Source organism: Rhopilema esculentum, chromosome 12, assembly GCF_057945365.1.
Source record: "Rhopilema esculentum isolate cy_ngs chromosome 12, ASM5794536v1, whole genome shotgun sequence".
In the NCBI taxonomy this organism is placed as follows: domain Eukaryota; kingdom Metazoa; phylum Cnidaria; class Scyphozoa; order Rhizostomeae; family Rhizostomatidae; genus Rhopilema; species Rhopilema esculentum.
In genome coordinates, this window is record NC_142826.1 from 8766738 (window position 1) to 8888446 (window position 121709).

Sequence of the window (121709 nt, forward strand, 5' to 3'; positions counted from 1 at the left end):
CGATATTCTAACTCAAACTCAAAACATTTTTTCAGCAAATCAATTAATTACACGCTACGTCATTTAAGTAAGTTGTTTAAAATTCAATTATTAAATCCAAAATTACAATAAGAACATTAAAGAAAAAAACAACCCTATATACAAATAAATCAGCTGACGGACACATTAGAAAAACTCAAGATAGAGCTATCAAAGCCCGGTTGACGTGATTTGACGACGAGTTCACAATTCATTTTGGTTTGAATAACAGTAAGAATGAGATAATAGAAATGCAAATGACACTAGAAAAAAAGCAAAGGAATTGATTAAAGAAAAAGAAAAAAAACTATATTAAAGATAAAAAATGGGAAAATTAGGTTTATAGTATGTGCTGCTAATTTCATAATATTCGATTAGGTTGGACTTCCTAAAAGGTAGTGTTTCATTATATTTTTGAAAGATAATTTGTTGTTGTCTTTCTTCAAATCCGTTGAAAAACCTTTGAGGGGGATTTGATCAGATAGATTTCTTGTCTCGTTCTTGCAAAGAGTCCCCGTTACCGCAAATGCTGCTTGAAAATGTAGATAATGCTTGAACATGAAAATGTTCAGTTCACATTTCGGTCGTAACGGACCACTCTTGTGAAACTGGAAGTTCAATCAGTGCAGTGTAAAAGCGAAACAAAAAGTACCGCAAATATGGAGAGCCCCCTACCCTAATCTAATTGTTATTGTTTAACGATGATGAACGCGTTTCAGCGCAGCAACCCGAGGATCAACACGGAAAACTTGCCAGTACAAGGAAGCTTCTTTTGATCACAGAGAGATAGGTCGGTGCATTCCCAACCCACGTTTTATAAGAGACAAAACGCAGGTTATAGTTTGATTCAAGGCAGAGAGAGACCCCATATCAAGCTGAAGGTGAGCACTTATACTGGTACAAAATGTTTATCTTACAGGTTTAGGCCTTAGGCCCACGTTGCGTGTAAATAAATAAAATGGAACAAGGCCGAGAAGACCTCTGTATTTTCTTGATGTGTGTTTTTTATTGCTTTTCACAGTTTGAAAAGTTTCAAAAAAGAAGAAGAATTAACCCGGCAACTGAATGAATAAATGCAAATTATTTGTGCAAGAATGTGTTTTGTTGTATATTCTGACTTTACTGACATCTATGGCGTTTTGCCCTAGCCTTTTAAACTTCAAATATGAACAATCAGGCTACTTTCTGCAACTTTGTTGCTAAAGTTAAAACCAAGAATGATTTGTTTAGGCTCAAGGCTTCGACCACTATAAATTTTCTGTAGTGTTTTGCTTCGTTTATTAGTTTACATATTTCACATGAATTGTTCACATGACACCAAACTTTGATTAAAAAAGTTCCATTTCCTTGATGACAAGTGAAAGAAACAATACAAAAGAATTTCAAGTGTATTTCAGTTAAAAGCTGCTTTTTTATGTCGGGTCAATTATTTTTAAATCAATTATGTCAAAAAGAGTAAGCAAACCTCATATTGAAAATGTATCCTCCCTTCTCATACAAAGTCAAAAACGTGTGCGTCCTTTTTTAACATCTACCACTCTGCTGCTACTGGACATATGATATTATGACAGGTACGAATCCACAAAGGATGCAATTTTTACATTGTTATAGGAAATTAAATGAATTAATCAATATTAACATTTTAGAGTTACTTTCTTCAATTGTTACATGCCCCCCTCCCCCATAGTGGTTGTATTCACGCATTCATGCACAATTTTTTGACTTTTCACGCATTAAGGCACTGCAAAATTGGCCTGCAGTAAGATTTGTTTGTCATAAATTTTTATTCTTCATTTTAGTATCATTTTTACTATTAACAAATTATTCATTATAGTACAAACAATATTTTTATTTCCTACAGGAAGTTGATTTTAGAATAGGAGCTGAAAGCTAAACAATTTATAATGAAGGATAAAAGCACAGTTGTCAAAGAAGGATGGGTTTCGAAGAGAGGTATGAAACTTAAATAAGATTCTAGCTAAGGTATTTAACTTAGTTAAAAATTAGCCTCAAGATAATTCTAAAATTTTGGAAAACCTTTGTATCAGGGCACAAAAAGTTGTTTTCCTTCCTACGACCAGATAAAAATCATGCATAAATTTCCTGCGAGAATGGGAAGCAAACGGTAATGCTGTGTCACCAGCTTTATAAAATATATAAGTTTAGATAAGTTTGTTATCACTTCAATTTCATTTTCTGTTTTGGTGACTGAAAAGTTTTATTTTTCATTAATTAGGGCCTTAATTGATCTGGAATAGGGGTCTAGCTATAAACTGGTAAGAATATTTACAATCAGGATATAAATTTGGCTATAATGCACACAGGCATAAAAGTACAAATGGAGATCAAATTGGGATAGCTGTTATCTTTGGGTGATGAGGGCAGGCATTAGAATGAAAAAAATTAAAAAAATGAGCCTAAAATGATTGATCATATGATTTCCTTGTATCCATGGAAGTTTTTAACAAACTACTTGATGAAGATATAGGTAAGAGCCCTGAGAAGAATTCATTTGCGAAAAGCATTAGAGAAAACTTGCTTTAATCAGTAAAATTCATTATGATAGGCAATATACAGTAGAGGCCTTGCGCACATCAACAAAGCAAAAATTTGCAGAATTTTCAAGAATTCTGCAAACTATAACAAAGATTTTTAAGCCAGAAAAACTGTAAGCTTTTATCAAAAAAGAATTTTTAAAAAAATTATGAAGGGTTCTTAGGTAGAAAACCCTTTCTGACCTGTACAAGACACATACATAAGATACATTTGTTTTTTCTTCATGTTTTTTTCTCTTGATGAACATGAAAGAAACAAAGGTGCTTCTTGCAAAATATTATGTTTAAAAAAATTTCCTGGGACCAACCAGTAAGGTAGGTTTTATGCCCTGCTTTGTATCTAATTCCATTTCAAGCTACTGGAATACATTTGAACTTTTTTGACTAAAATGATATCTCATCACATTTAAAATTCCAATGAACTTTTGGTTGCCTTGTCAAAATGCAGTACCAGTGTTGGCTGGCACAAAAATAAGATGGTACTAGTAAAGCAAAAAAAATTTTAGCAGAAGGAACCAGCTAGAGGAAGGGTGCTGCAGGGGCATGGTCCCTGGAAAATATCTGTTTTCATAGCTAATATGACCAAATTGTCTTCTAATAGCAGGTCAGAAGTTTTCATACAATACCTCGGTTTGGTTGACTTCATCTGATATTGCCAGCTCAAGGGTTTACTGGCTTTGCAGCAAACGGAATCTAGTACTGCAAACGTTTTTTTCATTGTTGGCTTGTAGAAAGACAAATGGTTTTATGTCATGTTGTGTCACAAATGACAATGGCACAGACTTCTGCAGTAACAGATAAATGTGATCTAGTACCATGGTGTACATAAAGGGCTTATTCACTATCAATCTTTCAATGGGAATTGAGATAAGGAGGGTCAGAATTAAGATATGGTGTATTCCGCTGCTCTTCCCTTTTTGCCATTAATTCAATTATCATAGAAAAAAGGAAAATCATCCAATACAAAAATTTGTCAAGCTTTCAAAATAAAATGGTACTAGACTGGTACCACTAGTACCGCTGCGAGCCCCAACTGGGCAGTACCACAGGCGGGCCTTGGGAGGGCAAGTCCCTTTTTTAAGAATTTTTGTTAACATTCACAGTGGCAAAGTATTTCTTTCAAAATTGACTTTGTAAGAGATGGAAGCAGCCTCTAAGAGGAATTTAAAGCATTGCATTCTTTAGAGATTAGTTCAATAGAGTAAGAGCTTTTGGTGCTGCTAGAAAAATCTTACTTAGACCTGCACAGTTTTAAGTTGAGAGTGAAAACACCAGCAGGGATATTAGGGTAGTTACCTCCCTCCCCCTCATTTTCTCTATTGAGTGGTCTATCTTAAAATTTTGTTATATGCACAGGAGACACATTTCTCTAAATAGAATAGGATCTGGTCCCATCAACCATTAGTGCTGCTTCTGAAAGCAAATTCGCTGTTACATGACACAAGCTAGGGACGACTTTTGTTGCTTCAGTTAAAACTTAAGTTTCGCTTCCAATTATACCACGCTTATTCAGTCCTTTATTGATTTTTTCCACTTTTGTCTTATTGCTTTCCGTCTTACCTATTTACAATAATGATTTAACTTCAGGGGAATATATAAAGAACTGGAGACCAAGATATTTCAAATTGATGAGTGATGGAAGTTTTCTTGGCTTTAAGGAGAAGCCAGCAAAAGAAAACACAGAGCCACTAAATAATTTCTCTGTTGAAAGTAAGTTTGCTTGGAATTTTCCCCAATATTGTAGAAGAAGAAACTGCAGAAATATGATGCGGCTTTTACATTGCATCATGTTTTTTGTAATACTATTGACCCAAAGTTTTTTGGATTATATCCTTTAGTATTTTAATACTTTAATTAAACACTATAAAAGTATTTTAATTCTATTATTTAGTTTATGGCTCTGTGTTTACATGGTATCTTGTGATATCATTTAATTCAGTGGAATATTTGATCTCAAAGTAAAATTTTGGTGCCTCTTTCTTGTACTTTAAGTACAAGAAAACAGAAACATGGCAATTATTGGTCAAGGATATTTGAAGAATATATTTTTATTCTATTATTACATTACAAGCATATTTCTATTTCTAAATGTTATTATGAACATACTGCTGTGTAAGACATTGAATAATCATGTAATTAGTTTCACATATACCTTTAGTCCCTTGTTTTGTTTAAAAATAATACCAAGCTTATCACATTAAAGCCATAGATTAAAAAGTTCAATGGTTTAGAAATGTCCATTGAAATGTCTTAGAAATGCTTTTCTTTAAGTGAGAAAAAGGCCAAGAATTGATTTTTCATATTTATGTTTTACATCTTTACAGGAGCACAGGTTATGCAAACAGAGAAACCAAAAGCTAACACATTCATAATACGGTTTGTAGTTTTGTTTTTGAAGTAAAAATTCACAAAAAGACATGCTTTTAAATTTCACTTGCAAAATTATGCTTTCATTTTGAAAAATGATACCTTAAAATCTGCAAATGTTTAATTTTTACTGAAAAGCTTTTAATGAAAATTTTTCCTGGTTTTCCAAATCAGAAAAGGCACTATGGATATTTATTTATCTTGATGAAGATAATTTTTCTGATATTGTTCACTGACTTTGATAGGTAATTAACGTAACTAACGTAACATAACTAACGTAATTAGGTGATTTAACGTAAGGTTGCTTATTTATGTAGGGAAGTACCAATTATTTGTAGATATCATTTTATGATATACTTTAAATACAGCAAATATAACAAAATGTAACTGCTCTTACAGAAATAACACGAGTCAAGATATAAAAACTTTTAAGGGAACTAGGAAAATAGTCTTTGATAACAGGAGTTGATAACATGACACAAATTTTTTAGTGTTAATGAGTGTTGACCATGATGAACAAGTTTTTCATGGTGTTTTTTGTAGTTAGCTGTTTGCTTAGCATACTTTCTACTAGCATACTTGTTTGAAAAATTCAACAAATTCTTGGGATCTTTCTGTTTTCAGTCAAATCTCCCAGTTTCTCTTAAGAAAAATCCAAGATTTCCAGGTTTTGAAAATTTTAGGTGGACATTTATTTTAAGGAACTGAAGTGGCAAAATATAAAGAGGGGCTCATTTGAAGTGTTAATCTAAAAGCCAAGTTTTGATATACAATTTGCAGACAGGTATCTGCTGCCCTTAAGTTTGACAAGCTCTGTCAAGTAAAAATGAAGGAAAATAGTTTTGTCAGGAGGGTATGCCTTTTTGCAAAATTTTCTGAATTACAATAATTGCCCAATTGATACTTTTATTTCGTCAGGAAACCATTGGTGTAGATTTTCTTTTGATTTTTGACTTAGAAATATGTTAGCTAGTGAAATAGTAAAGAATAGCCATGCAAACAGGGACTCCAACAGGCTATTTGTCATAACTACTGCCTTATGTTGTTTTGAGAGAGCACATCCAAGGTAAGGGGCCCCCACTACTGGTTGTGACTTTTCAAGCATACACACTGCAAAATTGGATTTTTACGCTCACGCAAACAATAAATGCAATATCAGCTATTGCTCATCAGAGCCCTATTTGAAGGACTACAACACTACTTTCAAACTTGGAATACTAATTTTTAAACCCCAATTTACTGCAAATTTTCTGTTGTCAGATGTGAATTGTGTACTTGGTAAAAATTTCAAATATTAATTGATCTTCTAGATGTTTCCAGCTAACAACACTTGTTGAAAGAACTTTTCATGTTGAAACAAGCGAGGAAAGGTAAATATTGATTTTGCTTCTTTTTATGTTTTTGTGAGTCTGATAACTATGAAATCTGATAACTGTCAAGATTGAGACAATATGAAGATGATGGATTGACTTAGAATTGAGGAATTGACCTTCTTTGTAAACGTTTTTAGATTCAAACCACTGTGCCAATAATCACTTCCATGTGCTTGAGAAATACTTGAGGTAGAAAATTTTCAGAATGTCAGGAAAATAGTAGGCTACAATGTAACTAACCAATTTAAGGATTTATAGGCTGATCGAGTACCACATAAAACGCATGATGATGGAGAAGAATCTAAATTTGAAAGTGCAACCCTTAACAGATTAAGCTTTACAGGCTAATCCTGAATGCAAACAAAAATGGCCTAAGGATAACTGTATCTTGTTACTCAGAATGGTGTTACATGGATAAATGTCAATTAGTAAGCTTGTATTTCAAATACCAAGAGTCCAACAATTGAATGGTTTGCTAATGTTGTGATCACGTTTTTGGTGATTTCAGATCTTTATGGGTTAATGCAATTGAAGAAATTTCAAAGCGCTTGCAGGAAGAGGAAGATTCTTCAAGCAAAACCAGCACACAAAGTTCAGACAGTGACTCTGATCGAGTTAGTCATTTAATCTCATTATTTATATTATTGTTATGAAAATTTTATTTACGAAAAAGCATGTTTCTAGATTGAATTTTATCATCTTCAGGTTTAGTGCATTGATATCAAGAGAAAGGTGGATTTTATTCTTAGGATTCACAATATTTTTATAGTTTACTTTGCTAAAATGATCCTGGAAAGGTATGAAAAATAATGAATTTGACATGGCACTTCTGAGCTACAGCTTACTTTGTACATATTGGGGAACTGAGAGATGTTTGTTTTTATCGAAATGTTTGTTTGATTTTTCAAAAAAGCTTCAGCTTTGCACAAGTATTCCAACAATTTTGGCAAGGATTGTCGTTTCTAATTCTATGCATAATTGTATTTGTATTAGTATGTGCGATTTTCTAGGCTGGTAGAAAGGGGTTTCTGACTATCTTTGATAGTATATCGAAGCACTTATTCTCTTTGAAGCCTATCCCTTACATTTTACTTCTTTTTTTAACCAAACGGCATCTCTGTCTATGTTTATACCAAGTGATCAACAGTATAATCAATCTGTGGTGGTTAGCTGTCTTTTGTATTTAACTGCCGAAGATGAATTTCGATTTATCGCTCACTGCTTTTGTCAGAGCATCTCTGTTTTGCTAAAAATCACAAGTTTGTTTCCAGATCCATCTACCAGCATATTTTTAATCATATAAGCACCAAGCTTTTTATCAACTATTGTTTTTGTTAGATGTCTAAATCTTTTCCCTTCTCAATAGGGATTGAATTTCTTTTGTCAAAATTTGTCATCTTGTTTTAGACGCTTGAGGACTTTGAAATGATGAAAGTTTTGGGAAAAGGAACATTTGGAAAGGTGATGATTTCTTTCATTGATTTTTGCTGATCCAAAACCATTTAGATGTGTGTCATTTGAAATTAAAAAAAATACGACACTGTATAGCTTAGTTCAGATACATATAAACCAAATATTCTCGTTATGTACCAATGCAAGCTTGTTAACAAATATATAAACAGATTATTAACGATTTTTTAAAGGAACAAGAACAATTACAAATCTTTTTGAAACATATTTATTTTTAATGATCACTATTATAACAAATTATTGTTTCAGTTAATTTGCTGTCTTCCTAGTATAAAGTTTAAAGTCACTGTTTTGTTTTTCTTTTGAGTTTATTTAAGGTAAGAACGTTTTTGGTTATTATAAAAGCCATTCAAACATCCAATGTTTTCCTTTGGCCAACGGATATTTTTTTTGCATTTCACAATGGTATTAGTAGAAAATGAAGTGTCACCTCAGCCGTTTACTTTGGTGACTAGACTTTGAAATTTGTTTTGATTTGAATTTGTATAATTTTGGTGTAGCTTCTTTTCTGGTTTTCTGATTCAATAATTATATACTTATAGGTTATGTTAGGCAAAGATAAAAAATCTGGGGAAATATTCGCTATCAAGATATTGAAGAAAGAGGTCATCCTTCAGAAGGTATTTTTCTTTTTATATGATTAAACATTAATATTCCCTTGCATTTATATCTTTGCACTATTTGCCAAGTATTAGTACATATTGCTAAATATTACTACATCTTTATGCAGTCCAACTAGCTTCAAGCTGTTATCTTTGCATTTGACGTGCTTGAATTCCCAGGTACAGCTATCGGTATAAACGCCTCATCACATGCGGTATTGCGTGCCTATAAAGTACAACCTTTCAAAGCCATCTCTTATTCAAGGGCGTATGTATTTTGAAAGCAGGGAAATAACCTTGAAGCTTGGGTAGAGAAGGGGAAGGAGAGGTTGCCAGATCTCAACATCTTTTGTCAAAGATTGTAGATTTTTGTTCATCTAGCTGTTGTTGCGTATTTGCCAGTATTTGATAACTCAAAACCAGCATGTCCAGTTTCTTCTATTCAACACGTAGGACGAAGTTGAGCACACTCTCACTGAAAACAGAGTCCTTCAAAGTGCCAAACACCCTTTCCTTACTGTAAGTACAATCTTTGCTTAAATGATACCATCTTGAGTCTTAATGATTTGAAAATTTCCTGTTTGCTGTAAGACTCATTTGAAAGCTGGATATCTCAGCTAGCATTTTTAAACTTTTAGTGGAATGAGATGTCATCATAGAAATTTGTGTTTTTTAAAGCACCTTTTGCAAGTCCTGTTTCTTTTTTTCGCATGTCACAGGAAGCAATCTTTCAAAGCCTGCTTCTGTGAAAGGATTATAGCGTTTGGATCAATGTATTTTTCTTTCAAGCTACTTTTGATTTTTTCACTAGTTTCGTCATTATATAGCACAACAGAAAGACTGATTATTTCTTTATCCTATGCTATCCTGAATTTTGGTTAAATGTTAAACAGTTTGAGTCCGTCAACTCGTCAAGCGAATGAAAATTTAAAAAGCTTAAATTTTTTCTGTTCTTTACTTTATGTTTAGAATTTCGTTTAAAATGTAACTGAACACTTTGGCGATGCCATAAATAGAGTCCATTGTATGCCTTTTTTGACACAAATTTCATGGCGATTTAAATCTTGCCTTTAACACTCTAACATGATGATGAATCTTTACAAAAAAGATTTTTGTAGCTCCAGTCCATCCACTCATTTTGTACATGCAAAATTCAAGTTCTTGTTGTTGAATTATTTTACAGCAATTGCGGTTCTCCTTTCAAACGAAGGACAGACTGTGTTTTGTAATGGAGTATGTCAACGGTGGAGAGGTAAGACGCTACTTAAAAATTTACCCTCAGCTGTTGCAAAAATGGCAGCTGTATGCTGCGAATTTTTGTGGCTTTTGTTTCTGTTATTGCTGAGAAAATCATGTAGTTTGTTATCTAGCGCTGCATGCGTTATTCGTTTAAAAATCATTTAGAAGAAGTAGGAGTTTTGTGAGTTGTCAAACATATCGTAACAGTTAGGCCTTTGTTTGTTACAGTATAAATGTTTTCTTCTTAAAGGCATTGAGTCATAATAAAATGGATTAAGTATACCCTAAGTGCCAAAATCCGCTGAATCATGATTTTCATCATTACAATGCTATTGGCTGGCCTGGAACTGGTCACATGAACTCACCTCGTACTGATTAACAAAACAATTTCCATCAATAGCAAGTTGTCAACAACGGATGCAAATATCACACGAAACAGCAGCGATCACGCCGAAACCAAAGGCCCCCCTATAGAGAAGGCCTATTTACCATGACTCAATGCCTTTAATCATTAGTGTTTATTTTTCAATTCTGTTCCGTGTTTTTACAACAATATTGCTGAAGTATTGTCTCTTACTTCATTTCAGTATTTCTCATTCAATTTCAGCTATTCTTTCATTTGTCGCGAGAAAGAGTGTTCTCAGAAGAGCGTTCTAGATTTTATGGAGCAGAAATAACTTGTGCTGTCAAGTATCTTCACGAGAGAAATATCGTCTATCGTGACTTGAAGGTAATTTTCTTCTGTTGTAAACTCAAGCTTGATGGATCTCAACACACTCCCAAGCTCTTGTGCTGAAACGATATCTTGACTGCCAGTCTATACATTGCTTTAATGGGAAAAGAACTGGGCACCACAATATTTCCAGGACTAGATCGTTTCAACATCATGAAAGTGCTCCTTCTGTCTGTTTTACTTGAAAGCATGTGGCATAAGCCTTTAAAATTCGATTTCAGTTCTGTGTCAGTTTTTAATTATTCATCAGTCGTGTCAAAATTCGACAAAATCATATGGCGGAATTAGACTGTGTTGCACTACAACGAGCTGATTCGAGAAGTTCTCAATATGTTGAAGTTTATCGAGATAGACACTCCCTCAAGTGCCACCCTTATTTTAATTAAGTTTTCATGGTTTTTCATATTACTCTCTCGTGCCCAAAGAAGTTCAAGCAAGCATTTTAAAAGTTTATCCGATGTAACATATTTTTGAGCACTTAGAATGACTTAATTTAACCCTTTACATGTAATACTTTAATGTCGACAGTTTTTTGTTTATCGATGACAAATAATTTTTTTCGGATTTTTCCCCTTTGCAGCTTGAAAACCTGCTTTTAGACGCCGAAGGACACATAAAGATTACAGATTTTGGATTATGTAAAGAAGATATATCATTTGGGGACACAACAAAAACATTCTGTGGAACACCTGAATACCTCGCTCCAGAGGTTTGTACGTTGATTGTGTTCTATTGCGTCCGTTAGCGTTGGGAAATAATGACTTATATACACTAGGCCCAAACAGAAATATTTATGGACTATGTTTTTCTTTGTCTTCTTTTCCTTTTTCTTGGGAATCTTTTCATATATGTTAAACATATTTTGTTAGCGAGAGGTATTTGTATCTATTCGAAGCTCTCTATACTTTTTTCCGTATTATTTAAGCGAAACTATCTTCGGAATCTTTATAATTTTTCTTGAGCCCGGCTTTATTGTTATTCTACGGATTGTCAAACGAATGGGTCCGACATTCTACTGTAGATTTACGGAAACACTGATTATCTGTAAAAAAGTTTTTCTGTTTTGAAACTTTTGAGTCAAATTTATAGATATTTTCTGCTATCTGCTGACGTATTATCTCAAAGTAGAACACACATTGCTCTTTAAAATTTTATGCTCTAGTGGGGGTGAATCAAAAGATTGTACTGAGAATTTCCTGTTTACAATAAATAACTTGCAATTTCTATGTAGCTGAAGATTTGGGATTTTCCATACATCTTTTTTATTTCATCTTTATTTTTCGATAAATGCTGTTTACCAACGAAAGAGCATTTTTCGATACATTAAAATGTTAGAGTGATAAACTTTTCAATGTACAAAGAGGAGCGCGTTTTGTCCTCAGAACGTTAATGTGAAGGGGCCTTAAATGAAGAGGTTTTGTTTAATAGCAGTATTACGGGATGCTAATGGCCTCTTAGACTAAGTGTCATTTCGTTATCACTTTGTTGGTAAGGCCAAATTAATTGCATTTACCTATAGATTCACAGTAAATAACAGGAAGATTCAAATCAGGCCCGTCTCCTTTTCGCAGGTGCTTGAAGACAATGATTACGGTCGCAGCGTTGATTGGTGGGGCTTTGGTGTTGTTTTATACGAAATGTTATGTGGAAGGCTGCCATTTTACAACAGGGATCATGAAGTTTTGTTTGAGCTTATTCTCAGTGTAAGTAGTTAAATTGCGTCAAGCACTAACTTTTGCTACTTTAAACAAGCTATTGGAAGTGTGGAGAGTCCTAGGTTTCTAGCTTAAAGTTTATGTCCGCATGACAAAGAGCCGTTGATGAATTTATGTGTTGTTGTAGAAAGAAATGCGCTGCTAACTATTTATTTCGAGGTGTAATATAGTTTTTCTAATCTTGATAATGAGCTGAAACATTATTTTTAAATGAGGTAGCCTTTGGAAGTATAATGATTAAATTTTGTTTCAAAATCATGTTGCCTTGTTTCAAGATCACTTAAGTTCTAAGCTTCCATGTCAATTTTAGTTTACGTAGATCTCATTTGACTTCTAGCCCTATTCATTTAATCATGTTTCTGAAAATCTGAAAATCTATGTCTTAAACCAATAATTACTTACCTTAAATAATTCAAAAATTGAATACTTTATAGTTTATGTTTGAACACTGTGTGCAGGGCTGCCATCTTTTTTACGAGAGTAAATACTGCAACCAAGCATAGGTAGATCTTTTCCAATAAATAATTTATTACCTTTTAAATCTGTAATTCCATTGTATAGTTATCTGTATGGGCTGCAAAAATTTTTTCGAACAGATCAATTTTCAAGCTTTTTTTACAATGTTTATTACTTTTGCTTTCAGGAGGAAGTTCGCTTTCCTTCGCGATTGTCAGAGGTTTCTAAAAATGTTCTTTCTGGCCTTTTGACAAAGGATTCCAAGAAAAGGTAAACTATTTCCAGCTCTAATACACCAAAGTCGTGTTTATGTTGAAAATCGTTGATGAACTGTCCCTTCAAATAGGAAACTTCCCACTCTGTCCGTCAATACATGTGCAAGTCTAACCTTTCGAGTATTGATTGCTATTAAGGAATTGAATTGACGTATCTACATCACCTCACGTCCAGGACAAATGATTCATCCTCAAAACATTTCTCCCTGTCAATATCTCACTGTAATCTTTGCATATATAGAAAATTAGTAGGTCACCACCAGATTTACCGCTTATGTTCATTTATGATCTCAGTTGATGTTAATGGAAAATTTAGGGATTTTATTAAACAAGTGTTCAGTACGCCTGTACAGTTGTTTATGAAATCGCCACTTGTTACAAGTGTTGATTATTTTTGTCTGCAGACTTGGCGGAGGTAGTCGTGACGCATATGAAGTGATGGAGCACCCATTTTTCCATGGCATTAGCTGGGATGATGTTTATAATAGAAAGGTGAACAAAGATTACACGTTTTTTCCTTCTTGCAAAAAACTGTAAAATCAGCATATTTTAACTATATATGTTATATTTTCACTTGTTTATGATATGTTACTTTGTTCTCTCTCTGTGCCTACATTTCCCTTTATCTCATTCTTTTATTTCTTTTTACTTCCTGCCACCTATTTAATCTGTTAAGAATTTCGTGTCATTTAGCACCTCTCTGCTTACGATTTTCTACGATTTACATTTCATATTTATGTACAAATGTTCTATGTGATTGTCAAATAGTTTATGGTACTGTTCATTTGTGGATTTAATTTGTCATTTTGCAGCTCCGTCCGCCATTCAAGCCTGAGATCAAGGGCGAATCAGATGTAGGAAACTTCGACCCTGAATTCACTACGGAAACTCCACGCTTAACGCCACCAGAGAGCTCAGGTTTGTCCTCTCGATTTCACAACAATATACGTTATTTCCATTTGTTGTCTAATAATTGCAGTTGAGAAGCGTTCAGTTCTTTAATCCACTGCTTGTAAGCCCTTCTCATTATAAATTTTTAAATTGCAATTCTGCAAGAAATGTTTCCTGGATTAGAAATTTTTTGAACGAACTTTTAATGAATTTCTTACGAGATTGAAGAATTCAAAGATAAAAATGAAGCATACTAGCAATATTTAAGCAAGAATTTTTCTGTTAAAATGTGTCCCCTTTGGGTGAATGAGATATTTAGTGGCTTGTATTAGTCTATACACAGCGTTTACATTTGAGTCATACTTTTCGTTGGCCATTTAAATTCTCATTGGTTAGACTATACAATAGACCTATTGTTACGGAACCAATCGGCCAATCATCCATGTTTCTCGATTTCAAACACGCTGCAAAGCCTATCGTTAACTCTGAACGGTTGACTGACGGGACATACAGTAGGAAGCCGCGTGTAAGAACCTACTTTTTTCAGGGTTTGGCAAAACAGGTTCTTGTATTATTGGGTATTTATTGACAGTTTAGGCTAAATAGGTTCTTAGTTAAGTTCTTAATTTCTACAGAGTATATATTGATGCTGGTTATCAAAAAATAGCATTAAATCTTGTCGGTTCTTCATTCTAAATTTTAATTAGTGTACCAACATTGTCCAACAATTGATCAATGATACAGTACAGTATATAAAATAATACCAATAAATTTTATTTTAACATACATTGTGCATTTTGAGTTTTATTTTAACATTTCAATTTCTTGTCACCTTTTTGGTTTTTTGTAAAAAAGTATATAAATTAAATGATTAAACCTCAATTATAAGAACCTGTTGGAAATTGTTTGGGGGATTAAAAAAGCAAATTTTTTGCCAGAAGGTTCCCAAATCCCTAGTTTACACGCGGCTTTTTGCTGTAGTGCCTTCAAACTTCAAAGCAAAATGCGGGAAACATGATTGTCCTCGACCGACCAAGCAGCAAAAGTTCGCAAAGCTTCCTTAAACAAGAAATTAATTGAGTTTTCAAAAAATGTTGAACTAAAGATTTTATACATTTTTTTGTAGTTCTATCCGAAGACGCGAGCAAGCCAGTTTTTGGAGAATTCGCATATCAAAAAAAGTAACTATTTGCGCGGAAAATTCTTCTTGTCTGTGTACCAATGTCTTGACGTAAAATAGTTTTATTAATCTTTGGAAAATTTACCAAACGTTTTGGGAAATAAACTATCGTTTTTGCTAGTTATTTACTAAGCATTCGTTGTCGTTAAGAGAATAAGAATGTTTTGTTTTTGGGGGGGGGGGGGGGGGTTATCGCGCAGGTGAAGATAATCATCTCATTTCAATCCTATGATAGTTTCAATCCTATGATCTCAGTTTTAATAGTAGTATCATACTGTAAAGGTCGTATATAAATTCGATGCTCTGCCTGCAGCCGAGTTGATGACTTATTTTATCAAACATTATTTTTACACTCATTTCTTTCTGTGGTTCACTTAAAGGCTACTGAAATGACAAACGACATGACGTCTTTCGAATTGGATATTGTATGTCATCCAGCCCCGTGCAACCCCTGTTTGATATTCTGCAATAGGTCTCTGTCATAAGGATTCGCTTGGTTAACATCGTTTAAATTACGTAGTAGCAGGGGGGTTTATACATGCAACGCCAAGGTAGATTGTCGTTAGGTACCACCACTGTATGGTTGTTTCAACCGTTTTGTAGTGAAATTTTTTTATTGTTTTAAATTAAAAAGGTGATTAGTTGAATGTTTGAATCATTTAACTTGTTGCATTGGAAAGTAAAATTTCGATGATGAAGACAAAAACTGTTTGTTATGATAACTTATCAATCGCCAATGAACCTATCCTAATAAATTTAATTCTTGGCTACATCCTAAAGAGCTAGTAATAATTTGATTTGTGAAAGATGGAAATTTTTCTATTGAATAACTTTGTTTCGTTGCTTATGCACCTTCTTCTAACATGTTTAATGAACTCTGATAATTTTTTTTGGAAATATCAATTAATTTTGTAGACAAGATAAGGAGGGGCTTGTGTAATCCATAAAATGGCTAGTTTTGTAGTATTTGATTTCTAACATTTTTGATAATTTTAAGATAGAAGATGAACATTTTTTGCTATTCTAGTAGTCCTTATCTTCGCAGTTTTTATTAAATACGATATATTCTGTTAATTTTCGCCTCTTTTTCGTTGTTTGTTGTTCTTTTGAAGCCAAGAAAATTGAAAGATTTATGCACATTGATATAGACCATGTCGCGATTTCGAATTGATTTATGTTTTAATATTTTCGTAATGAAGTTTTGGGTTTGGTGTGCAGAACAGGTTGATTCTAAAGGTTCTAACAGGTAAAGCGTTACCAGCCCACTATTCAACAGACATGTAAAAAGTAATCTTCATTAATACTGTGCCATCGGAACGAAATTCATATTGGGGGAGGGGGCACCCCATTGTATTGCTTCCTATTCAGGACACTGTTATAGAGGGAACATACCACAGTTTGACAATTTTTGGGGGGCTTCATACCCCCCTCGCTTCCGACGCCCCTGATAAGATGAAATTAATTTAAAAGGACTTTGTAATTAATCAGATGTTTTAGTCACTCATTTGCAATAGCTGCATCAAGAATATTTCATTGAAAAAAATACTTCAATTCAAAATTCTGCAAATTAAAATCCTGTCAGTTCGCAGGCACTCAATATTTCTTCGATTTCTACTTTTATTTCTTGGGCTTTAAAAAATGGGCTTCAAGCTCTAGCCATGAAGGAATTTTTTTTTGGTACGTTAAAATGGCATCAAAGAAACAGAGCTGCCACCAAGCACGTCGTGGCCTGGGGGAGGGGGGCCGTGGCTCCCTCTGTTTTCAAAACTTGAGGGATTTTCTAAAAAAAATTACTGTTATGTCGGAAAATTCTCACACTTGAGCTCTGGGTAAAACGGAAAAATGAAACGAACTTTTAAGCGACATAAATTACCTGAACTTAAGTATTTTCGAGGAGCAATTCACTTTTGTCAAGGGAATACTAGATTTCCACAAAAACAAAATGATTTCGCAGGATTTACCGATCTCCCCCATAGAGTGATTTGCTAATCGGATTTTGTCAGTTAAAATCCGAATCTTCAAAGGCCAAATTTGGTTACGGATATTGCTCAATATTAGTCATAAATTATATATATTTTTGATATTGAAGACCGGAAAGTGTCAATTTTGTGCCTATCGCCAGATTTGAAAATTTTGTCCCAGACTTGAAAAATTATGCAGTTATGTTGTATAAGGTAAAACACTTATAAAGGGGAACAATGAAGACGATCAATACCGTCGCTTTCCGCCAGTTGATACTCATTTTAAGAATAAGATTTTATTATTAAAATTTACTCCAAAGAATGCAATTTCTGGTGAACTTGAAGCATTAAGATTATAAAAAAATTTCCCCCTTCTGCGGCAACCATGGTGTCGCCTTGGGTAGTAACTTGATCTACCCTTCTACTGATCTATATGTAGGTCACGCCCCCCTTAACACTTACATGAAATGCTTTCATTAGATTGAAATAAATCAAAGAACTTTTGTCGGAAAATGTTTCTTTCTGGCCCCTCTAGAATTCATTGGCCACGACGCCCCTTAGTTTCACAGTAAATTATTTTGGCATTCAAAATTTACAACTCTATCAGCCTCCTGGTTGTGTCTTTTTTCTTGCCCTTTCAGTGTCTGCCATAATATTTGTATGCCACAACACGGAAATGTCTTTCCTTATGCAGTTCCTTATTAAATAACACCGAGGTTAATATATCATCAAAACTCTGAAATAAGGAGATGGAGATCGAGGGTATAATAATTATACAGTGGGATTTCTTTCAAAACAGAACAGTTCTTAAAAAAAAATGTATATGAAAAATTGTTTTTATAATGCTAATCTTATAAGGGGGTCAATTTGAAACTAGCTAAGCTATATTTCTATGAATAAATTATTAGATTGTTTCAATACCAAACAAAAAAGACTTCAAATTTTTCTGGTTTGGTACATATTTAATAATGGTCTTTTGGATTATGTAATCCCAATTGAACGTGTTATCCAAATTTGAAGAACATATCTTTTCACGTCATACTTTCTCTTTCCCTCCTCCCCAACTACAAGAACTAAGCTCCTTCGCTTGAGTTAGAGGGTTTGATGTTTTGATTAAAATGGCGGGCGGGATTGACATGAGAATGCACAAACCGCATCATCAGTGGTTAGAGAGAGTTGAGAGAAAAGTTTTCGACGTTTTTGAGTCATTGCGAGCCGTTTATCTCGATATATTGGAAGGTAAATGTGGATTTCTCGTCTATATGTGCTTCTTCAACCAACGTAATATAAGTCAGGCCTATAAACTAAAGTAAGTTAGGCCGGAGGACGATTGTAAATATAGATTTTCACCAAAGAAATTAATTACCCGTTATTTGATACGATAATTATCTAAATATTTTTTCTATAGATATCTAGTTTATCCAACAATCATGTTTCAATCGATGAATTTATAGCAATTAAATTGTTATTCCCATGATTTGTTTTCCCGCCAAAATTTTTGAGATTTTTTATGAGCAAAATATCGTGTTCCCGTATAAACAGTAAATAGTGAATAGTTTAAAAACTTCGCTGGGCCAGCTTATTTTCACGTTCTTCTTGCTCAATATCTCGGCTTTCGAAAACTTTCTGGAACCAAGACTGCTTGTCAGCTTTTGGGATATCTCTGTTTTGACGTTTTCTATCTATCATGAAGTAGTGAACAGCTGGTCGTGGATCGTATTCTGCCAATACAGGCATATTCAAATTTATGTACAAATTGTTACTGATTGTTTGGAGTTGAAGTCGGTTTCTTGAACTTGTTTTCATGAGACTGTATGCAGAAACTATCCTTTCACAATCTGTAGAATGGGGCTTGCAAACAAGAATCCTCGCCAAAACTTTTTCAGGGCATCATAATCGTGAATTGAGGTGCACAAAGCTCAAAAGACTGATTTCGAATTTCGATGCTGCTCTGTTTTACATCTTCGTATTGGTCAGCTATGACACAAAGGTCAATATCGGATGCAGCTGCATCATGGACCTCCCTCACAAATGCTATCTTTATCTGAAATAAATTTCACGAAGTTGGAAAAACTGGCCTTGGCATATTCATCCAGTACCAGTCTGTTTCTCCTGAAATTTTCCAATGCAAGCAAAATTTCGGACATTATTGCATTGAAATTTCTGTTTTCAGAAAGAAACTGATTCATCCTTCTCTGGCGAAGTTCTTTTTGCCAGAGCACTTTCTCAAATAATGTAACCCTTCTCTTCATCAAAAGCTTTTCTGAACGTTTTTTCCCAACCCCCCAAAATTGGACCTTCATATAGTATCAAAGCTTTTTTATGAACTTTGTAGTCTCTGGAACTACATCTACTTTTATTGATGTCCTCAGCTTGTAGCTTTTTCTGGAATATTTTCAGCAGAAATAACACATCACCAAGAAAGCATATGAGGGTCAAGTTGTCTTTGTTTGATAGGAGTTTTCCAAATCCCTTTGCTTTTTCCTCTTCGGATCCTTCAAAATATGAAATTAATGCTCTCCATGATGAAAGGATGGCATCTATTTGGAAAGCTGCGAACTCTGCCCTTCTAATTTTACAACTTTACAACTTTACAGATATCTTTGAATGCAAGTGCAGAAGAATGCACGGCACAGACTGACTTTAGCATTGGAAATTGCACTCTTTTTTTTCCCTTTCATTGTCTATGAGCTTCCATAAGCCTTTATGCTTTCCGACGTTCTTATTTTCTCCATCTGTTGACAAGTGGCTTGCAAATTGCAGCACTTTACAAAGCCAAGACCAACATATTGCAAGGATTCTTCGCCTTCTTTCTTAATTGTTTTGATGAGCATGAAATCATTATCTTTCTATGTTCTGTCCATTGAAGCATGGCAACAAAAAGAAACAGTGAGGCTATTGCCAATATCTTCCTGGAATTTTGGGATATCAGCTTTGACTATGGCGTCAAGAAGCTCCTGGTGACATGCTGGAGTGACATACTGTAGATCGAATGTTGATGCAACATAGGGCTGAAATTGTGCATTGATGTCAAATTGCTGGGCAATCTCAGCTGTTACGAGCCTTGACGGCCAGGAAAATGCAGAGGCAGTTAACAATTTAGCATCATTATATACATGTGTTATCAACTTTCCAACTTTATCAGCAAATTCCTTATTTTGGGCCTTAGAGATCTTAAACAATGGTACTGTCTCCACTTTCTCTTTATCCAAAAGGGTGGACAGTATTGCCTCCATTTTCTTGGTTTTCCACTCTCAGCCCCCGTGCACAGGATGAAAAAGGCACGAATAATGGTCGCTCTGCTTGATGCTATTTGTGACATTTTGAATTGTTTTGGGTCGTTCTGTGTAACTTTGGGTCGTTAGAGCTGGTTTTGGCTGGTTATGGGTCGTTTTGGCTTGTTTTTGGATGATTCCATAGTTTAGTAGAACTGTTTCTGACCAAAAATGGCCTTTTTGTTCTGTCTGTAGATTTAAACATTTTGGTACAACCTTTGCTTGTCATGGTGCATTATGTATGAAAGAAATGAGTTTCTAAGTATTCTAAAATACTTGATTTGTGTTTTGATGAATAGTTCTTATGTTTCTGCAACCATTTATTCTATAATGCTAATATCACTTTTTGACAGGATCATCATTAATCTCAAACTTAGAAGAACCAAATTATTGTCAAAATTGTAAAAGAGAGCACAAAGAAGAAATTGCAAAATCACGTTGCCTGGATGATGATTTTCAAGAAAGGTAAATTGTTCTTATACTCTGTTGGCTGATATTGTTTACATAGCTAGAATATATATTGAGTTAATAGTGAAGATATTCCAGACATGTTTTTGACGGGTCAGATTTCCTTGTAGCTTGTCGACTAGAGTCAATTTGAAGCTTTAATTGTCAACTGTGCTAGCAAAATTTTGTTGGAAGTCTGATATTATAAAATGTTTGTTGAAATATTTGATTAATGTTCAAATATAGTAATTGTTATTTCCATGCAGATCATGCAAAACCATCCATTTTGTTAGAAAAGTAGGTTATTAATAAGGTTGTGGAATTTAGCCAGGAATGGGTTAAGACCTGAGTTCAGGTATTCGCTGTTTGAGGACAATGAATATTGTTCACCTAAAGTTTTTTGCACATATCTTTGATATATTGACCTTTTCAAGTGCTTATTTGGACATTTTAAAATTGAGTTTCAACTTTTTTGTAAAGATCATTTCAGCAAGCAAGGAGAATATAAGTTTAATACTCTCAGGCTTGTATTTGGTTGATGATTGATCTTAAACTCTCTTTAGTCAGAAGGATATACAAAAAACTGTTGGCTACCACAACTGTACACACACAACTGTACTAAAGAATTTCTCTAGCCTTAAAGCCTTTATTTTATGTTGCAAACTGATTACTGGAGCTGCAAATTTCTTGAGAACCACCTAATTTTTTTATTAGTAATCTTTGTTTGAAAGTTTCCTCTTTACCAAAATTTTGTTCTTGCCAAGTATCTTTGTCACAACATTGACAATAATTGTGCTAGAGTTCCACATATAGAGTGGACATTTTTTTTGTATTTACTGCCTAGTATTTGAAAGTAATTTTTAGGACACTGAGCTTCTATGCTTATTGAGCAGTGTTCTCATCCTCCCTCTGGTTGTGAACACACCTTGTGATTCCGTTGTGACCACACCTTGTGATTCCTACATCTGAAAACACCGAGAGCTGGCAACTCTCCTCACTTTAGGTGAAAGTTTGTTTATGTCAGGAAGCTCGAACCCTTGACATATCCTAGGGTCTGTAGCTATCACCTCTAGCCACTGAGCCATGCTCACACATAAGAAAATCTACAGGGGAACAAAAACCTGTTCGCAATTGAGAAATTTTAGAGTCAAAGAAGTTAGAGACAGAGAAAAAATAGGTGGCTGTAACAAAAAATGTCTGACAGATGGGAAATTCAGTTTTAGATAGAGAGGAGTTCAAGTTGGAGGGTATTCAAGATATGGGAAGTTGACTGTATTTTAGTTTTGTCTAGCCACTGTAGTTACTAGATTTCAAGACGTTTTATTGCTGATATATTTTACTGGCTTATGGAATGACAGTTGTTTGCAAAATTATATTTCAGCCAATTTGTTTTGTTCCTACGAAAGCTTTATGTCTTTGAGCTTTGTAACTCAATCACCATCATAAAGCTCTGAGATGTTTTTTGCCCTAGAAAATTTCATTTTATTTAAGTTTCTTCCATTGCCTGTCCATTTGAATTAAAATATTCTTGTAATAGGGAAATTTCACGAAAATTCGTTCTTACCTCTTCGGAAGAAAAGGTTTCATTGAAAGTGCTGTTGTGAAAATATTGTTGCTTTTTAGCCTTTTTAATTCAATAAGCTAATCAAGCTATAAATACTTTATTCTTTTGTCATCTTCAGGTGTTTAGCAAAATATAATTCCGAACTTGAATTTTGGAAAAAGAGGTTGCTGAAACGGAAGGATGAATACAAGCTTCCTGAAAGCGCAACGAATCATCGAAAGGAGAACTCTAGTAAGGAAGCCCATATTGACCTTGATCAAAATGAAAGAATAGGAAAAGCAGATTGCACGAACCCAGGTCCAGTGATCCATGGTGATAAAAATGCCATTGAAAGTATTAAAATATATGATAATGAAGTTTATCCGAAAAAAGATAGTAATACGATGGGGTTAAGAACAGAAAAAGAAATCAAGGCATCAGACAAATATGATGCATCAAATGAATTACAAAAAGGTAACGATGAAACAGCAAGTATTGATGAAGAAATAATCGACATAACTAAAAATGAAGATAGTGAAAGGTTTTGTCTGGATGACGGAGTACCAAATAAAAAGGAAGAAGACCCTTCTTGGAAGCGCGCTTTCAGGAACTTGAAATCAAAACAAAGCTCTAAAGTCAAATACCAGGAATGTAGTAAAAATCATGCTAACACTTCAATAAATGACTTTTTTAAGCCAAAGCAAATTGCCCCGATTCGGAATATTCATTCTCGGCGGTCGAAAAGACAGGTATCAGAAGACAGTTCATTGAAGTTACCAGATAAGAAGAGAACAAAAGAGACTGAGAAGGGTACACATAGCTCGCTGTTAGAAGAAAAAAGAATTGATATGCAAGGAAAGAATATTGACAAGACGGATTCCCTAAAGAAAAGCAAGCCTGTCTATCACCGCGATATTAGCAGTGAAACTGGTGGTTTAGGCCTAGCTGAGACAAAAGTCTGCAGCACTAATGATCATTGCAGCCCTTTAAAGAGAGATCCTTGCAAAAGCCTGCGGATTGCCTTTGATACAGGAGATATTGAAACTAGTTTAGATGATACTCATTTTCTTCCTACTCAAGCTAAAAGCTTAGAACAGAAACATAGAAACATAGGAAAAGAGACAGGATCGGTTGTTTCTGATACAGATGCTACAAGATGGGGTGTGCAAGAGAATCTTGGCCTGCCATCTTTCGCCAGCACCCCTATGTTGCAAGATAGACATTTTCAAAGAGCGTATCAGTGAGTAGCACCTATAAAAATGTTCATAAATTCAAAAGATTTTTGAAAGTTGTCAAGATTAGTTCTTTCCAAAGGTGAATTGATATTACTTACAAAATCGCTTAAAACATCAAGAATCAATTTACATAGGTGAACATTTCGGTGAATATACAGGTGAAAATTTTGGTTGATAAAATTTTTTCTATTTTCCAGAAATCCCTATCAAACACCTTAATTTGATTACCACTATAAGAAAATATTTTCTATCAAAGTTATATAGATTGAGGTTAAAATAAGCTAAAAAATTTGTTCAATTCTGTAAAACATTACAGAAAATAAACACGATAAATCTTTGATGTATTCGAAAGTGTTCTTAAAGTTCAATAGTGTGACGTCATAAAAATTTAACGATTTTCTCAAAGTGATATTTTATTAAAATCTAAACATTAATTAGATTTGTTGCAGGTTGCCAGAGAAAGGGAATTAGGAGGTGCGCTTAGTAGCAAAATCCTTCTGCTGAAAATAGAATAAATTATGCTGGCCGCTAGTTGTTTTTTATATCATTAATTGCTTGATCTTTTACCAAACAGGAACGGGAACGACTTCGACGAAACAATGTGGTCAGCTCCACAAAGCCCATCGGTTGTGCCACCAGTGATTTCAACCCCTGAAAAGCCCATTGGCAATGGAATACCATCTTCTGACGTCAAGGTAAAGTATAACAATTTATCCAAAGCAAAGTGATGCTTTTTTTTAACGAAGAGCCTGTTTATGAATTTATGTCCATATCCATGAATTTGTATTTGTAAAAAAATAACTATTTGTTTACGTACAAAATTTTTATTAAATATTTGATCTTCAACTTTAGCTCCATTAAAGAAACGAAATTTTTTTAATGAAAAATTTCTTCAACGTCAACATGAAGACTGAATGACAAGATATTATGCAGTCACATTATCGTTAGCTAGATACGATCTAGTTGCATTGTGTTGTTGTTTTATTTTTCTATTTTATTATTATCAGTATTCTGTTAACAATTATAATTGTAGTAGAATTTGAATAATAAATCAAATCAAATCGAATCAAATCAAATACGTATATTGAAGGACAGAAATGCTTACACTCTAGGAGTCCAAACCGAAGGAGACAAAGGGTGATGTTAATGCTGGGAAAACTCCACTACCAATAGATACATTTCAAAGCCACGGGCATGGGACTGAAGTATCATACGATTCGCATCACAGGAGCAAGCGTTATGACTTGACATGCAAGACTTCTGATGCAGATCTCAGTTGTGATATGTTTCATGGCAGCACTCTGGATAGCGAAAGCAATCCAAAAGGTACCACCTTTAAGAACGTCTGCACTTGTATTTTACATAGAACTCTTTAAAAGCCCATTATAACTATTTAAACTCTCCTAGGTGAATTTGTATTTTAAAGCTAACATTGCCAGCATCGTCTAGTTTCTGTTGATTGGGACTGTAGGGTCGAACTATCCTTACGAAAAGTTTACTAGCAAGAATCAAGTCATGCTAATGTCTTACTTCTTAGATTTCATTGAGAATATCTCAATGATTAAAAAGCCTCGTTATAAAGTCTCCAGTTACATTAAGGTTTAGGATGTTTTGTGTCTTCTCAGGATATGAAGCATCTTACAACTAGTTATCATCCATTTATTTCTTTCACACAAATTTTTTCAGTTACTATAGTTTTAGAAATGAAAAATAAAAGATTCTTGACCGCTACATTTACTTATTTTTGTATTAGATGATGAATCTAAGGAAGAGCTTTTAACGAAGAATGAGGACTTTGTAGAAATGAAAATGACTAAGAAGCAGGTAAAGTTACGAGAAATAAATACATATGATATCATTGTCCCATTGTTTTACCAAATAACAGCCAGACCATCCAGATAGGCCCTAACAGGCTGCAGCATTTCCCAGCAGTTTTTTGTTTATTGTTGAGGCTACTGAAAGAAAACATAGAGAAACATTAAGCACTCTTTCTCATTAAACTGCGACTCTCTTATTTCTGCATACCAAGATCTCATTAAACTGCGATCATATTTTGATCAACACTCCATTACGATTTATGCATACCAAGATTGCTATTCACATTGTACACTTATTTTGATTTTGGTTGTTTTTTTCTAAACGAGAAATGGGTCAATCAAATTAAAATCTTTAAAGCTTCAAAATTCTATCTGCTTAATTGTATTTTTAGAGCTTGAGAAAAGACGTGGAAAATGAAGATTATTTTAACAGGTGGGTTAGCTTGTAATATTTGCCAAACAATTAAAAAAAACTCAAAGTTAAGCGGGACGAATCTTGAAACAAATAGACCCAAAACTTAAACATACAACAGCAAAGCCTTAAGAGTTAATTTATTAATTTAAGATCAAATGATGTTAAAATTGTTTTTGAAAGGGTGTTCAAAAATCCGCCAATTGCAGCTGTTTGCCGATGTTAATGACTTCTATATTCTTGCTAGAATGGAATGTCTTAACTAAAAAACGTAAATATAATCACTGTCATCTGTTTCTAAGAAAAGATCTAAGAAAAGCCGCGGGATATGCCCAAGAAATTGTTTTTTAGTCCTCCTGCACCATTTCCATTTTAAAGTTGTTTCGTTCTTTTTCAAATATATATTTATACTTGCAGGTTTAAAAAAATGGCGAACCCAGATATAGACTACAAATACAATGTGGTTGTTCGGAAGAGAGAAGAAAGAGACAAGTTGGATGGATTTGAGTGTCGGGAATGTGCAGCTGTATGTTTTTATGTGAACATGGCTTTCTTGGTTGCTTTGTTACTCAAAAAAGCCCTGTCGGTTTTTTCCAAAACAAGAGAATTTTGAAATCCCTGACAAATAATTCTGTACTTTATGAATTATATATTTTGTAACAGTGTGATTTAATAAAATATTCGCGAGTGAGCTGCAAATTTACTTGTGCCTAAGTAGCTTGTGATATATCTAACAGGTAATTTTGAGAAACACTCTGCAAATAGTAAATTTATCATTAGATTTTCGAAATTGATTATAGAATTTTCTCGCTTAAAATTCTTGCTAACACTTGTTTCCAGTTTCTGACATTCACTCGGGTCTTCTAATTTCACCTTTCAAAATACAGGGAGACTAAAGTCCTTTTTCTCTACTGCTGTCGGTTGAAAAACTGATGCAGCCCTGTTGAAAAGCAAACTTTTCACATGGCTTCTTTCTCAGCTGTATTTCAATGAAGTTTTACTAAATCTCGACTGCTGTTTATTGAGAAGTGAATTTTAAGAGTCATTCCTCTACTCTTTCAGTGGTATAAAGACGAACTAGATAACGAGGAAAAGAGAAAATACTTGAAATTGGTTTGTCGTCATAAAGCAGTTTCGGCACCGCCTCCGTCTACTCCGGATGGCTTTTGGTCATTAGACATTCCTGCTACACAAGAATACATTGAGAAAGGCCATATGTACGATGAAAATGATCCTTTACCTGTGCATGCAATGCCGAGAGAGAGAAGGAACATGCTGCAGGGTAAAAAGAAACTTGCGAAAAGATCAATAGCAGAAAAGTAAGAATCAGTCTAATGTTTCTCGTTGACTTTAAGTATTTAAATCATGTTTTGATGAAGATCATGGCTAGTTTAGCAACAGTCTCAGCAAGTGGTCTTTCGTGTGAAAATTAGTATGTATATGCTTGCTTGTCAAGGCAAAACAGAGACCGAAACCCTGTAATTCTTTAAAAATGGCTCTGTCCTTTATGCCTCGCTGCTTTTTTCAATCGGCGCCCTTTTAAGCCATGGCCAAACGAATAAAGCATCGGTATAAAACATCATCCAACATTGTTGCATAAAACATATTTTATTCGTTTGGCCACCATGTTTTACGATGTTTTATGATGTTTTGCAAAATCTGATTTCCATCAAACATTTTGAAAACATATCTTTTGTTCTCATGTTTGATCAACAATGTTGCCTTCATTTGGCCATCCCTTAGAACATTTGTTTTACTAACGCAAGCGCAGTAGGTTAAAATCCGGCAAATACAATGCAGTAACTGCAGGAAGCTGTGCGGCAGCGCTCGACCATACCAGATGCTTAACGTTTGTTTTATTCGTTTGACCAGGTCATGAAACATTGTCCGACAATGTTGGTATAAAAATGTTTTGTAATGTTTTACGGATGTTTTATTCGTTTGACCAGGCCTTTACGTCGATATATCTGTTGCTTCGGAAAGCAGTTATCTCCCTGAGGCACATAATCCTTTGTGACGTCATACACGACGTAATATAAATTGGGTTCTTCATATACTCAAGTCAGTTCAAGTGGAGCATTGTCGAATATGGACAAAGTCGTGTGCTTTGTCCAACAATACACTAAGAAGGGAAATCGGACAACTGCTCCTAAGCCATGCTTAGACTATATGAAGGATCGTATGTACGACTTTGAGGAATTCGGACCAGATTATGACGATGTCTGCGAGGATAACACGGAGGACCTGTTTCTGCCTGTCGATGCTTGGTCAAGTTTCTTTATTGTTTTTGTATTTGTTGGTTCTGTGGCACTGTTGTCTTTAGCAATAGTGAATCTTATTGAAACGAATAAAAAGCTGGCACAGTTCAGTAACGAAACAAGTCGGTTAAGGATCCTTGGAAACATTACCTTGGTACTCTTAAAAGGTAAATTAAACTCTCGAAAGTGGTCAAGTTTACACGTTTTATGATTTGATGGTAAAGTTTGCCTGCTTTTAAACTCCCTAATGTGCTTTTAAACGCTTTAGCCATAAAAATATAAGCACAGGTTTCCAGTTTACTGCATTTAAGCTTGTGTAGCTATATGAAATATTGTCCATTTAGACGAGTCATCTATAAACACAAGAAAGAAATTTGCAGTTGGATTTCATAAACAGAGAATAAATGTTTTGGTGTAATTTTTAGGGGAACCAACACCATTTGTGTGTTAGAAATAAATTTGTGGAATTCTGTTTTGCTTAATATATCAAATGCGTAAATGGTCTGCAGTCTTCGAATTGCAAAATGTCAATAATGCATTCTTCTAAAAGATTCTTTAATATGCTTAACTTCCCCCAAAGGTAATCAGCTTCAGCTTGGCCATTTAGAGCAAATTATAAATAACTTGCAATGAATCAACCATTGAGTAATTCGAGAACCATCCATACTTTGCAGAAGATTTGGTTGCGCGACTGAAATTACTGCCGCCATTGTTTTCACGGCCTAGGACGCACAACTGAGACGGGGTTCCCTGCTGAAGCCGCTACAATTTTCTTTTCATTTTAGATTTTTTTGCACAAAACCCTTTAAGCCTACAAGCATGATGCTCAATTTAAAAATAATAATCATAATTTTCTGAATTCAACATACAGTTATATATAGAAACCTATCTACAAAACAGCGCTCTTCCAGGGAGCTAGGAGAGTAAAGGACCAACATATTTTCAAATAAATACTTACAGAAACACTCTCATAGACCAGCATGCAACTTATAATCATTTCAATTTTAGCTATTTTTGTACAGCTCTTGAGTATTGTATTATATACTTTAGTTGAGAACTTTGTTAATTGCAATAATTATAACTATAGGTATTTTCCTATCTAATGTCAGCACGTAAAATAATTTTCAATCGCTTGTTAGCTTGGAATTTAGCTGTCTGATGAAGAAAATATTGAGAATTTTCTAGATTTATCATAAATTAAAATTTCATTATCATTACGGCAAAATACATGTTAATAACTTGATTTAGAGAGATAAAATACTGGTTGAATTGTTCAATCATACGATTTTGGTTCAATATTTTGGTTCTTTTTAACCCTTGGTGTGGCTTTTGTAACTTATTAATATTGTGTAATGATGGAATTTTTTACAGTGTGATATTGGATATTAAAATGGCATATTAAAATGGTACACTCTGCCTTTTGAAGTTACCTCCTTGTAAGAGTGTGGTGGCATGGCACATCAAACAGTTTTCTTTAGATAAAGATATGTCTATTGACATCTCCTAAACCATCAAATACTTTGAACCGATTTTGACCAGTAACATCAATATTTCTAGATTCTGATCAGAGAAGAAGAAAATCGATATCGCAAGCGAATGTGCCGTCCATGATGTGTCTTGTGAGAACAGATGATTCGGACATTGTCGCAAAGTAAAAGCAAGCAGACATTGTTCCTGGATCTTTGAAGTGAGAAAACTTCGAATCTGATTCTTTTTTAAATACCATCTTTCTTGTGATAGTCTCAAAGTTCCATAGAAAAACTACCAATCTTTTATTAATACTTGTAATTGATGTTTACTCTTATACACTGCTCTCTGTTGATGGTGAAAAAGTTGGGGTATACATTGACTTGTTGTTGGTTGTAGAGATCTAGGATAAAATTTTCTACAGCTTTCTTTGTTACTCAAAACGAATAAACGGACACAGAACCATAAAAAGTTCTAAAATCATTTTACAACTATTGCTGAAATTACCACTAACTCTAATTTTTATCATGTTGCTAAAAATTATAAACATTATTTTGTAATTGAGCTAGTCGCTTTAAAATAATGATTTAATCATTGTTAGAACCTGTTATAAACAAGCACCATTTTGATAAAATGTGTAAAACCAAATACTTCGTTTAAATGCCTGACGAAGAATACATGCAGATAATCGCGCTTAGGTAACGTAAGGTGGGTAACGTCGCTTAAAATTTAGGTGCTGAATTATTGCTATGCGTAAGCTCGGCTCTGTTAACGTCATATCGATGGCAATACCCGTCTGCCACCCAGAAAAGTAGCAATCATTCGGTGGACGACTCCAATGCAAGTTTTTAAAAGGGTATTAAAAGATCCAAGACAATCCTTGTATTTTTTTAGGAAGTTCTGAAGTTTTGGAAGGAAGGTATGGCTCGTAGGAAGGGTGAATTCCTCTAATATTTTATCATCAATTTTACTAATGCGAAGTCAACTTTTAAAAATAATGATTACCTAAACATACAGACTTGAAGAATTGTTAACTGCTTTCACATTCAAACGAAGCAATTCCGTTTATGTTACAATATATCTTGCAACTTCGATACAACGATGATATATTTTTAACTATCGGCAACATTTGGCGACTCATAATCACGAAACAGGCCGTTATGCCACAAATTTGCAATGTTGAAAGACTTTGTAAGCTTCCCGACGTAGATCTCTATTCGTGAATGTGTATAAAAATGGGTTAACGACAGCATTTAGGAACAGCAACCCGGATGTGAGGTATAGCCATCTTCCACTTCTAAAAATTCGTCCGCTGAACGCATCAATCAGTGCAACTACGGCAAACGGCAAGGTCGAAATGACGAATACGAGAACCACTGCAGACAGCATTGAGATAGTATGTCTTTCTTTTCGCAACCTCGCAATCTTTGCTTTATGATCTTCAACATTCGTAAATTCGTGTACTTTGCGCTGCTGACGTAATGCTGTTCGTAAGATGTATGAGTACACAAATGCTAAAACTGTTATCGGGGCCAATGCGAAACCAGCAAATATCCACAAAACATTCCAGCGATTCACAAGCAACGAAAAGATGCAATCCTGCTTTGCCAGTTCCCTACTGGTGTTCATCTCAATAGTGACTGAAAGAGATCCACTGCTAAGAGCCAAAGTCCAGAAAAGTGCCAACAAAGTGACAATTTTTCGGCAAGTTACGATATTTGGATGGCGTAACGGGTAATGAATATAAACGTAGCGATCATAGGCTATTAATATAAGCGTGAATGATGAAACCGTCAGAGGGATGGTAGAAAGAGCAATTGCAGCTTGGCAAACTGGAAACAGCTTAGTGGTGTACGCTGCTATCCAGAGTGGCCCACCAACAGCGCAAGTCAAGAGATCCGTTGTAGCTAGATGGCAGACCAAAATGTACGTCCATGATTCCAGTTTGAATTTCTTTAGAATGAGTAAAATAACAAGGATGTTCCCAGCGATACCGATGAAAGAAAGTAGTGACAAAACAGTTTGATTTACGGTCAACCTCACCATCGTCGCCGTAGAGCTTGCAGTTCAAACCGTGAACAAGAAGATTTCCTCACTTGTCTTTTAGATTTTTTGAATATAATCCTTTTAATACTGATTGGTTTTAAAAATAAAAATTTGTAAATCTAAGCTAACACTTAATCACAAAGTCTTCAAGCAATTAAATTTATCCTCATGTCATGCATTCTTGATAGTGATGCCCCTCAGCCTCTTCCAGTTGATGCAAATCCTGCATAATGCCTAGTTACGATAAGGCCGGTCTTGAATTCCATTCAAACCACACCGATGTTGTTTACAAACATATTCACAGCTGACTAAAGGAAACTTGCAATGAAAAGGGCGTTATACCTGTTTTTCTACGCAGGTGCTGTTCAGTACGAAAAGTTCTTCCTGGAACTATTTCACTCTGGAAAGAGCGGGAATAAGGTCAAGCATGACAAGGGCAAATTCCTTATCTTCCGAAAAAGAGGAAAGAGCAAACCTTTTCACTCCATATTTTTTCACATCCTGCATAAAAATATCTGCATTTCAAACAGTTAATGCAGTAAATATTGAAAAATCCTTAGGCCAAAGAATACTAAATATTCACTTTGCTATATTTTTGGACGTGTCAGGTAATTAAAACATAAAATCTTTGATTGTAGACTTTTACTCGTGAAACGAAGATGGATGATTCCCGTATAATTACGGAAATATTTCTAAAAAATCAATTTGATGACTATGTTGAAACACGAAGTGTGATAAGACGATTCCTTACAGTCCTTAAATCTGTCAACAGTTCTTGGAACCAGAAACAAGTAACTGCAAGAATTCTTAAAATGATTACCTTTGTCTTCTTTGGTCACAGCTTGATGCAAGATGACAATATCAAACTTTGCCTGTTTCAAAACTTTCCAACGCTTCTTTTGGGTGACACTTTCAAATTGGTTCCAAAAAACTTTCAACTTTTGCTTCCATATTCTTTTTTATGGGTGACCTCTGAAATATTCTTAATTGCTATTTTAAGCTATTTATACCTTTGGTTAACTTTATCCACTTATTAAGAATTCTCTAAAGCACAACTGAGATTCTCTTACTTTCTTTTCTTCGATAAAATGCAAGTTCTCTAGATTCATTTCATTCGAATCGCCAACCAAATCATAGAATAACCAATGGGCATTTGTAACCATATTTTTAAACACAGCTGCGTAATTTTTTGTTTTGCAGTTTTCCATCCCTTTTCTCCCAGCCTTTTTAGTTTTATCTGAATTTTTCTATTTTGTCTTCCATTTTCTTCCTTTTTATCTAATGCCTTCCTACCACTTTTTCCCTCGCGTTCTTTCTCTCTTATTTCCTTCCTGCCATCCTGCCATCCTTCCTTCCTGCCATCCTTACTTCCTTCCTTCCTTCTACCTTACCCTCTTTCCTTCCTTACTTCCTTCCTCCTTACCCTCTTTCCTTCCTTACTTACTTACTTCCTTCCTACCTTCAATTCTTCTATCCTTAACTCCTTCTTTCATTTACTCTTTTAATTTTAATTTTTACTTTCTTTTCTCTGACTAATGATCCAGGACGATTTAGAAATTCCCCAGGCACAGTCCCAGTTTGTAACAAATACTTAAGCAAGCATTTGTATAGTTAACTGAGACCTCGATGCATAGGCCTTTAGCATAGAGGCTATGAGATCATTTAAAATGATTTAAAAACAACAGTAACCCTGAAGTGCTGTTTTTATTAAGGAGGTCAATGGTATTTGCAAGTACAAGTTATCAACTTACAAGTGCAAATATTTTTTAAAATGGTGTCGCACAGGAAGTTACAAAACGATATTAGTGGATGTGTTAAGCCATATAAAATATGCTGGCCAAACCTTGTACTCCAGCAGAAATTATTTGCAGTCACTGAAAGTTTCTTTTCAGTGAATGAACTGAGTTGAAATGTCGATGATAAAAATGACTAACAGGTCACCTCAATTCAGGCATGCGCAAAGGAACTGTAGTAATTAGTGATCACAAGGAAACTTGAATATTTTGTTGTCCAAAACACCTGGAAATATAAAAACATTTCTTATCTAAAAACAGCCTTTTAATAAGATATATTGTTCCATTAGATTTTATTTTCATAACACACTTTCAGACTTTAGGTAGCAGCATATCGAAAAAAATAAATGTTTTTCAAATTCTTATAAGGAAAATTCTAAATTTTGGTTGTTCAAAGATAACGGTGTTAGATTTCTGTTCAATGAAAATCTGCTCCAAAGCTTTCTTTTCATTTTATCTTGCCATAGTACTTTCATTACATCACTTTTATCACTTTTATCGCCGTGATGCTTGTCAGTCTCATTATTTTCTGCACTTTCAAAGATAAGAATATATTGTTCAGAAATATTGAGACAAGGCAAACATCTGCGGCTCAAAAAATACGCTCAAACGTATTTTGTTGTATGACGCTCAAGGAATTGGCAAAGATTTTTCCAGTTAACTTTTGAGTCCATATTTCGTCTAATTGTGAATTGGACATAACGGTTTCATGCTACTAAGAACACTATTTTGTAATATAAATGTCTTTTCAGCTATTAAAAGGTACCTGGAAACTCGAAATTTTTCCAAGGTATCTTTCTTATATTTCTTATTTATCTTTACGCAGTATAATTTTTATTAAAAATTATTTCTAATAATGAACTAGAAAAATTGGTTTTATGCTACAAAGACACGATACACAAATGCCTATTTAAAAGTTGCAATGTATTTACAGCCTGAAAAAGTTGATCCTCCAAAATTTTAATATCCTTTTGAGTAGATTTTCGAAACGAAATGGCTTGGAACATTCGTCGAATTTTTTTAAAACATTTTTCTTCTAAAAACAGATTGGGTTGCTTGTTTTTGGGTTGCTTGTTTTTGATCGAAGGAAGCAATTTTTTAATTTAGTTTCGGAATTTAAGTCGTTTTTGTCAGAAAATAGCGATAACAGAAAATAGCGATCACACAAGAGACAATACTTCTAACAATTACTCACTGAAACCTTCCTGAGATTTTTCGTTGCCATAAAGAATTACTTGCAGTAAAGCTTTTTTGAAAGGTTTGTTAATCAATAGGGTTGTAATATTGCCTCCACATTGTCGCGAAAATAATGTCTGTCTGTATGATAAGTACGAAAAAGCAGCAAAAAGTGTTCCTTATTCTCAATACCATCATTTATTGGGCAGAAAAGGTCTTAAGTATCGCTAAAATTATATTTTTATTCTGTGAAAATTTAGCTAAGTCCAGCACGAAAGGGCCTCTAAGCGTTTGGCCAAAATCATGGTTATTTCATGGAATGTCATATATGATCCAGGTGGGGACAGACAGCGTTTGTAACTTTCGTTGAGCGTATGTCGCGGCAAGTACTTTGAAAGGAATCTCAACATCACTATTCCTTGTTTACATTCAGGAATTACTGATTGGAAATGACTAGCGAAGGACTGTTTTGGATCAAGTATGATACCAAGGGGTTTGTGCTCGGGATTTTTATCACTGGAATATCATTAACAAAGATGGGAAGGTGATTCGTTGGGTTTCTCTTTTTCGAAAAGATAACCTCTACTGCTTGCTTTGATGGGTTGGGTCTGAATTAACAGTCATCCGCCAATTGTGTGCCAAAATCTTGATAAGATCTGAGTCAAAGTTAATAGAACGCGCAGCTTGATGTGGGTCATCTACAACCGTGAAGATCGATGTGTCGTCAGCGAATTGTTTCACATTACATTTTAAGCCATCTGTCAAGTTATTGATCTAAATTGAAAAAGAAAAGAGGACCCAGGGTAGAACCGTGCGGGACAACATCTGAAATAGTACCCAATGTAGATATGTTTTTCCATTCAAAACAGTACGCTATTTACTATCGTTGACAAAGCTTTGCATTGGTGTCTGTAATTTGCCAGAGATACCACATCGACGTAGCTTGAATGTGAGACTGAAATGTTATCTACTGCAAATGAAGCATACAACATACTAACCTTGCGGCATTGATGTAAGTGCATCCAAGAAGCATACATTGCAAGGTCGTGCGTTTGGAAGGATCAAAATGGGCAACGATTGATCAGTTCAAATAGTACATAACCGATTTCCTTGACAGAAGAGTATATCAAGGCATTTTCTCTTGTTCTAGTTCCGAATTTTCTCTAATTATGAGCTAGAAATGATGGTTTTATTCTACAAAGAACCGCTAGACCACGCTAAGGAGCAAATTTGAAACGCTCAATGTGTTTCCATCATTCCTCCAAATATTTGATTTGTCGAAGGTAGTAGCTTTTGATTTTTCCGGTAAACTTTTGAGTTCAAAGCTTTCTATATTTGAACTAAACACGGTGGTTTAAAAAAGAAATCCGTACTCAAAAATCCGTTTAAAAAAGATTATTGGTTAATTTCAATAAGTTTACACTTCTTATAAAGGACATTCGACACATCATTTTACACATTAAGTCTATCATTCATAGTTTCTAGTATTAGATTGTAATCAAGAATCTAGCATTTAGAGAAATATTTTCAATGCCTTAAAGTTGTAAAATGAAATTTTGGATAATTTTGGTTTTTTAAAATTCATAAACATAGATGTTCTGGTAAGTCTAGATTTAAATCTTTTCTCTCTGTTTGCACTATTATCTCATAACTATTGAATGCTCTTAAACAGATTTGAACCTAATTTTTTATATTTTGTCACAATTTCAATTTTTCCTCGATTCCAAAAAATTCTGCTTTTCAAGGCCACAGGGATTAGATTTTTGTGAAAAATCTAGATTCCCAATTTATTTCTTAGCGTAGCACTTGACTTGTCGTAACCTACCGCTTAAGCCTTTCCAATTCAAAAAGTGACCTTTGAAATTTGTTTGTCCAATTTTAGGTTATAGGCTATCATTGTTGATAAATGTGTCCAAAATTGCAGGCAATGCACTGTTACAAAATATCTTCAAATATTTTTGTGAGGATTTGCAGTCATTTAAATTTTATTTCCTTTCATATTATTTTGTTGTGGCATTAAATTTGCAAATGTGTTCGTCTTTAAAATTCTTGCTCATACTCTCTTTCGCGATCAGTGTCTCAATGCTTTGACCAATATGGATGATTTTGATCGTGTTATAGGCACAATTCAACTAAAAAAGAACCTACCACGGCCACCTTCCTAGATTTTCAGCTATAATAATGCAGACTTATAACTGAATCAGTTGAATGAGGATATCATATTGATTTCAAGGGAGGATACTGTCGTTAGTTGACAACAGCTACTGCAATGTACACAGGTATTTCCTGTAAGCTATGAACAACGAAAAGATGTTTTGCGGCGATTAGACACCAAGAAAACGGAGAAATCAATCAGTGTAAATTCAATGAGCATTTCAGATGCATTGCAAACAATAGTGCTTACGAAAGACTTGGTGAATCTAACGCTAGTCTGAGTCTGAGTCACTGGCCATGTCTTGATCTTCTAAAGTCAGTTCGTCCAACATTTCTTCAAGGCCTATACGCGGGGCATCATCTGCATCACTCTCAGAAGGAGCTGAATTTCCCGCAAAATCTGTAAAGAGAACATGACGTTAAACGTCAACAAACAAATTTTTTAAAAATTGAAAATATATTGACATAAACAACGGTATTTCAAATCCACCAAGTTGGTGCAAACAGGCCAAGCCATAAGGTAGCGTAAAATTTAGAAGAAGAGTTTTGTATTTATTCTGAATTTCTAACTAAAGCCATTTAGGGAAATTTTAGGGAATAAGTTATTTTTGGATTGTGATCTTCCCTTGATTTTGAGAAATTTTTTGCGAACCAGGAACGTTTGAATTTTTCGCCTCGATGAATAAAGATGGCTCATTCTAGGTTAGGGCCCCGAACAGAGCTCAAACCACAGCTTCAAGCGATTTGGTTTATCGAGCATTTGGCTTTGTATTTTACCGAATTTTTTGAAAATGGTATATTCTAGATCTATGATTTCGGACTAAGTTAGATCTTGTAGTAATACAGTGGTGGTAATAATATGAAACCAGTAACCTTCCCTTGAGAATTTTTACCAGGATTTGTAGACTGGGGCATAGTATAATATACAGTGGAATGTGAGCAATGCCGTAATGTTTGAATATCTGTTTGAATATCTATTTAGGATAGACAAAATAATTCTACTAATCAGAAGTCCCACTTAAGGGAAGTTTGACATTGAAAATAGTATAAAGCAAAGAAAAAAAGAAATTTTGCCTAGAAGCTGCAGTATAATATAATGTCGAAAAATCATATAGGCTGAAGAAAATCACAGAAGTCCGACTAATGTGATGCTGTTCTCACAAGGACTGTAATTCTAATATCCAACTATTAAAATCCGATTTGTGCAGGGAAAAGTAATAGCATTCATACTGAATTGACTAGGACCAAGCATTTATCCGTGTTAGAAAATATTTCACTTATGGGAGTCCGGCTTTTGAAATATGCGACTTATGCGAAATTTACTGTACTGCACAACTTGTGGATGCGTGTATACTTTTCAATCAAGAAAAACAAAAGACAACAATTGAACATCCTCTTGAGTTAAAACAGAAAACAGGTTCGAATATCTTGATTTTGTCAAATATGTACATTTTGTAAAGAGGTTCACAGGCGTTTAATGCAATCAAGTAAGTGCCAAGAAAGAATTTTCAAAAATGGATTTGAATACAGCAGACTTTTTGAAACATTCTGAAGCTTTTTATCTGGCATTATTTAGAGTATAAAACTTCAGAACATGGACCGAAAACTCTACGCTAGGAAATACATAAACCCAGTTGTAGATCATAATACGTCCATCAGAAATGCAAGCACGTGACTGCAGTGATTGCGCAATCAGTGCCGCTTGCCTGCTGAAAATATCACAAATTGAGTCCTGAGGTGAAAACGAACTCCCTCTATCTACAGTATAGAGTCAAAACAAAAAATTTTCCTTTAAGTAATAAAAGCACGTTGTTTAAATATGTGGTGCATAAAACATCCACAATAAATATCTATATATATATTCAGTATTTGATTGATACGATAGAAGAGACCAGATTCTGTCGATAAATCTTTAACGGCTACAGAGTAAGTTTCCCGATCAAATGTTTCTGAAGTAAGACATTTTTTACCTAAAGTTGATATAAAGAAATTCAACTGACAAAAATTGCTTTTCAAAGAACAGCAAATGATCTGAATAAGAGGATTTAAAGAAATTTCAAGTAAATAAAATTCCTGATGGATTTTAAGGGCTGATCCGTTGATTATGTAGTCAGTTAGAGGGATTAAAAAAATAAATGCCGAAATTGTGTGAAGTCAATTGATTTAAAATGTGAATTGACAAAAACTTACTTTTGTAAATATTGATATTCTGCCTAAAGTCTTTATCTTCTTCAATGTCATCTAAAAACTCATCATAGTCCCTGAAATACAAGATAAACTCGAGATATAATTAGGTTCCGTTTAACGAGCAACAAGATTTTCATGAGCAAAATGATTCCCTAAGAAACACCGCTGCTTGCCATGCTAAACAATCCAATAAAAATAATCAACAAGGCAAAAAGGCCTTGACTGTGTATTCTTAAACTCAACTTTAAAGCTAGTAAGCGAAATTAAAAACAAATTGTGATAAGAACGCCGTCGAAAGACAATGTTTAGTTTCAATATTCTTCTTTGTATGGTGTTTGAGAAATTACGAGGCGTTTCACATTTTTAGCGGATTTAGTGGCTGCCTACACTATTAATTGTAATTAAGGGCTTCAAATCATAGGGGAATATAAGAATATGAACACTTTGTACCGGACACACGGCTAAACTAATTCTGAGTTAACGACTTCAGAAATATAGCTTGCGTCAGATCTGTCCAACTTATGGTTCCTAAGGCGCCATATGTCTGTAGAAATAATTTGCTTGAGCCGTAAGACTGTATTTCCATTATTGTTGATATCAAGATGAATGTAGTACTGTGTCGAATCAGCAATGAAAAAGCTACAGTACTAGTTCTCCGGAAAGCAAAATTTTATGGTTTAATGAATCGGAGCAGGAGCATGCTGAGAGGGGGCAGGGGGCATAAATTAGAACAACGATCATCTAAGGGCAGACGATCATTTTCTAGCTTGTTTGAGCGAAATTATATTGGAAAAGTTATCTTCACTTTTAAGTTTGATGGCAACAAATCTTTATATTGAGCATTATTTCATGTGTTGTACAACATAGGCATGTTTTTATCTTATTTAACATTTTCTCTTTTCTTTAATAACCTTATAACACGAAGACCAAATTTGTCTCTCTATGCTTAACATGTCAGAGCCCCTGCGGAGGTATGGAAGCAGCAACCCTTCTTTCTGTATCAAGCGCTGTGAGGAAAAGGATGCCCTAGTTTACGATGGAATTCAATTTGATAACAAAATAAATGATGAAACATAAAAGTTGCTATGCTGTGCTTTGCTGTGTTATGTTACGTTACTTTTTGTTATGTATGTTATTTTATATTATGTTTGTTATGTTATGTTATGTTATGTTATGTTATGTTATGTTATGTTATGTTATGTTATGTTATGTTATGTTATGTTATGTTTTGTTATGTTATGTTAAGTTTTGTTATGTTATGTTATGTTATGTTATGTTATGTTTTGTTATGTTATGTTAAGTTTTGTTATGTTGTGTTATGCTTTGATGTGTTCATGCTTTTAGTCAATAGACATACTTTTATACCACTTGATATTAAGAAATCAAACTTTATCTGATGACTGTCAGTCCCTGAGAGTTTATTGCGCGCATCAGGTATATATTTGCACCAACAGTTACTGTTAAAGCCGAGAAATACCAAAAGCTGGTACACAAAATGCAATTAAAAACAGCTGGTATCTGTAAATTTCCGAACCTAAGAACAACAAATTCGAAAGTGAACTGGTCACTAAAGACTTTCATTATCGTTAACAGTTTTGTTCAAATATTAAGCAAGTCTGGCTGATGTGACAAGCTGAAACACGTTCTGATTTATGCGATCCATTGTGACCAAGGAATATCCGCAACAGGTTTTTTGTGGGTTATCAGAACTCACGCTTTCTAACCTAAAGAAACTTTACATTTTGTTGCATTTATACGAATAGCAGAGATAAGACAAATCTTTTTTATTACGAATAAAAGTCAGGTAGCATTCTGTATAAAAACGGTCCTACCTCAGCAACACGTCTGGATCAATACTTGTCGTATCTTTGGCAATTCCATGCAGTTTCCAATTCCTAGCCTTCTTTCGCTTTCTTTTGTCTGCAAATGACTTTTTCACCAAAACCTTCAAAAGATATTACTGCAAAAGTCAAAGCAGTTCCCCGGGCTGGTAAAAACGGGGAAAACACATGACTAGCTTTAAAAACTGGTCTTAATTGAACAAGAGACAAATCCACTTAAATCTAAATTGGCAAAGAAATTGACAGTTAGAGGGCAATATTGACGATTTCCAGCATGTCGTTCTCAATCATTCAAATAAAGAGAATTAAAAAGCATTTCTTTCTTATTTCTAAAGACATTGAGTTTCTTAGGATAATCTAAGAGAATGTTAAGCTGTTTTATAAGTTGAAACATCGCAGATCCCGTACCTAACAAGACCGATTACTATCAATAAATGGCAACAGAAAAATCGACAGGCATACTTTAGAGTAAAAAAGAGATTCAAAGAGAAAAATTGGTGTTCAAGGGCATTTCGATCAAGAGACAATTCACTTTTGCAAATAGCGTACGAGATTTCAACAGAAACAAACGGATTTCCAGGGATTTTCTGATAAAACAATAGGATTTCCACCAAAGATGTATGAGATTTCCATATAGTGATTTGCCCCTCGATCTTGATCATTACAAATTAGGCAGCTTGAGGAAAGCAACACTTATCTGTATCTTACGTTTGGTAGTCAAATAAAAATTGGCAATATAATAAATTCTAGAATTTATTATTGAAGGTATTTAAACTATTTCAAGTGTAAAAAGTACACGACTTAAGGTGTTTAAATTTAATGGTCCGGTATAACTTTTCTATTTTTTCTAAAATAGAGAGTGTATATTTAGGCTAACGAAAAATCAAAAATTAAATTATTGCTTTCTTAATTCAGTTAGTCAAAATCAAGTCATTTAAAAAATGCCCCACTTTTCTCTCCCATAAACGAAGACGAACGTTGCGAGAATAATTTCTTCAGATACGGAAGTGCCATTGAACTTTCAGAAGTAGTTTTTGGGGGAAGATTCAAGCAATTTTCTATACCTTAAAGTCTTTGAATAAGCTATAAGGTCTTACGCTGATTGCGCTTATAATTCAGGACGCATCTTTCTTTAAAATGTTTAAGCTTTTTAGCAATTGACTAATAAAGTTAACATCAGGATATTGGGTTCTCATATTTTTGTACAGTATTAGAAAAAGGTCGCATCAATATTATGGCTTCTCTTAAAGGGACCTTTAGTATTAAAAAATAAAGGACACACCCCATTGTGATGATTATTTTTCCGAACATACAATCAAAAATTCACATGTTTTCCTAAACATGAGACAGTTAAACAGTATTAACCCAGGATAATCTTTTAAATATTTGGTCTCGCTACAAATAGCGGTTCCCTAGAAATTAATGAATATCATAAAAAAACCTGAACGAAATATGATTTTGCTAAAAAATTAATGCTGAGATATTTTAATATAAAACTGCTTAGGTTGATTTCTAAAGCGAAAAAATAATTAAATAGGCAAAATCAGTTGAAAGTATATGGTTGATCTCAAGGCCTAAGAACAAATCTCTACGTTCTTGCCACTGGTTTAATATTCTGATTCCAAACTGTGTAATCATTGCTGCCATTACAGGAACTCCTGTTACCGCATCTTATAACAAAAAGCAATCTTCTAAAAAATCCGCAAAGGAATTTGGAATTCAACCAGGATGAAAAAAAATATAATTATTAAACAAAGGTGGAAACTCACAACATTAGGAACGGCATCTTCCTTCATTTTTTCCAGATGCTCGTCATTCAGGTTGGAATTCGTGAAGTCAAATCTACAAAAAATGATGCAAAGGAATACCAGTTATCGACTAAATTCCAAAGCTAATAGTATTCTTTGATCTTATTAGAAAACAATATAAGCCAGAAAGAAAAATCTGCAGGCCTTTTCTGGGATGGTACTGTAAAAACCAACAAACTGCATGTTTTTACAACAGCAAATATTCTTTGACAAGGCAATATCCAAACGATAGTAGACTTTGCATTTGTGTGCTATTGCAAGATTGCAAGGAAGAGAAATTGCAGACGACATTGGTCATTCATCAGACCACAACTGTGTGGAGTTCGTATTATTTGATTAACAAGTCAAAACAAAGCAGGCTTTCTTTGTGTAAATACTTTCTCAAATTCCTTGCTAGGCCAAGCTGCACTCAAACGAAAGTACAGCATGGACGCCATCTTTCTTTTCTTGCACAAATTAATTTCCTATTGCATATTAAAGACATATGCAGCGGAATATTGCAATAAATTAAATACTGAAACTCCCTGCAAAGAATTTTGAATACAAAGGAATACACTACTTTAAAGAGACATGGAACCTTGGCTTTGGTAGTTGAAATACGGTATTATAAAATATACAGAACCAAGAAAACAAGTAAATGTGCTAAAGATGCGAAACATGGAAGTTATAGCTGTTGCAGTTATATTAAAAAAGATTTTTTAATGTCATACGACACTTATGGATAACAGTCATTAGAAAGACATTTCCGTATCATGTTGCCAACATGGCCACATTAGGTTGGATTTCTTAAGGAAACAAAGATTACCTAAGATGGTGAGATAGTTTACATATGGCGCTTCAAACGCCAGGTAAATGCTTGGACATTATTGAACGCTAATGCGTCAGTTGAACGTATTTATTTAAAGTTTATGGATGGATTGCTGACACTAGTCTGTGAACACTGGGTATAATGCGTTCGGATAAAAACCCAGAAATGCGTCTGATACCATGATAATCCCGTAATCTTAGTTGCAGCCAAGTAATAACGATTCTTGGCTTAGAGAAAATGACAAAAGCAAGATATCCTTCTGATTACTGCAATAGCATCAAAATAAAGTAAAGCATTGCTAGTAAAAATCTCAAAGTGGACTGGAAGGTTGTCAAGGTATGACAAAAATAAGACATTGATAAATAAAAATTGAAAGTGAACTGTCAGGCTGTTAAAGAATCGAAAAAACTACAGCATTGATAGACAAATGACAAAGGTTACGGTATTCGCGAGACCCCTGGCTTGATGAGTTACAGTACGCTTCAAGAAGCAGCACTGGGGTACTAGATACAAAACAATCTAGGCAGGCTCATAAACGCTAACTTGACATTGCACAAAGGGTCTTGGGCTCCCTAGCCTGCGTCACAGACCTGATAAGGAGATATGGTCTGTGACGAAGGCTATGGGTTGTGCATTTATGACAGAATTTGGATAAGCTACTAATAAACCTTTCTTTGAACATAGATACAAAGACAATTATTTACGCAAAAATCTACTATAAGAACAAGAACAGTTTTACAGAATTAATATGCAATGAAAACTATTACTTCAGCGTGAACGGAATTCTGGAAAAATTTCCATCTGCTAAAGGTTTAATTTATTCAAATTATTCAAAAAAAATGTTTGCACAAGATAAACAACGAATTCCTGATTTCCCTTAGCAACTGTAAAAGTGGTCTTTCAAAAGCCTAAATCTCTTTTTGGAGCAAATTATTTGACTTTGAAACGATTCATTGGTAATTGAAAGAAGCTGATATGTTGGTGCAATTGAAAGAAAGATAGTTTTTAAGGTTTATTGGTAAAAGTAAAGAAGCATCGTTTGTGTACCATTTCTGGCTAGTGAGAGAAGGAGTAACACATAAGGTTATTAGAGAGGTATGAAGCACAAAGAAATACGGCGTTCAAAGCACAGTTTAACGAATTTTAACCGATGAAGAGCTCTCAGTTTTGAAGCTGTATTCGAAACCGAAAAATTATCACATTTTCTTTATTCAACAGATAAACTACATCAAAGATGTTAGAGCCTTCTGGGATGCGTCGGAATCTCCGTATTTTTTCTGCTGCTTCCAAGGTTAACGACAACATTCCTGCGTTTTTAGTACAGCTTTTTACAGCCTTAAGTAACAAAGAGGAAACCTAATGCGATCTGAGAAGGCCAAAATTCATCCCATAGCAAAATATTCACGCTAAATAGCTCAAGTCGAATTAGACAAGACACTGCTTTCATGGACAAACAACAGGTTTGCCTTTACTTTCAGTGAGATCCAGGTAGCATTTCAGTTGCTATTCGTCAAAATTCAGTATTAAATTCAGTATTTTCGAATTAAATCAAACTTAAGCTGACAAAATTAATCCAATCAGTAACATTTGACGAGCTTTTGAGGTCGGAATCCAACTACGAATGTTAGCTTCAGAAAGCGGTTATCATTGATGTGTTTAGAGTCATTGCAACTCTTTTGAACGCAGCCGGGTTTTTTCAAGCCAGTTATGCAAAGTTACTATGCAGGCCAGGAAAACGCCGCCAATTTCTACTTCATCGTAACCACATATTTGATTAGATAGTTCCTTAAGAGTTTCACAAATTACTTTATAGTTTTATCTAGCGCAAGGATAAAACCTAGGTATTGACACCATCAATGTAGCACTGTATAGAAAGCGTTTCAAAGAGATTTGCAACTTGGTCGTTTCGTAAAATTAATTTAGAGAAATTAGTTGAATTTGTATCAAACAAAATTTTCTTAACTGGCTCAAGGGTGGCAAAAACAAAATTAGAATTCTTTCCGTCCTACCAATAAACGGAATCAGAAGCAAAGAGGAGATTATTCATAAAGTTATTAACTGAAGATGAAAGTATTCAATAGGGGTAGCACGCCCGGCCTCGCACACGAGCCAGCAGTCTCTTTTTCAAAGCAAACAACAGTGAATCTACATAGATTACCAGAACATCAAAAGAACTACAATCCTGGGTCTTATTGTTGAGAAAAATGGTTAACTAGATATATCGAGTTGGAGAGAGAGAATGGGTGCATCTCTACATATTTGGTCCTGGATTGGGTAACGTTCAAGAACTGTACAAATAGTGCAAAAGACATTCAACAGAATCTCAGAGTTTTGTCCAATTTCGAATGCAAAAGACAGATTGAAGAAGGAGAAGACTAAGGAACTAGAAAGCTTATGCTCAATTGCTGGCTAATAAGTTATGAATGTCGTTATGAAAATATGAATAGACAAAGGATATCACAATATTCTTACTTCAGTACTAATGAAATAAGAATATAGTTGAATTTTATTATGATCAGGTATAAAAAGACCGACAATTATCGTTGTTTGACGAATCACCTACATCCAATGCAAAGAAAGTTTTTAAAGATCTAACCAAACCTAACTGAATAAACAAAAGTTTGTTAGTTAGCTCTGTCTTAACTCCTAAATAATTTACTGAATTCACGTATTACATGAACGTCTTCCGTAAATCAACTATTGATCTTTCACTGGAAGCAGCTATTAGGCAACAAGTCACAGAAATGGCCTGTAATCATAGTGTCACCCAGCTAAAACCCCGATAAAAAGGTAATCTCTTAAGCTGGACGTAATTCCGGCACCGCAAATAATTCACATGAGCATTTTTTAAGAGTCAGACAGCGTAGCAATTAATCAAACAAGAGTAAGCTCTCAAACAAAGAGGTGTATATAAACGTACAACAGCACAAATCCATTTTGCTCCATTTAGCGCCAGATTTGCCTCTACTCTGCCGCGCGGTACAGTGGTGTTTGATTTTGCTTTAAACCTTTTCACTTTTGTAATGCATCTGTGTCGAGCCTGAGACCATAACAAGCATTTAACGGATAGAGATGCACAATTTAGTAAGAATTTCCAGCACCATTTTAAGACAAAACCACTTTATACCTGCTTATGACATCAACTAAAAAGTACACAGCTGTTACCTGTGTAACAAAAATTGTGGAACAAGGCAATTCTTAGCAGTAACCCTGAATTACCTAAGTTACGTGAAACCAGGCAAAAAATACAGTATTTTATTTGCATTATTATCATGTATCAACCAAAGCGACCAGGCTATTAAAAGTGCAATTTGGAAAGCCATACATGATAAGCTTTTTTTTTAATTAATTCATCATCAATATCTACAGAGTTTTGAAATCTTTTTTGTTATTTTTGTATGGAAGAGCAGTCCACAAAAGAACAGAAATTTACATTGCCTAGATCATGGAACATCATTCATCTTGAAACTGTAACGAAATTTGGTACTCAAGATCGTAAGAATCTAGAGAATTCTTGGTTAATTTTTTAAATGTACAAGACAAATTTAATCCTTTTTACCAAGGAAAATGTAATCAGTGCCTGTTGAGCAGAAAACAGTATTTTATGAGAAATCTAGAAAATTGAGTGGGACGAAAAAAACAAATCTTATTAATAATGTCAAACTTACAGGCAGGGTAGAAATGTAGGTAAACTAGAATCGTATGACACGATCTAAACGATACATGGTTTGAATTTGTGCCAGATAATTTGAAATCAGCAGCTGCATTTTAAAAGTAGGTGTCTCTTTTAGGTAATATCAAAATCGGATTTACAGATAGAAACATTCTTCAGTTTCCTTTTGAACTTGGGTTGCCTATCAATTTTTACACGGATTAACTCTTGAATAAGAAATTTCTTGTGGCCAAGTGAACTCTGATAAAATCAGGTACATAATATCACTGGGAGGAAATATTCTTATTTACTTGCTGGTATAGATTTTTGTTATTTACAAATAATTTACAACCAGCTGATACACACATGATACATGAGAACTTTAAAATACATTCATTAAACTCATTTTAAGCTGGCTGCAAAGTCATTACCGAGCCAGCGTTACTTTGTATAGTGCTATTCACAAGGCCTAGAAAATAGGCCATTGCGTACAATATTATATTGCATGCGATTGTGAAATAAAAACTGTTTATATGTAACAGTACTTAGTTAAGTATGAATATAAAAGCGTGGGAGGAAATATTATTCTTAGCCCAGTTTCTAAAAACTAACGTACTCTGTTTACATTCTCACATACCAATTAGAAACTGATCGTATGATGGCACGAAATCGGTCAGTTTCTTAAGCACACAGAAGATTCCAAGTCTTAAGCGAAGTACTTCATTTCCAAAAAAGTGCACAAAATGTTTGCATTCAAGGACAGGGGATGAGAACATGGGATTAGAAAGCGAATTACGGGCGCAAAACAAATTAACACGAAGGGCACACAAAGACGCCGAAAAGCCTTACACGAAAAATGAGACAACCAGTTCTTACAAGGTCCTCCAAACAAACGCGGTTTCTCATGCAATATGAGGTGAATGCTTGCAACGGACTTACGGTGACTTAAAAATGACTATGGCAGATGTTGCAACCATGGGAAAGTTTGCAGAATGCGGATAAGGAGGGTAAAGAATTGTAAAGGTCTTTAAATCACGTAAAGGTCGAAAAACAGTGCTATTTATTGTTTTATCTGCCCTTTTTTGCATAGTGCCATTTAAAAGGCACCGAGGCATCATCAAAGAAGTCATACATCAAAGACAGTTGTTTTATGGTGCGGTACATTTTTATAAGAAAAGGCATTCGTGGATCTGAAATACAAGTGTATGAAGTGGCTTAAAACCTTTATGACTGCGATAACTATTTTGCTACTTCCAACACTATCTTGTAACGGCATGAAGAAAAAAATTTTATGAAGACGAAGTAGAATTGTTTAAACAAAAGAGCATGCAGCGTACGATTGTGTTTCAAATATTTTTTCTCACAAATCGAGACTGTATTACAAGCTTTAGGCAAGAAATTTTTTGGGAAAATTTTGGAAAAAGTGTACAAAATTTAATTACGAAAGATTTTATCCCAAAATTGAATTCAAGGTAGGAATCAGTGCTTCAAGCAAATGGTATGGGATGCATTCACATACCGGAGGAAGATATATTGTCAGCAGCTCTGAAGAAAGACCAGTGATAAGAGGCTGGGTACTAGGTAAAAAAACTTGGAAAAAAATTTCAGCTTAAAGAAAATTTTTTGGAATATTTATGCAAGGCAGATTGAAAACGAGGCCTAATTTGAAAGAAAAAATTTGCTCTTAGAAGCGGCAAAGAAACATAAGCTTTGAGCTAAAAATCAAACGATCCACTTGAAAAATTATATCGACCTTTTTGTAGCAATATATGCTTATAGACTTAATGAAATATACGTCATAAAAGATAGGCTTTCAGAAGCCCATGCACAATATGGAGAGCTACTGCTTACTGAGAAGTTAGGGTGTGGAAGGGGAAGGTGTCAGCAACGATAAGGCTGCCAGTTGCAGTATAAGTATAGGGCCATCTTTTATAAGGCCGAAGAAATAATTTGCTGCAGGAAAAGTAGAGTAGGAGAGACGCTTTCGCGATATTATGCCTCAGCAAGAGTAGCTTGCACGGTACAACGAGTAGGTTTGGTAAAGCTAAAATGCAAGAATGGCTTTAACGAATCCACTGGCAATAATGTTGAAAGACTAGAAGATGGTTGATGGGTGAATGAATGGCAAGGAGAGGAAGGAATCAATTAATTAAGAAATAATAGGCAGGAAATTCAATGCACTTTGTATTCATGATGGATGCAAAAGGCTTGTCGTTTCTGAACCCAAGAGGAAATAAGTCATAGAATTAATTGTAAAAGAAAATATGGCAACGAGTAACTAGAAAGTTTTCTACGAATCAAGAAAGTAGCAGCAAAGGTTTGAGAACCATTAATTACCAAAAACCACAATAGCATGTATTGGTCAGAGGCGAGGGCTACATCTTGTCGAGGTATATCGGCCAAATGCTCGTCCATCCTGAGAACAGTTTTAGGCATAACAGTAACGGGAGGTATGAAGATATAGAGTAACGGGAGGTATGGACTATAAATATGTTGTGTTTTGTACTAAGCGGATAACTTAGAAGTGAAATATTAAGCCACAAGTTGAGCTGCTAAAGTAAACAGTTCCCTGATATGGAATGATAATCAAAGATATGGAATGTATGATATGCAAAAAATTAATAAGACAAGTGATGGTTAATGTTGTTGATATTGCTGTAGATAGTGATTTGGAAGGAGTCGAATTTTTAAGGTCGCGACATAAACTGAGCATTTAAACTGGCGTCTGAGAACAAGAGCATAGCAACAAAATAATAAGATCTATATAAAATAACTCTGCTTGGTTTTACTTCGTTGGCCAGTAATTAGTTTACAGTTTAACCTAATTCAAATAATATTCAGTAGCTTACCCGAAGACGCTGTCTCCAACATTGAGGACATGGCCAAGATGCGTCCTGCAGTGAACCTGGTCAACCGACCCCATTTCATTTGTTCGCATCAAGTAGACATCGGCAAGCAAGTACTAAAATAAAACGACACCCAATTCCTTCAGCCACAGTTTAGAAAATGGTTTGCATTCAACTTTTAAACTGATTCATTGAAATTTAGAACTGAAGGTTATAACTTTCAAATACGAAGGCAATTTTTTTCGTGTTTTGTTTTTGACGATTGGCAAATTTTTACTTTTTGTCGAAAACCACCTGTAAAAACAAGACTTTGCTGGCAAAAACCGCGAGACGTGAAATCGAGCTCTGTGAACTAGTAATGTTGAATCAACAGATTTCATTTGCCTAATGATGGAATTAAGCGTGCAACATGGAGCTGCAACTTAAGGCCGTCCTGTTTGACACTACAACGTTTCAATGAAGATGCATACAAAAAGAAGATAAAACTGGGAAACTCAATCTTAATCTATTAATGACAGTTCTTGGCTGATGTACAACGACAAATCCTTGCCAAAAACAATAAAAAAGGCATTACAGTGCTTTTTCTAACACTACTACCCAACTAACTCATAACACCGTACATTCGCTCCATAAACAATTTTAATGAGCAAATTGCTATTCGTAATTGATTGCAGCACACTTTGTCACATAAAAACCATGCTAATAAAGCATTGACATAAAAATACTTTATCATTAACATTATCTTGAGAAAGAGGGGCTTTGTTCAATGGTAAGGGACGTTTTTCAAGAGTGGTGACAAGGATTGATTGTAGAAGTATTGAAACAGTGAAAATTGTCAATGCTGACTGGAATTTTTAAAACGTGAAGATATCAGAGACACGTAATGATCAGTGGCCTAAGAGGATCAGAAGAAAGAATTGGCCTTGAAGAGTAAGAAGATTATAGGAAGAAATGAATTCTGTTATCTCCTGATCGCTAATGCCAAGTTAACAAAAACTAATTTTGAGCGATATCTGCATGATGAAGAAAAATGAAGCATAATTCATTACTCTGCTCTTGGCAAGAAACTTGGTTCCTCCTCCTGCAGCATCCATTTCGAGAACCGTGTAGTCAGTTAGCTGTTTTGAAGCGCACATACTGCTGAATGGACTTCGCCAGTACAAATTTGCAGATACTTCAGCAACTTTAACAGAAAAATAAAATATTTAAAAAAACCAATTTTAATGTGTCATGTTTTAAGAGAAAAGCCAACTTAGGTCTTTTTCCATTCCAACTCATTAAGGGAACTGCAATTTTCTATTTCATTTAGCAAAACGTTGTTTTCCTTTACTAAGATGTGATTTAATAAAACTTTTCAATCATTATCTTAAAATGACTGTCAGGCCTCTGTAAGAAAGAGTAAAGTTCTCATTTTAACAAACAGTTGAGGCTACATTGTTGAGAAAATTGAGGAAACAATAGTCTAAAATGATTATGGATAGCTGTGAAAAGAAAATAAACTGGTTAACCATGAAAATGATCGACACAATGACAGCTCACGTGACAGATTGCATCCAATAGGCGATGGGATTTGTAGTAACAACTGCCTTATTCATGAAGTCATCACTGTTACAAAAAAGCTCACCTTGTGTTGTGGCTGGGTTGATTAAATGCAACGAATTTGTTACTTTGTAGCATACCAAGATCTGACTGTAAAATAAAAGTTACATGCATCATCAGTTTCAGAATAAAACTGGGCGATAAAAGTCGATCATGTACAACTTTCCTTGCCTAATAACAAGAGCATATGATAGATTAGATGAAGACGCAAACAGCTGCAAGAACTCTCCTTTACGACAAGCATGAATCCTTTCTCATTTCAAAATCATTGTGTACAAAAGTCTGTTGGACACATCGAGCAATAAAAATCATTGCACTTTTGTTTCAAGGACAAATATGCAAACATATCAATCAATTAAAAACCTAGATGTAAAAACTGTACTTTTACGATAAATTTTGAAATATTTCATTTTAGCAAGAAAAGCTACTATTTTAGTAAACTATGAATTCTTATCATCTTCAAAAGAAGTCATTAACGATTTCCCGTGACGTCAGGCAATAGAAGCCCTGGAGGTCTCAACACCATGTGTCCAATCAATTGAACGTATCCTGAAGCTGCCCCTTCGACGTCACGCTTATTGGCATTTATCTGCGATAAAAATTACAGAGCCGTGGAAAAATGAGAATAACATGTAGTCATTTGGATTTGCTTTCTGATTTTCCCATCATACTCCTAGGTTCACATTCCTTAGAGATTAGAGATTGAGAATGTCCTAAACGATTACGTCAGATTTTTAATTTCTACAGCGTTGTGATATTAAGGAAGCAACAGGGTTGGGCTTTGTAAATCTTGTCACCATCAAGAGTAACGCAGGGACCTGACTTTTAAAAGGCAAAATATCCGTATCTTTCAAAATACTACTTTAGCGAAATAATCTTTTTGACAAAAGCTCAATCCATCTTTATTCCCCAAAGCTATATTGATAAAAGCATTACGGGATTATCAACCTAATATTAAACTCAGTTTAGCCTATAATCTGCTTTAATTAACCCATGTCACTTTACATTAGTAAATATTATAAGTATATCTTTAGTAATTTTCGCGGTCTCATCAAAACAAGCTAATCCTCTGAATAGTCGAATGCATTAATTAAATTGATATCGGTTTACCTCGCCTTAATGGTAATTGTCTTGATTGGCCTAATTTTGGGGATTACAAGAAAAGTTTGAAACTGGGTTTTTCAAAATCCTTCGGCTCAAATGCTGACAGGGGGCGGGATAATTTGAGAAGCCGGAAGATTGAGGCCTGCTTTTGCCATTAGCACACAAAAATACGATTTCGCATTGAAAGTCTGTTGATAATAACCCCAAAAATTTGAGAAATAGAACCACAATGTAAATCTTTAAGGCATGACTTGAGAGAAGAATGATGTTGACATATCAGCATATAAACAGAAAAAGACACGATTAGAGATAATGGGGCAGTATTGGAGTATAAGGGTGATCAGTATATATAGTTTCATGCAATGCCTTGTTTACAGTTATTAAATGACACACTGCCTAAAATTTTAGAAAATACCAATATTCTCTTAAAACTAAATTCTCATTCCTATCGACCGAGCCGAGCCTCCTATCGAGACAGGATCGTAGCTGTCATTTCTGTCTCCTTTTGGCTACCTTTTCGCTTGACATCTAACTTGCAGCAAAAGCGTACAAAATCAAACTCGTAAAAAGCAGCTATCAGGTTAGGATTGTGCAAGACAATTTAATTGCTGCTTAACTGTTTTAGAGTAGGGTATTTTCAATAATACTAGCAATATACTTACCCAATGTTTCCAAGAGACTTTGAAAGCTTCATCGGTAGACACACAATATCATCCTTGAAAAAAGCAAAAAGATTTGCAAGAAGAGAGCAACTATGCTTTTTATGAAAAGAATTGGGGGAACTGGAAACTTGCAGAGTGAGTACCTGAAAATCTAAAAAGGTGCTGCACTGACTGTTTTTTATCTAAGGACTCTAGTGTTGAACATATATGCATCGTTAGGGATAAGTGTTAAGTGTTAACTTCTGGCCACATAGGTTAGGTGCCTACAGAAGTGACAGACGGACGGAAACACGATTTCGTTATTCTGCTGCAAAGGGGAAAAAACAGGACCAGGCGAATTTGCACAAACTAACAAGGACAAGATATCGATAAAACAGTATTTTGGTATGATTGATGAATGACGTAATTCGATGAATGACGTAATTCGTGGCCAGTTTTGCTTTCATTTGCGCGATAAAAGCCATCAGAAGGAATACGCAAGCAACTTTTATGGAAAACCCTTGTTGTACAAACATGTTCTAACAGAGAACTGTAAATATTAAGATGGTTGCCAAAGGTTTACATTCTCCTTTGGGTATCTCCATTACTTTGGAAGTATACAGCCAAAATCTATGAACAAAACACAATTGTTGCAGTTATGTGTCAAGTTTACCGAGCACTCGATTGCCAGCTTTAACTCCATTTATTAATTAAGAATGACTATATTCGATGTCATTTTGTATGTCAAAGAAAAATCAAGCAAAAAACCATAAATCAAATGTTTCGTTTCGCTATATTAGCGTTTCCAGTAGAGTTAAACCAAAACATTCTTCAATAAACTGACCTTAATCATACACTAAGTTATCGTTTAAAATAAGCATATAGCGCGCTTTTAGTTGTTTTTTGCCTTTATTCGCCCGGAAAGACCATCTTGGAGAGCGCAAGGTATTTCAAACTGGATCAAATGAATCACTGTTTTGACACATCGCACATTGACAACTGTTGTCATCTGGGTGAATAGGTCGACTTCCCAAACTAATTTATCTTGAAATGCTTGCTATAAGAAGTTCTTTTTTCTAGATAAGATCTTGTTAGCAGGCATTTTTTACATTTCAAAAGATTCACAACCCGGACCAAACTGACTAACGCAAATGCTATAGGACGCAAAGGTCTTCAGGGCTTATTTTTGACACCTTGATAATAGCTGGTACTTTGTCTAAGCTTTTCTAGGATTGACTTGTTTCTAAGACACAGCGGGATAAGCTAAAATTTCACCAGAAAGGGAGGGAGTTTTATATTTTGGCTTTACTATCTATCAAAAAATCATTAAAACAAGAATCACTGAGAGTGGTATTTGGTTACAAGGGAAATCATTTAAGCCGAATGCTTCAAGGGAGATTTAGCTTGCACGTGGCCTTTATTAATCAGCAATACAGAATCTCTAGGGCTCACTTTATGAAACACTTCAAGACTTCGATACTAGCTCTAGCAATATCTGCACCATTTGAGCAACGACCGCTAAATCAAGCAATCCATACAATAACTAAGGTGATTACAAATGTGGTTGATTGTTATCGACACCCTCCAAGAACAATTTATTGAGCGGTAGGCATGGGTGGCAAATTCAATCGCACAAAGAACTAAATGTAAAATATGATGTGAATAACTGTTCAGAGTGAATGAACTTATTCAACAGAAAAAATCGACTTTGTTTTAGCATAAACTTGTATCTGGATAGTCAGACTACTGTGAATTTTTCGAAAGAAAAGCAAACATCAAAGAATAAAGCAAATAAAAACTAGTAGGATAAAATGGTATTGACGAAATAAGTTGGGTGATCACTAAATACTGAAAGGCCATACATAATTAATCTTTCTAATTATCTCCCGGCCACAAATGATGGCTTTATGGGCCGGATATGGCCTGCAGGGCTTGTGTTTGATACTTTTGTATCATTTGATATTTTCCTCTCGAAGGTTAAATTCAAAATGACAAATTTGCCAGGTACTTGAGAGTAGATGAAGAACATAATAACTCGAAAGGGAATTAAAATATCATTGCGAAGAATCACAATTGCAATGGGGGGAAAGCCACAACTTCTTCAAGGCTTTTGCTTAGGTATTTATTCTCCACAATTATAAGCTAAACATATAGGGACCTTTAATTGTGATATAAATTAATTGTGATAGCTCTTGTGACATCACTCAAGGCCCACACAGGAAAATTGCGAGAGAAGGACAATCGAGAACAGACTTGCTAATCAACACAGATCCTATTTATACAAGCAGATGAAATTTTCTAGAAATACTGTCTAGAAATATGGTCTAAACGTATATAGTTTATTGGTATTTGACTTAAGGGGCAATAATTAGCAAGAAGCGGTGCTTGATGAAGAAATAGAAGGAGCATAAATGAAAGATTTTTAAGTTGTTAATAAAAGTGACAGATCCTGTGAGCCGAGAGAAAGAACAGAATGAATAGCAATAAACATAATGCACAGGCTTTGCCTGTTAAGAGACAAACAATAAAGGATTTTGCCCTAAGAAAGGCTTTCATGAGAAAAACTCTTTCAGATTCACAAGATTAGAAATATCAACAAAAGTGAATTATCTGCATGAAAAAGCATAACGTACAGGCGGGTTTCACATGCACTAGAAGACATTAAAGCACAAATTTTTACTTTGGAGAAACTATTAGTGCCCTTTATACGACAGGTTACCCTGATTTACGACACAGGCCTAATTATACAGGATTAAGCATCTCAAAATGATCTTTGACAGCTGTCAAACCACAAAACTATGAAGTCCTGATAGCATTGGTTTGTAGAAGGCCTAGAAGTCAAATGCAACTGAACTGCAAACGAATTAAAGCTTTCCGTGGTTTAAGGGTTTGAAAATAGAACCTCTACCCTGACTGACTTAAACAATGGTAAAATGTAACCTTGAAGAATTCCTAACTTAATCTAAAATGACGAAGAGTACACGTCGAAACCATATACCCATATAACACTGACAATTTTGATGGCTTCTAGTCCAAGCCTATCAGATTCTTTTCTACTCCTGTTGACAATGCTTGGGTTGGTTTTCTAACTTAGTATTCAGCCAAAATTTTTTTTATAATAATATCGCATTGTAAGTGTAATAGGCCCAATTTCTTTCCTTACGACTAAAACAGAAAGATTTCAGTACATTTATTTGTTTTGCTATCTGTCTTTACATTCCAGCTACAGTTATTTTTCAAGGACGCATTCTTCTATCTAACGGTTTTTTACAGTTCTCTTGAAATACAATTCCAGAACATATTTTGGCTCGATAGTAAAAAATCAAACAATAAATACTTTGCCGGTAGATAAAATAACTCGCATCATGAATGCAAGATAACTCGAAAATTGCTTATTTCAATCGTTATCATCCCATAGCAGACTCGGGGAAGATTTTCGGCAAAATCGTACAGAAATTTAAAGAATGTTTGGAGAAATATCGGGAAATCAGATCACGACGCAATACTGAATGCACAATGAAACCATTTTGCTGATATCACTTCATTGGACGTTGCCAAATATTGATAACTTATCTTCAATATTTGGAGCAAACAATCTTGATATTATATTGCAGTGACGAGAATGGAAAAGGTTAAGAACAACGCAATGAATGTTATCGCTAGAATATAAAGGGTAAGGTTAAGATTAATTTTCTGATTCGAAACTCTCCATGCTGAAGTCTTGCTTAGTCTGCCTTTCGATCTGATAATGTAAAACTGTGGATTTGTTTTTATCACATATGGTTGTTCTTTTCTTTTTGCCTGCTACCGATGACAATCTTCGTTTTAGAACTGAGCAAAGTAACGCAAACTATACCTAAATGATTTTCTACCGCAGTACTATTTACGGTAATCCTATAACTTCATTCTATTAACACAAATAATCAATGGAATCTAAATACCAGATTATGACATCAAAATCCTTATGACTGTCAGCTAGCCCGAACAAAAAACTAGTCTGTAAAGCGATTGCTCATTCCTTGCTTTCCCTTAAAATTTACCATCAAAACATTCTGCAAACCATGGATAGGATAAAGAGAAACTAAGTGTAAATAGAGTTTTAACAGAAGAAGTTATACGTTGGTTGAAAATCTTACCTTGCAAATTGGAACGAGTTCAACTGAAAACGTGTGCTTGTAATTGTAGGTATTGTTGTGTATATCATGAGATATCAGTTCCTGGGCAGTCTTATACCTAAATAAAAAAACGCATTATTTTGTTTTAATGAGAGATTCTTGTTGCTTGGGAAAAATTTTATAAAATTAAAGATTTAGAAATTAAGGTAAGACAATCACAGAACACGAATTACAAGAGAAGTCTCATTACAAAATATTTACTTGAAATATTGGCCGAGCAATTCGAGTGAGGCTTTTGCAAAGGTAACAAGCCATAAACGATGAAAACCTAAAATCTAACGAATTCGTTTTAGTTAACAGGATTTCAAGGGACGGAAAGGGATGGAAAGGGAAGCAAATGTCCATTGACGTTTAAGGGGGTGTTTCCTAAGACAAAACATGATAGATACCTGACTAAACGCATTCAATCATTTCATTGATCATACTTAAATACGATTCCAGTTGCTTTGCTTAAGACATTCATTCAAACAGAAACAATACGTCCTCTACTTCGAGTCCTTAAACACAGATGCGGATTAGGATTTCACCTGCAAGGCACAACAGACTGGAGGAAATCGACCAGCTTACGGGCTTCTTCCTTCTTGTCATAATAAAAATCGAGTCCATCTGCAAATAAAGAGAGATTAAATGGTCAATGATAAAAAGCCCTATCTGTAGAAGGATTTACCTGGTCAAATAAGCTTTCTTCGTGCAATCCTATTCTGGTAACTGATGGCTAGTAAGATCAAATACTATCTGTCTGCATAAGATGCACACTTCACCTCTTGGAAGCCAGGAAACAGCCCCGCAGGACCAAAATGACTAAAACTACCCTTCACAGTCAGGATAGTTGGTGAAGTCAAAGCGAATAGAGGAAATATTCTCCATATGATTGGCTTAAGCACCAATAAATTCTATACCACAGGCAGTGTGGCAACATAATGCATCTCTGTTTCTACGCCTACTTGAAAATTACACCAATCTAATCTATCAGTTATCACCATGAATTTAAAACTAAGTGAGCAGAGGGCTACAAAGATTAAGTTGTGGCTTTAAGAGCACACCAGGAATCCAAAAATCTAAAATAAGAACGAAGGGATCTTCTCAAATCTATTGAAGGTTCTACTTCCAACCACAAAGCCTGTTTTGGGCAAAGAATCGCAAGAGCAGGACTCCAGTCATAAAATTACTTCAGACATCAGAATCAACTTCATCTCAATACATTTTAACAACAAAAATGCAATAGTCTAATCAATTTTTTTCTCAGCTCGTAAGAAGTTCCAAACAGGTAACATGGCACCAACAAAATATAAAATTGCAATATAATTGGGTTTAATGCAGAGATGCAGATGTCATACCCATAAACTTGTCATAAAAATTTACGACGGATACAATTTGTGACTTATAAATTACCAAATATGGATAGCTGGTAAGTTAGGAAGACGATACACAGAACTACAGAAGCAAAAACATAAAAGCGCTATAATGAGAAACATAAATTTAATTTGAAGATTTTACTGACCATGCATTTGCTTAACTCTGAGGGACCTTGCATGTATATTATGCTTCAAAATCAACTGCTCAAGATAGAAGAATGTCTTTTTGTGAGGAACCTGTCATAAAAAATTACTTCATCATTTACAAATGGCACCCCAAAACATAAAGTCATTAATGTGCATTCAATGACTTTTTGAAAATATTTAAAGATTGCATCATAATGAGATGCTTCTATTATTGCACAAACATGGCTCTCTAGAATCTTTATCAAATCAATGGGGAATCTTGTATCAAATCCATGGGGAATCTTGTATCAAATCCATGGGGAATCTTGTATCAAATCCATGGGGAACTTTTTTACCACCAATTTGTTTACATGAGATGATTCTGCGTGAGATAAAAACATCAAATGATTCTAGCTATCTAAAAACAAAATAAAAAAAAATTCAAAGAAATAGATAATAAATTGCTTCATTTACCTTCTGTCTCACTTGGACTATTGCTTTCCAAAAATCTTTTGCCTCCCGTCTGTGACAAAGCTCACACATTTGTCCCTGAATGACAAATTCTACAACAAACACTTGCTGCAGAATTGTAGATCCAAACACCTGCAAAGGACAATATTGTGCAACATTAAGTAAAGATATACAACAAAGTATTTATTGAGATATTCTTTAATAAACAAAACTATTAAAAACCCCATTAAAACACAGCCACTTTAATTGAGCAATCAAAATTTGATAGAAAACTGTTTCATCTTCATTGACATGTCTTGTTAAATATAGTCATTAAATAATAGTTTTCAAATTGTTAAAAATTTTTAGCTAAATCTATCACTGACATGCCACAGCTAGAAGACACTTTTAACAACAATCTTAAAATTCTCTATGCTATCTCTACAGCTAAATACAAACTTTGTCTTTTCTTTGAGAACAAAATGTATTCCATGATTAAACATAATCTTGAAACTTGTGTTCCTTCAAAATTGCTGAAAGCTTCACTTTTGAATTCAAGTTTCTGATTTTCAAAATAAAGGCAGACAATGGATTTCAGATTCGTGTTGTTTGTTGAAAGATCTCTAAACTATAAACATAAACTTCTACTTACTTCTTTTTGAATAGTTAGCTTCACTTTAATCCTTTTGGAATGTGGCTCAGTCCAGATAAAAGTTGCATCAACCAGTTTCACCTAAAAGCAAATCACTCTACATTTGTCACTTTTGACAAATTAATATAAGTAAACCCCTAAATTTAAGATTGTTTTCTAGGACATTGACTAAGTATGAAATACTGGCTCTCTTTATTGCTTGTAATAGGTTTTCACTTGGTTTTAATTAACTTAGTACATGGCACATTGTTTCACATTTTGCCAAAATCTTTTAAGCCTCTTTGTAAGCTAAATGGATAAAATAGCAAACTAATTAGAAAAGGCAGTCAGCCAAAATCTAGCCCAATTGACCAATCATAATGCAGGGTGATATTGATACTATTCATAGGAAAAATTGAAAAACACTGCTTTAGGAAGGATAAAATTATTGGGGGTACAATTGCCCATTGGAAACAAAGGCCTTTTATAACAGGAGTTTATGCCCCCAGGACAATTGTTGTGGTGGTCCTGACAAACAAGAAAACACCCTGGAAAAGTTCATGATGACAAATTAAGTCATGTTCTTGAAACATTGGCATGTTCAAGAAAAGAGAATACTGCTTTATTTTGCTGTTCTCAGAAACAAGAAACAGCAATGTCCATCCAATATTTTGTATCTTAGAATATTTTAGATTTTTCAGGATCTTGAGAAATTACAATGCAAACCCATCACCACCCAAACCCATTATTAGAATGATTTATCGATATTGTAGAGATTGGTAGAAAAAGCTCCATGTACCTTGGTTATATACACTGAAGATTTATTTACATCAGACTGTTTCAAATGGCTGATTGATTAGAAAAAATTCAAATAATATCAGTTATCTACACGAAACAGACCTTAGCAAGACCTTTAAGCCTTTTTAGACATATTGCCATAAGCTCTCTGGATTCCAAAGCACATGCCACCCATGTTGAAGGAGGTTGTAGATATCTTTGGTTAAGAAAAGAGAAATCATATTCAGAATAATTGAATAATTTCATAAAAATTCATTACATTAGCTCCATGACTAATGAAAATTTGGTGCATATTGAAGATCAGATAAAAAAATGAAAATCTACACCAGGCTGCTGTCATAGTTATCATAGTTACGTATTAACCTTGGTGCGTCATCTCTGCCAATAGAAAGACCTGAGTACTTTGAAAATACTTTCAATTTAATTTTTAAGAAATGTATAGAAGGAATACACTTTGCCTAAAACTTTCAAAAATAAAAAGCAATAACCTCTTACACAGTGGCGTAGCTAGCGGTCATGCTTGTCATGCCGGGCATGACCATCTATTCCCAGTGATAACATTTTTTGATAACAAGTGCGACCATCATTATAATCATCAGAACCGTCTTGTGTTATTTCATGAACAAGAGTGCAAGGCAGCATTTATCAATGATGGTCGCACTGTTGTGGCTAGATCCACAAGATGGGAGGCAATGCTCTGCAAGCAAAAGCTTATTGCCAAGTAGCACAGACTCATGTGGATCTCCAGAACTTTTTACAACAATGGTAGGATTTTCAGCCTGAATGGTGTTGCCCTATGAGGAGAAGTGAAAGGCACGAAAGGCTCCTTTTTGGTCCTTGGTTAACCAATAAAGATGCTTTGTGATGGGACATAAAATCAGTGAGCAGGATCATCCTGGATGATCAAACCCTTTTCAGTAATCAATTGTTTCAAGATGTGGTGCTGTTCACTGGAGATGGATGGATGAAGAAGATAGCAGTGTAATTTGGCAAACCAACAGAATTTCAGCTTAAACTCTCCCGACATTTAGCAGCATAGTCAACTGATAAGCCCTTTAAGAGCATTGTTAACATATTATGATAAGGACAATAATTTTGTAGTTAATAAATAGAGAATTCAAAACTATCTTTAATATATTCTTCAATTTTTTGTTGATTATCACATGCAATAACACTGTTTTGACACACAATTTAAGTCAAACTGACACACAGAGCTCTGTGTAGTTGAAAGTACCTGTCCAATAAATAAAATAAAATAAAATGACCAGAGACAAGTCAAGCATGTTTCTGATCTTGATAGTTGAACAGTTTTTTCTTTATATCAGCCTTTAATGTATTTGAAAATGCACAAGATCAAATTATTTCATTTAAAACCCTTATTTGCTAAATTTAGTAACATAAATGCTAAATTCTACAAGTATATAGAAACATAAATGTTTTTTTAGCTAAACTGATTTTGCAAAATATTTTTCTATTAAGTCTAAATTTACAGAAAACATTTTGCAACAAGGCTTTTCTATTATTATAGTTACTTCTATTTCATATCAAAATTGACTTTGCATATCCATTGGCCCAATTGTTTTATTCATCTATCAGTACTATTGTGATTGTTAGGTAATCATGACATCTTTGAAATACATTCAATAAATTGATCATAAGACTATTTGTGGAAAAGATGACCAAAAAGCTTATTCAGTTTCATGTGATTTATTGTGTCATTTACAAATTTTAGCTTATCTCTAAACTTTAAATTTAACAAATACATTTAAGCCTCCAAAGTGAAGGAAAGCGGGAGAATAACACAATTTTTGGTCTAAGCTAACTTTATCAACAATACTGAACTTATGTTTTTGAATGAACTCCGTCTATAGAAATTATCAACAAACAAAAACGGTGTCACAGCTATAACACACAAAGGTCATTTCATGGTGTACCAAGGTAATTGCTAAATAATAAGAAAAACTTGTTCTAAAGGTTCATCAAAATTTTTTCATAAGCTACAAGCCTTAAAATCTTTGTCCAAAAGGAACTCAGCAACTTAAAAATTGGATGTGGCAGAATTTGGCCAAATCCACATTTTTCGAAATATGTGGGAAGGGCATGACCGCTGCTATTTGGCTAGCTACACCATTGCTCTTACATACAATTCTTAACACCTAATCTTTTTCCAAGATACCTGTGAAATATGACAAAATCTAAAAAACTAACCTCTCACAACCTTTACAGAACTGCAACATTGCTTGTTTCTGGATACCATCACTTATATCAACTTTACTCCGAATGCATCCAACACACATATTAGATGCATTTGGAACTGTGGCAGAACCACATTCACAACACAATCTGAAGGAAGAAATTCAAAAACATGAAAGCATGGAAGCAGCTCACAGAATCAGAGCTCAATAAATCAGATTTTTACAATCAATAGTTTTTTTCAATTTTATTTTCCATAAACATATCGTTACATTAAAAGGCCATCACAAACCAATCTGAGCAGGGCTTAAAAAATTTTATTTGGTAGAGGTACAATGTTGTATGCAGCCTGAAAACACTAAGTACATGCAGACAAGTATCACATACAAAAATTTCGAGCTAAAGACTACCAAAGTGTAACATCATCAAAGTTCAATTTAAAAAATTTCATAATTTTGACCACATAGTTTGAAAGAATGGCATAAAATACCTTTACACCATTAGGTATGCACAAAATTGGGCTTGATATGGCCAAAATTGGATTGACTGTTAATCTAACCTGCCCCATAAAGTTACTAACCAAGATCGAATAACAATTATTTGATGGGGAAAGAGCCTGTGCTAAAGTGGCTATATTTAAACCAATTTCCAATACAAGCAACTGATTTTGTACATTTAGTAGTATTTCATAAAGATTTTTTTTGGTTATATGGTCAAAATAAAAAAATTCTAAAAGGAGTTTTTATTATGCCTATGCCATCACTCTGAACTCTAAACATTGTGACTTGGGGTCAATAATGGCAAATTTTGAAGAGACCATCTTTGTCTTCAAGATTTTGCATGTTTAAATGTTTCCTCAGTGGATAAATGAAGCGGTTTTAATAGGAAAAATACTTGGTTGGTGTAATAATTTTGCTTATTGAATGAATTTACAAGCAGATTTGGAAAAATTTTCACAAGAAATATTGATAGAAAGCATTTTTTCCCCAATTTCTTAAATTAGTTTATTTCTTTGTAACTGCAAGGCAATCTAATGCACAAAGATTGGGATCTTAATTCTACATTATCAAAACCAAATGGTTAATTGACCTAAAACCATATCAAGAAATATTGACATATTTTACAATAGAAAGTTGACATCTTTTCCAGAACGAGGAATCTGAGGGATTCTAGCCCAGTGGATATACTAGTATAAAAAAACGTAACAAACAGTTTTTTTTAGGAAGGCCAACTTGAGTGCCATGCCAAAACAGACTTAGGAAGGACCAGGATGCTGCTCGATAAGCATAGCTTTTCAGCGTTCTAAAACAACCTTCGGAAGCTAGAGGTAGCAAAAAATATATACAGTACAATACTTTTACCAAAGTTTTAGGTAGGCCTTACAAATTTCATCGTGTTCAGAGCTTTTAAATTATGAAATCTTTCATGAAAGCTCCTCTGTAAATCAAAAATTGACAACTAACAATCAATTTAATAATTCGCAACCTCTTCTTAAACAAGAAGGAAATGAAATACACGAAATTTCATACATCATATGTTGCGTTTGTTTTAGCTGGCTTTCCTTCATGTACTCCATGTTGATTCTCCACGTGAAAAGGAGGCTAGCTTCGTCGCGCCGAGGCTTGATAACTTTTTCGCCACAGCATATTGAAATGCCTGGCAATGCCAAAAATGGAATTAAAGAGATTGGTCATTCTATTATGTTCATATTTTGATTTTTTTTCAAAGTAACGTTTCTAGGCAAAGATGACCCTTTTCATACCGTGAGATATTTACCTCTATGAAGGTCGCTTATCAGTTTTCAGGAAAACAGAAAAGTGATAATTTCTGTAACACTTTTTCAAAAAGTTCTAGTCTCTGCAAAAAATGTAGAATCGATCTCTTCCCAAAAAGTTCCTTCGCGTGTTTGTAGGGGCAATAATCATATTGAATTTATCAATTTAACACTAACGGTAGTTTAGCACCAAACCTTGTGGAATTTTTAGCTAATGAACATGGCATACTGATTAATGTAGTTTACCAATCTGAGCTCTTTTCATTCCTCGAAGAAGTTATTTTTATCGTAATAAATGAAGACAGCTGATCTGTTCTATGCATCGTTCGATGCCCTATCCGCAGACATGCACAACGATACTTATTTAAAGTTTGAAAATTTAAGAAAAAGATCGTCGAGGTAATAGTTAATCATCTATATAATTTTCAAAACCGTGAACAATTTACATGACATAACTGTTGTGTTTCAGTAACTATTAGTTTTCTACCTTATATTTAGAATCTTTATCCTCAATTCACCTCTTCAAATAAGTTTCAATTCACCTCTTCAATTCACTGCTTTAAAAAGATTTATCATTTTGATAGACGTACATTTGCATCAATATGAATTTGATTTGGAATTTAAAACACTAATTGGTTTCAGATTTCTCACTTTCTAAAATCTAAACTCTTGATGCTAATATTTCGTAATTTAGCAATCCTACACAAATGAAAGGATTGTCGGTGTCCTTTCTTTCATTCTAATAGAATTTCAAGTAAAATAGAATGGCAACAGAGAGAAACAAAATTTTTGCAAATCTCAATTAATTTCGATTTGACAGTGCATTTGCAGTATCAATTATTAGGTATAAATATGGATTTGATTACCGGTTTATAAGATGACAATAAATTAGATGCTTAAAAATTGATATTAAAAAAGTTACCTAAGCGATCATCGAACAGAAGATCAAAAGCTACGTCATCCACTTTGGAATGGAAAACACGTGAGCACCCTGATAGCATATAATAGTCCATATTTCTTTCCAAACTCCGGTTGACTGTACACGGAAATCCTTGTATTGTATTGAAGCTCATGTGGCAGTCAAGGAACATTTACAAAGGTCTCACTCAAATGTTTTATTAAAGGTTTAACCAAGTTTTGGATATGCAAGAAATCTTATCATAGTTACGTATTAACCTTGGTGCGTCAATCTAATTTTAGTACAAAACAAATTTTCTTAATATATATTTAAGCAATTTGATTCTTGGTGTCAGTCTTGTTAAGCTACATAAAACCAAAATACAGTCACGAGTCAGTTACTTTCACCAACTTTATCAAACATAAACGATTTTTTAGGCAAACACCAAAGCTTAGCTATATACATATATCTCTCTACGTGTTCTTATCTGGGTTAAAGAGTTATTTTTGCCAGTTAATCGATGCTTCATAATTAAAGAGCACAAAGTTTTCATGACAGAATATATACACATTTACATTAAAAATTTAATGCATAATAAATAGGTGTCATAATTATTTTACGTCTTCAACGACTTTCCAATAAGAAGCACCCCTAGTGCTTCCGAAACAAATATATTACAACTTGCTGGGTGTTTAAGCAGTCAGAGACACAATCGAGTGGCCCTCTAAACGTTGCATTCCCCCGAACAACAAACATTGGTATTACAACCCCAATCCTACAGCATCTAGCAGTGTTTTAACCAAGAACTATCAGTGTTTTAACTGCGAGTAGGGCAAAAATAACTGACTCTAAATTCATACGGATTAAAGAACCACGGGATTAATAATACTTTGAAATTAAAAATCAGTGCATATATAGGGCAGGTGAGGATTGGGGTGTAATTAGAGAAGACGGCTGGTAGGCTTTTCTGTAGTAGGAGGGACGGCCGGAGGGCCATTGAAGCTATTTAGGGGCCATTGCCACGATTAAACTTCAAAATCGATCATTAACGCAATGTGCAATCCTACTTGCTAAAGTTGCATCCTTGAGATCTACCTACAAGTGTAGACCTTTTGGATAACCGTGCATTTCTGGCATCGGACACTACAGCACCAGACAAATTTACAGTTACAAGATTTTGTAACGGCTACTGCCTTAAAGTCATATCCCCTTCTACAGCACATTTGATCGCAGCCGTCAGCACCTGTTGATGTGATATTGCATTCACGTCCTTTTGTTCCGATTGAGCCCGATTTTGCATCAGATCGGCAAAAGCTTGGCGATTTTTCATAGAATATCAAATCTCCTGGATTTGGTTTATCACCGCTCTTGCTCTTGGGCCTCAACTTTCTGTACCGCTTGCTTGATCCCTTTCTTGGCTTCATTACAACTTTCATTTCGTGAGCATTCTTGTACTTTTCTTTGAGTTTTTCTCCAACCTAAACGAGAAAATGCATTCAGAGATTGCATCGAAGCTGACATAATCAAGAAAAAACGATCGAATGCAACAAAAACGTTGTGTTCTGTAGACTTAAACAACAGCATATTGGATTTTGAAAGACGACATTTGATTTGTCAGATCTAGCCATACAAGCATTCAATCACATGGGAAACATTCTAAAACTAAAAGCAAAACAAAGGCAAATAAAAGCAAGTAAAGAAAAATTTGAATCTACTTACAGAGCGGAATTTTGGTATATTAATCCAACACGTCTTTAGTTCACATGATCCGGAAAGACCGTGGCATTTGCATTTAGTGTATAAACCGTCTTTAATTGCCTGTTAAGATTAAGAGAGATCAATTTAGTTAAGATAGAATTTAATGTTAACAAGAATTAGACATTAGACAGGCTATTCGAAAGGTCCATAAACAAACTAGTTGAAAAAGGGGCCCAGAAGGCAGAAGAAACGGTATTGCCAAATCTAGATTTTCTTTGAATCAAATTTAGAGAAGCATACACATTATAGGTTGTCTGTAGGTTTTCAACAATAGATACAGATACTTTTTCTGTTTATGGAGACTAAAAATATTTGTTATTGTTTTTTGTAAAAGCTATGTAAATTTCAGGACAAATCAGTAATTTTCAAACTATATCATTTTTTCAGATAATGGCTGAAGAAATTTTAAGTACTTAGAGTCTTTGAATACTAAGAGTACTAAGAGTAAATGAAAATTCAGTTCTTAGTTGTTTTTAAGAATATCTGCAATACGCAATATCTTATTGCAAAGATACGTTAGAACAGTAATCTCACCTGTCTACCAGCGCGGTTGTTATGCTTATTCATGTCCCTTCTTGGTGTTTTTCTTTTTCCGTCTTCGGAAGAATCAACAAACCTTTCTGAAAATCTCAAGCCAAAACTGTAATCTCTGCTGCAACCGCCCCATCTCCAGCCGCCATTCGCCGGCGATTTCCTGTATCTTCTGTCACAATGACAATGTGTGGACTTTCCTTGTGCGCATGCTTCCGTCACAGCTGAAGCCAGACCAGCAGCAGTTATTGCATGAATGAATGCAGACTCTCTTGTTCCTAGGTGAATAAAAAATGCCTTTTAGATATTTTGAATACATAACAGATCTTCCTTTATTTTTCAGAATACCATGTAGCACTAGTGATCAACCCACATATAGATTTCAAAGACTTTCATACATAACTACCAACCTTTATCTAGAATTTTTCCAAAAACTGAATTTTCCCCATTAACTGGACAGTTCCATCTGTTATTCTTAAACTGGAACTTGCATTCTTCAATTGATATCCTTGCACCCAATGCTACACTAGGTAGTAAGTCAGAATATTCTCTGCAAAGCTTCTTTTGTTTGTCAGAAATGTTTGGTAGCTGACCGCAGATCGACGATGCATCGATGCTTCTCACGTTTTGTCGCGTCATTACGTTCAATCCTCCAGTACCTAGTGCCCTGAAATGGAATTGGTGAAGATGACGTCATTGGATTGTTCTTAAAATCATCGAGGTCCTTGTATTAAAAAGCTTTTTTGTATGGAAGTGATCTTTGTATAAACTGGGCTTACTTCCAATGTGACGGGTTAAAGTATCAAGAGAAGCAAATAAGGCTTTCATTGATTTCGTACATTGGCAATTCACTTATCGCGACGTTTAAGTGATTAGATGCCAGATCTCTTTTTTCCCCAGGGTACCTGCCTTTTACATTTCCAAAATCTGGCTGTTTCAGCCAAGATACCTTAAAGACACCGTATAAAGAGTCTCCGACTGCAACTTAATCCCAATGACATTAAATGATGAAATTTGCATCAATAAGCTAGTTAAAAATGGCCTTCTGTTGATTTTTCCCATCGAATGTTTTGTGAAAATTTCTAAGGCAACAATTTCAACAAGATGATTTACATATTGAAATAACTGGGATGTGATCACTTGGACAAAATAATGACCTCATCCTGATATACAGGTGACACATGGGTTTGCTAAATTTTTTTAAATTTTTTCTTGACAAAATTTAGCGCTCTGGAAAATTCTCAAAGACATTTGTAGAACTGTCAAAGACCCTAACATAGCTTATTACCGCCTCATTCAAATTACACATAGTCTCTTCCATGTTGATCTTCAAATTTTGAAAACAGGTACACATTCCTGTATTGGGTGTTGATATGAGTTCTTAAAAGGATCTTTACATTGATATCATAAACACATTATAGCCAGGCTAGTTAAAAACACTAATATATAGTCATCATAAGGAATATTTCACTTGACCATACAGATGAATTAAATGGCTAGAAGGTTGCTTAGGTCAATACGTCTTGTGGTTGAACAAAGAAATATTTTCAAAGTTGAATGAAGCTATAACAATTTTTCTTTGTTTTTAAAAGCAAAAAGACAAGTCAAAGTGTAAAGAAATTAAAAATTTGGTATCCAATAAATAAAAGTCATTATTAACAGAGCAATAGACTCTCAATGGGTGTTTCTACAAAGCCCAGTAGTCTTCATTAATGTTCTCAATCAAGGAGTCTGTGATTTTAAGCCAATTACTACCATCAACCATTGGTGTTAAGGGCGAAACCAAGAAAGCAAGATTACAGTGCTAGCCTTTATTTTAAAGTATCTTAGTGGCTTTGATGAAATCGCGATAGTAAATATCTGCTATCTAACTGTGGCACGAATATTTTAGTTGCAAGTGCGATTACAAGCGACTAACTGTTTGTAAAGCTGGATTGCTACATTGAGAATGTCTAGATAACATAGCCCAACAGATTTGCGCTTAGTTGCATTATGAATCAAGCATAAGTGTTTCTTTTGAATGAAGTTAACAGTAAATATTTTGCATCCACTTTGATAATTCTACAAATGATCGCATAGCTACTGATTTGTTAGCACAGACATTGATCATAAAGATTAGCGATTCTTACGACTTGTCAAATTACATATTGTGTCTTCATCGAAAATTTATCATTAGTTTAATACATTCAGTGAAAGAACGAAAGGATATGCTTCATAATTTAAATGAAATGTTTAAAATCTTCGTGAATTTCAAATTAATGGTGACATAACTATCAGTTTGAGAAAATCTGTGTTCTATGAATATAATGCATAATTATAAATTCAGAAACATGAGTATCATTTGGCCACGATGTTTGTAGAAAATTGATAATTCGTACAGATGATGCATATACACAATATTTCATGCAATGGAATCTTTTAAAGAAATTCCAAACCAATCCGATCGATAACGGGAAAAATTTCTTGAAAAAGCAGGTAGTAAAATAAGAAACAGAGTGGAATAAAACTTACCACCAGTAAGCGAAGCCGCTTTGAATCAAAGCGAAAAGAAAGACTGCGATAGTAATGGCCATGTTCGATAAACAACGATCAATTCTCGATAAACGACGGTAAGGAATCCGAGACGTGCGGCAACCGCGTCCGTGTGTGATTACCAAAGAGCTCCGGCTGACAGCTATATAAGCGTGCGGGTGCTACAATTGATCCACCGAGGGGCTTGCTGCAACTCTCCGAGGACTTGTCCTATTGTGTGCGCTCCGGCCCAGTCTAAAACTTTGAAAACAAGTTTAATCGATTAATTGAATTTCTCGTACTATGAATGGGTTCCTTTCCAACTGCAAATTAAGAATAAGCCAGAAACAATTTGTCAAATGTGAACAAAAAGTCGATTAAATGAAACAATTGCAAGTTAGAAGCTTGGTTGCCCCTCAATTTATACTGCCGTCATTTCTTACAGTCGGCAGCTATATGTGTTATTAAGGACACTAAATCCAGTAGATTTCCTAAAATGCCTTTTGTTCGCGAACGACTCAGAAAGTAGAATAAATTCTGTTATCACCGAGCAAACAAATCATAGCATGAGGATAAGAGGGACAATGCTTTAGGTAAATGTAGGCAGAGATGTTGGAAAGGCTGATGGATAGGACAACACTTGTATGGTGCATTGGAGAAAGAAAAGTGCACGTGACAGCTTCCTTTCGATAACATTCAGAGACTATTGCTTGATAAATATTGACGTAAATGAAAGTACTCGCTGATAAAAGGAGAGGATTGTTTTAAGACCATCTGAGTCAGATTTGTTTTCACGTGAGAAGGCCCTTAAACGCAAAAGATGTTTGAGAGAGTTGGAATTATCGAATAATTGTTTTCTCTATCTTCAATCTCGTATGGTCACCTACTGTAGATGGTTTGGCGGATTAACCTTGTGCAAGTTACCAGGGTTCAAGACAAATTTAGTATATTTAAACCATTTCATAACCTTTCACCGCTCAACAGCCTAGTCAAAAAGCAAGGAAAGAATACTCCTTCAAGTTTTAAGCCCGTCCCTCTGTAAACATATGCCAATCATTTTTGTTCAAGTTTTTGGTCAATCAGGTATGATTAATAAACAAGTAGAAAAATTGAAGAAAATTTGACAAAATTTTGTTTGCAATAATGCAGTAACACCTAATTGTAAACTTTTTTAATCGAAACTATACAATGAAATAAGTAAACAATGCTAATGATTTAATTGCTTTGGGAGATCCCAAAGGAGCTCTTTTCAGAGGAGTGGGGTAAACAAATTAAGGCGTTATTTTGACAAATTGCCCCCTTAACCTGGATGAGAGGTGTTGTCCCAAAGGGGTTATGACAACAATTGGTCAATCAAGGATATTGTTTACTCTTTTAATTGTTTACTACGAGTTAATTACATTGAAGCACAGCTGTCCTAATCAATTTGGTAACTTCATATCATTCCTAAGAAATTGTAGTTTGCTAACCCCCTGAGTTTGTAAACATTCCCGTGTCAATCTTTAAAACGTTGGTACAATAAAGGAATATATGATATCTTAGATGATAATTAAGGTTTTACGTCAAGTTGTCCACTAGGAAAAAGACTCTATAAATGAGTCGGAGAGCATATTAAAACGAAGAGAGTCCTGTAAGAAACACTTCAATGTTTAATTAAGTTTAGATTTTCTATTCTATACTTGCTGTGAATAGCAAAAATCTCGAACGAAGAAGTCTATCTTTGACATTCAAGAATTTTTTCAAAAAATCGTATTAGCATGTATCCTTTAAAGACACATACAGATTTATGACCAAAGTTGATCCTGGTTGTCATGGATTTGATATTGTTCAATGTAACCTGGATCCACCACCAAAATTGCTAAATAAGGAAGTGAATCCACCACCTATCATGATTTCCAAAAAATGTCATTGAGCTCGATCCAAACACAGAATCTTATTCATGCTCAAGTGCTTGATTTAACTGCAGAGTTCAATTGCAACCTTTTCCTTAGAAACTGTGTATCTATGATAACTTACATCAAATAGTTAGGATATGCATAAAATCCATAATATCGAAACTGCCGCAAAATCAGGAATGTACTGAGCTTCCTTAATAGCTATCGTCCTCTTTTACAGCTTAAAAGCTTAACATCCACCGCAATGGTTTTATCATGGACTCGTAAAATCTTAGTTTGGAAACCAATGCCCGTAGGTAGTAATATGCTATATAAGACCAAAATTGGTTAATTTGAATACACTTATTAGGTTCGCTATTAGAATGACTTAGGTGCTTGAATTGACAATATAGAAGCTAGAAACTCTAACAATACTAGTTGTAGATAGCATCAAAATTATTCGAAGTTTTCCGCTAATTTGCTCAAGCCACGATATTCAGTTGATGTGGTTTTTTCAAATTTTATTGATCGACGCCTAATCTCTTGTATACAATAACTCCATCTTTGTATGACGGCCACTAAAATTGTACAACTTTATAAAAAATGTTTATCATTTATCTTGAGTGCTTGTGAATTTTTTCTTTTGGTGGAAATGACTAGCAACAGTAACAAAGAACTCAGGTGGGCCAAAATCCAATTTAGTGGGCAATGTCCTATGAAGTCTCACAGAGCTACACCGCAAAACGCCTCCCAACTTGCATGTTCTAAGTACTACTGTGGAGCTATAAAATACTACAACACACTATAGAATAGCCGAGGAGGATTGTGTACAGTAAAATACACCATCTACAATGTAATCACAACCAATGTTATTGTTTGTGAGCTTTTTTCTAAGAAGTGTTATGAATATCATTAGTGCGTTTGTAATTCATGAAAATGTCGGAGAATTAGAGACGAAGAATATCTAGCAGCATACAAATGTATCAAAAGTAATTAGAACACTATGGTATGCTATCATCTCACAAACAAAAAGCGAAGGTAACAAATAAACATGTTCTTAAAAAGTAATGAAATCAAAACACGAGACCATGTTATCAGATTCTGGAGACTACCCAGGCTTATTACATTTGCTAAAATGATTTCGAGCCGATACTACAACTTAATAAAAATGTTTTGCGAAGAACTCGTATAATATGTTTAGTTGAATATGAGTTTGTGAAGGTTCTGCGGTCAGTGACATTGTCCGATGACGTAGTTGTCCTGGCCAAGCACGTGAATGAGCGGGACATTTTCATCGTCGCCAGGAAATCTGGTCAAACGATTTTTAAGGAAAGTGGCTTTAGCTTAATGCTTGGTTTTTGGACTGTATACCATCAGTCCTAAGAAGATTTCCTTACTAAACCAACCGCGTACTGCTAAGGACAAATACATGGCTCCAAATTTTAGTTCGTTCTTTAGATGAAAGTAGTGGGCCTTATCTACCGCAATGGGTTATCCACAGAAAATTGGTACAACGAAAAATCCAAGTTTCGTGTCAAAGGGATTATCTTTTGTGACTTACTGGCTCTGATTTTATGAAGATGTAAATGTACCGTCTGCAACTTGGGAGAAGACACCAAGTTCAGGGTTATGGGGAAGTGGAACAGAGTAATTTAATTATTAACAAAAATTTATCAGAATGTTTTTACTACTTGCGACGGGAGCAAATCAACAAACAAGGCAGCACACTGAAAACCCGACAAAAAATTTTCACATGAAAAAGTCAAATTTTGTCAATTTTTTCGTTGCTCTGTCATAAAATTCAGGGTATGAAGAGATCGAAGCGTTGTTTCAAAATGGATGCTTTGCATAATCTCGCCAAGAATCAGTGTTGATAAGTCATTTACAACCTGAACATACGTAGTCGAAAACTTTGCTTAGAATATATAAAGTAGCTTATCTTTAAATGTAGATATAGAGTCACTTGCATTCAGCTTTTTAATACGTCAGTAAACGATGTTTGGTAAAATTTTCAATTGCAAATGATGACACAGCACACTGCACCGCCCACGAATCAATTATTGTAATCTGTGAATGGAATTAATGATGCCATAGGTACTTTAAGTCAGGCAACATAAAAAGGGTGCTCGTTTGGTGTCAAAAGGAAAACCCTTTAAATGGAACAGGATGAATTCTTCTGAAAGAGAGTGAATGTCCTTTATCGTATCATTAATGCCTGTCTTTGGCATATGTGTAATATTTTGTTTTTATAAGAAACTTCAACTGGAAAAGTTGAGAAACTTTAGTACTAGAAGCAAAAAAAATAAGGTACAATCTTCGAAATTTTACGATTTTCCATCAATGTGATTGGATGGCTCGCTAAGCTTAAAACAGGAGATATGAAAACTCGCTAGACGTCCTAAAATTTTTTCAGAAACAACTTCGACAAATCCATAATCTTCTGTAATGAAGCATATTACAAAGTATGAAATAATGATATTTTCAAGCATGAAAGTTCACATAAAGGCACCAAACGCAAATGAGACGATTTTTAGATTAAGTAAACTAATGTATATTGATAGCCTGCACTGAATTTTGCTGCAGTATACAATGCACAGAAGATCACCCGAGTACACCATGTCGACCTTTGCTTCTTATCAAAAATTTGATGTATTATGCCGTTTTATCTAAAACCATCGGTTTCACGAAAGTCTCCATGAGGTCACATTTCAAAAGGTTCCAAGTCATAGCGTCAAAAAAAGAAGTTATCTGTTTTCAATCCATGTCTGTAGCCTTTTTAAAACTGTAAGAGTCACAATTTCATTTTGCATCAAAAAGGATCCGCGTTGTTCGGCGGTACCCACAATTCGATACATCAAAGATCGCATAGCGAGGCTTCAGATTCGATAATAAGAACTGTTAACAAGCTTTCATCATTAAAATAATTCCTCTGTTTCCCATAGATTATACAGTGTGCATTAGTTTAACATTCCTCGAAGGAAAAGAGGGCAACATCGGATCATTGGTGAGTATATGGCAATATAATGGCAAATTACTGTATCAAAATATCCTTTTATCAGACTTACATCTTAACAAATTCGATTTATCCACTTGATCACATCTAACGAACAAAGACCGGCGCCTTGATCTTATCCACTCACCAAGTCGTAACTTTCGAGACTTCCTCAACAGTGCTCCGGGAACGCTAACCTCCAACAAGGATGGGATGTTACTAATATTGAAACTTAATGGGAAACTGTATTATCAGCTGTGTACATTCTCAACATCTGATGAAAAGCATAGATAAAATGATCTTCCGTAGCTAAGGTCCGGTTTTTTGTGGAAGTGTAAGTAACAAAAGAAGATCGTAAAAGAAAAGATACAATCAAACTTCGGAAAACCATCATCAATGAAATGTTCTTAAGCAATGATCCCCTTTCCTGTCGGTCTGTAAAATTATCTTTCCGAGGAAGTAAAAGAAAACAGTTTTAACCCAAAGGCTATTCTAGCAACACGATATTTACAATGAAATGTGGTACAATGTACTATCTAAGTAAGAGGGAGTCCCCTACCCCATGTTTTTGACGAATCCGACATTCTAAAGAAAGTGCCGTTATTTCATCCCTCTTTCTAAAAACAATGTTGGTTGCACAGTTAACTTTTATAATTATCTGTTACAAATCGTTGTTTAACATTTGAGGCTCTAAAAGATTACATAAAATAGATTTGTTATAATGGGGAGAGTGTAATGCATTTGATAATGTGCAATATCTAGTTTTAATGTGACAAAACTTTAGACCATCACTGTAGTCAGGTATTTTGAGATTTTTACCATAGGTTGAGATTGGTTTTATGTATCCCTGGCAAAATGTGTCAGATGGGGGATGTTTTAGGCAAAAATATTGGAGTCTTATGTTTGTGTAGATTCTCAGAGATTTGTTCATTCATATTTTGTGCCATGTGCCATTGTGTGCCATCCAGTGTGGTCGGATACATGTGGCAACGAGTAGCTTGCTTTTTAGGGTGGCAGGGAAAGTGGGGCTAAACAGTTCTCTAAAAATAGTTTTTTGGTTACATTTAAGACAGTTTTGTAAGCAAAGCACGATTATCTTGTCTATTTCAATGCAAATGTCAAAATTTTACAATTAGGTTTTGTTTCAGGGTAACATTACTGGAAAGTACCCATTGTCCCCTCTCCATTCTACAACACAGGATGAATTCAATTGCTGATCACAAAATAGCCTCTTCCACAGTCAACCTTCTATTCAGATGTCAGTTTGCCCGAGGACCTTCCATCTTTTGATACCAATTTGATTTTGATGAGAGTTTTTTTAATTTCATATAGATTACTAAAGAAAAGGGAACCATGGTTGATGGTTGATGTCACCAAGTATCTGCTAATCGTAACACCTCACAACCTCTTTAGATTTACTTTGCGATCAAGATAGTAAAAAAGATAATTCTCTGTTATTCGATGCTATATATATATACAAAAACTTAATAATACTTTAAGACTGTTCTAGCCAATTAAAGTGCATATGAAACATTGTAAGTTATGAATATAAGCCAATAACAGTGGACGAATTCCAAAAGAAACGACATATCTGAACTATATTTTCTTTGTTTCGCTTTTAAGTACCTCTTATTAGGTCCTTAATGCTGCTAACCACCTATAAAATCATTTTAACATGAAATCAGAATACCAATTCATTGGCTGGAAAATCGTTAACCGTGGCATTAGCGACAATTGAACACACGACGTTATTATTTAAGCGAAAATTAACAGAGAGTGTCGTGTGTGGCCTACCTAGCCTTGTTTTGTGATTTTCTGCCTTTCAAATAGGGAAAGCTTCGAATAAAGGCTTGAGGTTTGTGGATAAGAATAGAGAGCGCGTGTGTCTCCTTAATACATATGCTGCCTTTACTTTTCAAAAGCAGCATACCTAACGGAGCCTTGTCATTTAGGCTCTTCAAGTTGTCTGTAATATAATGCACTTACTAGGGGCGCTGGAACTGGTCAACAAGGCCCAAATCAAAAAATCATTTGGCCAACCTTTAAGGTGCAGAAAAAATTCTCTTTCAATTTTCTAAGCGAGAAATACTCATCAATGATAAATGAAACTAAAACATTCATTGAAAATCTGTGCTGGAAACACTTGAACTGAAGAATCACCAGATACCAAGGCATTGCCTAGGCCCCTGCCTCTCCAAAAAGCCTTATAATGGGTGTAAAAAATGCTTTATAATTTCTGTACTTAGCAAACCTTTCGTTGCATTACAAATTTCAAAATCGCTTCAAAGCTGTAGTATAAATTTTAATATTTGAGAAAAGGCATATTTCAAGAACGACAAGGCCTAATGGACTTTCTTACAAAATACCAAAGTATGATTTTCCAAGCAAGTATTTGTTTAAACAATGTTGTTTTTGTTTATCTAAACGCAATTTTCAAGTAAGATTCTATATTTCTTGGATTAATATTGATTCGTCTTGCATTTCACCAAATAAAACAAGATTTAAGCAAGCTCTCTCTGGTAAAGAGAGAACAAACAGATCAGATCAGAGGACAAACAGCCTTGAGCGTAGGCGTAGAGGCCAAGAAAACTATGGTAATTCAGCCCTCAATCCCTCTCCCTCCCCCCTTAGAAATCTTTTTCGCAGTACCTTAAAATAATTTAATTCTGGCAAAAAGTACAAAACTTGTAGTGCTATGAAAAAAGCAATGTGGCCATGACATAGAAGTTTCAAGAATTAAGTAGAAAAAGGTCTTTCTCCGATATTCGCGAAAGGGATGTATTAACGTGTAGAGGTCTATAAGATCAGCCAGCAGAGGAATGCAATTCAATTATTTCGGCATGTTTGTCAAAACAGTGTTTGCCTCATTGTGAAGGGTGTGCCCGTAAAATATTTGACTTTAGGCTTTGCCGCTAGGCTCTTTTCACTCAACTGCAAGGTGTGCCAAAAATCGATTCTGGAAATTGTCACTGATGGAAGTCATCTTAAACCCGGATCAATTGTATTTTGGACAGAGCCTTTGAGGAATTCTTTGGCATTTCAGTTTGACCCTCAACCAAATCAATAACCATCAAATAAGAAAAAAATGTACCATTAGGAAGAACATTTCAACGCAGAAAGCGAAGGCTTTATGGAAACATTAAAAAAAATCATTTCAATTGAGCTAGGCCTTTCTTTAGAATGAGATTCCAATGGTACTCGGTACTTTTGTTTTGTTAAAAGGACATGTGTCGTGATCGTGAACCTGATTGGCTAACACAATACAATTATCTTTTGATAGATATATAATAGTGACTCGATAAATATACTAGTCAATTTTTAACTATTTGATAGAACAATCTTTTAAGTTTGTTAGTGGAGTCTTCTAAACTAATGTATGATGAAATACGCTCTGATCAAGGTTCCTTCTTAGTTTGGAGGCCACATATTATCCACTGAAAAACCAGTTTTCTGGAAACATGACATCCAGACAATGTCACAAAAGATTTCACTTGTTAATGGTTACTCCATTATTGACATGACACACGTTTTGACCACCATTCTTTAAAAATTCAAATGAATGGCAATTAAAGAGGAGATAAACAACTATTGATCAAATTTGACAAATTATGCTTCTTCTCTGTATGATATGATGTCATATATAGAGAGAAGGAGTTTTATAGCGTCAAATTTACACCCATAGCTAGACGGGGTTCGGGCAAAGAAAGAAGACTCAGCAAAACGATTTCCATTAAAACAATGGCATAGAAAATGACCACGAGGTGCCATTTCTGCTGAGAGGGCGATCCCGAAAATCTTTGCGACGCATTTCATTAAGTCTAATTTTAGAAGGCAAACATTTTTCAATACAGATGATAACGATAAAGTTTTAATAATTCGCTGTTATGGTGACCTATTAACACTGTTTGATTGCTGTCGTGATCAATAAGTAAAGGGGATTTCGGATTTGATGTTGTAGAAAGTAGCATACGTAGTGAAAGGGATTTGATTTTCTACATGGTAAAAAAGCAGATTTTGAATATATGAATGATGCATGGATATGAAAGAAGATTGGTAATTGCAAAACTATTTTCTCATTTCAGTGCAAAATTTCAATGGCCATCAAGATTATATTCTTTTTAGTTAGATTTTTTTAAGTTAACAAGTACTTTTATAAATGATTCGAATTGGTACACTGTAAAGTTTAACCTAAGGTTTTGCTATTAATTTCATAGTCCGTTGCTTCTTCAGTTGATATTTTGAAATTGTTTTGAGAAGAAATGGCAGTAAACTCATGATATCCATTCCTAGAAATCTTAGTCTTGGAAATGTAAGCTACAAGTTCTGCAGATGCCATGGGAAATTAAACGAGCGCATCGTATGATACTGAGCGAAATACAGTACATATCAGTTTGTATAAAATAAATACCCGTCTACGCCATACACAAATCCAATCAGTGGCAAAAAGGCAATGGTGAACTCAAACCAATTGATTGCTAACAAAGATTTCAAGATAACCTTTTGCATGGAGACCACAAACAATTGTAACTTAAAGATTAAAGACAACAGCAGGTAGAATTCTTGCGTGAAATAACTGATGTTTAAAAATTTTTAAAATGTCGACTGATTTCTTTTGCCCAAGTGTCGATACCCCTTCCATTTGTAATTAATTCTACTTTTGCTCGACAATGACTCGATGCACTAAGCACAGCCCTATTGCTATCTTACTTAGATTACATCACCTTAACGTAATGATAAACCATTGTAATTTACACAGGTTATGTTTGTTCCAGTTCCATTTGTCAGCTGGTGCTCTACCTGTACGAAGAGTTTGTCTCACATTGACAACAGATACTTTGAAGGTTCAGAGTTCCACGCAAGAGCGGCCCTTCTATTAAACGTTTTTCATCTGGTGCTAATGTCCTATTTACTAGGAATTTGGCAAATCTTCAGATTAGCACTGGTAGCGATCTTTGGTCGCTACTCTCTTTGCTAAAGCTTAATCCGCATAATTTGTAGATTTTGGACGATAAGCCAAAAAAGCTAAGTACTAAAGCTATGCTAAGTGATATTTCAAGAATTGTCTCAAGAAAATCACTCCTCGTTTGTTCAAAAATAAAAAAACATAAATAAAAGGATATGCTGTGATGTGAAAAACATGTCTTCTTGAACTTTTCTATGATGATTTTAATCAGCTGTATGAGAAAAGATTTGTAGCTCTTGCAGTAGAGGTAGGGCAATTGGCCATGATTTTTCCTAGCGAATTAACCCCAGCCTTTGTATCAATCATTGAATGAACCGTTCATAGAAGAAGTGCATAATTTTGTCTTGTAACCTTTGGGGACATGAAATAATTTGAGCTGGCTTACCTTCAAATTTATCTTCTTGTTAGCGTAAAGTAGTCGATCCCTCTCGCAGTGATTCTCACTTGGCTCTCTCACAATCCACTTGGCTATCGTGTATCCTGAACAAGATGGACACAAATTAAGATAATGCGGGATTTAAGATCCTTTGACAAATTGACGACCCTCTTGAATTGCAGTAAGCGGATTTTGCTTTGTTTGTATCAAACCTCCAACTCGTCTTCTCTTTATTCAAAGAGTCTATAGTTTCACATTAAATTGTTAAACAACTCTGAATAGAACTTCAATAATGCCGATATTATTAAGGTTTTGAGTGAAAAGCAGCGACTGCATAAAGCAAAATTTTCCACGCTGGTCGACTGTTCTACAGAAACGATAATGAATAAATGCATGCCAGCGCAAGCGTACCAGCTATTTGATGAGAACGGAGGTCACCTGATTGGGACCATCGCCCTTTCAAATACCATAATTCTCAACAGAGAACCGTAACGAGATTGCGGAGCGCCAATTCCAATAGAAGATTTATCCAAAACTTAGGAAACTACAATGCATCAATCTGTTCCACCGGTAGTTCTCAAGTTCTGATTCACTGAACTGCCCTCGAAATTTCCCATGTTTAGACTCTAGCCGCGGACATTAAATTGCCGTTTATCAAATCACCCTTATTGAAGGACACATGCAATTTCAAGGGCTAGCATACAAGCAGTTTCCGTGAAAATTTTACAGGAATTATCCAACAAAACAAGAAAGGCAGGGCATAAACTAATTGTATCTGTATGAATAGGCAACAGAATGTCGTTTACATTAGAGACTGTTTTGCATCCTTAGCAATAACGACATATTCCAATCAAAGTCAGAAAGCCAGAGAGAACCGCTGGCTGTATTCCTTAGGCGCCGTGAGCAAAAGAAAAGGTCCGTTGAAAGCTATAGTTAATTTTGAAGAGCGCAGCTAGTTTATTTTCAGCCATCAAGAGGACATCCTGTACACATTCACGTTACAACAACTAAGGGGCATCGTAACTACAAGCAATCTTTGAACTAGTAATACCAGGCAAAATTAGTAAGTTTTTTTAATAATGTTCAATCTTCAAACAGATCTGGTCAATACCTAGATTGATAATCTAAGAAATGCCGGTATTTAGTGTAACACATTTGGGCAATGTATTACAATGGCAAAAAGTCAAAGATACCCGTCCAAATTTTTCAGCAGCATGGGTGCCAAGAATAATACTTGTGATACAACATACAGCAAATGTCTGCATTTGAGGTCTTAAAACTAAAAGCAAATGTCTAAAAACTCTTCTGAATTGTAGGCATTAGTTTCGATTAAAAAAGTATTTCAAAAGCAGAAGAGACAGCTGGTGGTGAGTGTACCGAGAAATGCTAAAAATACAGTGAGATAAATCGCGTCCAAGCTTTGTTAGGTTTTTGGAATTCAAAACTAAAATCTAACTATTATCAATAAAATTTCATGATATTCGTTGACAGGAAATCGTTGATACCAAAAAAGTTCAATATTTCGGAAGTAGTGATCATTTCATGATAAGTAGAGGAAGTTTAACATTTTTGAGAAAAAATATATGGCTGCAAGTTAGGATTAATCGTACTTAAGCAGTTTGCTTAGCAAAAAAGGGATCAATTAGTTATGTTAGAGTTTTTTGATTAGTTTTTGTAAAGAACGATGTTAAATGACAATGCGGTTTGGTTCTCCTGACAAGCTGATTTCAGTCATCTGTCATACTGACTGTAACTGGACCTAAATAGGGATACTTAAAAACAATCAAAGAAGTCTTGTAAAACTAATCAGTACTATTTTGCAAAGCTTTTACTTTGACAGACTTCTCATTGAAGCTGTCTTAATGTTAAGCTTCAGCCAGCGGCGTGAAAGGGGTTCATTTGCTACATGATCCAGGATATCATCAACGTTGATGTGATCAAGTTGTTTCTATAAAGGCGGACCTAAGAATTATGTTCAAAAATAACTTGAGCTCATTACGTCACAGGGTAGAGCAACGGGCGTTGTTGTCAGAGTTCAGTTATGCAAAAATTTAGACGAGAAATATGCCTGGTGACTGACGTAGACGTGAAATGCATCGTCATGGGTGTATAAGTGACTTTGCAAAAACGAGATTGCAAGGCTTTTTGCATTAGCCTTGGGGAATGTCATTAGCCCAGTATCAGAGAAATGCAATGCTAGTTGCGAAAATGATATTAGACAGCCTTAAATATGGTTTGGTCTGGTAATTGATCAAGGTCTCACGATTGTGACCTATATATCCATATGTTTAAGCCAATCATAGCTTAGATTACGCAATCAACGGGACGTGGAAGCTGACATTAACAACGGATTGCATTTGATTAACGAGAAACAGAGGTCTACATCGCAGAAGTATCAAGGCAGACAACCATAGATTAGATATCGTATTAGGAGCAAGCAGCTCCAAATGTTACATGATTGAGGGAATTGTATGAAGAACGCAATTAGATACAAAATAAAGTCAGAAGAAATCATGTATTTATAACAAACAATAAAGGATTTTTGTTACTCTCTAGCAAGACTTTACATCCACATAACCATTACTTAGATTTGAAAAAGTTAACATCTAATTCGAAGTCAATGCTAGTTTTCTCGCTTCTCGCTTTAGTCTCAAAAAACAATTTCCTATCTAAAATTCACATACATCTGCCTGTTGTATTACCGATAGAGTAAAATTTCATTCCCCTTATTCTTTCTTTTTGCTTCAAATGTTTTCAAAAACAATTTCGGGCAATGAACAAGATTAATAAAAAAATTAATAATTTCAACCGTTCCCGGAAAGTTAAACGGACATTGAATACAAAGCCCCCCACCCCCACAGGCTCTATCCTTTACCCTTGCGTTGGAGTCTTCCTACTTGCGGTTCCCCCGATCTTGTCTTCAATCAACTTGCGTGGCAGAAAAACAGGAAGAAGATTTCAATTTTTGCAGCAGAAGATCACCCATGATCAATTTGCCAAAGGGAGGGAAGGTAGAAAAAGTTATTTGTGGCATCAGCTTTTGTGCTTGCCGAAGCAGCCACAACATAAAACTGAGAGTGCAGTTTCTTCGCGGCTTTCGCTATTAATAGGGACAGACGCTTAAAGATGTGTTTTCCTTTTCCAAACATGAGAAATCTTAAAGAACGGCGAACGGCAGATTCCTTAGCTCTGAAAACAACTCACACTGTACTACGGAATGCAGGCGGATGCTTCGAAAGATTTGAAATGAAAATAAAGAATTCAATTTCCTTGTGAATGTTTCCATGTGAATATGCTCCAACAACAAAGTGCGATTGTTATTTTCATGAGAACGGCTGAACCATACACAATCTTTTTATTTGCAGTAGAATTCAAAGAAATTTGTTTGTAGTTAAGAACGAACTGGTTACACAGAAGCTGTTATTACAGCCAATATGCAATGCTTTGAATGAAACCATGTATAAGGTTAAACAGCCAAGTCAGATTCAATCTATTTCCTTCTTGGGCATATAACCTGATCCATGGGGCTTGAAATGTCACTTTAGGTATGAAAATTGGTCATGGTAGGTCAAAATCAACTTCGCTTACTTTGGTGGGTAGATAATATCATGATATCTAAAAGAAATTCCTCTATGTTTGAACTGAAAATTTTAAAGCTGCTGAAACCATCAAGAAGTCTTTAGAAAGTTTGTGCCAAAAGGTACTGCGTATAGAGACCAATCAGAATAAAATGAAGAATAGATTTGTGCGTCTCTTTGGATGAATGACCAAATTTTGCCTGAATTCTGAAATAAACAGACGCCCAACTCTGTATTTTTGCGAGCACAAAAAATTGTTTGGGAAGCACGAGGCACTTTTCTTCTGTGAAACCTCCATCGAAATTGTAAACGGCACGATAACCTATTTTGATCTGTGTTCGTTTCCTTAGTTGATATGTTTGACCTTTATTTGATATGGTGAAAAAAAGAAGAAAAATATGTTTACTCCAATCTCGTCTTTAGGAAATTGTTTTTAATGATCAAGAAGTGAATGGGACTTTATTATCAAATACTTTTGTGAATTTAAAGGAAGACTATTCTAATGAAAGCAAAAAACACAAAGCTGTATTAGTTATGTGAAAGGATATGAATGGATAAACAATTTGCAAATAATTAATTCTTTACTAGCACCGTTTTCTAGCAATCACGTATCGTAAAAACAATAGGATGTTTAGTAAACAATGCAATATTTTACCAATGAATGGGAAGTTCGTTTCACAGTATGTTGGGGCAATGGTATTTTTTCATTTCCATACGGACGCAAAATGAAAATCTGAAACTCGGAAATCATTTTAAAGATTTATCAATACTTTGAAGACTTTGGTAAACAGGCCCAAAAAGTAAGCATGTTTAGCTATTTCCTTTGGCATGCCTTATTAATGTGATAAGGTTAAGGTACAAATATTGGCGGTGGAAAAAGTATATCCTGTCACTTAGGGTGATTCTAATAATGGAACTTACAAAGCATTCAGAAAGTCGATCATTTTGTGTTTAAGCTGTTTTGTATTGATGGTAGCTATATTCTCTTCATACATCTGGCATTTATGCTCTCTGGTATTCATATGATTTCATCAAGGATTCTTGTCTTTTCAATTTGCTGTTCACTAGTAATTATTTAATTTATAGATTAGCTGTATCTATTTTCGCCTTTCAGATCTATTTCATTATATCCATGATAATTAACAAGCAATCTTTTAACGCTATCTTTTAACCGTGTGATTCAGCACCTGGTGACAAAAGAGAAGTGTCAAATTGTTACTGCTACATTATTCTCTAAAAATGGTGTCATTGTCTTGAGGAGGTTCAGAAGATGTGTCCCCACAATTGCGAGCCCTCTACGTCATTGATAATGCCGTTAAAAATTGCTAATGCCTTTTAGCTGCAGTAATCATCTAGTTTTTTTCGCTATTGCCTTTGGTGTATTATGGCTAATTGCCTTCACAACTTCTGCCAAACAATCAGGATGAGACTGCAAAAGCATACATTTTGATGGTTGGTAAACAAAAGCTGAAGATGTTCGCATGCCCATGGAGCTTAAGAGAAAGTATGTTGCTTATATTACATGATGATTGGTTTACAGTAAATAACTTATTTTGATTACAGGGAAGGTCTGCCATTGAAGTTTTCCAGTTTTTCTTTTGCGTCCAAGGATGATGTGGAACGATACAGAGCATGTGAATCCGATTTGTTACCAAATCGACACATAGAAGATTATTGGTCATTTTTTAACTGGAAACCTTGACGTAAAATCTAACCACGAGACCTACAATTCAATTACTGGAGCAATGTGAATAATTTGCTGCGACGCAAGAATGTAACAAGTATTGTAGATAAACTACTGCCCTGAGGTGGTGTAGAAAAACCAACATATACAGGTCAACTGATCTGTATAATTTGTGTAATGGGTTTCTAAGGTATTTTGCCAATTAAACTGGTTTGCTTTTCGCTGATCCGCTTCGATGCATACTTTAGAACAGACTGACCCTCTTGCAAAAACACGGGCGGGACTTACGGCACCACAAGAACAATGCGTGTGTTCTCCGCTCAGGCAGGATACTACAAGATTTTCTAGTGAGGTACTCGCTGGTAATGCTTGGATTGATTGTAGGCTGTATTGAATAGGCCACCCAGCTTAAAAAGAATCAGCCAAATTTGTTCCTTCCAAACTATACCTTCACACTATAGAACTTACAACAATATCGGGTATTCTGAAGAAACCGACCAGACATTTGACTGTTTGGCGTTAGAACCATTCAGCCAGTTGGCAAACTATCGTGTTTCATCGGCCAACTCTTTTCTAAATTTAAAAGGGAAGCTACAACAGTGGGCTTAGTCCCACGCTTTTAGGTGTTGTGTATGAGTAAAAAGAATCAAGTAAACATCGCGATCACAAGGGAGAACACAAACTCCTGTTAAATAAATTGCGTCGCATGCTCTATCTTCCCTGTTGCTTACACATTGAGTTTACAGGTGATGGGTAATGGCAATGATGGGTACTATCTACAAAACAGCCAATCAACCAATTGATTTCACTTCGTTTTATGAATTGCATGATATCCTTATGTTCATTTCCACCTATCAATTGTCAGACGATTGCTAGCTCTAGAAAGAGACTGATGTCTGTGCGCAGGCTAGGTAATTCTACCTCCACGAAGCAATACCAAAACGGGCGGGCAAGATCCAAATAAAAAACCCCTAAACATTTTACATCCAATATGCCCATGATTTTCTTGTATTTTTGTTTGGGCTTTACTTAACATAAACCTATATCATACGCTTCAAGACGTTTCTTACGACCAATAAACTGTCTCTGGTTGGTATTTTTTCTAAAAGTTTTATTGATTTATAAACTAACGTATTTTGCATGTTTGATAACTGACAGTTGAGACTAATTTAGCTACTACAAGTTGACCATTAAAATCAAACACTTTGCAACTTTAGTTGAGACGTTGTCATAAGATATACCCAATATAAAAGAGAATCATGTTTAGCAAATGTCAGATGGTCAGCGCAGAACAGAATTTGAGAAAGTATGCTGAGAAAAAATTGTCACCGCGAAATTTACCACAGCAACAACGTACAACGTCGCTGGCCTCGGGTTCGAGTTTGCACTGGTTGCGTCACTCCCTCGCATCTTCTCTTGAAATGTTAGTAGGGGAATAATGACTTGAGAGAAGAGGGGTATGGATATCGATATAAAAGTGATATCGTATTCAGGGGGTGTATCTAGGGTAAGGAGACAAAATTTACATGGCAAGTTGGAGGTAAAGAAGTAGCAGAAGAAGTAAAAGAAGTAAAAGAAGGAACAATGAATGTTTGTTGTCTATGTTGGTCTGCTTCGCTGTTACATTTGCTTTTTAGAATAGAGTCATGCAGATGTGAAGCTGCCAAGAGCCATGCATTTCTGTCAGACTATTTGGTCAGTAGAAGCGTTGTAGAGATTTAGTCCTCACAATGTTCCTTTTAAATCGTTTCACCTCTTGGCATGATAAATTTATGAAACCAATTTTTTGCTGTGTCTAATTTACTAATCAAAATATGTTTACTTAAGATTGATTATATTTCTAAAGTAATCTGCAAGTTCCAGCGTGCTTAAACAGTAGAGCAAAGTTGTGCAGTGAAGGCTAAAGACGTTGGCTAGGAGTCGACATTGAGCATAATTGCAAGGCAATGCACTGCAGAAAGTCGCGTTCTGGTTCACATAGGAACCCAGTAAACACTGTGTTGATCACAGATTATCCCGGAGCAAGCACTGCACAGAAACTGTACCGATAACAAATCCGAATATGTAAACAAAAACGAAAGTTTTGTTTTTCAGGGGAAGTATGAAATAAGCAATGATTCATTCGCTGTTTTGCTTTAATTGCAAAAATAAGCAAATAATCACAGCAATCATGTTCAATGAATTGATCAAGTTCAGATTGAAAGAAAATTTGTTTCATACCCAACAAATCAATAATCATTCTCTTCCTGAGTGCCTCATACTTTTTATAAAATAATTCTGTGTAATGACGCAAAAAGTTAAGGAAATGTTTTCATAAAGAGATGAAACTTCCTTTTGTAATCAATCGTAATCACTAGAAATTGATCTCATCAAGCAAATATTTTGCTCATACATTTGGAACTGCTATAGCCACTGTCAATACACTAACACTACTTTGATGTTGGTATACTGTAATATAGCAGATGATTTTGGGAATGGTGTTTTGGTAGGAGATATAGATTATTTATTGGAGGTAGTGAGCCAAGAAACTTGTATATGTGAAAAGAATCCAACATACAGAAAATAGAACAGTCATTTGGCTGTTCCAAAGTATTGTCTTTGCTTCAAAGGAAAGTCTAGAGACTTGAATAATTCTAGTAGAAATTCAGAAAAAATATCAAAATCTGTGTTTTAGAAATATTCCAGTATAATGGTAGATAGACAACAGAACTCTAACATCATTTAGGATGATATGGCCAAAAATTTGAGAAAAATGTTGTTAAATCTTGAAAGAACCAGGCAGAATCAACCATGATGACAACCACGTCAAAAATTGGTGCTTGGTTGTCCTCGTGCACGTAAAGGATGAAGCAATACAGCATGAAAGAGCTAGTCCTAGTAGAAGATGTTTTTGAGTGGTTTGTGATTAGCATTAACGATCAGAAAAGTGACTGCTTTAAGTAAGAACATGGATTCATCTTGCAGTCAAAGGTGCTCTAGCTTAGGCGACAGAATACTGATACGCTGTTATTCTCGTTCTGACAGTTTCACGAAGCACAGAAAGACGTAGACAGATCAATGAAAACAACGTAAACCTACCAAGAACCATGTGAGAGCTAGGAACTCATTAATAGATTAGCTGTATCAAAACACATGCTCAGCTAACAAAACAGTAATAATTGCCTAAGCTTCGTTTAAGGACAACCGCTATATTACACACAGAGTTGTTGTTTGCTCTCATTTATTATTACTGCTAGTTTATTAGGAAACAGTTGCCAACTCCAAATGTTGATGTATTTATCTGTTTGCTGAATGATCAGCGGACCTTTTGGATGTTACACTCATACAAAAAGAATCTATCTCTCTTTAAGTCTCCATTGTGGACAAAGAAAAGATTTCGAGTATGTGTGACCAAATAACATAATAAAGTAACCTTTAAGAGATATTTAATGATAAGTTTTAATTGAGATTTGCATACTGATTCATTGCACTTAAATCTGACTCCTGTAAACACTCTCCAAACTAATCTTTGACTCGGTATGCAACTAACGGTAAGAGGCTGTGTACAAATATGTTTAGTAATACGATCCACAGAGTTTCTAAGTTGAACATTCTAAAGTTCGTGTTGGCGACAAAGCCCCTCCTCGAACACAGTATCACACTAATCTAGCGTAGCAAGAAAACTTTCAGCAAAAATTATTTGTGACTAAACCCTCTTTATCAAATATTCTTCTAGAGACTAGAATATTCAACAATACACTCAAAGTAGCATTTAGTGCTTCCCTTTCGTCCTTTAATGTTATTTTTGTTGCTAGACTTTATTTACGTTCAGTATTGTGTTTTCTGGACCATCAAATTATTAGGGATTTCAAGTTTCAAGTCTTAATCATTCAACGTTCACTTTAAGATGAAGTTGATGGAGATCTTTTAGGAAACGAAAGACTTTGAAATTCATAAACTTTTGTTCTAAGTTTATTCAGAAAGGGCTTTCTTCAATAAATGTTTCTCTTCACTCGGTAAATCGGCACCATATCTTGTAAAATTATTATTGATACGCCGTCTAATGAAATCTTAAAAAGCTTTAAATGCTGCAACTAAAATTATTGAACAGAGAAATAACATCCCTCACATTTGTAAAAGAGCTCTATGAACTGAAATTCCAATATGAAAAATTTCATCTACACATGATGGCAGAATATTTAAACACTAGATTCCGATCATAACATATCAATATTCTGGGAGCAGGGATGGTTTGCATTCGAATCTTGTATTGGAATGCTTTTTTGTCATCTTTTCTCGCAGAATATTTTAAACACAAACAACAAATTAGCTTAATAATTTTACTTCATTTCGGTGCGTCTTTATAGCAAGGCTTTTCATGTGTGTAGGGCGAAAAAGGTCTATTGTTGTGTTCTATGTCGAAAGGCATTCGTGGACTCAGCTGTTGTTTAAAGTTACAAAATTTTTAAGAATAGTCACCTGCATTTTGAAAGTTGATATTGCATCAATAAAAGAATCATGGTTGTAGATTCTTTGAGTTGTTAATGAGCTGGAGAAACAGATGTCTTCCTCTTCTTATCCCTCCCGGAAGATAATATTTCTATGGCGTTGTTTTATGGGTTTTTAAAGTGCACTCATGTTTTAACTGTCTTTGGCAGAAAAACAGGCCTTGAATGACCGAACTTTTAGACAACGTATAACAAGAGTGAGAACCTAGTTTCCGATACAAACAGAATTTGACATTGGGCTATGATGTGTTAAGTCAAATGCCACCAGAGGGTAAACTTTTGTCTTTGGTTTTACAGAACAATTTTCGTTTTTTATCAATCCCCCCCCCTCCCCCAAAGAAAATTTAAAGCATTTAGCTTCAAGGTAAGCCCTAAAATTTTGGTCGTTAACTGAAAAGTAGAAATCCCCAGTCTCACCTCTCTTTTGACTCCGTCAGTGTTGAAAAGGGGCCTAATGCATATAGGACATTCGTAACCACTAAGCTAAGCCTCTATGAATACTCAGTGAATATAGTTTGTGAATGAAGCCAATGCGTGATATAAAATGATCAAGACGAATTTAGAATAGTGCACGCCTACTGCTGTTAATGAGAAAATTTTGTAAAAGATTTAGAAATGGAGGTAGATCAATTTATTATTGCTTTAGTTTTTTATATTTCTAATTGATAACAAGCTTTTGCTTTCCACCACAGGCCTCAATTGTCTGACCTGAGCAAATATCTTTAGCTTAAATTGAATAAGGTGAAAATGTTGAAACAGTGACAACGTGTTAAGCTGGGTCACAATACTCTCTGCATAAGAATTTGGCAAATCCTGCTTCAGTTTATGGAAGTGAGACTTTATGGAATTTTACTTTGGGGTTGTGATATTCACAGAAGCTTCTGCAAATATTTCATCGTAGTAAGACTGCTAGCTTTTAACCCACCTGTCTTCGGCTTTTGTTTCCAACGGATATGAGCAGGGCCGTCGCTACGGGAATGTGGGGTGTGACACCCCCTTGGAAAAATTCCATGGTAAAAACGAGGGGTTTTCCACCATCTCGGGGTGCTTCGTCGACAAATTTTCAGATTTTTCACAAACTTTGTCGGAAAATGGATTTGGAGGCCCCCCTTCCCTCCTTGAGGACAATAGCAACGGCCCTGGATCTGAAGTCTCAACACCGCCATAGTTCAAAGCTAGCTTCAAAAGATTATTTCCAAATTACTGAGATAATTTCACATTTTTCATAGATTGGCTTTATAAAAACACATACTCAGCATGCAAAAATGTGATACTTTCATGGACAACTGCTGTATTGCAAACGAAGCACTTGTTTGTTCTGATGTATAATAACTGTTAGTTTAATACGACAGAAAAACATATATCTAAGCAATCAGAGCTGCCTGCTGGTGGTGAGTTGACTTATTTCTTGGTGATTCAAATCAGGTCCAATCCCCTGTAGTAAAGGCTGAGATAGAAAAGGTGGCAGAAGATTCTTAGTAAGGCTCTTAACAGGAGCCACACGTTAAAATGTTGTTAAAATCTCTTGTCCGTTTTTTCCAACTTATTGGGAAAAATTAATATCCTAATGCTCCTAACTATCCTGTCTCTAAATGAAACTGAAGAGAAACTCTAGAAATATCATGCAAGTAGCAAAAAGAATTGTCTAAATTTTTTGAACATATGTCATCCAAAAAACTTGTCCAAAATACTTTACCGAAGATTCACCCAGTTTCTTATGATCTTATAACCAAAAGACTAGCTATATCTAGTCCTGCTTTCTTGCCTGAAGTTTATCCCATAAAAATTATAACTCTTTTGCAGAGTTATTGCTGGGCTAAGATTTAATTATACAAATATTTCATCTATCATTACTTTTATTGTAAATTTTTAATGAATCATAATTTATCTCAATTTTCCTTAATTGGATGTAATGAGCAAACATTGTGTGCACAAAATTTTTACACTAACAGGGGGAATGTTGTAGAATGCATTTCAAAATTCAAGAAGAGGGGATCAGTGACCAGAAGAAATGTCTCCTGAGTGACATACTACCTTGCAAAGACGGGACACCAAAAAAGAAAAGTGAGAATTCCAGGAAAAGTTTTAAACCTGCCCTGGGTGCGCTTACTCTGATGCTTCTGAAACCAGTAGCGTAGTAAGGAGAACCCCCCTTTCAATGGCAAAAATAGATCTTTGAAAAAAGACGCTCTTTGGATTTCCAAAGGGCATTGACCCCCACTTTTCCCTTGCTCACCTCGCCTTTTTCCCCCGATCTTACCATCCTGGGCACTGCCTGAAACAGACAATATCCTATTTTCTGGGTGCAGCTTCCCCTGCCAGTGAACTATCTTGCAAGCTCCTGTGACATCACAGAACTTGATAGTTCATTTTGAATTAGCCCTTGCTTTGATTAGCCCTGGGGATGGGCAATGCAAAAATTTTCTTCTTTTCAAGCACAATAGTGGTGACAGAATGCTTCTCGGAAGGAAAGTCTGTAATGAATTTTCTGGGTCACAGCTACTTGGATCATACTATTCGTTTCCTCGAAGCGGACTTCGGTGCATTTGAAATACTTAAAAAGACGTGCAGCTGGTTCTGTAGCAATGGGAAGTTCCTGAAAATTTCCTTCGCTGCTTCAAGACATTCATTTTCTATTGAATATCAAAGCCCTTTGGCGCATTCTTATCTGCTGATGACGTAACAGCATATCCTGCTTCAAAAAGAGGTCTCTTAGAATAACCTCTTAACAAAGCTGTGGTTAGGTCGCTTAAAGAAAAAAGTTGCAGCGTTCTTGAGGTATAACTAATTTTCAACGTTAAAAGAGATAATAAAACACCAACAGACGCCTATATAATTAGGAGTAACTTAATATGCAATAATGAATCTTAAAACTGCATATCCTGGAAATTTTATATCGGTAATAAGGAGTAATGAGGTCAGGAATGAAGAGATTTACGGTAGTGGTATCATATTCAATAAATTACGCAATTATCGTCAGCCAAGCTGATGGGTAGGATATGAATGAGTTTTTAAGAGGGAGTAGCAATTAGAATGTCTTATGCCAGTTGAGAGGGCATTGATTTTTGCAGCTTTCGAAGTTACAAAATTGAAATATATTCTAGCAATTGCAATTCAATTCTCGGTTACAAATTTCGATAGTCAATATAGACTTTTTGTGATATGCATTCCTATTAACCTTGATGCTGACATAACACTGACGTTAGATGAAAATTGTATATAAAGGTAAGAGTGTTTAGAAAATATGTTGTGGCAGGTAAAAAATGCTGTTTTACAAATGCCTGAAAATAGCCACAAATCAAATAAAGCTACTTGTTGCAAAAAAGTAGAAATGAAAAAGAAATCATTTTTGTAATGCATTACAAAAACATTCTAAATTTTTGATAATGTAAGAAATTCACATAGAGGCTCAAAACGAACAAAATTCTGGTGAAAAGAATATCTCACAGCAATTAAGTAAATCAAAATTCAATGAAATTCAGAAGATCTAAAATCTAAATATAGAAATTAAGTTAATCTAACAATGCAGACCATTGTTAAACAAAATACAATGAGTATATTATAGGGGAATCTAGAAACAACAGAATCAATGAATCAAAGAATCATTAAAATTTAAACGTTATTGAAATAGATTTTTGTGACGTCAACACTTCGGTACTCTTTATCGGGCCTGTCTCATGACTTGGCGTGAACACTGGAACGAACGTTTTGAGTTTTTCTTTCGATTTATAGTCCGATCAAATAATCAGTGTATACATAACCCATTTAAAATCATATTCCATAAGATACTGTGAAAACCAAGGAATAATACCCCCTTGCAAAGTAAGGCTAGCTTCGGGCACTACATTCCAAGCTTACATAATACTATGTAGCAATCATAATCTGATTTTGGTATGACGTTGGCATATAATCCAGTGTTCTAAAGGCTTTGTAGCTTAATTCATTTAACCTACAATGATAGCTTTGCCTTTTGCCAAACTCAGTCTTTTTAATAGGGTTTGGTATAAATAAAGCTTTCAATGAAATTACAAAAACTTGTACAATCCAGTTGGTTGTATTTCAGTTTGTTTATAGTTGTAAGGAACGGCGAAGCTTCTCTGAAATCGAGTATTTTGAAAGACCACCAAAATTCTTCTTTTTAAATATATACTGTTTTCAGTGCCAAATGAAACATAATTTTCCCTTTAAAAGCGTCAGATGATTGACCTCGAAGAAAGCATTGAAATGGTAACATATAACTGCTAGAAAATTTTCTTGTATATTGGTACTTTTAGAGTACCAAGTTGTTGTTAATAGTGAGAACGACGTAAGAATGAAACTATGAATAGGAGCTTTTTATTGAACTATTTGATATTATTTCTACCTGAACGGATGGATTAGATCCACAAATAGTTAAAAAGATCTTGTTGCTACAATACCTTGAACATTTAATGTATGTTTGCTTGGAAACAATAAAACTAGACGACCAATACCGTTGATACCAAAATGGTGCATTCGATTACCTGGTTGTTAAGTAGTGATGATAACTGGCAAATTTATGGCCAGGGTTGCTAATTGCTCCATTCTGGTCGTTTTTCAATGTTGTTGGCCGTCGAAAATTGATTTGGCCGATAAAGCGAAAGTTGGCCGAATTTTGGCCGCATGTTGGAAGCCACAAAAATAAAAAAAAGCGACAAATTTAGCATAGAAAATATTCAACATATTGTTAAGATGATCTCAAAGTTACGAATAACGAATCAAGAAACAAAGTAAAAGATAGCAGAAAATTGAGATTGACAGAAAGTGGGAGCTTTTGTAACAACCAAAGCCACTTTTGATTACACTGTTATTCCACGGAATTAGCAAAAATATAGATTTTTAATATATTTGTTTGGCTGGCCGAATTTGGCCGTCAAACGTAAAGTATTTGGCCGCCAACCATTCCAAGCATCTGGCACCCTTGTTTATGGCTTTATTTTGGAAAATACTTCAGCATCTTTGTATTACATTTTGGCTTCAGTTTCAGATCAAAGACCAGAGTTATAGTCCACTTGTAAGTTTGCTTTTGTAAACATATAAACTTGATAAGAGACTCGACTCGACCGTGATAAGCGACTGAGTGTTTAAATCCCTTATAAATTTTTACACTCTATACCATATCATGTGAAAATGTTAAGGCGAATCCTTTTCTGACCAAGAAAGGTCGAGCGATAAGTTTGGAGGAGTTTCCAAAATGAGGCCTTAAATTTAATTGGTTTTTGTTTGCTGAAGTCACTCATTGATTATACAAATGTCTTTAAAGCGTATAACCAAAAATCTTGGTTTGTAAATTTGATAGCAACAAAAATTTGATAACAATGTTCAAAAGGATTAACGTATACTTTATGGCTGCCAAGTGGTTTGCGCAGAGCCAAAGTCGAAATTTCCTGATTTTGTTGAGTTAAGGGAAGATACCTCATCAGAATACATAGAAAGAAGACAAGCTTTTGTTTGCATTATAAAAATCGACGACACAAAATGTGTAGAATTCGTATTTATTTTTGAAGGCAAGAAAAGAGGAATGATAGGAAAGATCTTATTAGAGGAATCGAGTCACGCTGTAAAGGTGAATTCTTATAAGCAATACTTTTTCAGGTGGCACAAAACTCAAAGTAATTATTGGATTTACAGTAATGAATGTAGTGCTTTTCAAAGGAACCCGGAACAAGTTTAGCTATCCCTTCATATGTTATTTGACCAGTATCAATTTATGCATGTAGACACTTAACTCATCCCGTGTGCGATTGGTTGCCTTTCCCTCTTATCAATTTATCGCGGTATCATTGGATGGCTCTGTTTTCAGTTAAGTTGCTAAACGTAACAAAGATTTTTTTATATCGCTGTTAAAAACACAAAACAAAATACAATATTCTGTGCCGTCCACAGCAGAAATAGACATTACGTCACAAAGATACTGACGCAATGTTCAAATGGATATTCTATATAAAGCAATCATTAAGACGAAACAGCAGCGGGCTAAGCCCAACCCATGAGTACCAGGGGTGTTTCACATTGAATGCAAAAAGTGCCATATCGATAAAGTATTGCATGGTCTTGACTATCTTTCTTAATGCTGCTGCTATTCCACAGGCTCAACAAAATTTTTAATAAAAAGTGTCCTGTCAGATAAGACGCAGAAGATGAGACATATTTATAAAACTGTATTGGTGTAACCATGGAGAAGAATGCGATTATTTTCATAGCGGGAACGTTATAATTAAGAACGGGTTTGCTCAGTAAACAGCAAAAAATGCGCCAGGGGTTTTCTATGCTGTTGAAATTATTGCATCGATTTGGTAAGACAGTTGAAATTCTAACTGTCAAAGAAGAAAAAAGGATCAATTCCTCAAATCAAGCTTTAAGGGTGCTTTTAATTTAATAAAAATATGAATCGCGAAAAGATAAAACATGTGTGTCATTACACAAACAAGACCTTAAACTTATGAGAAATTTTCAATAACGGAAACTTAATAATGGGAATTTGAACTATAAAATTGAAGGGTCCATAAAAAAGCAAAATTATCTGACTGCTCCATTTTATCAATTTCCGTCCAATGATTTTTTTATCATTCAAGTTCAGTCTAAGCTACAATCCCGGATCAAAGTGTTGAGACAATACAAATTTTGCAATTTTCCTTTTTACGATGTCCCTGTAAATTCGAATCCATCCTTCCCCCCGAATCAATGTTGGCTTTGTAGTTCAGTCACTCATCATTAAAAATCCAAAGGAAATTGGGAGAGGGAAAAAGTTGTTTTTCAAATAGAGGTGAAAAGCAAGTGCAGCAAAATCAAAATCACTACCATTTATTGATTGTTGTTTTCAAAATTTTCCTACAAACCGCGTGCTCAACAAAGCTTTTATCAAAACCCTTTCAGAGAGTTACCCAGTGGGCAAGATCTTTTGCACCTCAAATTGCCAAACAACTTGTACCTTTGCCTCTGGAAATCAGTACGACCATTCTTGCCAAGCCAATAGTGACTAAAATATGCATTTGACACTGACCAGGCCTCGGGGGGAAGGGGGGGAGGGTTTACTTCTATTATGGCCTAACAGGTGGGTCCAGTCACGGTGAAGCTAAAATCTTAAAAAATTACTCACAAATGTAAATCTTTTCTGACAATAACCCTCAAATGGTAGCATAAGGACGGAAGTGATGTCGTCCTTGGTAGCATCCATTTCTTTGTGCCCGCCTGGTCCTTCTTGACAAATTTTGTAAGATAAAATTTTGTTCATTGTCTATAATAAATCGCAAGCTAAACTAAGCCGTTGTGTTTTTATCGAAATTGGGCCATTTGGTAGCCATTTGGTAAGACCCTCAAATCGACTGTCTCCCTGTCAGGCCTTAACGGGAGTACCCCCTGGGGGCCAAACTAGCTTATTCCAGCAAATATAAACTAACCATACAGCCGCCAGAACTACGTGACACACACCAATAAAGAAAATCTCGGCTAGGAGTTTTGTTGGCGATTTATCTTTTAAGCTAGACGTATACAATTTACTAACAACAATCAACAACGCAAGTTCTAGCTACGATCGACTCTGAAATCTTTTTGCTCAAAGTTATCGACAGGACACCAACAGTGATTGTTTTTGATTAAATTTATATGAATTAAAAAGTCCGTTAAACCAATGTTTTTGTTACAAACTGCATACTTTATCTAATGGAAATATCTCGGTGGATGCAACAAGTGTGGTCTTAAATGCCTTTTTGCCTCGTGCAGCTTTGCAATGCTACTACACATGATCAGAGGTCAGTCTATCAGGGGACACGGTAGTAGGAAAAAGAGAAAAAGGTCTTCATATGTATCTTTGTCGATATGCCAACCATTTCAAAACTTGGCAACAGTTTTGAAGTGTTGATTAAAATAAAACTTGAGTAAAATGGTAACATGTCCAACGAAAAGCAAATCAAAGAAAAGACAGGCACTGTGTAAAATAAAAACTGCTTATAATTAACCGCGGGGAAGGAGCGAGCGCGTGGGGGTGAGGAGCTTCAGAGACATGACTTTTACTATTCAAAAAAGCGAGTGTGCGATGAGAGTATATAACCAGCTTGTTATTGTTTTGTTACCTTGAAAGAAATATATAACTTCTATTTCGAGTTATTTGTGAGTTTATCGCCTTACAACATTCTAAGTTCGCGATACAGTGGCACCCCAGATGGGAGAAAGTGAGAAGTGAGTGAAATTTCATAATAAGTGAGTTCAAGACTGTGAATTCAAGATGGCCGTCGTGGAAGAGTTTGTCAAGAAAATCGACAAAAAGCTTGGATTTTTATCGTATCTAAACGAAGAAACTGAAGAAATTATGCAGAGAAAGGATCAAAAGGAAATCGAGAGACAGTCTAGAGTATACGAAACGAAAGTGGACGAAATTCAGGAGCTGAAAATTCAAATACAAGAATTGAAACTAGAGGAAGGGGAAATCCCCAGTGAAGTAAAGAAATGGAGAATCGGAATCGAGGAAAGACTGAAGGAGTCTCAGCCCATAGCTGCAGGTATGAAAGAAATTATTGAAAGTTTTAAACATGATGCAAAAAAGAAAGAGCAAGAAGTAGATTTAGAGCTAGAAAGACAAAAATTTGAGCAAAGATTACAACTAGAGGCAAAATTAGTTGAATTGAAGGGGAGATCCCTCGTGGGGGAAAAGCCTGTAACCGCAGTGAAGCTTCCAAAGCTAAGTATCACCAAATTTAAAGGAACACATATAGACTGGTTCCGCTTTTGGAATCAGTTCGAGACTGAAGTCGATAAGCAAAACCTAGACCCTGTCACTAAGTTTAATTACTTGAAAGAATTCATAGAGCCAAAAGTACGTATAAACATTGAGAATTTGATCCACAATGGTGAGGGCTACGAGAGGGCTAAACAAATATTGAAGTCTAAATATGGCAGGCCAAGTGAAGTTATAAATGCACATGTACAGTGTATTATTGAGTTACCAGTGATAAGGGGGTCAAACCCACACAAAATCCATGATTTTTTCAACAAGTTGTTGCCAAGTGTACAAGCACTTGAATCATTAGGGAGACTGAAATCAATTTCAGGTTACACAAGGCTCACATTGGATAAGCTAGAAGGGATACGAGCTGACTTGGTGAGATTAGATGACCAGTGGCAAGAATGGGGATTCCCGCAGCTAATTGAAGCCTTGAGTAAATGGACTGAAAGGAACCCCCTTACACAGTCTGAGGGGAGGGACAGGATGTTTACCACAAGGAATTCCAATTATCTGCCAAGATCATGTGTATACTGCGAGCATGAAAACCACAAATCTTCAGAGTGCAAAAAGGTTGTAAAAGTGAGCGAGAGAAGAGAAATTTTAAGGCAAAAAAGATTGTGTTTTAATTGTACAAGCAGTGGACACAAAGCATCAGTCTGTACAAGCAAAGGAAGTTGCCGAAATTGTAGGGGAAAGCACCACACTTCAGTTTGCGACAAAGTTGAGAAACAGGGAGATGTTCTTCTGGTTACTGGGGAACAAGGAGTGGTGCACCCAGTTGTTATAGTGAAGGTAGAAGGAGTGCTCTGTCGAGCCCTGTTAGATACAGGGGCTGGCAGCTCTTATGTATCATCACAGTTAATTGAGAAAGTCGCCAAGCAGCCAATCAAGAGAGAACAACGCCAGATAGACATGATGATGTCCACCAAGATAGCAAAGATCGAAATCTATAATCTGAGGGTGGAGAGCAAAGACCAGAGTTTCAGTCTAAACTTAGATGTGAGCAAAGTGAACAGGAAGGAGCTTTTGACAGTGCCTAACCCAAACTATGGAGAAATGACTAAGAAATTTTCGCACCTTAAAGGTGTGTATATGGAAGAAAGATCAGACAAAGAAGCGTTACCAATACATCTTATCATAGGAGCTAGTGACTATGCAAAGATAAAAACTCCAACAAAGCCTAGAGTAGGGAAGCCAGGGGAGCCAGTGGCAGAGCTTACAGGGTTTGGATGGACTATAATGTCACCTGGATACGAGATAGAATCAAATAACATGTTTTTCGCAAAGTCAGCACTTGCCGATTTTGATAGATTATGTTCACTAGATGTCCTAGGCATACAGGACAAAGCAGAGAAAGACATAGTTATCCAAGATTTCAAAGATCAGTTGGAAAGGAGCCCAGAAGGTTGGTACAGGACCGGTCTTCTTTGGAAATCAGAGATCCCAGACCTGCCAGACAATGAACAAGGAAGCAAGTCAAGATTGAAAAGGCTCGTGCAAAGGTTAGAAAGACAGCCAGAGCTTTATGATAAGTATGAAGAAATACTACTGCAACAAGAGCAAGAAGGAATTATAGAAAAAGTTACCTGTCAGAGCAAAGAAGGAAGAAAGTTTTATTTGCCACACCGAGCCATAGTAAGAGAGTCAGCAGAGTCGACCAAAGTAAGAATTGTATTCGATGCATCTGCAAGAGCAAACGATCAATCACCATCACTCAACGATTGCCTCGAAACAGGCCCCCCATTGCAAAACCTGATCTGGGACATTTTGGCGCGAAACAGATTGCAACCCATCACACTATGCGCAGATATGAAACAAGCTTTCCTACAAATAAGAATTAAAGAGCAGGACAGAGATGTGTTAAGGTTCCATTGGTTGAAAGACAGAGATTTAGAGAAACTTGAAGTCTATCGATTCACTCGAGTAATGTTTGGATGCAGCCAATCGCCATTTTTGCTTTGTGCTACCGTAAAGAAACATCTTGAAGAATGTAGAGCAGAGTTTCCTGAGGAAGTCTCAGAAATTGAAAGAAGCATCTACGTCGATGACCTTCTGCTAGGTGGGTCATCCATCACAGAGGTACAGAAATTGAAAGAGTCAGCCATAGAAATATTCGACAGTGCAAAGTTTACATTGCACAAATTGCACTCAAACAGAAAAGAGTTAGAGACAGATGATGGTGATCAAGAAGAAATAGAAGAGAGTTTTGCCAAACAGCAGCTGGGAACAAAGGCCAAAGAGTCCAAACTATTAGGGCTTACATGGGACAAACAGAAGGATACCATTGCAGTCTCAATAAAGAAAGAGAAAGGAAGAGGATCAACAAAGAGAGAATTATTGCAACATCTGGCTTCAATATATGACCCACTGGGAATTATTTCACCAATTACCCTAGTTGGAAAGGTCATTTTCAGAGATGCATGTAAACAAGGTGTCAAATGGGATGAAGGACTACCAAAAGACCTCAATGAAAGATTCGTGCAGTGGAGTAAAAATTTGCCAGAAAGAGTAGCAATACCCAGAAGCATTCCAACGAAAGAGGGGAGAATAACTTCGATTGAGCTACACGTGTTCGGAGATGCGAGTATAGACGGGGTAGCAGCTATAGTTTATGCAGTCATAAGGCAGGAGTCTGAGAAAAGTCAAGGACTTTTGGTAGGAAAGTCTCGCCTTGCAAAGAACAACCTTACAATTCCAAGGCTTGAGTTGGTAGCTGCACACATGGCAGCTAATCTCGTCGACAACGTAGTAAGAGCACTTGAAGGACACCCAATTGAAAATGTCTATGCTTGGCTTGACAGCACTGTTGCCCTTCATTGGGTGAGAGGAGAGAACCGTTATAAACAGTTTGTGAGTAACCGGGTCTCAAAGATTAAGGAGAAAGATTATATAGTTTGGAGACATGTACCATCTGAACTGAACCCAGCTGACATAGCAAGTCGAGGAAGCAATATTAAAAAATTGACAGATGATTGGTTCAGAGGACCAGATTGGATTCAATGTCAAGTAGAGTGGCCAAAAGATATAAAGACAACAGCAGACACTGATACAGAGCTAGAGGCAAAGCCAGTGAAGGAAATACTCAAGGTTGGACGAGAGATAAGAGATGTACTAACTGAAAGGATCCTAGAGAAGTACTCATTTCTTAAAGCAATGAAAGTGACAGCTTGGTTGAAAAGGTTTGCAATTAACTCGAGATTAAAGAAAATAGACAGAAGAGTCGGTCCATTGACAACTGCGGAACTGCAAGATGTAATAGCATTTTGGATTAGAAAAGTTCAAGGAGAGTTTGAAGTAAAGCTAGAGTTCAAAGAAACACAAAAGCAACTAGGGTTAGAGAAAGATGAGAGAGAAATCTATGTTTGTAAAGGAAGAATTCAAGGAGAGTACCCAATCTTTCTCCCAACCGATGTTCTATTTAGTGAGAAATTGGTTTCCTATGCGCATTTGAGCACTCATTGTGGAGGGTCAAGTCTTACAATGGCGAAAGTTAGAGAGGACTATTGGATTCCAAGATTGAGAAAGCTAGCAAAAGGAGTCATCAAAAAGTGTAACACCTGCAAAAGATTCAATGCGCGACCAGTTTCCAAGCCAAAACCAGGCTTATTGCCGGAAGACAGAACTGAAGGAACAAGACCTTTCGAAGTAGTCGGTGTTGATTATGCAGGCCCAATTAGTCACAAAACAAGAAAAAGGGGAGAAGGAAAAGCACATATCTTATTGTTTGTTTGCAGTCTAACGAGAGCTGTTTACATGGAAGTTGTTCCTGACACAACAGCAAAGATTTTCCTCCAATGCCTGAAAAGGTTTACAGCAAGACGTGGACGGCCTAAAAAGATTTATTCAGACAACGCTCAGACATTTAAATTTGCAGCAAAGTGGTTAAAACAACTAATGAAAGATGAGGAATTCCATGATTTCTTAAGAGAGCAGTCCATCAAGTGGCAATTCAACTTGAGTAAAGCCCCCTGGTGGGGTGGCCAGTATGAACGAATCATAGGTTTAACCAAGCAAGTAATGTACAGAATTTTAGGAAAAGCAAAGCTGAGTTATGTTGAGCTACAAGAAATGATGCTTGATGTTGAGATAACGCTTAACAATCGTCCATTAAGCTATATTGAGGACGATGTGCAAATGCCTCTGTTAACCCCAAACATGATGCTGTTGAGCCATCAGAACGCTCTTTTAGAGTCAGAGGTCTGCAGGGTGCAGGACATGATTTGCGCAAGAGAGCAAGATATCTGCAGAAATGTCGCGACAACCTCTGGAAGAGATGGAAGTCAGAATACATGAGATCACTCAGGGAAAGACACAACTTAAAGTGCAAGGACGGAGGAGAAAGCATAAAAGAAGGAAAAGTAGTTTTGATAAAAGGCGACGAACGTAACAGAGGCGAATGGAACATAGGCATTGTTGATAAAGTCATTCAAGGCAAAGATGGAGTTGTTCGAGGCGCAAGGCTAAGAACAGGAAAGACAAAGATAGAACGGGCAGTGCAGTTGTTATATCCTCTAGAGATAGATTGCGATGTACCGGAAAAGGAGACAAAGAAGGCCGAGAATTTGAACCCACAAGCCAAAGAGTTTAGACCACAACGACGAGCTGCACAAATTGCCAAGAGTTCAGTAAAAGAAACATTCGCATATGAAGACAAGGAATTGGAAGATGATTAACATTGACGTTTGGTACCTATTCGGTCCAAACGGGGGGAGTGTGTGTAAAATAAAAACTGCTTATAATTAACCGCGGGGAAGGAGCGAGCGCGTGGGGGTGAGGAGCTTCAGAGACATGACTTTTACTATTCAAAAAAGCGAGTGTGCGATGAGAGTATATAACCAGCTTGTTATTGTTTTGTTACCTTGAAAGAAATATATAACTTCTATTTCGAGTTATTTGTGAGTTTATCGCCTTACAACATTCTAAGTTCGCGATAGGCACTCTCCAAAATGTACTTAAAATCATCAAACAAAACTCTTGCTTTCTGATTTTAGCTTTTTAAGCCCCCCCCCAAAAAAATGTTTAACCCCCTCCATCCTTAATATGTTCCGCGCTCCTTGATTGGCAAACAATTTCAGTTGAGAGTAATGTTTACTGGAAGTCGTTGGCCGGCAGAATTTGGAAGAAAGACATTACAAGGCTCATAGATGGAGCTGCTACTTGCAAGGCAGTCACAGAAGAAGAGTCCACATTGATTAAATGTAGCTTCAAAGATACATCACTGTAATAGCTTTACTAAAGAAATGCTATGCAAAGTGAGAGTATGAACAAGACAAGGCTCAAATCAACTGGCATCCACACACAGCATACCCTAAACAATATGGCCTATCAACATTGCCTACACAAATTCGCTAGGCAGCACGATTTACACACCCAGGTCGCTTAAATTTTTTTATAGGGGACCCATCCCGCAGCTATCAAAAGTCACCTAAAAGTATCAAATAGAATTTAACAGGCTCAAAGGTATCGGTTTTAGTTTTGATAAGATTTTTGATAATAGTATTTCAAGCTGATTCTTATATAATTATTTATTTAAACAACATGTATTACATTTCTACAATTTTAGGAGATAGACACAAAACAATATACAATTTCAAATGATTGGGTTATGCATTATGCGTACTCCCCCACCTCCTATATATCAAATCAAGTTGTGGATCGATACCCAGTTATAGATCGAAAACACAACTGGGCTTATATATTTCCTAGCGTTGTGTTTTCGATCTATTATCTGACGTTTTATACTCTGAAGAATGTCAGACGAAAAGCTTGCTGGAATGTTTAGCGCGTGTCGCTGACAGTCTTTCTGAAACTAGGAGTTCAAGTTTTCAGGCAGGCGTTCTCATTAACAAATACACCACACTAATTGACACTTCACATCTGACTTTCATAATGCATGGTGTGATGGTTATTGTAACAGTCGCATCAAAAGGGTTCTAAAGCTTTGCTTAATCCAAAATCTTGTGCGTTAGGCTTCTGTTTCCTTAAAAGACAAATTTGTGGGAAACTGGCTACCCCCAGTGAGCGCACGATACTCTGCGGAGCGCCGAGCATTATTTTCCCACGATGTGCTCTAATTAATTCCAAATGAAACCATGGTAACCTCTTATGTTCTGCAAAGTAAGCCTTCAGATTCAAATGATCATCCGCAGATCTGGAAATCCTAACAAATATTGATTGTTTCAATTTGATATTTGCATAAAAACAAGACACTGCTAAAAAAATGAATACCTCTGGTCCAATTTGAAAATCAAAGTCCACCACAATTAAACCAAACATATCCGTTGAAACAACTTTTTTGTTAATATTTGATATAACTGGCCTTAAATAACACGTCAAAAAAGTATGTATCTATCAAGGATTTATCCTTGTCATAGAGCATTTTTGTTGGATCATAACTATGGTTGGATAGACTGTGGTTGTCTTCGTAAGAATGCATATGTATCAAGTGAGTTTTATGTTGCTTTTGAAGCCTTCAAGGCAACATCAGAAGTTTTGTGATGATCTTAATACAATGTCAAATTTGTAAAAATTAAATAAAAAAATCAAATAAACCCTCGAACTTTGTAAAAAACTTCAAAGCTTTATAATCTTATAACAGAAGAAAACTGTATTTAAATCATTTCAGATAAGGTAATCTTCGAATTAAACACATTATTTGAAAATTAAGATATTAATCTTACATATCAGCAACAATAATTTAATTTCATAATTCCAAATTTAGCCGCTATAGTGTTATCAAACAAACATCTTTCTTTTCTTCAAAATATTCCAACACTTTGATAAAACACTTCTCACTTTTCATCGAAAATATTTTTTAAAGGCAATTGGTTGTTTAGTAACTTAATAACAGACTATTGATTGATTTGGTCGTTCGTGGACAAACTAGCCTGTGAACGTTACAAAAAAGAAAGTCAAAACCAACGTAAGTTAGCACTTCATATATTTCTCATTCTGTCTCATCTACTAATAGTGGATTTGATTGGAAAAGAAACCTGTTCATTGACAGCAGCCAATCAACAAACGGCTGTTAATTGACAGATGTGCTCCGAACTGCCAGAGACACTGTAACTCAAACTATCGAAACAGAGGCTGGGAGGTAATGACTTCAAAATGGATCGATATTTAATTCTTCTTGTAACATTCGACTCTACATAAATGCAAGGAAGTTAGCAATTTTGGTGCCACAGATATATATCTGATCGATTCAGGTCAGCAACCCGTTGTAGATACCAATTGGCAATCGGCAATTTGCAAACTATTTATATGGAAGTAGATAGATGTGTTTTTGTACCACTGCTCTACCTCTAAATATCTTCATTGTGTTTGTATTTGATGATTTAAAGACTTAGGTTATCTATAGTTTGTTCACAATAGGCCATACAATGCTAATACTTTGTGCAAATCACATGCAAAACGATTCCTATTTTCTTTCAAAATTGAATTCACAAATAAGGAGTGATCAGAAATTGCTTGAAAAATCACAGTTGGAAGCCCAATTCAGTTCAAACTTAAGAGGACTTGCTCTTATAAATCTGTGATACCAAACCAATTATTTTGAATTGCAAATAAAATCTATACATCGTTTCAACTTTGCCAAGCAAATGTTATTTTGATAAGAGCATTCTTAGTTTTGAAAATTATAGGTATTCTCCTGTCTTCCCATCTATCAATTTGCCGCTTCATCTGTGTGCTTCCTATGCGAAAGAAAATGCTAATAATCGATATTACCCCAGATCTAATAAACCTCGATTTCTTTTAACGCTGTGTTTTTGAAGTTCCCGCCTCTTTAATGTATATGGCAATGTTTTTACATTTATTTTTGTATCCTGAACCAATTAAATGGTTTGGCCTTTCTTCTGCGGACTGGTTGATGAATCTAAGCCAACCATCTGACGCCATTAATTTCATCATGTTGCCGTGGCTAGATTTCATTTTCAGATATATTGTTCTATTCTTAGAAGCACTGCATCTTATCAATCTCTACTTTGTTTACTTACACAAATTTATACGATCGGCAATTCCCTGTATAACCAACATTGGATTCTTGTCTAGTTGGTTATCAAGTAAGACACGAATGAGAGAATACAGTTTCGATGGTCCTCATAAACGAAATTTACGTTGAGCTGGGAAAGCTATTGTCGATTTAATCTAAATAAACAGATTCTCAGCTGTCCAAGAATAGCAAAAATTACCACCTTTTCACAACGCTGGAAAGGCCTAGTCATCCCTTCCACGCTGCAAATATGTACAGTAATGGAGGTTTATTAATTGATGCAAACTTTAAGATCAGCAAACAAACTTTACATGATGTGCTAAAATTATTTGCTTTTTCTGATTCTTGATTGAAACCAATCATGTCACACTCTTTGGACTTTTGCTGAAATTCAATCTTCCCGCTTCCCTCATTCCTTGAATAAATCTAGAGCTCAATAATTCTACCATTTATTCCATTGAAATTGCTTAATCTAGAGCTGGACTTTGCTAGGTGAACCCCCTTCTGGAAATATGTCTACAAATGTAGCCTTATTCAACATGATAAGTCCAAAAAGCTGGACTTTCTGTCCACTTCAAGAAACCCAGCCATAAATGGATATAGCTATATACAGTGTCTTTCTAGCATTACCAGAAGGATTTAACATAAACCATATAATCAATTATAGTTGCAAAGGGCCTTGTTAAAGGAAGGACGAGTTGGAATGTCGCTGTTCTTTTGTAACGGAAAACACCTAGTAAAGGGACAATCAGGAAGAATAATTAGATATAACAACCTACACCGTTAACAGCTGTACCAGTGGAGGCAGGTGACAAATTCTAAGGATCAACCTAGTTTCTGGCTCCCTTCATCTTTGCTTTAATGTACAAATTTAATAACGATAAGATTCCACCAGTATTGCTTAACTGGATATGCCTTATGCAATTTATGTGGAATGAGCGGTGTGTCTACGGACTTACTAAGGCTGCTGCAGTCAACGTTTTGATAGTCAAAATAAATGTCTTTATAGAGTCTTCAATATCTGATAGTGTCCTGTCAACTTATTACCTTTTAATTGGTTGTACGAGCTGAAATGAGATTTTAATAGGAAGACCTAAAGGACAATGTTCTCTTTGTAAGGGCATTACAACATAGCGCAGCATTGATGAATCTTTAAGTTGCCTTGGAATATCTTGTTACTTCTTGCATTTGTCTCCAATTCAGCATATCATGAAAGGATTAAGAGCATCTGTAAATCATTGTTTTCCACTTGAAATCTTCATATATTAAGGAAATTAGGTAAATGCTATGCTTTGCATCACTTTGTTTGGTGTTGAGTATCTCATTTTGAAATTTTAACAACTAATTGATGTTTTTATTGCAAACATTTAAAAAAATTCCTTCTCCATACTGCTCTTTACCCTAGTAAATAAGACTGAGCATAACATGTGTCAAAGTACAGCATGATCCCAATCACTTGAGCCCCAGAAGTAAATGTGAATTTTATTCGAGCTAACGAATTATCAGCGAAGCAACAATTTTATATATTGGGCAAGGTTCAAGGTGGATGCAGAAACAGCTAGAGTTATCGGGGCTTCGAATTATCGAACCTTTGAGCTATCGTACCATACTGTATTCGCAGATTCTTCAAAAATCTTAAATATCATAGAGACACTTATTCAAACATTCGTATCCTGCATGACGTAGTTTTAGCCTTCAGCATTTATTGCTTGCATCTTCTAACCCTCTTTTCGAGATAAGCTACAAGCTTGTTACGTCTTCCAGACAAACGTAATCAAGAATCATTTGCTGACATCATACACTTGTCCATTGCAGATAAGGGAAAATAGGGCGTTATCTTCTTGTGTGGATAGTTTAGAACTACCAAGAAGGGATTATACCTACCAAACACCTTAGTAAATGGGATCCTAGAAGACATTTATTGGTGCGCTCTTCAGGTCACTGAGATGGCCATACGCCCAGGAGCAAATTCCTTGAGGGAGAGGCAGTGTCAGGTTAGCGAAAAGGCTAGACAATGTCAGGTCGACCATTGCTCTTTAGTCTATCGCGATGACCCAGCCAGTCGCCGGATTTCAGCCCCTTAGAAGATTGAAAACTGATTTCGAGAAACAAATAATAAGATAAATAACTGTATTAACTATTAAATACCCTCTTTCTTTTTCATACAATATTGATACCCTGCGAGAACATGCAATACTTTCACGCTACAAAGCACAACCGATCATGTGCGTAACAGCCGCCAACTTGGTGGGGTGCAAGTTGAACTAAAGAATAGCAGGCTCAGCTAAAGAACCCCTGCCATGCTCTTTAAAGATGGCCTCTCGGCAAGAACATGATTTAGGAAATGGAAAACGTTTTGCTAATCTCTTGGAATATTCATTTGGAATTACATATAAAATGATCTCAACAATGATTGAAAAAACCTAGCTATAATGCCCCGGCCAAAGGCTCTCGACTTGTTACTTAATAAACCTCGAAAAAATTCGAGCGATGTCGAACTCATTCAAAAAGGCATGGCCAAATGCTCTATATTTTTTAATCAATTTTATACTCGATATTGCAGAAATGAGGGCATTGCTTTAGACGCCTGTGATGGATTTATCTTTTAAAAGCTTGCTTGTTCATTTTTTTCGGATTGTGATTGCGGCTGTGATTGTGATTGCGGCTGTGATTGAGATTGCGGCTGTGATTGTGATTGCGGCTGTGATTGTGATAGTGGCTATGATTGTGATTGTGGCTGTGATTGTGGCTATGATTGTGATTGTCGCTGTGATAGTGGCTGTGATTGTGATTGTGGCTTGGATTGTGATTGTGGCTGTGATAGTGGCTGTGATTGTGATAGTGGCTATGATTGTGATTGTGGCTGTGATTGTGGCTATGATTGTGATTGTGGCTGTGATTGTGGTTGTGATTGTGACTGTGATTCTGATAAACAGCAACAAGTCATACGAAGAGTTTTATTTATGGTGAAACGTGTCCAGAGCGTTTCGCCAGGGCTTGAGGTTATACATATATTAAATCATGTCAGTGCTTCCCACGTTATATATTCAAAGAATGCTGTTGGTACAGTCTAATTTTCTATGCCGAGGAAGTTACTTCTCTGTTCACACATATCCACACCCTTTAGTATTTTCCTCGAACACTTCCGATAACATTTTCAAACCTCAATTTCATATAATGTCCTTTACATTTATTTGTTTTCCTGGCAATGAAACATATCCTTTTATTCTAGTGAACGAGATATTTTTCTTGCGGCTACAAATCTTTAAATTGCATCATACATAGAGCATTGTGGGAAATTTGGCTTTGCAGAAAGAACGTTCGACCATGCTTAAAAACATATTGATGTTTGCAAAGATTTTAGCACAACTAAACACTTGATGGTAGTCTTGCCCCACCCATAATGACAATGCATTGCTAACAGACAATCCTTGCCAAAATTGTTGAAAGACCTAAACAGAATCTTCGTAATATTTTTAAAGTTGTCCTATCCCATCATTTCAAAGTTTCTTAATATCGATATTGCAGAGACAGTTTAGTTAGCGTTGCAAAAACTTCTCTATTGATGAATAAACCATAGGATGAACATTTTACGGAGGGGGAGGGGGGGGGAAGGGGAGGTTGAATATCTAGCAAGAGCATTGATAACTTAAAGAAGAAGTTAAACCCATGGGTTGTGAACTTTTGAACGTGAATATTGTGGTGTTCCAGATAAAATGTCGTTTTCAAAATTTTTTTACCAAGATTTTTCAAATAATGTCTTGACCAGCCCATAAGATGTTGTACCTCTGACGTTGAAACGCTGTGATAATATTATCTTACTATAGAGCTTCATCATCAAAGACTTATGAAGAGAACTCATGCCCTCATTATAGGAGATTGATAAGACTTTCAACGAGATTAAGTTTTTCATCGACCAAAGTAAGACTTTTGAATTTAACTTCTCATTTCAATCGTTCCAATAAATCTACCCTATTCCATGAATTTATTATAATAAATTCTTCATGCATGATGTATCAAAATAAATGAGTCTTTATGGATACTATCAAGACAAATGATAGTAAAATGATTTTATCCGAGAAAATAAAAATAATTCGAGAAAAAGGGAACTTTCAAGGACCTTTAGCAGCCATCATGCACCACTTAATCTGTATTCAACTGTATTTAATCTGTAGTTAACCAATGCTTAGGGGATGTTAAGGATCTGGAAATCTCTCTGTGAAAAATTTACCTTTTCTTTCTCTTGGCAGATCCTTGCAGGTTCACCATAAATGCTTGTTCAGAGTCTATAGGGTTTCTGTACTCGACAAGCGTTTTCGCTATTTCTGCTTTTATATCCAATTAACAAAAGATTGATCAAGGAATTAGTTGGTGCTCAGAAACATCATTTATCTAAAAGATCGCATATTTTCCCATATTATGTTCAGGTTTTGTGTGACAGCCTCGCTGTGTTGATGCTGAGTATCCTAGATAAATTGTCTGAGTCGTGCAACTCAAACGCCATTACATAGATCGGAAAGATGAGATTTACACAATCTTTTGGTAGGAATAACAAATCAATTTAAATTGTTACACGAATTAAGAAACAAAATGGTATCTTTGTTTCAAATCCATTTTAGTTGAAATCCATTTATGAGGATTTGTCTAGGTATGATTCAACAATGTCTAAAAGCATGATTTATCGCTTCTGTTAAACTGTCCTAGATAAGGGACACCTAAAATAGGAAATACGGTCTCAATTATTGATCTCTGTAATGAAAGCGAGGCCAATTTAATACAACGATCTGTATAACCAAATTTCTAACAACCCCATTCCAATCGATGAATCACGCGACAAGTTAACATAGAGATGGAAAGTTTATAATCTGTTTGCTTTGCTAATCAAACATTTATACGTGATTTGGCCACTTCTTTAAGCAATAAGACTATAATTTCTGTTTGTTTCTTAATATATCATTTACATTCCTTGATAACCTTAGTCCCGGTAGCAATCAATATTTTATGGCTGTTTGTAAGATCGCAAACTTTTTCTTAAATGAATTTATAGTGGCCTAGTATCGTCGTTACTTAGAAAGAATAGCAGCCTAACAAAGATTGCTCAGCTACATATTATAAAATGTCGAGGGTTAGCAAAAATGAATCAAATATGCAATGATATAATATTATTTGCTAAATAGAAAAAAATAATTGTGTCTTTCATTCAAATTAAATATGTTAGGGAAAACAAAGGCTAGTTAGTATGAAAATTATTAAAAGACTAGACTCTAGCCTTCAAGCCAATACTATCACGGAAAAATTAAACAAAGTTCACTATTGATCATGAAGGATCGGATTTATGGTGGGATAAAAAGAACAGGATTATTTGTAAAGAATGCATTTGATGTAAATCCAAACCAACTTTCAGCTAGCTGGTAGAAGAAAAATTTTAACTTTCAAAAATAAGTCTTCCTTCCAGACAAATCGAGCCATAAGAAATCAAAATCTAATTTATTTTATCAAATCAGTGCAAATGAGGTTGTAGTGAAAGGGAATAGAGGCAAATAGAACAGTGATTACGTTCTTCATCCTCCTTAAAAAGTGGGCTTTATATTTTTATGACATCTGTTTAGTTATCTAATGTATCAGCATGAGGAAAGCAATAATTCCTTGTTGTCATTAGGACATAATGAACAATGAGTTCAAACTCTTTTTATTTCGCAAATAAAACAAAGCTTCCATTCATTTATCATAATCTGACTATGCTAAAACGTATTGAAAGTTTTTTTATCAAGGCAATCAACCAATGTTAACCTTCTGAACGTACCACAAAATATATTTTCAACACTGTTTAAAAAGAGTTTTCGGTCGCAACCTTCCTTCTATAGGGATTTAGAGGGATCATCTATCTAACTGGATCTAAGTAATACGATTTCTGACTCTTGTTAAAATATTTTGTGCATAAATGAAGAAGTTCTCTTAGAATCATCTCCTGTTTACCAAACAGTAACTTTGCTTAAATCAAAGACTTAATATACAAAGGGAATGTGATGATCAATAATGTTCTTGCGTGACTTGAGATGGCAATATTTGTATTGTTGTATTTTTCAATAAAATTCTTCATGCCTACTCCGTATTCAATTTATCACTTCGTGTCTCTCTAGTTTTTTAAACTGCTTATATTTACAGAAATTTGTTTAGTTAACATAGAATCTTATTTGAAAATCTGACTGTTTGGAAATTAAATGAACTGACTTAAAAAGAATGCAACATTTCTGAACATGACATCAAAATGTCTATATTTTTTATACAGTGTGGCAATATTTTAAAATATAAAAAACGGACAATTCATACCTATTATATATACTAGATATATGAATTTAAAAATGCTTTGAAAAAAGCAAATATTTTGAGTCATACTTAAGCTTTTCGTCTGACATTTTTCCGAGCATAAAACTTCAGGACATAGATCAAAATACTACGCTAGGAAATATATATATACCCAGTTCTGGATCGAAATAGGCCAATCAGAAACACGATCACATGACTGTTGAGGTTGCCCAATCAGAATTTATAATGTAACCTCGACGTAATTGCATTAAATAGGTTTAATTCGATACAGAGGTAATTGAAATTCTGTTTAAAACAAATTGCAGGAAATCCAAGAAATGCACTTTTATCTAATGCCACATTGTGCGATGAATTTGTCTGACATAAGCCTCTGCGAATGCTACGTTTGGTTGCTATATTGATTTTATATAAATGTAAATAAAACCTTTTTGTTTGGTAGCGATGTGATGAGCCATAAAGAATACTCTTACGAGATATAGAGAAAATAGTACATTGGACTTAAACTTATATTTCAAAGGTATGAATCGTGTGTCGATCTCAAAATGGGAACTTGAAAATTATAAGGTTATATCGAGATTGTTCTGCACTTTAACAAAAAGATTTACCTTTATAGATTCAAGAAGTTACAAATTGAAGTTCGAACTATAGTAAAACCATGCATTAAAGTAAAAGAAAACAAATTATCTATATGAGGTAAATATGTTTATGGAATAAAGAGATAAGTTTTATAGGCATTTAATTTCAGGAGAAAATGGTTTTCTTTCTTAAATTAAATGCAACAAAATACTTAATCGGCTTATTCGTGGATTTTTCATGTTACAAATAGATTGAGATCGTGTGCAAGATTAATGCCCAAGCTATTTGATAATAAATCTAAAATCATTAAGCTTGTAATACATTGTATTTTTGATATATTCCTTGAAATATACAGGTTTTTAGTACAAGACGCTTGTGAAAAAATCGCATATTCCAGCTCTAAGTCCATTACAGGTCAAGCATAAATAAAATGAAGAACAATTTTGCAGATCGCAACTGGCTGTCTATTCAGTGGTTATATAAAAATGAGAAAGGCTTTGCTATTTGTAGTCAAAACAAACCACAACTGCATCAGAAATTGTTCTATATCAGTATTGCGGACATAATGAAATATGACGGAATGGTACAAAGTAAGAAACGCGAAGCCTCACTGTTTAATATAATTAAAAGTCTCAAAATCGAGTCTCTTTGCTCTTATAACTCTGAAAACCAGCATTGTTAGGTCTAATAGCTTCATAAAAATAAAAATGAATATTTTTCATTGTTGATGTTATGAAAGAAACTAAACCTGGGTAAAACGTGTGTGACACTGCTAATCACGCTGTCTAATAATTTTCTAACACCTAGCAAGATGCAGGATCTAGAAGTAAACCAAAAACTTATCACATATTAACCTTGAGCTTCAGCATTTTTACAAGGCATCTGAGAATTCATGCCATAAGGTCAGGCATTCTTTAAAACAGCATTGTTTTGGTCAGCATAAAGGCTAGTCACTTAAGTGTGGTCCAAACCGCAGTTTAAGATTGTAGGAATGATCAAAGCTTACTTATTTGAGTCTTAATAAATGTATTTAGAACTTGACATTTTTTAATTTACTAACTTACTATACCAAGACGAAAATTTCATCGATATGTTTTCATTTTCTTTAAAACTTTGGGAAGGTAATAAAAATTTTTGAATTGAAGTTTGATCGGAAAATTGGCACCAGGGCTTAATCAACGATCAGACATTACTATTTTTTCACAAGCATCATCACCTTGACAAGCGCTTTTTGCTGAAACCTTCTTCTTTGCAGTAGTTAGAGCCTATTGGAAGTCGGCGAGTCGAAAAAGACTTACAAGGATGAAATTAAAAGTTCGTCACAGTTTGGAGACCTCGTATACCTCCAGACATCTGATACTGCTAACCTAATATCATTTTTCTTTATGTTAATTTTTATCGCATAAGTAGTACGACCAACAAGGTTCTCAAAGTGCCATTGTTTCATTGCCAAATCACATTTACGTCAAAAGGCAACACTCTACAACAACTTGTGAGATTTTATCTAAAATAGTCTGGAGACTCTTCAATATATTCCAGAATTCAAATAGATGTTTCAACATACCTCTTGTATACAGCCGCGAGCTCTTTCTCTTCTTACTTGCTTGCTTCTTATCTCTCATAAATTTTAGATTATGCTGGTTCTTTACACTTTCACCTCGTCTTCTTCAAGCCTAAAACAGTTAATAGAATTAAGTTTTTTACAAACTCTATATTTACGTGATGCTTTAGTAATATATCATAAGCTATCTATAAAGTACCTTTTGAAACGCTGCTTTGGTTTCCGTCCGTGCCAATGTGGAAGCAATTGTGACGATCTTCTCCGCACGTTAGACACTGAATATAATCGTTTCCTTACCACATCAAGATGCGCAAGCTAAGTCCAAATGTCTGATGATGTATTGGTGTTATAAACAAAGTCTCATCATATTCTAACACTTAGCAAGGTGCAAGATTAAATGAAAACCAAAAATTTAGCATGGAGTTTTTCAAGGTGGTGGTTTTCCAAAAAACTGCTTCTCAGATTTTATGTAACAGTATGTTGTGATATTTCTTGGCAACAAAGGCAAACTTGATGCAAATGAAAGCATCTACTTTTATTTAGGTACGCTAAAAGCCTTAAAAATAGTTGAGAAAGAGTCTCCGATGAGAAGCTTGACAGTTCACTACTCTTGTGATGTCCCAAGCAATCTTTTGTCATGGATGAGATAGCCGTCGCAAACAGGTATGGTCACTTTTATTTTTTTTTGAAAATTGTTAATCGGCTTGAAAAATGAGGATTGTATCCATAAAAACTTATCTTCAGGCTATCCTATGGTGAAGTTCATCAATCAAGGGTTTTGCAAGTATTTAATTTGCAAACAGACTTTTCGAATCATTTAATTGCAGGTGGATCTCATTCCTTGCAACTATTTATCACCAAAAATATCAGATGGCAAGGTGAAGCGCTTCCAGCCAGGGTTAAGTGTCAAAGGAATTTTTCGGTTTCTGCTAATAGAGGAAAACTGACGATCATAACTGGTTGGTTTAATGCGACGGTGATTTTCATCTTCAGTAGCGGCTTTCACAGGGGATTTTTCAATATCTGCCAGGACAGTAAATATTCTGAATGACTTTCTTGTGTACTTTTGATAAGATTGTCTTGAATTAATTGCCTTTAATCTTTAAGCTGAAAGTATTTTGATAATTATTGATAAAGCTGATACTGGTGGTTTTGTCTGGAAAACTGCACGGGGTGATTATTCAAAATTAAGACCACGAAGACGTCGAATTATAGGAAAATAAACATAGATTCATTTGATCAACAATTTTTTTAAAAAGATTGTAATAGCACACGAGATTAGCTATGCAGCTCTGCTAAAATACATAAAGCAAAAACGCCTTGTTATGATATGAAACAAAAAGAGAAGCCTCACTAGAATTCAAAAAGGCTTTTCAAAACATTGAGCATATAGCTTGAGGTAAACACTAAGGTATTGACTTGTATGGAATAGGTTGAAAACGTTGGGCCAGAAAGCTCAGATTAGGATTGTATCTAGGTTTTAGTTACTTGTAAGAATAATTCTGTCATCAAATTCTTGAAAAATCGCTTCCAAAAAGATGATTTTTGTTTCCTTCTGACATGATAAAAAATGTTACACCGCTACAACTCCGAAAAGCTCAAATATTACAACACAAAAACTGCTTTTGCGTTTAGCTGGATATCAAACCACTACCGAAAAAAGAGAAATGAAAGCAGCATTACTTTCAAAACGTGAGGTTGAAAAATGCTTGCACTTGGCAGAATGAAAAGATAACTGGGTGATGTATTGACTGTTACTAAATCGCTAATAAAAAGACTTGATAAATAGACCTCAAGGACGTTGTGCTTGGATTCAATTGATACTTGAGGCGATGAGATACAGATGATCATGGTCTCACTTCATTGTTGATTTTTCAGTGAGTCTTGTAAATGAGCAGTCAACCCTAAAATCTAAAATTTACAACTTGCTAACGTCTTTGTGAACATGATATGCACTGCATATTTGTAAGACATTGACAATGCTTGAGAACGAAATAGAGTGGTTCGTAAAGCCAGTACTAGATTTTGCTATTGCTGGATCTGTTTGAAGACTTTTTGTAAAGTGTCTTGAAGACAATGCATGACTGCTTCTTCAGTGCGGGTAATGCTAAGAACTCGATATTTTGAAAGAAACGTTGCAGATAAATCATTCCTTGTACTCTCTAAATTTTCCGTGAATCACAGAGAATCACAGGCCGTAAGCAAGAAGTAAGAACAAAAGTATCAGAATGAAGTTAAATGATTTTTCGCCTTGAAAGAGCCACTTAGCACATTAAAAACTATCTGTATTTTGAAACACTTAACAGAAAGGTGTCTATTTCAAGGACATTTATAGAAAAGGAAAATAATATTTGATACTGTCATGTTATTATCAGTTCATTAACAAAACCGTTCTCACGTATATTGTAGCCACATACGAGCCTTACGCAGCTCTAAACCTTCAAGCTCATTCAAGCCTCCAACTACAGAAAGACTCTACACTTTTAATGATTTACTTACGAAAAATTGCTGGGGTAAAATGAAGTTAGAAGTCAGGATCATATTTTTAATCAAGGACATATTTTTAAGTTTTTGTGCGTATCTATTGCAGCCAGTAGATTAGCTTAAATGCAAATGACAGCTTTATTCTCATATGGCAGCTTTATTCTTATCTTTTTTACTAAGAAAGGTTCTTTCCTTCATTCAATTCCCTTCTTAATAATTTGTGTTGTTAAACGGAAATCAGTTTTGGAAGTTGAAAAGCAATAGTTTGACGAAAAAGAAACGGTCTAGTAGTTTGATATTAAAGCAAGGATATAATAAACCATTTGAAATAATCCGCTTGAAATAAATGAGCAATTTAAGTACGAGATCGATTGAGTCAGAAATTTGATGTTTACAGATTATATATACTTAATTTCAAGCCTTTTACACCAGCAATGGTAACTTTTATCTCTCGATCTCTGCTAAAACGTTTCCCTTTATTTAATCAGGTTTTAAAACAATTTTGTAAAGCATTTCATCTCGAAATGAAATTATTGTCTTTTTCGAAACAAGACAATCTGTTTGGTATTTCCAAACTGCATTATTTAATCTACCTTCAAATGTTATGAGTTGATACTGCACAAGAGAATGCTCGGGAGGATTTTGTTTTTTGACGCTTCTACCTAACTAGGAATCTATTTTGTCATAAAAAGATGCCTCTGAACGTATGATTATGCGAAACGTAAATGAATCATTTTATGAAACGGCATTTAAAATCAGTTTGCCACCTGTTGCATTGAGACGACAGGCATGTAATTATGTCCAGACTCAGGTCGCATGTCCTAATGTTGTGCAAAACCACGGAATGGTATATAAAATTGTATCCAGTAGTAGAATACTACTATAAATGCATCAAATCCGCAACAGATTGATTTTTGATTTGTAAATGTGTGCTTCAAGAGAATTGTTAGATCAAGATCAATAAAGTTCAGCCAATATATGCGATACGGTTTTGAGACTTAAATTACAGTCAATTCACATCCAATGATTGAATCTTTAAGTTAAATTTGTTCTAATCGTTAACGGCTCGAATTATCGAAAAGTCTACGTGAAAAAGGATAATTTTGACGGATTTGTTTGTTCCAGTTTGATAAAAAACAAGTCAAAACTGCAAATTTATTAGATCCTGTTCATAAGTGTTTGAAAATTCAAAATTCTTTACGCAATTTCGACTGGTTCAATGAAAAGAGACAATCTTTAGCTAATAGGGAAATTAGGCCTCAATTAGAAATAACAACGCAATATTCAAGTCTCTCTGGGTGCTGGAAAATACATTGAAACTTTGGACCACCAATAATGGTGGAAACAAAAACATTTGAGGGTCGCAAGTGCAAAAATAAAGATATCTTAAACAGCTGATAATTTTCATTAATGACGACTTTGCCTATTAAAGAGGCAAGGGTGGGCAATATCATAGAACTGATACGGGTACATGTATGAAGGTTTCACTTTAATATACAAAGGAAGTCGAGGACAGAGAAAAGAAGGGCAATGGACGAAGCAGCGAGCGAATCTCGACTTACAGCAGTTGTCTTACGCTGTTAGGTTTACGTAGCCCTGACATCAATACTTAAACAGGCAGCATGAATTGACATTGATTAGAAAAAAGGCATTTATCTCTCTAGTATTTGGAAGGCAGAAATATTTTAGGCGTTTATATAACTAATATTTTGAATATGGCACTTTTATATGTTTTTTTGATAATAGGAAGGTATCATTACGACTTGCCAGGTGAATTTTCCTGCTGTTGCAAAGAACAGACATGACCAGAAACTAACAAGGTGATGATATCAGAGTACCTTTTAAAGTGGGCACCCAAAATGAGAAAAAGCAAAATATTGAATTGCAGTTAAAACACAGATAAAGCTCTTCAATGATACGAACTGATCTTCCGATGAAACTGAACGAAATAAAAAACAATTACCTTTCTCAGGGCGACTTCTCAGAATCCAGCTTCTGCTTTGAATCTTTTAACTTTTTCTTTTCCTAGAACAGATAGAAACTTGCAGTTATAATTTGACATGTGCAGCTCAGCTTCCAAGCGCAAACCAGGAACACGATATAATACCTCAAACGCACAGCAAGAATGCATTTTTAGTAACCGACTCTGAAGACTTACAAAAGAATGAATCGGAACATATCCAGTTTCCAAACTGTGTATATCACCAGCAAGTAGACAACTGAAATGACTGGTCCACTTTTTCACCTTTTATATCAAAATGTACATGGTGGACCTTGAAGCGTCTGGTAACATTACATCGTCTGCGTAGGTTTAGCGAAATTCCCCCACTAGTAGGTGTTACCTGTCTATTGTTATGTAGGACCCATCCAAAATTCATGCATTATTGTATGCCTATTTTGACAAAGGCTTGGATGCGAAAATTCAATGACAAGTTCGCCATCTTTCCGGCATTTCACGTGAAACTGATCTACAATGGGAATGCTGTAGCTATGAAACTTGAGCTTGCTACAATTGAACTTGAACTGTAAATGATCGTGCCACCAGCTCGAGAATCATAATGGAGGAGCTGATGGAGAAATAAGGATCTGTTGTTTCCATTCGCTCATTAGATATAAAAAAGATAGAACATAGCTTCGTTGTTATTGACAATTTTGGGGGATTCCGAAAAGGATGTACCGTAAACAGTGCATCAGAATCAACCCTGTACTTCAGCATATTGTAATGCTGCGCGCAACCTTAATTTGCAATGATTTTCAATAGCATGATGAAAATTTTGTCTGAAGGCGTAAGTCAATTTATGACGCTGAATCAGTCTTGCTCAGAGTGAGAAACAGGTTTTTTTATCTCATTATTTAACGGGTAAGAAACAAAGAAAAGTGAAATATTTAAAAGAAATGATACGTCTATCATGACATAAAATCATTTTTATTTCTAAGGTTACCAAACTGTAAATATACAAAGTTAGAAGTTAGAACAATATTTCTTTCTTGGAGTGTAAATGCTTTCTGTGGGAGCAAAACGACTTGATCTTTTTACAAGTTCATGAAAGGAAGAATACAGAAATGTTGTTAGTTAATTTCCACACCGTCTCAAATTTAACTCCACTTTCTTTGGCGTGAGAAATTAGAAACTGAGTGAATTGCAGCAACACTGTTTGACTTGTGGGAGGATATAACGTATTTACTTGCCAGGTAAACTGCGCCCACGACAGAACTCTTCATGACGTAACACCCTCACGCTGCCGCCCACTGTCAGTTTTAAATGAGTGCGTCTTGAAACGCAGTAAACTAAAATTGGTTTTTCGTACACCAAGGATTTCTAGGTCGGTACAGAAGTATTTATCGACAAAATAGAAAGATTTGTTATTTAAATTATATATGTAGAAATAATGAAAAATCTGATTCTTTTAAACACATTGAACCTCTTTGAAATGCGAAGAAGATCTAAAAAGATACAAGAGACTTGTTCCTGACGTTAAAAAATTTGTTTTCAGAAATCTGCAATTCTAACGTTAAAAATCTGAGTTGAAAGTCTGAGATCCTAATTGAAAATCTGAAATTCAGATGAAAGGCAGAATAATCAATGAAAAACTAACGGTATTCTATGGATTGCGATAATACATAGATTTGAACAAGTATTTTAAAACATTAACACTAAAATCTATCCTAATTATGACAACACTGTTTTACCACTCTGATAGCGACAGAAGAAAGAACTGAGAAGCAAGATAAGAGAAAGGTCTTGTCTTTTTATAGCGATGTTTGTAATCTCAGAAGTGTTTCATGTAGCTGGCAATATGATAAACTATTTCGTGATATCAGGAAAATCGCTTCTAAATATATTGGATTGTGTGTGTACTCGCTTTGGGGAGTTCTAGTGGACCTGACGTCAAAGGTTAAGAATTCGTAACAGTTGTGGCTAGCAACGAG

General features: G+C 35.1%; 6 protein-coding genes across 9 annotated transcripts; 3 read left to right on the top strand and 3 right to left on the bottom strand.

The window, feature by feature from the left end:
• The first annotated feature begins 661 nt into the window (after window positions 1-661).
• Window positions 662-15948, top strand: LOC135681750 (RAC-gamma serine/threonine-protein kinase). The gene is made up of 17 exons (XM_065196350.2): window positions 662-899; window positions 1880-1971; window positions 4161-4283; window positions 4898-4949; window positions 6251-6310; window positions 6822-6927; window positions 7721-7774; window positions 8326-8403; window positions 8839-8904; window positions 9569-9637; window positions 10232-10354; window positions 10938-11066; window positions 11929-12060; window positions 12716-12798; window positions 13208-13295; window positions 13616-13721; window positions 14821-15948. The coding sequence occupies exons 2-17, from the start codon at window positions 1923-1925 to the stop codon at window positions 14877-14879; spliced, it is 1377 nt and encodes a 458-aa protein (XP_065052422.1). The 5' UTR covers window positions 662-899; window positions 1880-1922; the 3' UTR covers window positions 14880-15948.
• Window positions 15949-17882: 1934 nt separating this feature from the next.
• LOC135681748 (uncharacterized) lies at window positions 17883-36845 on the top strand. Its single transcript, XM_065196348.2, has 10 exons — window positions 17883-18074; window positions 20464-20575; window positions 22240-23340; window positions 23910-24030; window positions 24448-24661; window positions 25089-25159; window positions 25545-25585; window positions 25982-26090; window positions 26627-26883; window positions 29380-36845. The coding sequence occupies exons 1-10, from the start codon at window positions 17954-17956 to the stop codon at window positions 29384-29386; spliced, it is 2154 nt and encodes a 717-aa protein (XP_065052420.2). The 5' UTR covers window positions 17883-17953; the 3' UTR covers window positions 29387-36845.
• LOC135681752 (histamine H2 receptor-like) lies at window positions 30448-31335 on the bottom strand. The gene has a single exon (XM_089111887.1). It carries the CDS (start codon window positions 31333-31335, stop codon window positions 30448-30450), a length of 888 nt encoding a protein of 295 aa, XP_088968013.1.
• LOC135681745 (60S ribosomal export protein NMD3) lies at window positions 36653-64300 on the bottom strand. Its single transcript, XM_065196343.2, has 16 exons — window positions 64202-64300; window positions 62688-62822; window positions 60582-60675; window positions 59703-59783; window positions 59075-59203; window positions 58621-58711; window positions 57647-57725; window positions 57081-57177; window positions 52966-53018; window positions 51225-51289; window positions 50650-50783; window positions 49604-49716; window positions 42256-42328; window positions 40478-40590; window positions 38649-38719; window positions 36653-36858 (listed from the first exon to the last, which is right to left on the bottom strand). Exons 1-16 carry the CDS (start codon window positions 64246-64248, stop codon window positions 36731-36733), a joined length of 1503 nt encoding a protein of 500 aa, XP_065052415.1. The 5' UTR covers window positions 64249-64300; the 3' UTR covers window positions 36653-36730.
• A 594-nt stretch (window positions 64301-64894) lies between these two features.
• LOC135681746 (protein Wnt-3a) lies at window positions 64895-119760 on the bottom strand. 4 transcript variants are annotated; one of them, XM_065196346.2, is made up of 8 exons: window positions 119743-119760; window positions 115299-115407; window positions 80359-80453; window positions 70145-70405; window positions 68044-68300; window positions 67637-67911; window positions 67064-67162; window positions 64895-66822 (listed from the first exon to the last, which is right to left on the bottom strand). In XM_065196346.2, exons 4-8 carry the CDS (start codon window positions 70204-70206, stop codon window positions 66436-66438), a joined length of 1080 nt encoding a protein of 359 aa, XP_065052418.1. In that variant the 5' UTR covers window positions 70207-70405; window positions 80359-80453; window positions 115299-115407; window positions 119743-119760; the 3' UTR covers window positions 64895-66435. The 4 variants fall into 4 exon arrangements, with proteins under 4 accessions (XP_065052418.1, XP_065052417.1, XP_065052416.1 ...); XM_065196345.2 differs by lacking the exon at window positions 119743-119760 and adding an exon at window positions 115495-115514; XM_065196344.2 differs by lacking the exons at window positions 115299-115407; window positions 119743-119760 and having other exon boundaries at window positions 80359-80746.
• On the top strand, window positions 98341-103131 carry LOC135686359 (uncharacterized). Its single transcript, XM_089111858.1, has 2 exons — window positions 98341-98614; window positions 98816-103131. Exons 1-2 carry the CDS (start codon window positions 98341-98343, stop codon window positions 103129-103131), a joined length of 4590 nt encoding a protein of 1529 aa, XP_088967984.1.
• Window positions 119761-121709: the final 1949 nt, after the last annotated feature.

Bases quoted from the DNA above. Each gene is read 5' to 3' on its own strand.
- LOC135686359 (XM_089111858.1), top strand. From the start codon at position 98,341: ATGGCCGTCGTGGAAGAGTTTGTCAAGAAAATCGACAAAAAGCTTGGA. The intron at 98,615-98,815 runs GTATGAAAGAAA...CCAAATTTAAAG, and splicing joins GTCTCAGCCCATAGCTGCAG to GAACACATATAGACTGGTTC.
- LOC135681745 (XM_065196343.2), bottom strand. From the start codon at position 64,248: ATGGAGTACATGAAGGAAAGCCAGCTAAAACAAACGCAACATATGAT. The intron at 59,204-59,702 runs GTAAGTAGAAGT...TGTCCTTTGCAG, and splicing joins AGCTAACTATTCAAAAAGAA to GTGTTTGGATCTACAATTCT. The intron at 57,178-57,646 runs GTGAAATCCTAA...TTTTTTATTTAG, and splicing joins CAGTCTGTTGTGCCTTGCAG to GTATAAGACTGCCCAGGAAC.
- LOC135681746 (XM_065196346.2), bottom strand. From the start codon at position 70,206: ATGGCCATTACTATCGCAGTCTTTCTTTTCGCTTTGATTCAAAGCGGC. The intron at 67,163-67,636 runs GTGAGATTACTG...TAATCTTAACAG, and splicing joins ACAACCGCGCTGGTAGACAG to GCAATTAAAGACGGTTTATA. The intron at 66,823-67,063 runs GTAAGTAGATTC...TTTCTCGTTTAG, and splicing joins ATATACCAAAATTCCGCTCT to GTTGGAGAAAAACTCAAAGA.
- LOC135681752 (XM_089111887.1), bottom strand. From the start codon at position 31,335: ATGGTGAGGTTGACCGTAAATCAAACTGTTTTGTCACTACTTTCTTTC.
- LOC135681750 (XM_065196350.2), top strand. From the start codon at position 1,923: ATGAAGGATAAAAGCACAGTTGTCAAAGAAGGATGGGTTTCGAAGAGA. The intron at 7,775-8,325 runs GTGATGATTTCT...ATATACTTATAG, and splicing joins GAAAAGGAACATTTGGAAAG to GTTATGTTAGGCAAAGATAA. The intron at 8,404-8,838 runs GTATTTTTCTTT...TTCAACACGTAG, and splicing joins AAGAGGTCATCCTTCAGAAG to GACGAAGTTGAGCACACTCT.
- LOC135681748 (XM_065196348.2), top strand. From the start codon at position 17,954: ATGGCGGGCGGGATTGACATGAGAATGCACAAACCGCATCATCAGTGG. The intron at 24,031-24,447 runs GTAAAGTATAAC...CTTACACTCTAG, and splicing joins TACCATCTTCTGACGTCAAG to GAGTCCAAACCGAAGGAGAC. The intron at 25,160-25,544 runs GTAAAGTTACGA...TTGTATTTTTAG, and splicing joins TGAAAATGACTAAGAAGCAG to AGCTTGAGAAAAGACGTGGA.